Source organism: Dipodomys merriami, unplaced genomic scaffold, assembly GCF_024711535.1.
Source record: "Dipodomys merriami isolate MVZ:Mamm:240054 unplaced genomic scaffold, mDipMer1.0.p SCAF_7, whole genome shotgun sequence".
Classification (NCBI taxonomy): Eukaryota; Metazoa; Chordata; class Mammalia; order Rodentia; family Heteromyidae; genus Dipodomys; species Dipodomys merriami.
In genome coordinates, this window is record NW_027206290.1 from 14,086,679 (window position 1) to 14,226,162 (window position 139,484).

General features: G+C 40.0%; 1 protein-coding gene across 4 annotated transcripts; it reads right to left on the reverse strand.

Annotated features, from left to right (window-relative positions):
* Window positions 1-28,140: 28,140 nt before the first annotated feature.
* Window positions 28,141-86,866, reverse strand: Ssx2ip (SSX family member 2 interacting protein). Of its 4 annotated transcripts, none has more exons than XM_070007468.1 (14): window positions 86,520-86,622; window positions 63,349-63,464; window positions 58,921-59,052; window positions 57,874-58,043; window positions 57,065-57,277; window positions 52,926-53,036; window positions 50,988-51,123; window positions 47,902-48,155; window positions 41,567-41,717; window positions 40,094-40,230; window positions 39,362-39,532; window positions 35,874-35,988; window positions 34,717-34,885; window positions 28,141-31,517 (listed from the first exon to the last, which is right to left on the reverse strand). In XM_070007468.1, the coding sequence occupies exons 3-14, from the start codon at window positions 58,961-58,963 to the stop codon at window positions 31,343-31,345; spliced, it is 1,845 nt and encodes a 614-aa protein (XP_069863569.1). In that variant the 5' UTR covers window positions 58,964-59,052; window positions 63,349-63,464; window positions 86,520-86,622; the 3' UTR covers window positions 28,141-31,342. The 4 variants fall into 4 exon arrangements, with proteins under 4 accessions (XP_069863569.1, XP_069863566.1, XP_069863568.1 ...); XM_070007465.1 differs by having other exon boundaries at window positions 39,362-39,535; window positions 86,520-86,620; XM_070007467.1 differs by lacking the exons at window positions 63,349-63,464; window positions 86,520-86,622 and adding an exon at window positions 86,779-86,866 and having other exon boundaries at window positions 39,362-39,535.
* Between the last annotated feature and the right edge of the window lie 52,618 nt (window positions 86,867-139,484).

Below are 139,484 nucleotides of genomic sequence, written 5' to 3' on the forward strand. Positions count from 1 at the left end.
CACGCGCGAGAACAGGTGTCCGCGGGGGATAAACGATGCAGCTAGTTGACGTGGCCAGAAAGATGTGTATATTCCCTCTCACGGTTACTCTAATACAAGCATCGGATTTTGCTTCTTGCTTGTTTATGCTCCTGAAGAAAAAAAAAACTGAAATTGGAAATGGGGTGACAACAAAATGCCAATAGCTAGAAAGCAAAAATCGAGTAAAGGAGAGCAGTTAGATTGCCACATTCTCTTTTCTTCCATCCTGGCTGAAGTTGGGAGATTCAATTCCCTGGGAAGAGTATTGATGTCTGGTGCAGATGTGATCACTACACCTAAGCCTGGAGAAAGTGACTTGCTGTCTAGTGAATATTGAACCCTTCCCCACAAGGACCAAAATCTGATCCTGTCATTCACGGACTCTCAAGTACCTGCGATTACAGGCGTGAACCACTGGCACCCAAGGAAAAACTTAAAAATAAAAAGGGATGGGCACCCATAGCTGAGGCCCAGAATCCCAGCTACTCGGGAGACTGAGACCTGATCTCTTACCTCCAAAAAGTGCCAGAAAGCCAGAAGTGGAGCCCTGGCTCAAGTGGGGGAAAGGTAGTCTTGAGCAAGAAATGGAGGGAGGGAAAGAGGGAGGGAGGGAAGGAAGGTAAAGGGCTGGGGCAAATAGTATTTGGCAGAAGTAAGGAATATAACGGAGGGGGACTTGTTCAGCGTTTACAGTATGCATCTATGGAGTTACCACAATGAAACACTCTTGTACTTTACATGTATGTTAATAACTAAAAAAGAAATGTGTTTTTTTTTTTTTAAAAAGGAGCAGGGAGACTCTGGAAGATGTGTCAGGAAGCCCAACTCCAAAGCAAAAGTCAGAATATTAATTTAAGCGGCGCTGGTGGCTCACGCCTGTAATCCTAGCTACTCAGGAGGCTGAGATCTGAGGATAGCGGTTCAAAGCCAGCCCGGGCAGGAGAGACCTTGAGACTCCTATCTCCAATAAACCACCAGAAAACCGGAAGTGGCGCTGTAGCTCAAGTGGTAGAGCGCTCTCCTTAAGCTGAAGAGCTGAGGGACAGCGCCCAGGCCCAGAGTTCAAGCCCCACGACCGACCAAAAAACAAAAAAAAAAGAAATAAGGACTTAAGGAGTAGGAAATAATACTAGGAATGCTAACAAAGCAAATCAAAATTTTAAAAAAAACCATAATGTTGCTAGCATGGTAATGGAGTATCAATGCCTTAATTCTATTGCCTTTGTGCTTTAGACATCAAGGCTCCCTGCCTAGGTGAAGATCGGTTACTGCTTAGGACAGAACCCAGCATAGAAAAGGAGACTTGAGGCAGGTTTGCTGCTGGCCAAGGATTGGGGAAAGCTAGGTGGGCTTTTCTCCTTTAATGATCTGCTCATCCCAGGAGCCTATAAAACTCCCAAAACTCCACAAGTGTCTGCAACCACTTGTTCAATATTCCCAAAAATAGCGCAGTACTTAGTATTTACAGTTTGTAAAATTTTTGTTTTTTATTTTTTAAAAAAAGCTTCAAATGTGATTGGGCTTAGCTAAAGTAGGCACTTCAGGGCATTCTTTTCAAGCTTTAAAACAGGATGTCTGAAAACAAAGAGTTGGGACCGTGTTATTTTCATATTACTAAATATTGAGTATGTTTTGCCATTTCCCAGTCAAAATAAATACAAATCTAAATTAAGAAAAATAAGTTTAGTGATCTTAGCATGTAAATTATAACTTCAGGTAGGCCCTTTGTTTACTGTAGGAGCATATTTGGGCTTCAACAGTTTACCAAATTTCACACACATGGTCTGGATTACTCTACTTGGCACCAAGATCCTAGAAGAAAAAGTATTTTTGAAAGCTTTGTATGTCTTTGGGGATCCTCCTGTTTAAACATCAAACAGAGCAAACATCTTTGTGGCTATAAAGGAAATTGAATAGCACTAGCCTCATGAAGTAATAACAATTAAAACACTAATTGCAGCATATGAGATTATATTTATTTTAAACCCCTTCAGCAACAATAAAAAAAAATTAAAAGTGTAAATTCCCTTCCCAGAACCAAAATACTCTCAAAATGAAGATCTCATTACAGTTCTCCCAGGAGAAGATAATACATTAGCTAACTAGAAACAAGAATAAGTTGACATATTTGTATTCTTCATAAATTGGACAAGTTTGATTAGAACTAGTGTTTCTGATAGGACACCAGATTTACTTCCTCATCTTGAAGTACTCTTGATGGCCCTAGTGTTTATTCTCTAAGGCTCCATTGTTTGAGAGGATGTTGTTCTAAAGTTAACTTTCTCCTCTGCATGCATTTCTATGAGGCTCACCCAAACCCTGTCCTTACATCTTAGTAGTGGCTGTGTAAGGCAGGGATGACTCGCAGTTCTGTTTTATAGAAATTGAATCTAAAGCTCATAGGTCTAAAGTCCAAGGAACAAGTTACCAAACATGACAAATCAAGTTGGGTCTCAACTTTGGCCTGTGGTAGTCTGATGGCAAAGCTTGTACCAGATCTTGTCATCACATCCTGCTGCCCCAGGATTGTCCAGCTGAAGCCTCCATCTTGGCCTCTTCCCTCCTACATGCACCCAGACTGACTAGTGATTGGAGGCATTTGTCACTTTCCTACTCTAGAGCAGGGCATTTGTCACTTTCCTAAATCAAGTCCAGATTCCTCTGCCGCACTTGTTTCTTGAAGGTTTGTCCTGTCCCATGCCAGTGAGTCTTTCCTCCTATTTGCCCTTCTGCCAAGTGGCTACCACTTGTCCCACCTTTGTCCTGCACTGATGAGGCTCCCTGTCCATCCAGCTTCCTGGTTTTACCCTAGATTCAGTCATGCTTGTTTTCTTTTTTTCCCCTACTGTACTTCACTAGCATCACACAACCAAAAGGATTTAATTGACCTTTAGCTGTTTCCTGTCTCTGTCATAGCTCCAGAGGAGGAGGCTTATACCCTGTAAGATAGTGGTTCTCTAGCCAGGTGCTGGTGACTCATGCCTGTAATACTAGCTACTCAGGAGACTGATTGCTAAGGACTGTAGTTCAAAGAAAACCTTGGCAGGAAATCCATGAGATAGCTCCAATTAACCACCAAAAGGCCAGAAGTGAAGCTGTGGCTAAAAGTGGTAGAAGGGCTAGCCTTGAGAACAAAAATGCTCAGAGACAGCACTTAGGTCCTGCGTTCAGTTTGTGCCCCAGGATGGGCAAAACAAACAAACAAACAAACATAATAGTTCTCAAAGTGTGAGCCCAGACCTGAAGCATCACCATCCACCTAGGCATTCATGAAGATCTACTGCACCAAGAACTCTCTCAAATTTGAATATGCATCAGAATCAACCAGTATTTGCTAAAGCTTGGATGGCTGAGTCCTGCCCTCGGGACCACACTATGCGGACTGCTAGTGCTGAGCTCAGCATGGAGCTTGCCTCAATGGATACTTTTAGTTATGACTTGAATAGTTAGGTGGCTTTCCAAAAAACAAAAAACTTTACCCTGATTTGGATTTCTTATAATTTGGTGAGATGACACCACAGGTTTTGATCTAGAGGTCATCTCCATGTTGTTGAGATCATTTCAAAGGCTGGTTGGAGTAAACATTCTAGTGCAGATATCAGCCTGGGGCTAAAGAGGTCACCGGCATGTTCTCAAGTGTGTACCAGAGTGCACTCACTTCCATGAATGTCTCCAAGCTGAGGTGTGATTCAAGTGGCAGAGAACCAACCTTGAGCAAAGAAAGCCAGATCCTGAGTTCAAGCCTCAGGCCAGCACACACACACACACACACACACACACACACACACACACACACACACACACACACACACACACACACACACACACACACACACACACACACACACACACACAGAACTGGATATGTGGCTCAAATGGTGGAGCATCTGCTTACCAAGTATGTAACTTCTTTTTGTTCGTCTAACGCACACAGCAACCTATGAACATAGATTCCCTTATTTGCATTTCTAGATGGTAGACAAAAGGCAAAGCTAATTTCATATGGATAGTAAGGTGTGGAGCTGGGATTTGAACTTGGCCAACTTATTTCCATGGTCTTAATGACTATGCCGCTTCATAGCAGGGACCAGTTCACAGTAGCAGATCCCCATCCCTTACCACTTCTGCCCAAATGGAGATATATAGCATCCCAGCTCTGTTTTCATTTACTACAGTAACCCTGTTTGCTACATGGTGATTTGAGTTAGTTAACAAGCCTGTTTTACTGGAATGGAGAAAAGAGAGTCACTATTAGAGTGACACAACCTAAACCTGTCATAGATGGTGTCAGCAGCTGGGTTGAGACAGCTTCTAGAATCTTCCAGGCTATCCTTAAAACATCTTTGTGAAGTAGTTCTTGAAGTCCCACCTCACAACCATCTCTCACCATCCCATAAGAAATGGTTTCCAGCTTTTGCTTGGGTCTTCCAGAATCACAAACGTATCTTCCTACTAATCAACTTGCCCTTTTTTTTGTAAGTTAGATGTTTATTTTTTTAAAAACAAAATGGTAATAAATGCTTGTAAATCCCAGCATTCTGGAGACAAAGGCAGGAGAACTGAAAATTCAAATGCAACCTGCGATGTACAGAGAGTTGAAGGCTAGCTTGACTCTGTAGAAAGATCCTGTCTTAGAAAAGAAATTCTAAAAGGTAGTCTTGAAGATATTATTAATTCTACCTGGTTAGGAATTTGCTTTTTACTATTCTGTATCATTTTTTTTTTAAAGAGAAGGTAAACGAACAGATCTAGACAACTCTGAGCCTTACCATCCATGAAGTAGAACAAGACAAACTCTTCTTATCATATCATACAGAAGAGTGTCATTACATTAAACAAGTTCAGTTAAGCTAGCAGGATTCCTACTCCTGATTAGATCAGGGGTAGGCCTGTGACCCTGTGTGCAAAGGGTTGGCATAGCAGGGAAGGTATAAAGCCCGTGGCTGCATGAACAATGTAAGGCCTAAAATGGCTATCACGAGAGGCCTGTGTTTCACCAGTGCAAGCCAACAGCACATGCCAGGATCCAGGATGAGAGGCTCTGTGAGTGCCTTAGGATGAGACTTCAGGGTATCCACACCATCTAGTAGCCTTCATGGGCATCCTGTATCTCCAAAAGAATGACTGAAGTAGCCTATTCACCAGGATGTTTTGTAATAGTGCCTAAACACTTTTTGTACCTTGTACTCCAGTCAGCCACCTGAATGTATGAGGTCTTCTTACTTTTTCCCCAGTGGGCATCTTGCTATCTTTCCCAGCTGAATCTCACCTTTTTATGGAAACTAATAATTACATATCACTTCTACGTAATGTATACACACTGGTGCTTGAGCTTGAACTCAAGGTCTGGGCACTATCTCTTAGCTTTTAATGCTCATGGCTGACACTCTACCACTCAAGCCACAGATTAATTTCTGGCTTTTTGATGGTTAATTGGAGGTAAGAGTATCATGGAATTTCCTACTCAGGCTGGTTTTCAAACCTCAGTCCTCAGATCTCAGGCTCCTGAATATCTAAGATTACAAGTGTTAGGCATTAATGCCTGGCTTACAAACAGCTTCCTAACCTTGAGCTGGAATTTGTCTACAGTAACCCTTACTGGTCCTGATTATTTCTCTTACAGACTCCTTGGAAAACCAAGATCTCTTTTCAAACAGGTACCATTCACATGTTTGCAGATGGATGCCTGGTATTTCCTCCTTTTCTGCTTCCCAACTCTGATTTTCTAAGCTAAATAAATCCATTTCCATCAACTGTTCCTGAGCTAACATAGTTTTACAGTCCTTTTTATGAACTCTGAGGATAGTGTGAATTCTGAAGCTCATCTGTATCTTTCAGGGAAAGCATGATCCAAGGTATGCAACATAAACAATTACTGTTCCTGTGAGCTGGGGTGCCTTGGTGCTTTCTGGGTAGTGATGGCCCTATGGCCACTTCATTCATGATTAATTAAAATTCCTCGCTATGCCTGTCTGACTGGAAATGTTGCTCACCTAGCTGTCATTCTCCCTTAACCCATATAGTAAATGTGTATAACTTAGAAAATGAATTCACATTCATCCCTTGAAATTGTACCTTATTTGATCTAGTTCATCTCAAATACAAGACTGAGACAAATCTTCATGTATTCCAATGAAAGAGGTTTAAAAAAGGTCTGTAAACCTGATACTTTAAAATGGATTGTGTTCCCATAGACAACTACCAAAAGGGAGACCATTTATCTGCTGCCAAACAGTGGAAACTAAATGAAGCTGGTTTTGTGGCCAGGTCTCCCTGTCAATGTGCCAAGACTAACTGAATTGAGAAGTCGGTGAAAACAATTGCAGAGCCTGTATTATGACTTTTTATCACAGCCCATAATATTGCATTTGCTGTCTATATTCGTTTACCAAAGCTGCCACAACAAAGTGACACACGCAGTGATTTGAGCAACGTATAGTCTTGCAGTTTCAGAAGCCAGATGTTCACAATCAAGACACTGATTGTGTTGTAGAAGAAGAATTGCTCTGGGCCTCTGTCTCTGATTGGCAGGTGGTCATGCTCATGTTTGTGTGGTATTCACCCTGGAGGTGTATGTCTAGATTTTCCCTTTGTTTTTATATGGATATTAGTATCCATGGATACTAGTCATTGCAGAATAGAGCCCTCCTTAATGTTAACTTGATTAAGATCAAAATAAGGTCACATTTTGACAGTGCATAAATTGGTCAATAGGGACACAATCTAACCATAACAGCATCTATATAACCAGCTACCATGTAATGTCAATGTATTGGCTTGGGGCTCCATACAGGGTGGGACTTTCCTGTGTTATGGTTTAAAGGGACAGAAATTTGCCCTGATTGTCACATAGACTGTGATGACAGCTCCAGGTGATATTGCCCAGGGTGGGGATGGGAATCTTGGCAGCAACTTTTAAGTACTGCACTTCAGCACAATGCACAAAATCGTATAAATGGTACCTAAAAGTTCTGTTCCAATATGTGTCAGTGTTTCCACAGCCAGAAACATATGTCAAGGGAGAGATCAAGTAATCAGGCTTAATTTTATAGAAAGCTAAAATGTCCTACTAATAACACTTGTGGTTCTTAGTGTATTGATTCTGCCCATCACTGTGATTTCACTGTCAGCCTTGTTGTACTTTTGATTTTATATAGGATCAATGGACCTGAGTTCCACTCCAAGATTATGTCTTTTTTTTTTTTTTTTTTTTTTTTGGGTCCGGTTGTGGGGCCTGAACTCTGTGCCTGGGCACTGTCTCTCAGCTCTTCAGCTCAAGGCTAGCGCTCTACCACTTGAGCCACAGCACCACTTCCGCTTTCTTCTTTTTGCTTATGTGGTGCTGAGGAATCAAACCCAGGGCCTCATGCATGCAAGGCAAGCGCTCTACCACTGAGCCACCTTCCCAGCCCCCAAGATTATGTCTTTATCAGCTATCTGGCTAGAGAATTCATTTAACCTCATTTGTTGTTAAGAGGTGGAAAGACAGAAATTAGCACTAAGGGTTATACATCCATTTCTGGATTCGGTTGCCTGAGTCAGTCCCTCTGAAACTGATCACCTGAGGTAACTCTGTTAATCCATATTCTGGACTATGATTAAATATTTGAGGCAGGAGTTTACAGAGTTGTAAAGAAAAGAAGATTATTTAGCTCACAATTCTGGACAGGACCTTCTTGGCTATATCATATCACTTGGCAGGAGTGTGTATGAGAGGAAGAGATACATGAAGAGCCATAGGAAACAATAGAAGCCCCATGTGTCCCCCAAAAGGAGGACATGAGAACCTTCTACTAGGCTCTGCCTCTCAAGGGTCCGCTACCTCCCACCACAGTACTAAGAACCAAGTCTCTAATATAAGAACTTCAGATGGAGTCTCATGAACTTTCATGCCCAGACTAACCTTAAACAGAAATCTTCTGATCTCCCCCTCCCAAAAAGTTAGGATTACAAACTCAAGCCTGTAATCTTAGCTATCCAGGAAGCTGAGACCTGGAGGACTGTGGTTTGAAGCCAGTCTGGGCAAAAATGTTTGTGAGATTTCACCTCCAGTCAACTAGCAAAATAGTGGACTGGAAGCATGGCTCAGGTAGTAGATTACCAGCTATGAACAAGAAGGCTAAACAACAGTACCAGGCCCTGAGTTTAAGCTCCAGCACCAATACACAAATACATATCATGCATGCATGTACACACACAAGGCTAACAAAAAAGAAAAATGGTTATGTATTTTAGTAAGCAAACAACTTTAATAACTCATATAATGATAACAGACAGTAAAGAGTATACTACTCCATCATAATATTCAATGCCATAATCAGGGGCTGTTAATATGAGATCATTTTCTCATACTTAACCAGAAATCTAGGCTGCATAATGAAGAAAAACGTTTATGTGGAAAAGTAAGATTCTATTGTTCTTATAATGCCCCTTAAGAAGAAATAATATAAAACTATATACAGAACATAACACATTATCTGGGAAGGTGGCTCAGTGGTAGAGCGCTTGCCTTGCATGCATGAGGTCCTGGGTTTGATTCCTCAGCACCACATAAGCAAAAAGAAAAAAGCCAGAAGTGGTGCTGTGGCTCAAGTGGTAGAGTGCTAGCCTTGAGCTGAAGAGCTGAGGGACAGTGCCCAGGCCCAGAGTTCAGGCCCCACGACTGGACCCCCCCCCAAAAAAAAAAGAACATAACACATATCCTTAACAGAGATGGCCATGGTCAGTGTTGGAGCTCAGCATGGTAGCAGCTGTGGCTGTGGTTCTTTTTTTTTGTCTGTCATAGGACTTGAAGTCAGAGACTGGGTGCTGCTGTCACTGAGCTGTTTTGTTCAAATCTAGCACTCCACCACTTTGAACCATAGCCCCACTTCTGGTAATTAATTGAAGATCAGAGTCTCATGGTCTTTTCTGCAGGGGCTTGCTTTGAACCATGATTCTCACAGTCCTCAGATCTCAGCCCCTAAGTAGCTGGGATTATAGGTGTGAGCCACCAGCACCTGGCTTTGTGACTCCTTTTATGTTGCTACTGCTTTTGCTATTCTCCTTGCTTTTTAAAAAAATCCCAAAACAACCCAAATAATTACAAAAAGATAATAGAAAATAAACTCTTTTCACAGAATTTACAAAAATGTCGCTGTCTGCCAATATTTCTTTGACACAGATTGTGTTATATGTATGAAGGATTTCATTTTTAAAGTGTTAAGAGTGGAATGAAGATACCCTTCACAAAACCAATTGGCTTTCTCTTCTATAAGATGAAACACTTAACTAGAAACATGACTCAGGTGGTAAACTGCCTGCTTTGCAACTGAGTACTGCCAAAAAAAAATAAAATAAAATAAAATCAGACATTTGAAAACTTATGCTTTGTCTTTACCAGGAAATAAACATATTTTTCAATATTCCAATATTATGTCATACCAAAACATATTTTGTTCTGGCTTTTGTTTTAGTTTTGCTGGTACTGGGGCTTGAACTCAGGGCCTGGCTGCTATTCCTTAGCTTTTTCATTCTAGACTAGCTAGCACTCAACCACTTGAACCACATCTCTACTTCTGGCTTTTATGCTGGTTAATTGTAGATAAAAAAGTCTATGGACTTTCCCTCTAGGCTGACTTGAAACCATGATCTTCAGATTTCTGCCTACTAGTTACTCAGCTAGGATTACAGGCATGAGGCACTGGCACCCAGCTAAAGTCTTACTGTTCTTGATAGAAAATCCATCTTAAAGTTCTTAATGTTTTTACACTTTAAGACTCAAAATACAAGTTATCAAATCCTGGATTACTGATGAGTTTTTTGTTTGTTTGTTTTATATCCTTACCATTGTTAGAAAAATACTGTTAGTTGTTTTGGCATGAAAAAAATAGACAGCTAGAGCTCTAGTACTTCAATGCTATCTTTATTGCCTGACTGATCCAAGCCAAAACTTACATTCTTCATCAATGGAAGATGTGTTCCTTACAAAATTAGAATTCACTTGAGGAATAAACCCTGTGTTTGAATTTTAATCAGTAGATCTCAGGAGGAATCCTTGAACTAAGAAAATATTCTATATTGTAATTTGAAGTGGAAAACCTGAACCCAAGATACCAAGTAATATTTTGGTTTTGCATGTTCATACATTTATACAATGTAGTAGAATCACATGTACTCCTCCTGCTGCTCTTTTGTCTTCTCTCCCCTTCCCCACTCCAGCTGGTCTCCTCCTGCTTTCCAAATAGTCTTCCTTCCATGTTCATGTATTTTTGAAATGCTATTTTCTGGACATAAGAGAAAACATGCAGAATTTCTCTTTCCAAGTATGGGGGTATGACAATCTCCAGTTCCGTTCAGTTTTCAGCAAATGGGATAATTTTGTTCTTCTTTATTACTGAATAAAACCCCTTGTGTGTATATATATATATGTGTGTGTATGTGTGTATATATGTACAAACACACACACACACACACACACACACACACACACACACACACACACATATATATATATATATATATATATATATATATATATAATCACATTTTCTTTATCCATTCATCTGTTGATAGGTATTTAGGCTAACTCCATAACCTGGTTATTGTGAGCAGTGCTGTAATAAAAATGGGTGTGCCAGTGTACAAGCAGAGTATTATATACCTACCTATTCCTTGGGTACATACTTCATAGTGGTATAGTAGGATCATATGAAAGTTCCACTTGTTTTTTTTTTTTTTTTTTTTTTTTGCCAGTCATGGGGCCTGAACTCTGGGCCTGAGTGCTGTCCCTCAGCTCTTCAGCTCAAGACTAGTGCTCTACCACTTGAGTCACAGCACCACTTCTGTCTTTTTCTGCTTATGTGGTGCTGAGGAATTGAACCCAGGGCCTCATGCATGCAAGGCAAGCATTCTTACCACTGAGCCAGCTTCCCAGCCCCCCACTTGTTTTTTTTTGATGAAGTTCCATAATAATTTCCATAGCAGCTGGACTAATTTACATTCCCACCAACAATATATAGAAGTTTGTTTTTCTTCACAGACTTGCTAGCATTTGCTGTATGTTCTCTTGATGATAGCCATTCCAACTGTGGTGAGATGGATTTCAGTGTTGTTTTCATTTTCATTTTTATTTTCCTGATGGCTACATATGTTAAAAATGTTTTTCATACATTTATTTGTACTTTTTAATTTTGGGAGCTGTCAATTTATTTGCTTATTTCTTAATTGTATTATTATTCTGGTTTTTTATTTTAGGATATTAATTCTTTTTCAGATGAATAATGGGCAAATACTTTTCTCCTGTTCTGTAAGCCATCTTTGTACTTTGATAATTGTTTCCTTTGCTGTGCAAAAACTGGGTGTAATTTCATTTATCAAGTCATTCTATTATTACCTTAGATGTTGGAGTTCTATTTAGAAACATTTCCTATGCATGTATCTTGAAGAGTTTTATGTTTTCGTATGGTAGTTTCAAAGTTTGGGGTCTTATATTAAGACCTTTGATCCATATGTTTTATTTTTTAATCAGAGGAGAAAGACTATATTTCCACAAATTGCCATTTATTTTTGTACAGGGTGAGAGTTAGGAATCTAGTTTTAGTCTTCTATAGACACATATTCAGTTTTTTCCAACACCATTTGTCAAAGAGACATTCTAGGCCATAAGTTCAAGCACCAAGACTGGCAAAAAAAAAAAAAAGAATGAACTACACACATCAAACAGGTCCTGAATTTTCCACTTCAGATTCCTGATTTTCTTTTCTCAGTGGGAGCTTGTGAGGAAATTTCTCCTTCAAGATCTTGTCTATGTCTCTCTTGAGGTCTGTGGGGTTCACTATTGTCATGAGCCAGGTGAAAATGAGCTCCCTCCTTGGTGTCCCACAGGTATCCTGTGGTCATCCAGAAGGTTGTACTCCAGCATGTCTCTGCCATTGTTCCCCGTTCTGGCTACTGCTGGCTTGGCAGGGCCAGGTTTGTGTCTCAACCATGGGAGAGCGGGGGGAATGGTAGACCAAGGCTGGGGCAGCAGGCTGTGGTAGTCTCTCTTCTCTGTGGCCATGGTATTGGTAAGGTACAGGAACACTACAGAGACGTGATCTTTGCCATTTGTTTAGACACTTTCCAACTTAAGACCATCTCAGAAGAAATAAAGAATGGCAGATGAGTGCCTCTTCTTCTGGATGTCCACCTTCAGATTACAGATCTGCAGGTCCTTCCCATAGGGTAGAACTAAGAAGGCCACACACAAGATAACATCTTCCAAAAATTTCAGGGAGCCATGCTGGATGTGGCTTACCTCCTTTGTTGCTGCCCATGCAAGGTGCGGCTGGGAGAAGCTGAAGCAGGGCTGAGGAAGCACTGGGAGTCATCCTAGGGAGACCAGCGAAAGACGAGGGGAGTCCTTAAAAACTACGTGGCAACTACTTGTGTGCCTCCCCTGTTGGTGGCTGCAGCAGCAGGGACTTCTCGCCCCAGAGGCCCAGACTCCAGATATTATTGAAGAAGAAGAGAATGTTCCATGGCCAACCCAGTTCCTGGGTTTCAGGGACTCATGCAGTAAGTTGTAGATAGTAAGCAGAGGTTGGTGAAGCCCACGGCCTCCTGAAATTCCTCCAACATAGTCACTTTGCTCAAGTGTACTGATGCCTCTGAGTGACCAACTTATCAGTGACCAATTTATCATTCAAAAGTGTCTTGTTCAGTCTTCAAGTGTTTTATAGTTCCTATAGTTTTTCTTACTATTGATGCTTAATTTTATCCTATTATGATCTGATAGCATACAAGAAACTAATCCATTGTTTTGCATTTGTTAAGATTTGCTTTATTGCTTAAAATGGGATACATTTTGAAGAAAGTTCCATTGGCTGCTGTAAAGAATGTATATTCCACAGTTGTTGAATAGAATAGAATATCCTATTGATACCTGTTAAGTCCATTTAATCTATGATGAGTTTAACTCTGAAGTTTGTGGGTTTGTTGATTTTTTTTTGTTTTTGTATGGGTTTTTTTTGTCTGGATGATGACATACAGTATTGAAATCACACACTAGGATTGTATCTAGCTCTATGTTTCTTTATGACTACCAGTATTTATTTTATGAAATTGGCTTTAACAACATTTGGTGCTTATACATATATTTAAAATTGTTATATTTTCTCAATTCATTGTTCTCATTATAAATATGTAGTTGCCTTTCTTTTTTGTTCTTGTTATTTCTGTTTTTGTTTTTGTGCTGATCCTGTCCTAGATCTTGAACTCAGGGCCTGGGAGCTGTCCCTTAACTTTTTCGCTCAAGACTACTGCTTGACCCACAGCTTCACTTTCTGCTTGTTGGTGGTTAATTGGCAATAAGTCTCACAGCCTTTCCTGCCTGGATTGGCTTCAAGCCACAATACTCAGATCTCAGCCTCCAGAGTAGCCAAGATCACAGATGTGAGCCACCAGTGCTCACCAGTTGCCTTTTTTATTATTCTTGACTAATTTTGGCTTGAAATCTACTTTACTGGGTAACAGTGTAGCTACTCTTACTTGCTTTACAAGTCTGTTTGCATGGAATATCATTTCTCATCCTTTCATTTTGAGTCTGTGTTTGTCTTTGACAGTGAGGTAAGTTTCTTCTAGATAACAAATAGTTAGGTCTTGGTTTTTGATCCACTCAGCCAGTCTACATCTTTTTACAGAAGAGTTAAATCTGTTTCATTTAGGGTTATTATTAGGAAGTATGCAATAACTTCTCTTTTGTTATCTTAGAACTTGCTGATTTAATAATGTTTTTGTGTGTGTGTGCACTGGTTCTGGGGCTTGATCTCAGGACCCAGGCACTGTGACTGAGCTCTTGTTTTAATCACTTCCTTCTATGGTCTTACCTCTAATTTTTTGTAATAACAAGCAGTAATGCCAAGCCTTGAAAAATCTCAGGTGACACAGGCAATTATGGCCATGTATCACCAACAACATGCGAAGAGATAGATATTAGAACACTCTGAATTCATCACTGTTTTCTGGAAACTGAAGCACTGGCTGCACGCAGGCCTTTTCAGGGATGGTGATCATTTTACCTGTAACTTTTGTGCTAGTAACAAGTAACAACAAGCCTTGGGGAGCTCAAACACACATGACAACATTGAAAGAGCTAGCTATTAAACAATCTGAATTCACCACTGTCTCCTGAAAATGGAGGCACTGACTGCCCAGGCCTTTCCAGGGATGATGGAGTATATTGGTATAAGGGTGTCCAGTTGTTTAAAAAGTGTATGTATTATGAGCAGTCAGAAGCCCAGGGGTTGTTTGTGGGGGTCCTGTTGGAGGAAGGGTCTTCAAATAAGAGGATCCTAGGTGGTGACTTCCAAGAGAACTTGGAAGCCTGGTATCCGGGCAGCCCCTTCCCAGAGCCAGCCCCACTGGCTCACTTGTAAAGAGATAAGGAAGAAAGCAAGCACCATGTTTTCTTGCTGCTTTCCGATTTTGTTGAATTCAGCCTCCAGGAGATCCTGGGGAGAGTGCCTATGGATATCTGTAGACACTGGCTCAACCCCAGAACCAGACCCCAACCCCAACCAGGACTCCTAATTCCATTCTGGCCATTGCCCTGGAGACACCTGGTTATCCAGGCCAGGGAAAAAACCCATCCAGAAACCACTTTGAGGCCTTCAAGCCAATCCCAGATGCCAACTACTGAGGATACCCAGTGGGCTATGCCCATATCGCTAAAGATAAACCTAACTCAAGAGCCAGAATGGGTTCCAGCTGCTGTGGATGCCAAGATCACTGTGTCTACAACCTCACAGAGAGTTGTATCTCTAGCCGAGCCTACCAAAGAGCCACTACATCCGTGTACCCATAGAGGTCTCCTGCTGGATCTGACCTCATCAGTAGAGAGAGAACCACCTCCCCCAGACACAGCAGCTGAAGAGCCACAACACGGGCCAGCCAATCTGATTCTTGAGGATTCCTTATCCATGAGATCTGAGACAAACTCTCCTGTACCTGTGTTAGAAGCTATAGAGCCACCTCTTGGTTCAGTTCATCTAGATCCGTTCGTGGTATGTGACACAGACTTCATTCCACCAGAGGAAGAAGCTGGAGAGCCATAGCATGGTAAAGTAATTGGGCATCTTGAGGTGTCTCTGACCTCTGCATGTGAAGAAAACCCACTTCCTCCTGTGGTAGATATCTGAAGAGGTACAACATATTACACTGCCCTAGATCTTGAATTTTCCCTGTCACCTAGGACAAATGGACCTCCAATCGGTGACTGTCCTAGAGATCTGGCAGTCTCTACACACTTACTGATAGTCACCCACCTTTTCCTGCAGAGGACAACTTAACTCAAGCAGATGTATCCAAACTAGGTGCCAGTCCAAGACTAGAAGCATAGCTTTGGGTGTGAAGGCTCCTGCTTTGGACTTAGAGAAGTCCTCTCTCTCCTCTTGAAATTATCTGCTGTTCCCTCCCACCCTACTATGTTTTGTCTGTATATACTTTTAAGAATTGATTTTTAATAAAAGTTTATATTCATTTCAGTTGCATAATCCAGTGGCATTAATCTCACATGCTGCTCTAGAACCATGAGCTTCTACCTGCCAACTGAAGCCCCTCACACAGCATGCCGTCCTTAGGGGAGGATGCTCAGAGCAGTGCCGGAGGAAGTGGGAGACAAGGCCCTGGTATTCAGGGAACACATGAGGCCAAGAGAGTTGGCAAGGATCTAGTCATTGTTATGGTCCTTCAGCTGCTGCTTCTGGGGGAGGTGGTTCTGTCTCTGCTGATGTGGGCAGATCTAGCAGACCTCTATGGTTACATGGATATAGTGGCCCTTTGATGGGCTCAGCTAGAGATCCACATCTCTGAGAGCTTGTAGACATAGCCATCTTGACATCCACAACAGCTGGAACCCATGCTGGCTCTTGAGATAGGTTTATCATCAGTGATACGGGCACAGCCCACCAGGTCTCCTCAGTAGTTGACATCTGGGAGGCCTCAAAGTGGTTTCTGGATGGGTGTTTTTCTGACCTGGGCTACCAGGTGCCACTTGCTGGTCTCCCCAGGGTCTAGATGTGTCTGAAGTAAGGCCTTATGGTTAGAGACTTGGGCTTTGTACTTAAGGTTCCCCTTGAGCCTCTGGTCCATATTTTTAGCTACTCAAAAGCAGAGAGCAGAGATCATGTGTCAAGGCCAAACTGGGGGAAAAATTAATGAGACTATGTCAACTAATAGAAAACTGGAAATAGAAAACATGGTGTGCGATTTTCTAAATATAAACAGGATATTTGCAGTCCAGGCTGATTCAAGGGGAAAAATGCAGGAACCTAATTGAAAAATAATAAAAGCAAAAAGTCCTCAAGTGGTAAAATGCCTGCCTAGCAATTGCAATTCCCAGCACCAAAACCATTACTGAAAAATATTTTTTCAAAGAATTACTATACTATGTCTAATTATTATTGTTATGATTATTATTCTTACTATTACTATTATTGTCAGTCATGGTGCAGAGCTTGAACTCTAGGCCTGGGCTCTGACCCTGAGCTCGTCAGCTCAAGGCAAGTGCTCTACTACTTGAGCCACAGTGCCACTTGTGATTTTCTGGTGGTTAATTGGAAATAAGAGTCTCATAGACTTTCCTGTTGGGGCTGGCTTTGAACCACAATCCTCAGCGCTCAGCCTCCTGAGCAGCTAGGATTACAAGCGTGAGCCACCAGGGCCAGGCTATACTACATCTATTAAAATTCTTTTTTAAAACAGGAAGATAATGCAGGGTTTCTGAGAGTTTTGTTAACATATCTTTTCCATTTATACATGGAGAATTAGGAAAATACCACAATAGTTTATTGATTTACTGATCAAACTCTGTGTGGAGTCCAATTTTATTCATACCAGCTCTTTGAGTTCACTGCACTTTTTCTTTGACTGATCTGAATCCTAGAAACTATTTTTTTCTTTAAATGGAGAGTTCAATAAATAATTTCTTCATGACATTTCCTTTCAGTATTTTAGCATTACCTGGCAACATGGGCAGAGGCATATTTGATAATGTTCAAAAATTATTCTACAATTTCTCCTTTTCTATCTCCTAGCTTATGAAAGTTGAGTTTAACATGGTTGACTGAGGTCTAGAAATGGGAGAAATGGAAAATGGACCAAACCTCTGTCTAACTTATCAAGACCTAGAGGTCAGGGCTAGTAGATCATAGAGCTACAGGTCTGGTAGGTCATAGAAAGGTATCGATTCATTTTAGTTTTATTTCAATGAGTCCTGACTCCTAACTGAAACATAATCTCTTTGGCTTCTCCTTCCTTTAACAGCACCCATTTGTGTATAGTAGTCAAGTGTTTTACTTTTAGGCATCTCTTTTGTATATCATTATTTATATAAATGGATACCTTTATTCTTTTCAAGGATATGGTGCTTAACTAATCAATACAGATTTAATATTTAATGCAGCATTATACTTATCCCATACTCTTTATTATTTAGATAGCACTTCTGATCTTGTGTCACATCATGCATTTAGTTATTTATCATGGGGTTTGGGGGGGTATTTTTCTATCTAGGCTTAAACTAAGGCCCTCCAGTCTTGTTCCACCTTTTCATTCAAGGCTGACATTCTAGCACTTGAGCCACAACTCTGCTACTGGCTTTTCGCTGGTTGTCCACCAAAACCATCTTTTTTTTTTGGGTCCAGTCGTGGGGCCTGGACTCTGGGCCTGGGCGCTGTCCCTCAGCTCTTCAGCTCAAGGCTAGTGCTCTACCACCTGAGCCACAGCGCCACTTCTGGCTTTTTTTTCTTTTTTTTTGCTTATGTGGTACTGAGGAATTGAACCCAGGGCCTCATGTATGCAAGGCAAGCACTCTACCGCTGAGCCACCTTCCCAGCCCCTCAAAACCATCTTTCCAAGGCTCTGAATGCTTTCAAAAGTATCTTTGGAGTTCTGTTTTTCCCAGTGTAAGTGTACCATTGTAACCTCAAGTTGCAGTAAATTACACAAAGCCAGTTATTTTCTCAAAAATGCTCCATGAACAACTGAGAATCTCTTTGTGCAATCAGTGTTACTCAAAGAATAATTTGGTATTGGCTAGCTCCTGGAATCCAAGATCTTTCCTTTGACCATCATGTCTGATAAGATTGCACCTGTTTACCTGATACCCTTGGACCATACAAGATTGCCTCTTCCACCAGTGTGATTTATGATGGAGGCCTTAGACTATAAGCTAAAGGACAGACTTCTGGAAGGACTGGAGAGTGAGGTTAGATATGTGGCCAATAAGCCATGCCCACATGAGGAACACCAGTAAAAGCTATGTAATACGAGGCCTGGCAGAACTTCCCTGTTTTGTGTTACTGTATCCAGATTCTTGTATTTCTTTTGTGGGAGAAATAAACTTGCTAGGTAGGTAGTCTACCACTTAAGACATATCCTTAATTTTTTTTCAGCTGGCCACTGGTGGCTCACACCTATTATCTTAGCTACTCAGGAGGCTGAGATCTGAGAATCACAGTTCAAAGCCAGCCAAGGCAGGAAAGTCTCTGAGACTCCAATTAGTTACTTAAAAAGCTAGAAGTGGAATTGTGGTTCAAGTAATAGAGTTCTAGCCTTGAACAAAAGTTCAGGGAGTTCAGGGACAGGGCCCAGGCCCTGAGTTCAAGTCCCAGGACTGGCCACCTATACAAAAAAAACTTTTATCAAATTAACCACAGAGAGGAGAATATGATCAAAGGTATGTGGCAAGAATAGATTTTAAGGGCATAAAACTTCAGAAGAAGAAACATGAGGTAAATACAAGCGCATTTTGGGAGACCAGACTAGTTGAGCATAGAGCATTCATTAGGCATTCACACAGTGTCAGACTAAAGGAGGATACCCTTAGGGCAAAGATGTAACTTCTCTGAACATTTAAAATACAATTTACTGAAACAAACTCCTGGTTATGGAAACAGGGTTGTTTGTTTTTTTTTAAGTGTTGTTTGTGGTAGTGGTGGTATTTATTTTTTGCGTTGGAATTTTTCTTCTAGGAGGGGAGAAGGGGAGAGCATGCAGGGAGGGAGGGAGGAAGGGTGAACAAATGTAATCATGCTATTCACTACATACTATCTGGAAATGACCTATGTAATTTGTGGGCAGGGATGGGAAGGGGAAACTGAAGGGAAGTAAAAGAAGGGATGATAGTGTCCAAAAAGAATTGTACTCATTGCCAGGTTTATGAAATGGTAGCCCCTCTGAACACCACCTTAATAATAACAGTACTAAAATTATTTATTTTATTTTATTATTTTGTAGTTGGTTGTGGGGCTTGAACTCAGGTCCTGGACATTGCTTCTAAAACTTTTCTGCTTAACGCTGGTGCTCTACCACCTTGAATCACAGATTCATTTTTGTTTTTTTGGTGGTTCATTGGAAATAAGAGTCTCACAGACTTTCCTACGAGGGCTGGCTTTGAATGCAATCCTCAGGTCTCAGCCTTCTGAGTAACTAGCATTACAGGTGTGGGCCACTGCTGCCCAACCTTGTCATTTTTTAAAATAACCATCTAATCATGGCTATACATGCCTATACATAACTCAAAAAATTAACAACAAAACTAAGTACTCATAAAAAATGATCAAATAATCTCAAAAGACACTTCTCAAAAAAGAAGTAAAAGTGATCAATCTGAACAAAACAACTTGTTTTTGTATAGCCATCCGCTTCTTGTAATCTTGTGGCCGGTTTATCACTGTCATCCCAGAGAAGGATATAAGTGCACTTTTAGCTCTGGAACAATCTCCTGCTCTTCCTTCCAGCCAGCGTGGCTCTTCACCTACGAGCCTCCTTAGGGGAAAGTCTGATGCAACCCCTCTGCCAGATGTGGTTAGGTTTTGGACTAGTCTTTTTTAGCATAGAGTGGAACATCTACTTCATAGTTTGCATGTAGCATCCTGGTCCATCCTCCCTCAACGTCTTTCTTCCTCTTCTTCCCGTCTTCCTCTTTCCTTCCCTCCTCTGGTCCAGTGCAGACTGGCAGGGGCTGAGGAGGAGAGGAGAGACTATGAGAAGACCCATGTGTGAAGGTAATGATGTGGAGAGTGGAGGGGAAAAGTCCATTCTTCCTGCCATTACATTCCCATGAATTGAAGTGAAATCTCCTGACACCTACCTTGCTTACTAGAGTAAATTTGCCTCTGGAGAAACACAAGGAAGGACTGAGCCCTGCTTCAAGTTTTGCTTGAGTAAAAATCAAGGCTTCAGCAAGTAAAACTTGGCACCTGGTGATCATGCTTAAGCTGGTCACTGCGAGTTTTTGGTTGTTTGTTTTATAGTACATTCTTAAGAGTGAAAGGTCTGGGTTCTTCTTCGACTTATCAGCTGTGGGCTCAAGAGTCAACTCTTTAATCTCACCTCACTCTTTTTTTTTTTAATTTTTTTATTGTAAAGATACTATACAGAGGGTTACAGTTACATGAGTGTCACCTCACTCTTTAATCTCAGCTCAGCACAGTTTTGCTCTCTTCATCTCCAAAGGAGACAAGGGATTCCCTGAAGGTTTGACTTCCATGATTGTTCTGAGATTCAAAATGAACTAAAAGGGCAGGTGAGATCATAAAGCTGCATTCACCTATTTTCTAACCTAGAAAGCACTGCAAAGCTCCTTCCTGCACCAAAGATGAAGTGGGCAGCCTGATGAAGATGTAACTTAGCCTTGAATTCATTTATACCTACCATGTAGCACCAGTGTCTCACACTTGTCAAAAAACATTGTCCCGGAATCAATCTTATTGCAGTTGAAAAACTTGAGACTTAGGAAGGTTGAACAACTTGGCTCAAGGATCACAGCTTGACCTTTGACCAAGGTATAGGCCATAAGGCCTTTAACTAGCCGATCCTCCCCCTATGTTGAAAATGAACTGTACAACTTTGTAGATGGGGAAGAGAGGGAAAAACTGGGAGAGTGAAGGAAAGGGAGAAGTTGCCCAAAAAGAAATGTGTTCATTACCTGACTTATAAAGCAGTAATCATCAATTAAGATGAACTTAATTGAACACAAAGAAAATTACCTTTTTTGGAGCTAATTAGGATTGCAAACTGGGAAAACATAGACTAATGTAATCTTAAAAATATGCTTTTGAGTATTGTAAAATTGAAGTTGTGCTTGTAGGTATGAGCCAGAAAAGGGGACTGGTAATTGAGTCACTTGTTAGGAGTTATGATTGGTGCTGGAAATAATTAGAAAGAAATTGCTTTTCTGGTTGAAGGAAGAGATCAATTTCACATTAAGTTCAGCAGAGGTTAAAAAAATTATGCTCAAAGCAACTGAGGTTTGACCTCAAATGTTTAGCCCAGTTCAAATGTTCACTGTGGTCTTATGTCAGATCTGATTAAGTATGTTCTTTAAGGAGCTGGGGAGGTGGCTCAGTGGTAGAGTGTTGCCTTGCATGCATGAGGCCCTGGGTTCGATTCCCCAGCACCACATAAGCAAAAAGAAAAAAGCCGGAATTGGCCCTGTGGCTCAAGTGGTAGAGTGCTAGCCTTGAGCTAAAAGAGCTGAGGGACAGCGTCCAGGCCCAGAGTTCAGGCCCCACGACCGGAGCCAAAAAAAAAAAAAAAAAGTATGTTCTTTAACTCCTTTAACTTGAAATACTCTGAACCAATGCTACTATTGGGGTGGGCCCCCAATATTGGATCTGTGATCAAAGGAATGAGACTGAAACAAGGCAAAAGTCAGACAAAGCTATATTTCACGCCAAGCATCTAGAAACAGACTGACAAGTCAGGGCCGCCTGGGCAGAGCACGAACCCTGCCCAGCTGCACGGGCTAACTTTTATAGGCTGGCCACACATAGGTGGCCAATAGCATGGCAACACTCGCACAAAATTGCAGTTATGTCGGGCCACACGCAGGTGACCAATGAGGTTACAACTTATCCTTCAGCAGTTATTTAAACTAGACTACCACTTTGGTCAGTTTTGGCGCACTGGTTGGGGAGGGAGAAGGTGGGGTTTGCATTCCTTGGTGGGGGGGAGAAGGTGGGGTTTGCATTCCTTGGTGGGGGGGTGTTACATATGCGCTCCTTACTGATTGCACGTGTCCACTTGGCCTCTTGGCTCTCTTATCAGAGACTTGAAATCCATTTTTCCTAAACTTGTAAACAACAAGACGGATGTTTAACCATGGTGGAGTCACATAGGTTCACTGGGTCCTAACATTAAGATGGGGTCCCAACAGCTACTTTGTTTTTTGTCCTTGACAAACTGAATGGTTATAATTACTAATTTCATGATTTTTTTTCATCTTCCACAATTCAAATGGTGTTTCTACAAAGATGTGTTTAAATTTAAATGCCTTTGGAAAGATGGACAGGTTCAGAAGGAAGAACTTAAATGGAGAAAGTAAGATCAAAGGGAAACTCTCCATACATTTCTAATGCTAAATCCCACAATTAACTACTGAAGGGTATAAATAATTTGTATATTTCACAACTAAAAAGTTTGTAATCATCCTAATATCTATCTATCTATCTAATATATACATTAGGATATCTATCTATCTTCTTTTTTTTTTTTTTTTTTTTTTGCCAGTTGTGGGACTGCACTCTGGGCCTGGGTGCTGTACCTCAGTTCCTTAGCTCAAGGCTAGCACTCTACCACTTGAGCCACAGCACCACTTCTGGCTTCTCTTTATGTGGTGCTGAGGAATTGAACCTAGGGCCTCATGCATGCGAGGCAAGCATTCTACCACTGAGCCATCTTCTCCCAGCCCCAACCTAAAATATTTTACTGCCTCTTATTTATATTATTAAAAGTAATGGTTTAAAAATTTTAAAAAGCCAAACCAAAACAAAAAGGCAGGAAAATGTTTAAGGTAAACAGAGTAGGTTTATTGGAAAAATGAAAGTAGAAAAAGAAGAATTAGCAGACGTCCTGAGTTGGGAGGGGATTTCCTAGTCTCCTCAGGTGGGAAAATCCAAGTCTCCTTTGGTCCCACTAGATATTTGGTCCTGCTAGATACTTGGTTTCTAGTCCTCTCCCTCTTGGGGGAGTGTATCTTTGGTTTGATTTGTTAAGCAATGGTCACTGTCACTCACTGCCAAAGGCCTTTAACACTGGACATAAGTTCCTGTCTGATTGGACCCCTCCCATTCTGAAGCTGGGGAAGGAAAGTGAGAGATCTTGCCTTCTGCTTTTGCATTCATTTCAAGCACTTGTGATGGATTTAGAATCTCTGCCCTCCAGGTAAGAAGGAAGGTGATTTTTATCCTTTGTTTCCTGCCAAGTGAAGCTATGTCCCAGCTACCTTCTATTCCTCACTGCTTAACCAATTCAGATACCTATCGCTCACTGAGATATTACTGCATCCCATGCTACCCCCTCCTTCCCCCCCCCCCCGCCTTGTCATGCAGAGAACACAGAGGCCTAGATGATCTCAGACCATTACTCTTTCTTATTTAACAGTGCTCTGTACATGTCATGACAAGGCTGAAACATGTATTTAGAAACCTTTTGCAAGTTTTATATAGTAGAATTTCAAAGCAGATGAATTTAATAGGCTGCTTCTACATTAAATGAGTCACTTCAAATAAACATCCTTGTATTTTTTTCAGAACAAGGGAGGTGGTTCTGTCTCAGGGCCTGCCTACTCCAAGTACAGACTGGCCAGATCAATGCTAAGCACTTACCTGTCTGCAGTTTATTCACCATTTCAGGGCTGTTTCAGGATGCAGAAAGCATCTATGAGACTGGGATACTAGACTTGACATAGAAAGGATGATCTTTCATTCTAGCCTGTTTAGTACCTGTTAGGTTCATGGTACTCATGTTTCTCTTCTGTATATATACTATATACTGAGGGCTTTAATGGACAAGAGGACAGAGTAACAAATAATACCCCTATAAATAATGCTAGAAAACAGCCTTAACAGAACATTTTTGCCTTAACAGAACATTTTCCTCTGTGTGTGTGTGTGCGCGCGCCTATTCTGTGACTTGAACTCAGGGCCTGGGAGCTGTCCCTGAGCATTTTTGGCTATTGGTTAGTGCTCCAACACTTGAGCCACACCTCTACTTCTGGCTTTTTGGTAGTTATTAGAGATAAAAGCCTCAGAATTTCTGGAAGTGGCGCTGTGGCTCAAGTGGTCTCGCTTGCCTTGAGCTGAAGAGCTGAGGGACAGCGCCCAGGCCCAGAGTTCAAGTCCCACGACCGACAAAAAAAAAAAAAGCCTCAGAATTTCCTGCGCAGGCTGGCTTTGAACTGTGATTCTAAGATCTCAGCCTCCTGAATGGTTAGATTTACAGACATGAGCCAGTGAAGTATGGCTCAGAATATTTTCCCTTTTAAACAGTATTTCTCGGTCCACTCAGCTACCACAGCTATGCGGCTCAATATGTAAGCTAGTTATCACATGGCTGTTAAGCACCTGGCTGGTCAGAACAGGTTGAGGCTGTCACAGTCACTGATGGGCATGCTCCCTGGCAGGTCCCCAGCCTGCCAGAGGAACCGGTTCTCAAGTATAAAGCAACAGTTCAACGCAAGTTCAGCAGCAGCTGTCCACTTACATCTGTCCAAATCATTCTCTCCCTGCCATGCCTTTCATGTGTTAGTGGAGACCACAGCCTGGAACTAAAATCAGCATGCGCCTGATTTTAATAAATTTAACTCTATCATAATTCTGATGACATACACATCAGAGGAGAAGTTTAAGCATGTGTATGTCTATATGTACATATATAGTCTTGTTATTTCTGTAAGTCATAGAGCTAGGTGGGTTTTTCATTTCTATAGATAAGTGAAAATTTTTTTGCTCATTTTAGCTCTAGTTACTTTTCTGCAGGGTTTTTTTTTTTTTTAAGTAACCGAAAACCTAGATTTGGTGATTAAATTTGTATACTGCATCCCGTATAGAAAACCCATCTGCACAAGGGGAGATGACACACATGAAGACACTCGGAGCATTCCGCCTCCTGCTGGGTCACATGTTGGCCAGTGTCATCTCCTTCTCAGGGTCAAAATGTCAAAAGCCAACTGTGGACTTCAGCTGCCAGCAGAAACTTGTCCTCTGCATGACTGCTGCCTTGCACTACTGACTGCATGCCAGTGAGGTTTCCACACAGCTGGGTGCTACTAAGACTCCCCAGGCTTGTCCAGGAGAAGCTTCTGGCCTCCCCCACCCCAAGCTCTTATTGAATACTGCCATCAGCTGCCGAGGGATATCACTCCATAGTAATGCAGACTCCATAGATCTTGACATTTCTCCCTAGACAATTTAGCCATTATCTAGGGTTAATGCTCCTGTCCTTTTATTTTCATTTCTTTATGCTTGCAAGGCAGGGCCTCTACTGCTGAGCCTCCCCCCCCCCTCCAGCCATTGCTGCACTGGTTATTTTTGAGATGGGGTTTCATTTCCTGCCCAGGCATGTGCATGGACTGTGATCCACCTATTTTAGACTTCCTTTCACAGCTGGAGTGACAGTTGAGAAACTTCTCAGAAGAATGGCAAATAGACATATGAAGAAATGCTCAACATCCCTGGCCATAAAGGAAATGCAAATCAAAACAACTTTGAGATAGCATTTCACCTGTCAGATTGGCCAATATCAAGAACTTGAACAACAAATGCTGGAAAGGATGTGGGGAAAAGGGAACCCTATTGCACTATTAGTGGGAATGTAAACTAGTTCAACAACTCTGGAAGGATGTTTGGAAGTCCCTCAAAAAAACTAAACACAGAACTTCCCTATGACCCAGCCATACCACTCCTGGGTATCTACCCAGATCATTCATTGCAAGTCAAGATATGGTAGAGACACATGCACTTCATTGTTTATTGTTGCACTATTCACAATAGCCAAGTTATGGGAACATCCAAGATGCATTAATAAAATGTGATATATGTACACAATGCAATTTTTCTCATCCATTGGGAATAATAAGATCATTTGCAGGGAAATGGACGGGCCTAGAACAAATCATGCAAAGTGAGGTAAGCTAAGCTCAGAGACAAAAGGCATCTAGCTGCACAGGTGGAAGCTAGATCTAATACATAAGTTGTCATGAAAACCTATACGGGATTCAGAGTCAGGGGAGGAACACAAAGGTTGAACTTCTCTGAACATTTAATATACTAATGAAATGAACTCCAGGAAATGGAAACATGGTTACATTTTTTTTGTTGGTGTTAGTTGTTGTTGGTGTTTGTTTTTGTTTTGTATTGTTTTCTTGGAGGGGAGGGTGTGGCGCAGAAAGGGAAGATTGGTAAACAAATACCATCATGCTTTTCAGTATACATTAAGTAGAAAACAAACTATGTTAACTTGTGGGCAGGGGTGGAAGGGTGAAACTAAGGGGAGGGGATAAATGTAGAGGTGACATTGTTCAGAAAAAGAAATGTACACATTACCTGACTTAAGACACATTAATAGTAACAATTTTTTTAAAAAATGGGGTAGATACATGGCTCAAGTGGTTGAGCACCAGCTGTAAGCAAGCCAAGTAAACATGAAGCCCTGAGTTCAAACCTCTGTTTTTCCAGAGAAGACAGTTGCCACACTCAACATTTATTGCTTCCACTGAGTAATGAGGTCTTCCCCTCTCCACTCTCCTACGAGACGGAGTGATATGTTAAGGTGGGGCCAGTTATCTGGGCAACTCCTTTCTGCAAAGAGCTCTGGAAGGTGCAACGTACAGAAGATTCAGGATTGTCCTTAGTTGGTGACCACATATTGCTTTTCATTTTGTTTGATTTTGCTGTCATCTTTGTAACAGCTGACTTCCTTGAAATGCTTCCCTTCCCAAGGATGGCTTGTGACAGCCTTCAAGTCTCTGGCACTGGTGTTTGGGGTTTACATGGAGTGAGGCTCAGTCAAGTAGCTATATGCAGAGCCTGCCCCTGTGACTGAATTCAGCCTGACAGGCCACCGATGGGCATTTACTATATATCACTTTAGTATACACTTACCCAGTCACATAGATTCAGCATGGTCTATTGCCTGAGACACATGCAAACACTCCTAAGCAGAATATGCCAACACTCAAAGGCTATTTCCCAGCCAGGAGGGCCAGTCCTGAAATACCTTTTGTGTACTGTAAAATCATGCCAGGTCTGATAGGTTAACCACTTTGAACATGATCCTCAAAGCTGCTTTTCCTTAAACCTACCATGTGTCACTTCCTGAGCCAGGAACCAAGCTAGGTTGTCCCACTTAATGCCATCATCCAATCAGATTCCACTAAGCAACCTAACCTTTCTCTTAATCACTTACTTGCATTACTGCAGCCTAGTCTCTTTTCCATTTTGCTTTCCTCCCAGCATCTCTCCATCTTAGATCAGGATTATATTGTTACAACAGAACATTAAAGCATTTGTAATCAATGCTCATGGTACTATTGATAGATAGGATCAAAGTCTGGGGACACATTTTGCTTGAATTACTCAATAGCATCATCAAACACTGGGTAAGCATAAAGTCCCTTGTATCCAGGACTCCTTTAGCCTCCCTCTGGTCTCCTGCATCCTACACACTGACGATTTGTAGTTTCTCTAAACTACAACTGGTATTTCAACTCTGACCTTGAGTGTTCTGGACTGTTCAGGTTTTAGCTAAAGCATCCTCCCTGAGGTGCTTCATGCCCAGGCTAAGCACAAAACCCAGATAAATCAAAAACAAAACCCAGAAAAATCAATCTATCGCCTCACTATCTACCAATCTACCTTGTCTCATTTGCAATACTGGGGGCCATGTGCTCGGGGCTGCACAGTTGAGGATGGAGGACTGACTACTCAAGCCACACTGTATTTAACTTACAAAGTTAAACTCTTAAATTAAGCTGCACCACTCAAGTGTACTTGGTAGGACATACACTATTCTAATACTCTGCAAGGAATCAAGCAATTCTAACAAGGTTCCTTCCAGCTTAAGAGCTTTAGAACTAACTCAAATTTTTGAATCCACTCATCTGTGATGAAATGGGCTGTTACCATCAGCATTTTATATTTCACAAGTATGCATGTGGTGTGCTTTCTGTGTTGTTATACTTGGTACAAACATTTCTGGACTTCAAGCCCATGAATACTGAGGTAGATCTTTATGCTCATTGATATTACAAGACTCTCTGAGTCCTGCCAAACCCATCATTTCTAAATAAATCTTTAAGAAAAACTACAAAGAAAGGGTTTTATAACAAATAATTTAATCAGCAGTCCATTTCACTCTAATTTACATCCAGCCTGGGCAAGAAAATAAACAAACAACAAAAAAATGTTCAACACTATAATAGAAGACTACTTCATTTTCCTTATGTGGCCCTTCTTTGCAAATGTTTTTCCTAACAGATCTTTTATGCTTTGTATGCCAGCAAGCAAAACCCTGTAAGGCAATAATCTATTATTACATAGTAAGTTCTGCCAGAAATAATGGCAAGACTCAAGTGAAAAAAAACCTAGCACCATTATCATTATGAATAAGCTATGTGACGGGAACAGAACCATCCAACCACACTTTTATGAGCAAACTGAGTCATCTAGCTTTGTTTGGGTAGTCTTCCCATCAACTCTGCATTCTCAGTGCCAAAGGATATGCTTGTCTTGACTTCATTGATTGGAAAGAAGTGACCAACTCCAATCTATAGCAAATACTCTGTAAATGTTCATCAAAAGATTGAAAAAAAGTAAACACAGACATAGGGAAAGGTATGTTTACTGGAGTTCCATGATCCATACTTCTTTTAAACCAATCTGGAAATATGAACATCATTTACATTAGGATAGACATACAAATTTTGAAGTTTTTTGTTTTTACAAAGGGCGATTACAGAGGGAGGATCCATTAACTCAGACTCCAGGCACACATACTACAAAGCCTGCCCTGCTGTGCCAGGAGCCTTCAAATGGTTCCCCAGTGGAGATCAAGATGACTTCAGAGTGCTCTCCTACTCAGAAATCATGGAATCTATTTTATGATCACAGGCCTGTGATCAATCCTGATCAACTAAAAGTGAAAATACAGAATTCTTTCTAAATAACAATAGTCTTTCCATTATACCACAAGGTGAATTGTTTATCTGGAATATCCAGTGAACTTAATCACTTAAGAAAATACCCAGGTATTAAATGATTTTTTCATCAAGTTTCCAATCATCATAAGTTTGCAAACATTTAAGAGTAATGTCACTGCCTCTTTTATGCTTTGAAAAAAAATTTCCAATTTGCATATGGATAAGCATGGAAGTATGATTACAAAAGGGGGCTTCTAGGTGAAGTACACTCTGGCATCATTATCTAATCATGGCTAGATGTAGCACAGCTGTATGATCTGTGCACTGCAAACACCTACAAAAGGAAGAGAAATCTTGGGCATTTTGTGTTTGGATTCAGCAGGTTTTCAACATGGAAACCATCCAATGCCTGGAAGTTTAGGTGCTGGAGACCACTTTAGAATTAGAATGGTCAACAAAGGTGACTTAGGCAAAAATAGACAATTTCTAGCAGATCTAATGCAAATAAATAAGCAAAGTGCAATCAATCTGGGCTTATATACTCTTTTTCACATCTTAATTTCAAAGTAAATCTCAAGAAATTTTTCTTTCCAATATGAAAAACCAACTCGCTTTAAAATAGAAACACAAGGCTGGAAAAATTAGATGCTGCATTATCCTCCTGGAATATAGGGATTTCTATTTTAAAAAATCAGAATGTTTACTTGTAGAGAGTACATCCTGGAAAATATCCCCCAGGAAGGGGACTGTGACACATACATCAATGACTACTGATTGCCTTTCTTTGACATTATTGCTGAACAGCAAAATAATAAAACCGTATCTAGATTTCTTCCTCTGGAATATGGTAGATTTCTGAAATTTTGTAGTATTTTAAAGAGTAAAGAAGTGAGCATGCACCAGCGGAAGGTAGGAACTAATGTCCAAATGTTAGCTCTAGGAAACTGTAAACGTGGACCATGCTAGACTGGACGTACTTTGTGGTATCTTTTCAACCCTACCTGATCAACTTGAGTCACACAGAAGTGAACATATGACACAAGTATGCTTTCTTTTTCTTGGCAGCATGACGGATTTAAATGAAACAGCCACAAACAGAAGTGTATACAACACCTAGCAAAGACTTGTCTGTGTAAGCTTCTATGAAAGAAACACGCAGCTGTTAGGCACTTAAAGCATTTGGGTGAAAAATCCAGAAGAGCCTAGGCCTACATTTATTAGCACTCCTATCAATAGTAACATACTTTTTATGAAGAAACATGCAGTCAGAAACAATACAGACAAAAGAGTCTCAGATTATTCTGAAAATGAAACAACTATCCAGAGTATATCACATCTGGCTTATAAAACTGAATGCTTGTACATTGTCATACTTCTTTACCATTAGTGATAAATATCTCATTGAAAAATTACTAGAAAAGTATTGGCAATGATATAAAGCCCTAGCTGGTACAGATGTAACTGTACTCATCTGGTAAGGAAAATATTACCATGCACACATCTTAATCTTCTAGCATCCAAACATCTTAAAGCAATGTTCTTACATTGCTATTAAAAGGTACTTTTGTTGTCTTGCCCCCATTACTCCAGAATCACTACTCCTCTTACAAATGATAATATCCAACATATATAAAATAAAAATCTAATGCTGTAAAAATCTCAAAAATGTAATGTTAGTAACAATGACTACCTAAAGAACTTAGCTTCATGGTAGAGCTTTGAATATTTATTGCCAGATGATTAAAAGAATCTTAAAGTAATGTGGGATTAGTCCTGATGATTTCGTAAATAGACTATCACTAAAAGTTTTATTGGCATGAAATACTATACTTCTGGTTGTGTGAATATTTTGTCTTAAAGCCTCTTAACATAATTGTGTATATCTATGTACAAAACATACATAAATTCACTTTATTTAAAACATATGAAAGAGGTAATTCCAAAATCACACTAAACATAATAAATATAGAACTTGCTTTGTTAAAAATCTACAGTATACATTCAAGTAAAGGCTAAATTTCCAATGCCAACTGTATTTGGGACAGAAATTAAACATATACAATAATAATCAGTCTCCTAAAAGTGCTCTTTGAAATCCCTAGAAATCTCACTCTCGTGCTTTTGTTTCCATCCAAAAGTCCATACATTCCTTTATTCACAGAACCAGACACTTCTGTTACTAAAAATACATATCCAAAGCTTTTATATCCTTTTCAATAGATTTAGAATTTCAGCTCTTTGGGGAAAGACAGGGAATTCCAAACAAACAATTCAGACATCTTAAAGTATTAGAGATGACTGGCTTTATGACACACCCTGTTTCAACTTAGATGTGAAATCTGATGCACATCTTAATGGAAACAATTCCAGCACACACGTCTAAGGTAGGTCATCTTTTTCCACATGAGAACTTGTGTAGGTCAAGGAGTAGCCACTGTAACAACCTTCCCGTGACCCAGGTCTTGAGGCCATACTCCATTTCTGATTGGTACATTCTCTCCCGACCTGATTTGGTTTAGTTTCCTCAGGAGTTATATTCAGTACATTGATTGAACTGTTGGGAAAAGAAAGGAAGATCTTAATAACTAACTCACCTTCTTTTATACATTAGACTGCCTGTGCTAAGTAAAAGAGAAGAACATGAAGGAGAAGAGGTGTTTCGAAACTGCCTATTATATGATGATATATTTTTTTTTTGGGGGGGGAATAGAGCTGAGGACCAAACTTAGGGCCTTGTACTTGCCTGAAGAGTGCTCTTCCACTGAGCTACATCCCCAACCCCTAATATATGACTTGTATCTCTACATCTACTTATGTATTTACCCATCTATTTATTTTATTCCTCTAGTCTATTTGGAACCATGCTGTCCAAAAGAATTTTAAGGTAGACAGACAATATGAGGTTTTTGAAGCTCTGCTCTATGTTTCCATCTTTCTGGCACTATAATCTCTTTATGGCTTCTTTCTTATTTGTTTATGCCTTCATTAATTCATCTTTCCACCCTATCTCCAGATATTTAATGAGTGCTCACAAAAATGGTTCAAGAGGCTGAGGGTTTGGGGGTACATATGTAATGCCCACTACTCAAGAGGCAGAGGCTAGAGGATCAAGGTCTGAGGCCTGCTGGGCAGTTATGGAGAGACTATCTAAAAATCAAAATCAAAAGTGCTTGAGGGAAGGGCTTAAGTGGAAGAGCACTTGCTTACCATTTACAAGGTCACATATTTAATCCCCAGAACTGTACCCCTCCCTAAATAAAGGTACCCTTCCCTTTTATCTGAATAAAACTCACATAACGTACGTTCAACCAAATAAATCTGGTTAATAATTACTTTAAAAGTCAATGAAGCTGAGCCAATGACTAGTAGATTTTTATCAAAGTATTATTTTATATATTTTTCAACAAAAACAATTATCTTTCTTATGACTGTTGACTAACTTGACTTCATATCTAACAATCTTTTAAGATGGTTTTAATTCTAAAAATTCAAACAATAAGGGGCTGGGAAGATAGCTCAGTGGTAGAGTGCTTGTCTTGCATGCATGAGGCCCTAGGTTCAATTCCTCAGCACCACAAAAACAAAAAGCGGGAAGTGGTGCTGCGGCTCAAGTGGTAGAGCGCTAGCCTTGAGCTGAAGAGTTGAAGACCCAGAGTTCAGGCCCCATGACCAACAAAATAAATAAATAAATAAATAAATAAAATAAATAATAAATAAATAAATAAATTGAAACAATCCTAAAGAAAACTAATACTTAGAAAATGGTTTGTAATTAATTCAGTCCTGAGTGCCAGCTCAAGTGAGATTGGTGCTAACGCTGGTTACATCAGTGACTGGTATAAGCGATACTGTGCAGAACTGGAAGTAGAGCTTTCAGGTAAAGTTCCTGAGGTGTAGAAATGGCCACAAATAGTACACTCTGTGTACATTCTCAGAAGCAGAAGAGTCCTTTAGACTCCAAAACCATATATCACTCATTTACAGTAGCATTTAGAACACAAGAAATGAACATTTAGCAGTACTTTTGTGTTTACAACTATTTTTGCTGTCAATGAATGTTAAAAGACCAAATACTGTGCAAGTCCTATTTGTTGTTGTTGTTTTAAATATGTATTAAATACATAGCACTGCCTTCAAAGAATACTTAGGTAAAGTACTTTATTACTAAAAAGAAATGCAAAAAAGTAAAAATTTTAAATCAACTGATACAATTATGCCATATGCGTTATGAATGGTGAGAATTTTTATCTTTATATACATAGTCCTAACTAAACAAATTATGCAGTTTCGGGAATATTTCATATAAAGAATATTGACATGATTTTCAGATTATAAAATTAAATAAATTTTTACTCATATTTAAGCAAAAGTTAATCTACGGGCCTAACTTTCAAAGCATCCCACTCTAAGCATTTCTGGCCATCTCTCATTTCAGTTCCAATAATGACTCCTACAACCTCTTTGCCACAGAATACTCATGTCTTTAGCTCTTGCTCACTATATGTGCCTACCACCATGATCCTCTAGGACCATGTTATAAGCCCTGAAGTCTTAAATCCATTTTCAAAATCAGCCATATAAATTATAGAGTCTTGTCCCTCTACCTTAAAAAGCTAGATTTCTACACTCTTGCTTTCTAAGATGCCAAAAGATAGGGCCTTTAGGCCATTGTCTACTACTTTAACTAGGACGACTGGCTGGGCTGTGAGTGTAGCTCTGTAGCAGCAGCATACTTGGCTCGCAAGGCATTCACAAAGCACCGAAAAAAGAAAAAAAGGGAGAGAAAGACGAAGAGGAGAGGAGAATGGGGGAAGGGGAAGAGAAAAAGAAGGAAGGGAGGAGAACACTTGCCAACTTTATTTATTCCCTTTGATTTGTTTTGTTTTGCTATCTCAACTAGGAACACTCTTGATTGCTCTGTGATAGTATCTGAAGTAGTGTTCTTAATCTTAGAAAATGATTCAATGAGAAAAAGTCAAATGGCATCAATTTGAGACCATTGTTTCTACCACAGTGCCCTGGGGCATGGATCACCAGGCTTCACTATACCAGTGGAACACACAAACCAGAAGAAACCTTGAAATAGGTCCTCTATACAGAAACTGTCAAAATAGTTTTCTTCTATTAAATACAGTACTTAGAATTTGGTGTTGAAAATAAAACAATCTTAAATTATATGGCTAAAATTATATATTTTAAAATATATATGTACGTATGTGTGTATGTATTAGCAGCGTAAGTACTAAAGGGCTCTAAAGGGCCTTACCATTTGAACCACATCCTCAGTCCTGATTACTTTTACTTTTGCCTCAGGTAGAGGGATGATCCTCCCATCTCTGTCTCCCAGAACTTTACATTGTATTTTTAAAATATGAAATACCAAGGTCGATAGCTCCAAGAACAAGCAAAAGGTCTACCACGCTCACTACCATATTCCCAGCACCTAGCATATACTGGACATCCTACATATACTATGTATATGTATACTATGTATATATGCGTGTGTGTGTGTGTGTGTGTGTGTGTGTGTATATATATATATATATGTGTGTATGTATGTATACTATATATACTATGTAGGACATATACCTACATATACAGGACATCCAGAAAGTTACAGAATATATTAATGTATTAAATTCTTCTCTAGAGCCTTTATTGTTGCTAATACTGCAGATATACCAACTTCTCCATGGGAATGCAATACTAACAATTTTTAGAAATATGTAAAAGCATCACCAATCAATAAATACCTATGTTCAGATGTACAGGAACGTGCAGTCTGACAGAAGTCTGAAGTACAAGGTGAAGCAGGAAGAGACTGAGTCAGCTTAGATGTGCAAACTGGAGACCCATTCGACATACTGTGAGGTTTCTTTTGCCGTGGCCTTGAGGGCACTGTAAGATTGTCTGGATCAGAACCTTTGCCAAAAAAAAAAAAAAGGAAAAAAGGTAACACAAATGGTGGAGTAATAAGTACAATGAGACAGCTAACTTAGATGACTCATTTGAAATTCTGAATGAGATATGAGAACAAAATATTTTGCCATCTCTTATACATATCTTGTAACAGTTTTTCTTTCTTTCTTTCTTTTTTCTTTTGGTGGTACTCAAGACGTGGTTTGAACTCAAGGCTTATGCTTGCCAGTCTGGTACTTGGCTGCTGAGCTACTTTTTAAAAGCTGGGAGTGGTGGCTCAATCCTCCCTAGTCCAGAGGTAGAGATCAGAATAACAGAAGTTTAAGACAAGTATGGTCAAAAGTTCACAACTAGCTACTCAGAAGGCTGAAGCCCTTGGAGGATTGCAGTTTGAAGCCAGCCTGAACAAACAAGTCTGTCAGATTCCATCTTTGATTAATTAGCAAAAAGCTAGGCTGGAGGCAGCTCAAGTGGCAGACATGAACACTGTCAAAGAAAAAGAAGACCCTATTTCAATATCTTGGGTACAGTGGCACATCCTTGTCATCCCAACCACAGCAGGAAACAACATAGTAGGATTGCAGTGTTCCAAGGTCGTGCTCAGGCAAAAAGGGAGACCCTGTCTCAAAAAAAGATGAAAGTTGGCTAAGCAGTAGAGTATCTGCTTCTAACAAGCATTTGGCCTTGATTATTCAAAAGTCTCTGTGCTGTCAAGACACCAAAGTAAAAGGTTACTTTTATACTTATGGTTCTATTGTTGACCAGTTTTGACTCCAGTAAAAAAAAAAAAGTAGTAAAGCTGATTTCAGGGTTGGGGGTATAGCTCATCAGACCTTGGGCAAGGTCATGGGTTTGATCCCAGCACCCCACAAAATTAGATAATATAATTTTTAAATTTAATTTTAGTTCCAATTAAAGAGCTACTTGAAGTTTTACATTAACTTTTATTTAAATACATACATTTACATTACAGAGTTTATAAAGTACTCACTTCCTGAGAAGGCACTGAAAAGTTTTACACTTTCTGAGTTCTGCTGGTCAAAGGTAGTCATATTTAAGAACTGCTGCTTTAGCCAACTGGCCCTTTCTTCTTCAAATGCCTTTCTCTACCATAAAAAAACAACAACAGAGAAATGTGATCAGTATTTCAACCTCCAAAAAACTGCTTATAACTGCAACTTCTCAAGCTGTCTGCAGTATCCACACTCATTTCTTATGTTAAATAAACTGACGTGGAAAAAACTAAGAAACATTTTACTTAAGAGTATGTTTAAAAGTAAAAGTTCAACCATCTCAATATACCAGTAATCACAATTTTCACATTAATTCTGAATGAAAATAAATGAAGAACTCAAATAGTGTATTAGCAGAACTTTGAGTGGATAGTACACACATTGTGAGCATACTATTGTAAACAATAGTAAAATACTCAACATCATATACAGATCACTTAAAAAGAAAAGTTCTGGCTTCATGAAGCATTTCTCTGGTACTGGCCTCCACTAGACCACAAGAGGGCATTGGCAGATCATGTCAAACCTGCCCCTTATGCACACAGCTGATGAATCCTAAACCAAACACCCTCTCGCCCCAGGTCTCTCATCCTTCCATCCTCTGCCCCACTGTTCCCAATCAAGGAGCACAGGCAGATGGACTCAGGCAGGACACGGTGCCAGACAATTGGGGAAGTGTGGAATATGGACTCAGGAACAGGAGAACATAGCCGCACAGGTTGTTTAAGAAAACTAGTGGCAAAAAAGAAAAGAGATTCATTCAGAGATGGAAGACACTTTTCCAAATTGTCAGTGAAGTAACATAAAAAAATGTTATACAATAGAAAATACAAACATTTCCATTAGAAAACTTAAAAGATAAGACCTGAAATAAAACCTTAGTGGCTGAAATGATAGACGTGACAAAGTATCTAGAATTCAGAACATGACGTCAATCTATAGATAATTCTAGACAGACTACAGGCTGTCAACAGAAGTTCCAGAACATAGAGCAGCCAAAGAAGGGAAAAATAAAGAAAATTTCCCTAAACCCAGGAACACAGCATCTTCCAGATGAATCATCAAGATATATCCTGATAAATCTGAACTTTTAAAGTAATTACACAGGCTGGGGGGGGGGGTGTAGGGGGCTGGTGAGGAACGCACACAAAACACAAGGTTGTCCACGAGGTTACATTATAATTTAACCTCTCTTCAGTAACACTAGAAGAAACAGAATAACTCATTACAAATTTTGAGAGAAGGCTGGAAATCTCAATTCTACACTTAGCCAAATCAAACAAAAATATGTTGATATTCTAAAATTCAGAATGCTTATTCCATATGTATTAGTTATGAAAAAATTACTTATGTAGGTATCAACATAACAAATTCAAGAGGAATCCCAGAAAGAATAGCTGGAGCTTAAAGAACCACAGTGGCTGTCTAACTTAGGAATTCAGCCAGAAGCTAGAGGCTGTCCAAGAACGCACCAGAGTGATAGAACTCCTTTGTGCAGAATATTTACCTATACATGTCAAAATGTATCATTTGTTTTTAGAATGAACAATATTTGCATAATCATGTTATCAGTTTTCAAGTTTTTAAGTCTCATCTTTAGACAAGGCAATTTACATCTAGATTACAAAATAGGAGGGAATATATATGTTACAACACTTGACAATGAAAAACCACAAACAAAATGGCGAAATAAAGTAGCAAAGAGTGGGAAAGGTGCACAAGCATGAACTGGAAGCATACCCACAAGTGACTGTAAATAAGTTAGCAATGTTATGAAAAAATAAGATTTGGATATACAAATAGTACAGGTGGGAGGGCTTATTTATACTAAATGTATCTTTCAGAGCAAAGAAATTGTATTGAGAAAAATGCTAAAAAATTATACATTAATGTTCAAACAGAACTCCCCAGGGGAGGAGGGACCAAAAACTCTACCATTAGAAACTTTGCTATTGGTAATAATAGCTTTCTCTGTATGGCCCAGTTTCTTTCTTTCCTTTCTTTCTTTCTTTCTTTCTTTCTTTCTTTTTCTTTTTGTCAGTAGGGCTTGAACTCTGGGCCTGGGCGCTGTCCCTCAGCTCTTCAGCTCAAGGCAAGCACTCTACCACTCGAGGCACAGTGCCACTTCTAATTTTCTGGTGATTTACTGGACATAAGACTTTCACGGACTTACATGCCCGGGCTGGCTTTGAACCATGATCCTCAGACCTCAGTCTCCTGAGTAGCTAGGATTATAGAGTGAGCCACGGGCACCCAGCATCTTTAAACATTACAAGGTTTCATTTAGCAAAGGATAACAATGAGAAAAACACATTGCCAAAAAATGCAAACAGGTTGGGCACTGGGCCTGTAATGCTAGATACTCAGGAGGCTGAAATAGGAAGACTATAGTTTGAAGCCAGCCTGGACAGGAAAGCCCATGAGATTCTTATCTCCAATCAATCACCAAATAGACCCACAGTGGAGCTGTGGTTCAACTGGTACAACACTAACCTTGAGAAAAAACTAAAACAAAACAAAACAAAACAAAACAAAAAACCCAGGGACAGCCCAGGCCCTGAGTTCAAGCTCCAAGACTGGCACAAAAGGAAAAAAGCAAAACATTAGAAGTATGTATGTGTAACAAACTGCATTGTTAATGTGTATGTTACTAGATGAGTGAATAGAAATCCAGGTAGGGATTTAGATTTGACTGTACTTTAGAAACAACAAGCTGGGAGCAGGTGGCTCACACTTGTAATCCTAGCTACTCAGAAGCCTGAGATCTGAGGATCATGGTTCAAAGCTAGCCTGAGCAACAAAGTTTGTCAGACTCTTACCTCCAATAAACCACCAGAAAATCGGAAGTGGCGCTGTGGCTCAAGTGGTAGAGCACTCACCTTGAGCTGAAGAATTGAGGGACAGTGCCCAGGCCCAGAGTTTAAGCCCCACGACCAAAACAACAACAACAAAATGTGCTCTTAAGTATACTGTACTGTACTAAAACCATATCTATTGACAGTGAATATGACGGATTCTGGAACTGAACACTTAGGAAATCAACCTGGAATGGGATAAATGATTTTTTTTTTTTAAACTTGCAAGTACAATAGCACTCTTGCTTGGCCTCTCTGTAGTTTCAGGTTACTTAAGTCATCAATAGTACAATCAATGGTTTAGAGAACTGGACAGCAAAGAAACAGATACATCCAGGTGAGCTCTGCCTCTACCTCGGGTTTTTGGGGGTTTTTTTTGGGTCCGGTCGTGGGGCCTGAACTCTGGGCCTGGGTGGTGTTCCTCAGCTCTTCAGCTCAAGGCTAGCGCTCTACCACTTGAGCCACAGCGCCACTTCTGGCTTTTTTCTTTTTGCTTATGTGGTGCTGAGGAATCAAACCCAGGGCCTCATGCATGCAAGGCAAGCGCTCTACCACTGAGCCACCTTCCCAGCCCATCTACCTTGGGTTTTAAAAGCAGTTGTTTCTAGTACCTCCAATCCCAGGCGAATAGCAGCTTCTGTAAAGCTCCGTCTTTCTCTCTCAAAATTCTTTTTTTGCTCTTTAAAAAGTGACCATTCTTCTTTGAGGCGCTCTTTTTCTTCCAATAGGTAACAGTCTTGCAGCAGAGAAGTGGTGTCATCATCACATGCAGTAGTGAGCTGCTGCTATTAAATTGGAAAACATAGTAAGTGCCTGGAGACCCCCAAAGACGGAATCAACAAGCTGAAATGAAGCCAGGATGACAGGTCAAAAAAAGAGTCAGAAAGTCAAACTTTTGAATTTCTCTCTTCCCAAATGTTACCAATCCCAACTAGACAAACAAGAACCTCATAAGGAAAGATATGACCTGGTTAGTAGATAACTTAGCTTAGATTGGAAAAGCTCTATAGAACTTAAGAGCTAAAAGAACAGATAATCCAGTAAATCCAGTAAGATACAGCAAAGTATTTCAGAAGACAGAAAAGCTTCAAAAGGTAATCCAAGCCAGGTGTCAGAGGCTCATGCCTACAATCTTAGCTACTCAGGAGGCTGAGACTTGGAGATCATAGTAAGAAGCCAGCATTGGCAGGAAAGTCCTTGAGACTCTGATTTCCAATTAATGGCCAAAAAATTGGAAGGGGAGCTGTGGTAGCCTTAGGCCAAAAAGCTCAGGGACACCATCCAGAGTTCAAACATCTGAGTTTAAGCCCTTAAAACCAGCACACATGTAAAATAACATTTACCTGTAAAAGCTGTTGCTGTGTTTTAATCATTTCTTTACATTGCTGAATTTCTAACTCCAGTTTCTCAGTTTCTTGTTCATGGTCTTGTCGTGAGATCACATCTTCATTATTAAAACCTTCCACATGTACCTTTGAAACTAACACAAAACCTAGTCAGCTGCTGACAAGCTTACAGCCACCATTAGTAGTTTATGGGTGCTTTGAAAATATACTTAAAAATCAAGACTCTCACAACTTTTTCTATAATTTCAAGATTATTTCCTTTGGCCTCTTACATTTTCATAATAAGAGAATTAGATTTACATTATTTTAAAACTGAAAATTATAAGGAGCAAAGTAATTTAAGTTCATGACAACTATAAATTCATAAGCTTCAGGACAATATTGGTCTTGGAGTTCTTTTTATTTCAAGTGTCAGAATTTAATTTGTAATTCATATTTATTCATGACTGTGTCCTGATTAAATATAGACAACTTGATTGCCCATAGAAGAATCTTGATAAATATAAAAAATCATAATCTATGTTTTTTGTTGATATTGCTTCAAACCTCAACAGTGCTACTACAGACCTTGTTCTCACAGTTAAATTCAACAACTTGCTTACTAATAGTCATGACTGAGATGAGTAAAGTTTCATATAAAGTCATACCAGAACTGCAATAATTTTGCTGACTGCTCTTTTTTTATTTAAGGCAATAACATTTAAGTTCATCATTTTGATCATTTAACTTGTTTTCTTAAAATAGATTTTATTTAGAAAGCATAAATCTTAATTTTCCAGATTTTAAAGCATGAAAACTTTATTGAACAAAAATAATACATCTTTATACTAATGGGCATTTCTTGATTTTCAAAATTTACTAAAAAAGTCAGAAGCAGGTGGCTCATGCTAGTAATTCCAGCTACTCAGAGGGCAGAGATTGGGAGAACAGCAATTTGGGGTGACCTCAGGCCAAAAAAAAAAGTGATTCCCCATTCTCAACAAATAAGCCAAGCATGGTGGTTCATGCTTGCATTCCCAGCTATGTGGAAAGAATAAGTAGGAGATTGATCCTTGGTAAAAATAAAAGACCCTATCCAAAAATTATCAAAAGCAAAACAAAGCAAAAGTGGTAGAACACTGGACAAGCAAACATAGGTCTTGAGTTTAAACCCCATTATTATAATTTTTTTTTTACTGAAACAGATTCAGCTCTCTTTATTTCAACACGTAGGAGCAGTTGATAGCACATAACCTAGTATTAGTGACACATTACCCAGCTTTCCCAGACTGACCCAGCATTTGGGAGCAAAGTGAGTTTTCTCACTGAAATTCAAGTTTTACAGCAACAAGAAGGCAGAGTCTTATATTCAAGTCCATCAAAGTGAACTATAAATGTCAGGCCTGGGTTCATAAAATGGTTTTTCTGAGTGACTGGAGGTCAATAGCTCACTACAAGCACCTCGCTTCACATACAGGGAAGCCCCATTACCTTGGTTATCAAGTTTTTCTACATGACTTTTCAAAATTCTCCACTGTTTTCTGATGCTGTTTGTGAGCTGTTCTCTCACGGTTTCACAGGAAAGGTCCCATACACTCTCTCGGCTGAGTTCCCCAGCATCTTCTTCAATATCAGAGATAACCTACAAAAGGAAAACTTGAGTATTAAAATGGCTCATCAGATTGATTATTAGAGACAGCGTACTTAAAAAATGGTTTCTGTTCTGAGCTATAGGGGAGAGAGTGGAGAGAAGGGAGAGGGTGTGTGCATAATAGTATTAAGCTTGATTGAACTCAGAGCCTGAGTGCACTAAGTCACTCAGGCTGGCATTCTACCTCTAGAGACAGTGCTTCACTTCCATGGTTTTGATGGCTACCTGGAGATAAAAGTTCTATGGACTTGGGGCTGGGAAGGTGGCTCAGTGGTAGAGCGCTTGCTTTGCATGCCTGAGGCCCTGGGTTCGATTCCTCAGCACCACATAAGCAAAAAGCCGGAAGTGGTGCTGTGGCTCAAGTGGTAGAGTGCTAGCCTTGAGCTGAAGAGCTGAGGGACAGTGCCCAGGCCCAGAGTTCAGGCCCCACGACTGGACCAAAAAAAAAAAAAAAGTTCTATGGACTTTTCTTCCCAGGCTGGCTTTTAACCATGGTCCTTAGATTTCAACATCCTGAGCAGCTGAGATTACAGCTGTGGACACCAGGCATTGGTGCTGCATCTTTACATATATGACTGTGCTTACCATAAACATCCTGAGAAGATGCAATTAACAGGTGATGGAAACTCCTCAATTTAGATCTTTTCAAATTCAATTCTAATCTAGTTAGTGACAGACAAGTCGTGAAGCCATAATGAGCAAGAGACCTTCATTACCTACTTAATGCTGTGCTACATGCTTCACAATGTGTTACAATGTGGGAAAATGGCTTAAGGTAGATAAAGTGTTATACAGCTAAGAGACAGAACTGAGACTTGTAGTCAGAAGAAAAATCTCTAATCCTAGGCTTTCCTCACATTTGTACACAAGAAGAAATAATTTTTCCTTATATGGTATTAACCTATGGAATCATAACAAGTAGTAACTTTTATTGATAAATGATATTACAGAGGATCAACATAAGATAAAAGAACAAAAGAAAACAATATTGAAAAGCAAATATCACAATGCCATAGAGTTAGACAAAGAGTTAGGAAACCTGATGAGAAACCACGGCTTGAATGTTAGTAACAAAATCACTTCCTGCAATGTTGATGTTAATGGAATAATGTGATACAGAGCAGTCTTGCTGATCCACAGTCCCTGGAGCCCATAAAAAAATAACAGCCTCAGCCTGACCATCCAAGGCCAAAAACTTCCACCACCCAACACATGGGAGCAGCTGATAACACATAACCTAGTACGAATATTAGTGACACATTACCCAGCTTTTCCAGACTGACCCCACTCTCCAAATAGACAGATCCCCATAAATTCTGAAGTTCTGGGACCTCTAGTACAGTGCTCCTTTTGAGTCTGCCCACTGTCCCACTGGAGTGTATACTTTTGATCTGGTTTCATTCTACTCTGCATTAATATATCAGAGATAACTCCTACTTAGGTCTCCTCTATATGACTTTAAAATTCTTTCTCTGGCTAAACTAGAACTTTCTGGCCCTCAGATATGATGACCTCAATCTGTGACATTTGGGTGAGTCAAGCCAGAAGACCTGAGAAGGTGACTGCTTTTCCTCTGAGCAGTGATTCCTTATTGGTATGGGAGGACCACCCTTTTTACTTTTTTTTTGGGGGGGGGGGAGGGTCCAGTCATGGGGCCTGAACTCTGGGCCTAGGCACTATCCCTCAGCTCTTCAGCTCAAGGCTAGCGCTCTACCACTTGAGCCACAGCACCACTTCCAGCTTTTTTCTTTTTGATTACGTGGTGCTGAGGAATCAAACCCAGGGCCTCATGCATGCAAGGCAAGTGCTCTACCTTCCCAGCCCCCAACTTTTATTCTTTCATACTGGGTTAAAATAAAACTTACAACATAGTACAAGTTTATTCCTCTTCCTCTATGTATAAAGACCAGATTAATTACCTATCAACTTGCCTTTTGTATCCTAAACTTCAACTACAGGGTTAAACTGTAAAGACTTGGGGCTCTTCACTTAAGTTCTCCCTCTTCTACATCTTATTTGTATTGAGACAGTCTTCCTGTTCAAAGTCTTTTGGAAATTGTGTTACCTCTCAGGAAGCCCTAGTTAGAATGTAACATTCTTAGACCCAAGCAAAACCAAAGGTTCCCTTTTTAAAAAAAATCCAAAGCCAACAAAGTCTGCTTCATATTTGGAGATATGTGTGACTAGATGACAAGGAAGCAAATAGATAAGACTTTTAAAAAGGTATTTACAAAAGCATATTTGGATATAAAGAATTTTGTACATAAATAGGTTTTGTCCTGAAAACAAAAGAATGCCCCAAATGGAAATAAGGCAGGTAAAAGCAAACCCAGAAGGCTGAATATGTCTCAAAAAAGGACTGCAGTATTGCTTTATGTCCATACAACTGGTGGGATGTGGAAGGGCACAAGGAAACATTAGAAAGTAATGAGAAATTCTCTGAATAAACAACAACAACAACAACAAAAACCTCACATACTTCTATATATCCCAGTTTCAATGGGATTTAAAGGGAAGGTTTTCATTTTTGCTTTTTTGATGTTGTTGTTGTTTGGCCAGTCCTGTGGCTTAAACTCAGGGCCTAGGCACAGTCTCTGAGCTCTTTTGCTCAAGGCTAGCACTCTACCACTTTGAGCCACAGTTCCACTTCAGGTTTTCTGGTGGTTAATTGAAAGTAAGACTCTCATAGAGTTTCTTACTCAAGCTGGTTTTGAGCTATGACCCTCAGATCTCAGTCTCCCAAATAGCTAGGATTACAGGCATCAGCCACCAGTGTCTGGGAAGGGGAAGTTTTGCCTTTTATGAATTTCTTTAGACAGTACTGGTGGTGGTGATTTATAAAATCAATTAGATTACATTACAAAACCTACCACAGTCCTCTCTGGATGTTTTATTTTTTACCCTTGTAGTTTTGTCCTTCTGTTTCTACTTCTGAACAACCCCAAGTGAAATTCCACTAGTAGCAATTTGCATTTACATAAAATAGTCCCAATTTGTTATTAACATACAGGGATGAGGGGTGACTGCATCTGAAAGACTGTATCACAGTCTGAGGCAGGCCAACAGTAGGCTAATGTAGGTCAAGACCCTAGCCAAGCAGGTTGGAAAGGGTCAGGCTGTGGCTTACTGTGGCTCTGGGTCCTGGAGCTACCTATAGTAACCCCTCTAAGGAGTCACATCTTCCCTTCCATACACATGAAAGCCACTCTAAATACAAACTGAACATTTGCTATCTAATATGCTTAACATCAGAACTGGTTGGGATTTCAGATTATTTTTTGATTTTGCAATTATTTGAATATACAAATATATACAAATGGTCTGAAGGTAATTTTACACACTTTTGCTGCACCTTTTCTTGACTGTGACGTCATATGAGATCGGGTGTACCATTATGCTGGCCCTCAAAGCTTCAGATTTCAGAGCATTTTAGAAATCAAACTAGATATGCACAACCTGGATTACAAATCTGTTCAAACTGTTGCACAGTCCCCAGACTGAATAAAAGTCTACAACCACAACATGAAAACGTAAAAGTCCATTTAACTGTTTTTTCTTCCTACAGCTAAGTAAACAAGCCCCATAAATAAGTGAAATCTGGATAGTATCTATTCATTCCAAAGATACACCTATTCCTCTGTCTATAATGCAACAAAATCTGTCTTTAAAAGAAATAGTGAATTACTTTAAGAGTAGAGAGCCATAAAAATGGATCTTTCAGCAACAGGAAATATGCTTGAAATTATTTCCCCTAAATTAAACATTAGAATGATAAAGAATTACACAGAATATTATTAACTGGTTGAGAAACTGAGGGAGGCCTCAGGGATGAACTGAGGTCTCATTGATTTTAACACTCATCTGCCAACTGAGACTAGTATTAAAAGGTCCATAAAGGATCTTACAAGTAATGCAGATTGCTAATTGTAAAGAGGAATTAGTGAGGGTCAGCAGCTGATTAGAACTGACTAGAGAGGCCAAGCTGGCCTCATGCCAGAGACTAGAGGAATATAGTATCCCTGGGCTCCAAAAGTTCTGGGCAGTTCACTTAGCTAGTCTGAGGAGGGCCCATAGTCACAGGAATGTTTACTATAACCGTTACAACTATTTAATTTTTATTGTTATTAACCTATTATCAAATTTAACCTATAAATGTAGCGTTCCTATGTGTATAATACATATTAAAAAACATGTAAGGTTTAAAAAGAAAAATAAGTTTCAGGCATGCATGGGGGGATCTTGGTCACCTTGGATAAGGGGGGTTATTATATTTCAGTAATAATATAAAGCTATCAGGCTGGGAAGGTGGCTCAGTGGTAGAGCGCTTGCCTTGCATGCATGAGGCCCTGGGTTCGATTCCTTAGCACCACATAAGCAAAAAGAAAAATGCCGGAAGTGGCACTGTGGCTCAAGTGGTAGAGTGCCAGCCTTGAGCTAAAGAGCTGAGGGACAGCGCCCAGGCACAGAGTTCAGGCCCCACGACCGGAACCCCCCCCCCAAAAAATATAATATAAAGCTGTCTTTAAAGAAGAAAAAAGTGTAAGAAGTACATGGTCTTTATATGATTTCATAGGTTTATACAGGTTGTTTCTTCACCAACAGCATTTTTTTTTCCGATTTTAGTCACTAATATAAACTTACTGGAACCTAGAATTTAAACTCATATGTAAGCAATTAAGTAAAAAAAAATTTCCACAAATGACATTTTCCAAATCCCTCAATATGGGCTGGGAAGGTGGCTCAGCGGTAAAGCGCTTGCCTTTCATGCTCGAGGCCCTAGGTTCGATTCCTCAGCACCACATAAGCAAAAAGCAAAAAGCCAGAAGTGGCGCTGTGGCTCAAGTGGTAGAGCGCTAGCCTTGAGCTGAAGAGCTGAGGGACAGCACCCAGGCCCAGAGTTCAGGCCCCATGACCGGACCCAAAAAAAAAAAAAAAAAAAAAGAGTTATCTCCAAATCCCTCAATATGTTACGCTCCTGCTTCAAATGCTTTTCCTTCCATTTAGTTTTTAAATTTTTGCTGGTACTGGGTCTTGAACTCTGCCTGAGTGCTGTCTCTCAGCTTTTCACTCAAGGTTTCTACTCTACTATTTAAGCCACAGCTCTACTTCTGGCTTTTGTGGTTAAGAGATAAACAAGTCTCACAGACTGTTCTTGGGCTGACTTCGAACCAAGATCCTTAGATCTTAGCTTTCTGAATAGCTAGGATTATAGGCTTTCCTTTATTTTTGATCTTGAAAACATCTAGCTTGTATAAGGAACCAGTTCAAATGTTACCTTCTCTGTGATGTCTTCCTTGATTGCCCTGATACTTCCTGTTTCATATATGAACAATCCTATCACAGATCTTAATACAGAATAATCATCATTCTACAAGTCTGCTCTTCCAACAAGAGCTTCCTGAGGTAAAACATTTTAAGATCTTTTCAGTATTTTCCTTCCAGGAATTGAAACACAATGATCCACAATCAATCTGTGGACTGAACCTGGCTTCCAAGGTTAAACATTTCATCTTTGAAAAGTATTTCTACTGTTTAAAACAACCAAAAGGCTATTTGGCCCAGTGGCAGACCTGTGCTTTGGAGACAGAGTGCGATTCAGATCTTTTTTTTTTTTTTTTTTTTTTGGCGGGGGGGTCTGGTTGTGGGCCTGAACTCTGGGCCAGTGCCATCCCTCAGCTCTTCAGCTCAAGGCTAGCGCTCTACTACTTGAGCCACAGCGCCACTTCCAGCGTTTTTCTTTTTTTGCTTATGTGGTGCTGAGGAATCGAACCCAGGGCCTCATGCATGCAAGGCAAGCACTCTACCACTGAGCCACCTTCCCAGCTCCGGGATTCAAATCTTATTTCTGGCATGCTGTATTGGGCTACCTGCTATTGTACCTCAGATTCCTCAGTATCTAATCCCTAAATTGTGTTAACATTTGGTGCATTGCAATCCTTGGGATATTCCTCACATACTGTGAGAACTACTATGAAATAAGAAAATGCTCATAGTGCTCATCACAGCACTTTGTGTGGACTAATTCCCTGGAAGATTATCTCCATTGCTTCCCAAGGCATGTCTGGAAACATACAGGGACATTTTGTGGTGTCACAGTGACTGGGAGGATCTATCCATGTGTGACCTGTTCTAATTAATAATCTGAAGACTATATTAGAGAGAAAAGGCCACTTACATTTCCTGTGCTATCCTCTGCTCTTTCTCTAGGTTTCTTCTTTTGAGGAGAAAGAAGTGAAATCATTTCCTTTTTCATTTGCTGAAGAACCTTTTTAAGGTCAGCATTTTCCATTAGGATTTGCTTCTGACGATACTCATAATCATTCAGGAGGATTTTATACATTTCATCTTCATTCCTGGCTTCTGTTTTACCAGTCCTCCAGGAGCCTCTTTTTCCATCAGCTCTTCCCACATAATTTAAAACGTCCATGGCTACACATGTGAAAACAAAACCAACTCTTACTATAAACGTATTTAAAACTCTACAGTTGAAGTGCATACTTTAAGGGTATAAATCAACCTGGTGCACAGATTAGAATTTGGGCCCAAATAACCTAATGTCAAGTTCAACCACTCGGAAGCACTGTGATCCTGGCAAGTTATTTAACTGCTGAGCCTGTTTCTTCCTTGACATGAGTGGGAAGAACAGCAGTATATGGAAAAAAAAGAAGACTAAAAAAACACAGTTAAACCACATAACACCACAGAGATGAATGTATCTGGCAGTGAAGTGAGTACTTTAATGTCACCTTACCATTACTAGTATCACTATGAGGAATACACAAGTATAGCCTAAAGGCTACTTGCCTAATTTTTGTAAATAATATTTTATTAGAACATAACCACATCCATATGTTTACATATTATCAATGAGTAATTTTTTCTTGCAATGGCTGAGGTCATAGATCCAATAGCAACATGTACATACTCCACAAAATAAAAAACATTTGTCTGCCAAACTCCACTGATAGCATCTTCTTCAAAGGAGTTAGCGCCCTTGTGGTCCACAGGTGGAAATGGGCACATTGGCATAAGAAAGAAATAAGGAGGGGGGAGTGTAGTTGTGGAGGTGGGAGGGCAGGGATGGTAGGGGAAAAACAAAGGAAGAGGCAACAATGCTTGATAAGAAATGTATTCATTGCCTTCCTCATGTAACTGTAACCCCTGTACAGTATTTTCACAATGAAGAACATAAAAAATAAGACATTTTAAGATAAAAAATGAAGGAAATAAGAGTAATTGTGAAATTGTAGCAGATAAAATTATTATTGAAAATGTTACTTCCAAATGAGTTTGGAATAGAAAACTGACCTCTGAAAATAAGGGTTCTCTGTTCCAGAGTGAAATCTCTAATAAAACTTCTCTAACTAGATGTTACATTTTATGTGATCAGTATTTTATCTTCCTTAATTTTGTTCCTTCATGAATGGACCTTAAAAATTAATGATTCTCCACCCTGAATAAAATTTTGAGCCTGGATGTTGGTGGTTCATGCCTTTAATCCTACTCAGTAGGCTGAGCTTTGAGGATCAAGGTTCAAAGTGAGCCCCAGCAGGAAAGTCTGTAAGATTCTTATTGGCAATTAACCAGCAAAAAGCCAGAAGTGGTACTGTAGCTCAAGTGGTAAACCATCAGCCTTAAGCAAAGGAAGTAAAGGACAGCATCTAGGCTCTGAGTGCAATCCCCACTAAGCACCAAAAAAAATTTTTTTACTAACTTAAAATAGCTAAAGTCTTCTATTAACTATTATTACACTTTCATTTTCTTTCACCTTATGTATATTTATATACACATATTTTGTTGAATTTTGTTTTTTGGTAGTACTTGAGTTGAACTCAGGGCTTCATGCTTGCTAGGCAGGCTCTCTACTACTTAAGCCATACTCACAGCCCTTTTTATTTTTCAGGTAAAGTCTATCATTTTGACTGGAGCTGGCTTTGGACTATAATTCTTCTATCTCTGCAGCCTTCTCTATAACTGGTATTACCAATATGGCCACCACGTTCAGCTTGTTGTTTGAGATGAATTCTCACTAACTTTTGGTCCAGACTGGCCTTGAGCCACCCTAATCTTCTACCTACTAATCTCTGCTTCCAGAGTAGCTAAGATTACAGGCATCCAACATGTTCAAATCTACTTTTCACTATTTTTTTTAAATGTTCAGATAACTTCAATAGTCTCTTGCACAAAATGTCAATGATGCAGTCAGTACTAAACTGCTTACAAAAAGCAGACAAGCCAACCATGTGACAACCTAGTAATTCATACACATCCAATTTCAGTTTAGGAATGATGGGTTAGGAGTATCACTGTAAAGAGGAGGTTAGAAAGCTGCCTATAATCCATGTGCAAAGTACTCTCTGGTAAATGAACCACATAGACTTCTTATTCCCTAAATTATACTAGGGCAGCAAAACTACATTGTACAGCTTTGCTACTGTTTAAGTAGCTATACTTGAAAAGTATATAAAAAGTTTTGAAAAGAACATTGCAGCTGGGCATGGTGACACTTACCTATAATCTCAGCTGCTTAATATAGGCAAAAAGTTAATGAGACTGATCTCAAAAACAAGCCAGGTATAGCTGAGTATACCTGTGGTTGCAGCTATTCGAAAGGTGGATGTCACAGGTCTGAGGTCAGCTCTGGCAAAGCAGGAGCCAAACAACAAACTAAAAGTTCAAATAAAGTAAGCATAAGGCCCTAAGAGTCCAATCCCCAGTACTGGGTTGGAGGAGCCTAGAAAAAGTATAATTTTTATGATGCATCTTTCTGTACAGTTGCTTTGAAATGGCAGATCAATTTACTTTAAGCTATTCAAAGCTGAGTGTGGTGGTATATGCCTGTATCCCCAGCAGTTGAAAGGCTAAATAAAGAATAAGGTTTTTAAGTCTGAAGGCCAGCCTGGACTACATAGCAAGACCCATACAACACCCAAATGCAAGTGATATGAATGACTTAGTCTGGGGAACAGTTTTATGAAGTTAACTCTACAATAGTTCTTTTGGTATTTAAAACACATGTTGATGCATATTTTCAGTCCTTTGCTATGAAAAATCAGAGCTTTCTCTGGCTTAAATTTTCCTCAATCCTAACCTATCATATTAAGCAAACACAAGCAACAAAGGAAGCAAACCAAAATGAGTTACTGTTCATTAATCAGTTGTCTAATGTCCCAGTTATATGGACGTATGCCACCTAAAATCACTGCATAAAGCCAAACCTTCCACACTTCCTGCTGACCTGTATCTTAGCCAGTTGCTTACCTATTTTTTTATCTTTCTTGTTCATAACAAGCTGATGCAGGCGTTCCTTTAGTTTATTATATTCACGTTCTTTTCTCTTCATGTCATGATTATATTGAGTAGCTCGACTTGCGATGATATTTTGTAATTTTTGTACCTGAAAAAAAAATTTTCTATCACAAATTCACAAGATAAAACTCACTCTTCTTCCCATTTAGTAGTTTTTAAATTCTGGGCTAATTCTTTTTTCTTATAACCATTGAAACCATTTTTTATTTTTATTTATTTTATTTTTTTTATTGTGAAAATACTGTACAAAGGGGTTACAATTACATAGGCAAGATAATGAGTACATTTATCAAGCATTGTAGCCTCCTCCTTTCCCTTCCCATCCTCCCCCCGCCCCTGAAACCATTTTTTAAACATCACTAAATAAATCAACAAAAATGCTTTTTAATTCTGAAATTCCCAGAAGTACTAACTTTGTAAGCTATCTTCTACATATGTGCAACCTACCTTTCACTATGGTAATTCAGATACCAAAAAACCTGCTGGAAGTATTAAAATGATTAGAACATCATCATCTGAAGCAAACAGTATTCACCTGGTCATTTATTATACATACTACTAAGTAATCAAGTATGATAAAAGGAGCTAACCAAATAATTCCAAGGATCTTGAAATTATCTAAGTCTTCATAGCTAATATATACATTATTATTATGTATAATACATATAATATATAATATATATTATAGCATAGCTAATATACATTATATATATTCACAACATTATAATATTTATAAAATACAGAAAATAAATGTGTTTTTATACCTATTGCATAAACAGGGATTATAGGGAGAGCTACAAAACTATAGTTTCTTCTAGCTGTATTACAGAGTAATACTTTCAAATATATTAATTTGGTACAAGTAACCACTAAAGAAGAAATCAGAATTGTGTCAAAACGAGTCATGATTCTTAGCCACCACTAAATTAGAATTTTTTCAAGTAACAACTAAGCACTAAAACTGAAATTAATCTCATCTTGGTAACAAGGCTTTTGTTTTTGTTCTATATGAATTGCACTTGTTGTCTATTTAACCAAGTAAGTGGCTAACTAGATGAGCAATTCAATATTGAACATAGTGAAAGAAGAGACATGTCAGATACTAAATACAGTAAAACAGAGATAAAAGATCTGTATTTTTTATATAAAAACGTTAGAAACAATAGCAAGAAAGAATAAAACCACTTGTGTCCTTATCTTGGGGTTCATTTTGCTTAACATGATCTTATCTGACCTTTTCTGCTTGTCCCAGACATATACTAGTTATTGCAAATAAGGGAAACTATGATACTATGGTATTTATGTTTCTTTGGGCCTGGCTTAGTTCACTTTAATATAATTTTCTCCAAGTCTTTCCATTTCTTAACAAATGGGGCAATGTCATTCTTTCTGAGGGAGGCATAGAATTCCATTGTATATGTATGTATGTGTGTGTGTGTGTGTATGTGTATACACACACACACATATGTACCACATTTTCTTGATCTATTCATCTACTGAGGGGCATCTTGGTTGGTTCCATATCTTAGCTATGGTAAATAAGAAAAAATCTGTATTTAAAGTATCACTCTGCCTGATAAAAGGTGAATGAAAAGAGGTCAGGGTAGATGGCACAGGACACTGCTTATTATCAGGTATGGCTTAATAAGCCACCTGGATCTCAGGGAGACAAGGAGAGACTACTGTAGAGAGAACTTTTGACTGCTAGGTTAAATTGATACAATGTTATATACACTGGGATGTTGTAGACCATACCAATTTAATATAGGAAGAATGATATTCTCTTTTTCTTTTTAGGTCCCTTCATTTTTTTAAGTAAGTGAATATTATGGTTCTAAGAACAAAATCCAAAATTCACTTAAGCTTTATGTGCAGAAACTGACGACTCACCTCATCTTTCTCATTTTTCAGAAGCTGATGCAAATTCTTGTTCTTGCACTGTAACTGTCTGTCTCTCTCCTGAAGGCCAATCATTTCCCTTCTGGAAGTTTCCAATTGTTCCTAAAACACCCAGATTCCAATTTCATTATATCTGACTCAGAAGACTTGAATTCTTAAAAGATCAGTAACAGAAGTTACACACCCTAGTTTGTTAGTTAAAAATGGAGTTTAGTGGCACATTCAATTTTTTCAGAGCAAATATTTTATAATGTTGTTCAAACTGAAATTATAAACTTTATTTAAATTAACCTACCAAAATTAATTGCTTTTATATACAAAAGTCTGTATACAGAAAACAGCTTTAAAATGATTCCCTTGAAAGACCCATCATATTCCATGATGTTGCTACTGGACATTAACATTTTTTCACTTTAGAACTCTTACTTCTGACACACACTTTCGAAGATCTCAGCTACAGCAATGCCATCATCCTCTGACTTTGGGAAAGAACCAAGCATGGAGCTATGCATGGCAGCAGGGCAGAAACACTACCCTCTTAGTTCAAGCCCCAAAGCGTCTGTGAAACTCTGAAAACACTGTCCTGGTCAGCAGGCTTTCTGAGTTTCTTTCTCTCCATCTCATGCAGGAATCTACATTCTCCCAACAATTTCTCCACCCTAAAATTAAAATATTTACATATATCTTCTTCATTGCCTACTCTTTTCTGTACCACATCTTTTAGACTGCCTGGATCCCAGAGTCCAGCCTCATCTCTTACTCTTCATTCTTTACACATTCCAGGCCTTCCTTTCAAAGCTACTTGCAGTTCACTGAATGTATGATTACCATTCATTCAAACCTTCATGATATTATACAAGTTACATGCTCTGTATGGAATATTGGTATCAGATGCTAGTAAATCCCCACTCATTTAAATCTCAGCTCAAGATTGATCTATGAAACTAGTTCTCATCTCCTATACCAAGAATAATTAATGAAGCAAATTATTATGGCCCCACATGCCTCACTGTACTAAAGACTACAAATTCCTCATGAGTAGGGATTGGGGTTTTGTCTTTGAAACTCAATACTTAGCACATAGATAATTCAATAAAAAATTGCATACCAGGTAGATATATCAAATGTTAGATTTTGAAATATCCAGCATAGAGCTACATGTGGTAATGTTTCCTTATAATCCCAGCTACTCTGGGAGAGTGGGGGGGCGGGAGAAAGAGAAAGGAGGATCAAGAGCTTGAAAACAGCCTGGGCAAAGGTAGGTTTCAGACATTGTCTCAAAAACAATAAATACAGAAGTGCTGGGAGTTTAGATCAGGTGGTACAGCAGCTGCCTTGCATACATGAAGTTCAATCCTCAATATGGGAAGAAGGAAAAAAGGAGGGAGAGGGAGAGAGAGAAAGAGAGAGAAATAAGAGATAAAGACAGAGAAACAGAGACGGGGAGGGAGGGAGAAAGAGGAGGGAAAAGGGGAGGGAAAGAGAGAGAAAGAAATAGAAAATAAGGGGGCTGGGATGTAGCTCAGTGGCAAAAGCGCTTGTGTAGCAAGTGCAACGTCCTGGGTTCGATCCCCAGTACCAAAAAAGAAAAGACAAAAAATACAGTTAAAAAAAAAAAGAAATAGAAAATAAGTTTTGAGGATAAATCAACAACTTTCTCCATTTTACAGACTACAGCTTAACTAACATAAGATTCTGGCCCAGAATTTTATCAAAGAAATCCCAAATTAGAAGGAATCTGGGGGCTGGGAGCCGATGGCTCATGCCTGTAATCCTAACTACTCAGGAGGCTGAGATCTGAGGATCAAAGTTTGAAACCAGCCCACAAGGAAAGTTTGTGAGACTCTTATCTCCAATAAGCTACTCAGAAAAAGCTGGAGGTGGTGCTGTGGGCTCAAGTTGTAGACCACTAGCTAGCCTTGACCAAAAGAAGCTCAGGTATGGTGCCCAGACCCAGAGTTCAAACCATAGGACCGCCACCCACCCCCCACCAAAAAAAGTGTACAAGTGTACCCTGGATAACATTCTGGGTAGTCCTAATACATGACCAGTTCTTAAAGGAAAGCTTTAACAACTCAAGATTACAAACATCACTATATGACTGTTTAATAGTAACCTATAAGGCACATGGCCATATTATCTTCTGGGGCTTACATATATGGAACATATTTAATGCTAATCCATAATAAGATCTGCCACCAGTGACTCTATCTAGATTAGTATGTATTTACAACTCACAGGCATTTATATAAGCTTACTGGATACTGACTACTCTGATCAGCCTACCACAGGTTATCGCATCATCCAAGACACATAGTTGGATGAGCTATCCCACAAACAGGACATACAAAATTCTAAAATATTAAAGAGACATATATCGTTAGCATCATGTGTGAGCTAAGAAAATAGCATAACACAGCACCAGGCAGTGACAGGCTAAATCAGTATTCGCATAAATAGCAATTGTGCAACGTGACATTTTATAGAATATTCTAATTTTCAAACAGTAGCTCTGTGGAAGGTTTCCTCTTTTCAAAGAAAAGTTAACTAAATAATTCTTCTATGGTCTTTTCTACATCCCTCAAAACTTCTCCTGGTCCTCTGATTTGTTTTCATTATTGACCTTTGGCTCCTTTTGCACATGCACTCCAAAATATTTTGATTAAGAACATATGGAGATTAGATGCAGAGTGAAAATCCTTATTTTATCTCTCAGAACATAAATATTTCCTAAATCTAACACTCTGTAGATTCAGCAAGTCACTAAACAATTAGGAAATAGAAAAACTTGTAAAAAATTGTATTAAGCGAAGTAAGCCAGACCCAAAGAAACATAGGTCCCATGGTTTCCCTTATCTGCAATAACTAGTATATGTCTAGGACAAGCAGAAGAGGTCAAAAGCTATGTACATATGACCAGATAGGATGATGTTAAGTGAAATAAACCCCAAGGCAGGGACACAAGAGATTTTATCTTTCTTGCTGTTCTTGTTAATGTACTTATAATGTACTAAGTGATTTTTTTTTGTTTCTTTGTTCTGTTCTTCCCCCATGTAACCCCTGTTGTCATTATTTGATTCCGGTGTCCTACATATTATATATACATTTTTCTAATTTGGGGAGGGGAAGAGAAATAACAAAATGCTGAGATAATGATACAGGATGACAAATTATAACAACAAGATGTACAAGACACTATGTGGAAAGCAAATTTTACAACTTTGGGCGGTGGCGAGGGGGGTGGGAAGGAGTCAGGAAGGTGGGGAGGAAAGGGATGGTAGGAAAAACAAAAGAAGGGGTTACAATGCTCGATAGGAAATGGACTCATTGGGCTGGGAAGGTGGCTCAGTGGTAGAGCGCTTGCCTTGCATGCCTGAGGCCCTGGGTTCGATTCCTCAGCACCACATAAGCAAAAAGAAAAAAAGTCGAAGTGGTGCTGTGACAAGTGGTAGAGCTCTAGCCTTGAGCTGAAGAACTGAGGGACAGCGCCCAGGCCCAGAGTTCAGGCCCCACAACCGGACCCCCCCCCCCCCAAAAAAAAAGGAAATGGACTCATTACCTTGCTCATGTAACTGTAACCTCTCTGTATAATATCTTTACAATAAAAAAAATACATATTAAAAAAGTTAATAAAATCAGTGCTTTCAATAAAGATATTAGGAAGCACTGATTTGCACAAATTATTTTAAGCTCATTTTAATGTTTAAAGTAAGTCTGAAAACTTAAAAAAAAACCCTAATTCCTGTCTGATAGTCAATAAAATCTCTAGCTCTGAATGCTATAATAATGACATTAAAATACAGATTATAGCCAGGTGTCAGCGGCTCATGGCTGTAACTCTAGATACTCAGGAGGCTGAGATCTGAGATGGTGCTTTGAAGCCAGTGGGTGACAGGAAAGTCCGTGAGACTCTTTTTTTTTGGGTGGTGGGGGCCTTAAACTCTGGGCCTGGACGCTGCCCCTGAGTTTTTCAGTTTAAGGTGAATGCTCTCCAGTTAACCACCAGAAAACAGGAAGTGGAGCTATGGCTCAAAGTGGTAGAGCGCTAGACTTGAGCTCAGGGACAGTGACCAGGCCCAGCCCCAGGACAAATAACCAAAACAAAACAAAAGATTATATGCAATTTCTACCTTAAGTTTTGCATAGCAGTTCTGTAGATGGTCCATATCACTTCCCAGTTTCAGATTCTGTGTTTCCACATTTTCCTGAGCTAAAAGATTCTTCCGCTGAAGTACAAGTAGCTCATTCATACAATTTAAAACAGCAACTATATTTAATTCCCTCTTTTTCTCTTTACTTTTGGGTTCTTCATATAATGAAGGAAAGCCAAAAGTAGTCAGTTCCTAGAAGGAGAAAATGTTTTCTTAGGTAGACGCTGGCAAATGCTATAAAATTTCAGTTAAATAGGAAGAACAAGATCTATTACATAACCTAGTAATGTACTTCAGCAACAAAGCAATTGTACTTTGTATGATATTGTACAATTAATAGCAATGTACTTTATTATTGGAAATCACCAAGACCAGATATGAAGGGTTCTTGCTAAGTTTGAAACATGCCTATTAATTATCTCAATAAAGCCATTTTACAATGTATATTTCAAAACATTGTAAAATGTTTATTTGTCCACGAAAGCCAAGTTTTTAAAGGCCAGTTACAAGACAACTTACTGAATCTTTTCTGAAATAGAAAACTATTCCCAGATCATTAAGAAATACTAAATATTATAAAAAACAAAAAATTTTAAAAACTATGATTATTCTGAACTCTGCTCTCCAGTTATCGATGAACAGAACTGGCATCAGGGCTTGAGATAATAAGGGGGCCCAGCTGCTTACAACAGAATAATTAGCTTGTATTAGACTGTACTTGACATTTTTTTCTTATACCTTTAATAGTTTTTATTAATATAACATGTTTCTTTTCAAAAACATGTTACCTGATCAAGATATGAAATACTTTGCTCAATATTTTCTTCTGTGCAGAAGGCACTGAAAAAACTGTGCACATTTTTTGATAAAGGTATTGAAGAACAGAGCACTTGTTGCGAGTATAAACTTGATGGAGACATCTTTTTTTCTGAGGTATATTGAGAGACAGTTTTGCTTTCTGAAAAAATAAAAAGAATTCATATAAGTGACTTATTAAAATCCACATAAAGCTCATAATCTTCACTACCCAAATTTTTTAGTTACAACTATATATGTACATATACAGTTGTATTTTAAAGTATTTCCAAATTAAGACAAAGCCATTTTTATATGAAACCTACATACTTTTTTTCCCAAAAAGAAATTTAAAGTGGTGTACCTAGTAGGCATGGTTCTAATCAGTATGTTCTTTTTTTTTTTTTTTTTTTTTTTTTTTGGTCAGTTGTAGGGCTTGAACTCTGGGCCTGGGCGCTGTCCCTCAGCTCTTCATCTCAATGCTAGCACGCTACCACTTGAGCCACAGCAACACTTCTTATTTTCTGAGTGGTTTATTGGAGATAAGAGTCTCACAGACTTAACTGTCCCAGCTGGCTTTGATCCTCAGATCTCAGCCTCCTTAGTAGCTAGGATTACAGGGATTAGCCACCTGGCTATCAATATGTTCTTGATGACAATATACCTTAACTTCCGTCAGTTTAGGGTTATAAAAATAATGGAAATAGCATATTTTCTATGCCACTCAAACATTTTGCAACTCAAAAAGTTAAAGAAACATATTAGAAATAAACTTTGCCTTACTGAGGAAAAAGAAACACACTGCAGTCGCCAGGGAACATATTTCAAGAACATAAAAATTTTCCTAAAAAGATAAGCACTGAACTGCCATGAATATGGCATATTCCTAGCTTTCTATGATAACTCTGTGGATGAACATAGGAATTTTATAGGCATCTATCTTTCTCACTGGGAATATCTTCAATATCTGCAGTAACTATTTCATTTTATTTAAAGAAGGTCACCTTTACAGATTTCCACTTATTCTAGACTCAGTTTACCTGCAGGCAGACCTGGATCTGTAACAGTCATCCAATCTCCCATAGCAATTTCCAGAACCAGGATACCTGAGGAAGTAGTTCAGCACTGAAACATGTAGAACAGCTGCTGTCACTCTTCTATGTAGGCATCTCCTTAAAAGGAAATTAAAGAATAATTACAGATCACCAAAAATATAAACACCAATATAAAACCAATGTATTATGTGTTTAAAACAGAAGGATTTTGCAATATTTATTTTTAAGTCGACAGAGCACAGCAAAGCTTAATAATTATAGAAAATATGTATTACATAATATGTATAAGAATCATGATTAAGTTAAACATCCAAAAGGTCTCAATAAAATACTTTCAAAATGAATTCAGTAACATTAAAAAAGAACAAAAACCACTCACTGATCAAGATGGTTTCATCCTTGGTATGAAAGGATGTGTAAACATAAACAGATCAATAAGTATCTTAAATAGAAATATATAAGCAGAATAAAGTAGAAAAATATGGTCATCTCAGATACAGAAAAACTCAATAGCTATGTACATATGACCATATAAGATGATGCTAAGTGAAACGAACTCCAAGACACGGACACAAGAGATTTTCTTTGTTGTTGCTTTTAAGGTACCATGTGGTTTTTTTGTTTCTTTTGTATGTTCTTCCCCTTATAGTATATCCCGTTGTCAGTTTATTTGATTTTGGTACCCTGTACTATATATGTTTATTTGAATTACTGAAAGGAAGGGGAACAATATAATGGTGAGACCAAGGACAATGGGAGAGCCAATGCAACAGCGATATACACAAGACAATATGTTGGAAATGATCTGTGTAACTGGGGAGTGGGGGAAGGAAAGTAGGAGAAAAATGAGGGAAGGGGTAACAAGTTTGACAAGAAATGGACTTATTACCTTACTTATGTAACTGTACCCCTCTGTACATTACACCTTCACAATAAAACGAAGTCTTTGACAAAATTCAATGGTCTTTCAAAATGGAAGAAACCAGCTATACCAGGAACTTTCTTCAACTTACATATGACCTCTATAGCCAACATTGTACTGAATGGGAAAAATCTGAAATCATTTCTTCTAAACTCAAGAATGAGACAGGATGTCTACTGCTACTCAATATAGTGCTTTAATCCCTGGGTAAAACAATAGGGCAAGAGAAATATAAAGCTACAAATAATAAATGTCATATTATTCCTATTTGTGGATATGATTCTAAGACTCAGCCAAAAAAACCTTTTAGCTCTAATACCGTTATCAAAGCATTAGGATACAAAACTAACATACAAAATTCATTACATTTTCTTTTTTTTTTTTTTTTTTTGGTCGGTCGTGGGGCTTGAACTCTGGGCCTGGGCGCTGTCCCTCAGCTCTTCAGCTCAAGGCGAGCGCTCTACCACTTGAGCTACAGTGCCACTTCCCATTACATTTTCTATAAACCAATACTGATGACACTGAAAAATAAAATAACCAATCTCATTTGCAAAAGCCACACAAAAAAGAGAAAACTTGGGCCAAAGGTATAGCTCATCAGTACATCCTCCTAAAAAGCACAAGGCTGAATACAAATCCCAATACTGCCAGAAAATAAATAAATTAGACCAAGAAGGCAAAAGACTTCTGTAATGAAAATAAAAACTATATAAACTGGAAGAAAAGAACTGCAATAGACACTAAAAGATAAAGACCTCATATATGTTCATATTTGCAGAATACTACGAAAATGGTTATTCTACCAATCCACAGATTCAATGCAATACCACCAAGATCTTAATGGCATTCTTCTCAGAAACAAGAAACTCAATTAAAAAAATTCATATGGAAGGACAAAAGACCTCAAATAATCAAAACAACTGTGAGCAGAAAGAGCAATGCTGGTGGTATCTTAATATCTGATTTCAAATTGACCTATAAAACTATCATAACAAAATCAGTCATGTAAACCCATGGAAGAGATCCAGAAACAGACACAGCTATAGCCATATGATTCTTGACGAAAGAATCAAAAACAGTATGTTGGCAAAAAAGAAAGCGTTTTCAACAAATAGCGTTGGAAAAACACTATGAAAGAACAGAGGAATTAGATTAATCTCACTCTATAAATCAGTTGATATCCTGCCCATGTAACTGTAACCCCTCTGTACAGTATGTTCACAAATAAAATAAAATAAAATAAAATTTTAAAAATAAAAAATAAAAAAATACAGTAAAAAAAATCAGTTGAAAATGGACCAAAAGATTGTAATTTAAGACTTGTAACTAACTAGAGTAAAGGAAAAAAAGGAAAACACTTGAAGATATAGGAATTCTGAATAGCATTCCAATTGTTCAGAAAATACGAACAACTGACAAGTGGGACTGCATCAAATTAGTATCAATTATCCAAAAAAAAAAAAAAAAAAACCAGTTACCCAAATAAAGAGACAAACCTACAGAATAGAGAAAAAATAGCTTAGCTACTTATTCATCAGATAAATAGATATCCAGAAAATGAGCTCTAAAAGCTAAACACCCAAAAGAACAATCCCATTAATACATGAGCAAATGAACAGTTCTCAAGAGAAGTATAAATGACCAAAGATGTATTTTAAAATGTTCAACATCCTTAGCCATAAAGAAAATACAAATCAAATCGACATTGAAATTCCATCTCATCCCAATCAGAACTATCATCAAGAAAACCAAAGGGGAAATGTAAATTAGTGGAAGCACTAGAGAGAGAAATCAGTATTAAGATTCCTCCAAAAATTAAAAATAGAACTATCGTATATGACCCTGACATACCACTCTTAGAAATATTTCTGAAGGAATCTAAGTATGCACCACACAAGAGATACCTGCATACCCAGGTTTATTCATAATAACCAAGCCATGGAACCTGCCTAGATGCCTGGTAAGTGAATTTAAAAATGTAGTATAAAATACCACAATACTGTAATAATATATAACACCATAATACATACATATTTTATCAATAAATAATAAAGTTGTTTGTAGGAAAATGGATAGAATTAGAAGTATCATTTAAAGCAAGATAAGCCAGGCTTTTAAAAACAAATATTACTCTTCACTCATGTGTGTGATCTAGGCCTTAAAAAAGAGAGACATGACTGTAAGAGAGAGATTATTTGGGGGAGGAAGGGGCATGTGGGAGGAAGGAGATGGAGAAGATGATGAAGGAAGTGAATACGAGTAAAGTACGGTTACGTATGTTAAAAAAAAAAAAACCAAAAACCATAAGGAAACCCATCAGGCGAGGACCTCAATCAACCAGGCAAGAGACACATGAGGAACAAATCTGACAAAGATTAGTGCAAAGTGCTTATCGAGCCTTTGAGAAGAACCAGTATTCTGGTTTCAGCAAGACAGAAGAACTTTTGGGCTGACTCAGATTCCTAAGCCTCGACCCCAGGTCTGGTTTCAGAACTGTAGAGCTAGGATATCAAAGAGAAACCAGAAGAATCCTGTTAAGAACAGGGCCTGGGTGCAGGTCTCCACTGCAGACCCAGAACTGCCTGGAGTATTTGTGCCCAACTACTTTAGCCATTTGGGCCGTCCAGGAATCCAAAGAAAGAAAGGCTGCTTCTCCCCGAGAATCAGAACATGTTTCAGATCAAGCTACCCTCTGGAGCCACTCTAGTGTCATGGGCCTTAATATAGTCAGTCCTGACCTCGAGACTCTGGCCAGCATGCCAAGACAGCCTTCTGGAGACTTCTACTGGAAAAAAAGTCCAGCTGAGTTTCCACCTGATCTCCAAAGGCCTTCTCCACAGTTGGAAGCCGAGGGTGCTGGTACTCAAGTTGGTCTGGAGACATCTAGGCTGCTTCGACATGGGGACCCAGCCTTGCAGGGATTCAGGACAACATCCTTGCTCTGAGGAGCTGCAATTACTATGGGACTGGCAGCCACCTCTGCCAGCTGTGGAGCCAGAGGTGGCACTTGGGCATCCAGGGGCCTCAGAGCAGCAAGAACCATCCCCTTACCAGCTGCCCTGGCCAAAGTCAGCATCTCTCTCTCTGCAATGGCTCAGCCACTACTGGTGCTAACAGAGCCTGCTGAGTGTCAGGAGCAATGTGGCTCTCCTCCTCCTCCCAAATGGGATGTCCCAGAGCACTCTGTGAGCCCCTTGGAGTTCTGCATTTCAGGCTACAACCACTGTAAAAATGATATAAGCATTTACCTGCAATGGGGGGGGGGGGCGTGGATAATCTCAGTGTGGGAATGCAGATGATGTAGAGCAAGCAGAAGACCTTAAAATACTTAAAAAAAAAAAACTTTTAAAAAATAATTTTAAAAAAAGGGGGGGGCTGGGAATGCATGAAGCCCTGGGTTCCTCAGTACTACATAAACAGAAAAAGCCCCAGGACTGGCAAAAAAAAATCCATCTCAGCTGGGAGCTGGTGGCTTACATATATAATCCTACCTGCTCAAAGAGGCTGAGATGTGAGGATGAAGATCATGGTTTGAAGCCAGCCAGGGAAGACAAGTCAGTGAGACTCCATCTCCAATTCACCAGCAAAAAGTACAGGGTTAGAGGCCCTGGTGTTGGCACAAAACAAACAAAAAAATAACCAACTTTAGACTGTGTTGTTCCAGATAACTGTATCTTGATTTCTATTTTACCCATTTCTACCTTAAAAAATTATGCTTTCTATTTTAGTTTTTGAAGATGACTTTCTTTTGTTGTATATTTTTATTTATATAATAATTTTAGCTGTTAGTATACAGTTCTAATTTACATTAGGATCTAGTACTTCCCAATTTAACTATTGGGAATGATTCTTTGTCTAAAAAGGGATGTACCTGACTTATGTAACTGTAATCCCTGTGTATATCACTTTTATAATAACACCTAAAAATAATAAAAAGAAATGATTCTTTTAAATTTACAAAAAAACAGTTAAGGGGGAAGAATGGATTCCTATAGTAATAGAATGGTGAATGATAAAAGTACATTATGTATATAAACATCATGGTAAAACCATACACAACTAAATTACATTTGTAATGTATAAACCTTGTAAAACTAAATTGCACTAATGGGGAAAAGAAAGATCAAAGGTTTCCCATGTTATCCTGGGATAATTTCACATCACTTCACATATATGCTATTGGAACCTGACAGCTAACAATGTAATTTTAAGATGCATGCAGCATTGTACCACATATTATGTCTATAGTATATCCTTTAAAATAAAAGTATAATTTTTATTTATGTAGATGGCAAGATGAAAAATTTGTTGGCCAACATTCCTATTTTTTGTTTGAATTATCATGTGCAATGCTGGCACAGTTGTAGGAAAAACTCCCAATGCATTGCTGTTGAAAGAACAGCAACTTGTTTTAATACCATCAGCAATTTGCCAATGTGTAACAAAAGTCTTAAAAATGGAAATATTTCCCCATCATAATAAAAACAAGTCAAATGAAATTATTAATGACAACTGGCAATTGATTGGGAGAGGAGGAAGAGGAGGGGTGAAAACTGCAGGCAAACCAGTGACACATGCTAACACTGGGCAGATGCTAGAGAAATAAACTTAGGAAAAACACAGAAGACCAATGTGTTTGAAGCATAATAAGGCAAGAAAGTAGGAGTTGGATTTCTCTGAAGTGCAATGCAAATTTTTTGAAGGGTTTTAGACAAAAAAGATCACTCAGACTACACCATGGATAGATTGTAGGCAGGCAACAGTAAAGGCCACCAAGGTTACATTTCAGTTTCAACAGCAGAGGCAGGAACAGGTGAATGCAGGGATAGGCTATGGAAAAAGAATTGCCACCAGGACTTGAACTGAAATGGAGCGAAAGAGAAATCTAGGATGTCTTCCCATCACAGAGCAGCATACAGTATACACTAACACAAAAGATGCCTTTTCTCATTTTGTATGTACACAAACACACATGGATTATCTAGTCTGGCACTGTTCTCCTTACAGTTTTCTATTCCTGCACCTTAGTAAGGAAGACTCCTTGGACTATGTTCCATTTTCCCACTGCTCAGCAGCAGCATGAGCAGGATAAAGGCTGAGTCTCTGCTTGCAAGAAACATAGCTAAAAGTAAAATGGACAACTAAGCCATCTATTCTATAGCAGCTCTGACTTGCATAAATTACTTAACCTCTTTAAAACCCTGTTTCAACTTAAGCAGTTCAATTTGAGATAAACTGACTTAATCCTGATACTTTAATAAGTTTCTTAATCATTAAAAGAGATAAAGTATTGAGTACACTCCTCTGCACAAGGGTCACATGTAATTAGCATATCATCTTCACTATGTTGGTTAACTTTCTTGTGGCCTGGAGCAAATTCCTAAGAGAAACAAGTAAAGATTCTGCTCACACTTTCAGAGGTTTCAGCCCTTCACAGTTGGGAGAACATGGCAGAGCAGACTGGTTCACACCACAGTGGCCAGGAAGAGAGTATGCTCGCTTTCTCATCTTTTGTTTGTTTTTGGTTTTGTTGTTGTTTGCCTTTATTCTATCAGGTCTCCATAGCCTAAGAGCTGATTCTGCTCATATTCAGGGTGTGTCTTCCTCCTTTAGGTAAAACTTTCTGGAAACACTAATTTCATAGGAGCTTCTCAGTCCAATCAAGCTGACTGTAAAGAATAATCACCATATTCATCATCATCTAGAGCTAGAGAGGGAGAACCTTTTGCTGCCAAGAACTATTTGGATACTTATAACATCATTCATACACCGTAAAAAATAATCAATGCAAGGAAACCACCAGAGACAGCTAATAAGAAACATTCGAGAAGTACACATCTGATCCATCATGTGCCAAGTGATTCTGCAGGCTCCATCTTCCCTACCCCTAAAGGACTACTTGATATAAAGATTCTAAAACCTGTAACAGCTGGGCACCAATGTCTCATGTCTGCAAACCTAACTATACAGGAGGCTGAAATCTGAGGTCTGAGGTTTGAAGCCAGCCCTGGAAGACAAATCTGAAAGACTCTTACCTCCATTAATAAGCATAAAGCCAGAAGTGGAGCTGTGGCTCAAGTGGTAGAGCACCAGTCTTGAGTACAAAAGCTAAGACCCTGAGTTCAAGCCCTAGTATAAGAAAATATGTACACACACACACACACACACACACACACACACACATACACACACACACACACACACACACACACACACACACACACACTATGCAATCTATAACAACATGCTCAGCTGGCTCCTAGGAAATGTTGAACTCAGATCCTTAGAAGATCTAGTCATTGCTGGACATCAGTTACTCTTATCTGTAATCCTGGCTACTCAGAAGGCTGAGATTTGAGGATCATGGCTTGAAGCCAGTTTGGACAGCAAAGTCTGTAAGTCCATGAGACTCTAATAACCAATCACCCCCCCCCCCCCAAAAAAAGAAGTGGAGCTGTAGTACAACACTAACTTTGAGCAAAAATGCCAAGGACAGTGCCCAGGCCCTGAGTTCAAGCTCTAAGTCCAGGGGAAAAAAAAGATCCAGAAATCCATTTCCTTATAAAAAAACAATAGGTTTGCCAGGTACTGGTGGCTCACACCTATAATCCTAGCTACTTAGGAGGCTGAGATCTGAGAATCATGGTTCAAAGCCACCCTGAAGGAAAGTCTGTGAGATTCTAATTAACCACCAGGAGACCAGAAGTGGCAATGTGGTTTAAGTGGCAGAGCGTTTGCCTTGTGCTAAAGAACTCAGGGACAGAGCCCAAGCCCCACAGGTGACCAAAAAAAAAAAAAAAAAAAAAGAACAAAAACAAAACAAAAAAACACAATAGGTTTGTGGAGGGAAATGATCAGAGGAAAACAAATTATTGGCATCTTTTCAAGATGTTTCTGTTCTTCTGTTAAGTGTATGAAAGACAGAATATATCCCTGTCCTTTCTCCCTATACAGAATAAACACCAAAATGTATGTTACATAAACTATTCTTCAAATTTTATTCTGATAATCTTTCTCTGTGAATTTAAGCTTATCTCTCAAGTGTAGACCTTGAATTTTTCCTTTTCCAGGTCTAGTTAAACATTTACAATGAAGCCGGGCGCTGGTGGCTCACGCCTGTAATCCTAGCTACTCAGGAGGCTGAGATCTGAGGATCGCGGTTCAAAGCCAGCCCGGGCAAGAAAGACCGTGAGACTCCTATCTCCAATAAACCACCAGAAAACCGGAAGTGGCGCTGTAGCTCAAGTGGTAGAGCGCTCGCCTTGAGCTGAAGAGCCGAGGGACAATGCCCAGGCCCAGAGTTCAAGCCCCACGACCGACAAAAAAAAAAAAAAAAAAAAAAAACATTTACAATGAAAACTATAACTCCATTTTTGAAGTCCTATGAAACAAAGAACCTATTTATAAAATAGAATTTCACATAATCTAAAAGTGTCTATAAATCTACTTCTGTTCAATGATGCACCAAAGTTTATACCATGAAACTTGTGTTAAAAAATCACCCAGCCAGTTGCTTTTTCCCCAAGAAAACTTGAGACACTAAAGACTCTTAATATACACCTGAAAACCAAGAGGAATTCAAGCAAGGTGTTATAGTATACCTCAATTATAGCTGAAATTTGATTGCTGAAACTATTTTATATATAAAGATTTGTAAATACATTCAGACTAACTTCAAATAGAAAAAAGGTAAACAGAAGCAGCTCTGCTTGGCACAAAACTAATACCATCCATCACCAACCCACTGCAAGTTGAAGGCCTTATGAGCAACAGACTCCACTACAAACCTGCCACTAGAACACAAATTTCTATTACAATAGTCTAGTCAGAGAAAACTATTATACAATGCATTATCTATGACAAATCATATAAAGAGTTATATTAGTGTAATACTGGTGTTGTTACTGCTATTTCATTAGGAAAAACAATACAGTTAATCATGTTTTAGGGTCAAATGATGTAGAAACAAAAGTTCTATAAATGCTTTATATGTACAACGAGTAGATTCTGTGACAGGTGAATTTTATAATCAAAACACTTAGAATAAAGAAATTAAAGCTGATCACTGATGGCTCACTACTGTTATCCTTGCTACTCAGAGGCTAAGATAACAGGGTCACAGTTCAAAACCACCCTAAGAACACAAATCTGACCTTTCTCTCCAATTAACCAGCAAAAAGTCAAAAGCAGAAGTAGCTCAAGTGGCAGAGTATCTGCCTCAAGTAAAAAAGCTTAAGGGAAAGCTTAAAGCCCAGAGTTCAAGCTCCCATACTGACAAAAAAAGAAATTACACACACACACACACACACACACACACACACACACACACACACACACACACACACACACACACACACACACACACACACACACACACACACAAAAAATATCATTAACCTAAGATTTGGAGGGGATATCTCTGAAATACACTAAAGAAATAAACCTATAATGTAATCTATAAATTAATTTAAACAAATACTCATGGGCTGGGAATACAGTTCAGCTATAGAATCCTTGTCTGCTAGGAGTTCAATCCCCAGCACTGTTTAAAAGTGTTCCTCCTCCCTTTTCCCCTTCCTCTCCCTCTCCCTCCTTTTTAATTTGTTGGCTGCTGCTGGGGCTTGAACTCAGGGCCTGCCTGGGCATTGTCTTGGAGCTGTTTTGTTCAAGTCTAGTGCTCCACCACTAGGAGCCACAGCACCACTTCCAGTTTTCTGGTAGTTAATTGAGATACGTGTCTCACAGTCTTCCCTTGTGATCCGCAGATCTCAGTCTCAATAGTAGCTTAGATAAACAGTTGCAGAGCATTTTACTTTTCCAAATAACAAAGACACCATTTTATTCACTATTAGTAGACAGTGTATATACAGTGATCTAACACTTCTTTCTCTCTAATCAATAGTGTTCAAATGGAAAACCTTACCAACTGCACTAAGTTATAATAACCAATAAAAAAGTTAGCTTACCACTTTTTTGGGGGGGTCCCATTGTGGGGCCTGAACTCTGGGCCTGGGCGCTGTCCCTCAGCTCTTCAGCTCAAGGCTAGCAGTCTACCACTTGAGCCACAACGCCACTTTCGGCTTTTTTTTTTTTTTCGGCTTATGTGGTGCTGAGGAATCAAACCCAGGGCATCATGCATGCAAGGCAAGCGTTCTACCACTGAGCCACCTTCCCAGCCCCCAAGCTTACCACTTTTGAGGTAGTGCTTTTGAACTACTTTATCTTCCCTGTATGTTGCTAGGGATTGCAAAGTACCAATACTATATATTTCAGATATAAAAGAAGGCTAGTCTGGTCTTTTTGGGGAAAATGATTATGCAAACTTAAGGATTATCCAGTAGCATTTTCTAGTTAGAATCTGGATAGAACACTGATAAAGCTGTCTACTTAAGAATTCACTACTCTTCTGAAAGAAAATGAAATCTTCTAAGTTTCATAATCCTATCATTCTTTATTTCAAGTATCTTATTTCATGTAAATTCTTCTGTATCAAAGCCAGAAAACTTGAACTCAGAGGGATTACACAGAATTGCCCAAGGTCACATTTCTCATTATGAAGGCAAGACACATCTCAGTTTTCCAAATTCTATGTTCCTTTCCTTCTACCACCATGCAATCTGCCGACTTTATGCACACATCTAACTACAGCAACTAAAAAATAGTGTTCAAGGATTTCCCATCAAGTTTCCTTAAGAGATTTGATTCTTGTAACCCATTTTAAATAAATTCATTCAGAACAATGTAATTCTTACAAGAACTTATCTCTTAAATTGAGATACACTTGAAAATTTGTCACTCCTTTACAAGAAACAACAGCTTCTTTGTTTAGAAACTTTATCCTAGAGTAAATATTAACACCAATGTTGAAACTAAGCTTACAGATTTACAGAAATTACACTGACGAATTCTAGTTAATGATACCCATTTTTTTTCTATCAGGAAAGTTCGTTAATTCATGTTTTTCTGTCTACTCTAAAAACGTGGGTTCTTTTTTCTTGTTTGTTTTTGGAGGGGTACACTACTGGGTCTGAACTAAGGGACTCACTCTTGCTAGGCAGACATTCTACCATTTCATCTATGTATCCCAAGAATTCTTTTTTTTTTTCCCCAGGTAGGGCCAGACCTTTTTGTTCTGGTCTAGCCTCAGATGACAACCATTTTACCTATGGCCTTCTGCATAACTAGGATCATAGACACATATTATCATGTCTGAGATAGAGTTTTACCAAGTTTTTTGCCTAGGCTGGCCTTGAACCATGATCCTAGGATTGCATGTACAAGATACCACACACAGCACAAGACCCAAATTCTTAACACATCAATAACTTGGTAGCGCATTGGGGTTCAAGTAGTGGCCTCAAAGATGACACCCCTACCCCTACCCTGTTCCTATTAATCTTGCTCCTGGTACTGTACAGCATTTATCTTTGTAGCCAAGCTCCTGACACACAGCAGGGATCACACTCAAGTGAGTTCACACATGGCACCTCCCTCCAGCTGTGCTTTCACCTTTCCCCACAATGTCTATTCAGAGCAGTTCATCCCCTCTCAACCCCTCCATCTAGCTTTCCTCCACCTGCTCCTGCCCATGAATTCTAGCTTTCCACATTCATACTAGCTTGCTTCATCTTTTCTGGCTACATACGTATGACCATACATTTTACTTTGCTGTACTCCCTCTCACAACCTTTGACAGACAGAATAAGCATTAGAAATGCCTATGCTACTTAAACTCACTCATCACAAATTAAAATGTCCACATTGGCAAGCAAGCATGTATAAAAGAAAACAGCAAGGGGCTGGGAAGGTGGCTCAGTGGTAGAGCGCTTGCCTTGCATGTGTGAGTCCCTGGGTTCAATTCCTCAGCACCACATAAGCAAAAGAAAAAAGCCGGAAGTGGTGCTGTGGCTCAGGTGGTAGAGTGCTAGCCTTGAGCTGAAGAGCTGAGGGACAGTGCCCAGGCCCAGAGTCAGGCCCCACGACCGGACCCACAAAAAAAAAAAAAAAAAAAAAAAAAAAAAACAGCAATGGGAAAAGGGAGCCAATCTTTAAGGTAAAAAGATTATTCTCACTGGGCACCAGTGGCTCACGTCTGTAATCCTAGCTACTCAGGAGGCTGAAGGTCGAGGTGTGAAACCAACCTGGGCAGAAAAATCCCCGTAAGACTCTATCTTCAAATACCCACTCAAAAACCAGAAGTGGTGCTGTGGCTCAAGTGGTAGAACACTAGTTATGAGCACAAAAAGGCTCAGGGAGTACCCAGGCCCCGAGTTCAAGCCCCATAACCTACACACACACACACACACACACACACACACACACACACACACACACACACACACACACACACACACACACACACACACACACACACACACACACACACACACACACACACACACACACACACACACACACCTTACTCTTATTCCCATGTCTCCTTTCATTGACATCTCTCAATTTCTCCAAGTATCTGCAAATCAAAAGGGAGCCCAACACAAACAGTATCTGTATTACCAGAGTCCTGCCCACAGTACACTATTTTAATTGTTCTTTTCAAGTTCACTTGGAATTCAAACTTGAAAATGAACAATGCTTATCTGATTGAAATTGTAGAACAAAATTCAATCAGGTGGCAGAAAATAATACCTTTTCATTACATAGGAGCATCGTAACATTATGCCATTTGGGCATCTGCACGTGATTTTTTTACAAGCAGCTAAAAACTAAAACAATCTAAAAGTTTAACTAAAGCTAAAAGTTTTTAACTAAAGTTTTTAACACAAATCACAAATTTAAGCTACCAGATAGTTGGGGTAAATAAAACAAAGTTCTAAGTACAATCCCCAGTATTACCAAAAAGGAAATCATCATACTATAAATGGTACTCTTAAAAACTAAATATAATACTACCTTCTAAAAATTTTGTCCAAAGGAAATTACCTTTTCATTCCATTAGAAATGCCTGTGCTACTTAAAACTTAGGAGGGTTTGTGTTTTCCACATAGGAACACTAACTTCAAGCTCTATTTTTACAAATTTAATATCTAAATTATTTCACTAATATAGCATAATAGTATAGCTATTTTTCAGAGTTAAGTTCTTCCTAAATTTTTATACCAAAATGGCCCAAACTCAAAAACTGGTATTAGCCTATTAATTTGTATGCTTGTTGATTTTCTGGCAATTAGAAAGACAGTTAAGCGGGCGCCAGTGACTCACGCCTGTAATCCTAGCTACTCAGGAGGCTGAGATCTGAGGATCGAGGTTCAAAGCCAGCCAGGGCAGGAACATCCCTGAGACTCTTATCTCCAATAAACCATTAGAAAACCGGAAGTGACGCTGTAGCTCAAATGGTAGAGCGCTTGCCTTGAGCTGAAGAGCTGACGGACAGCTCTGAGGCCCAGAATTCAAACCCCACAACAGACAAAAAAAAAAAAAAAACACAGTTAAGGAACACAATACAAACAACACATGCCTCTGCGTCCTGGAGATGGCATGTGATTAGCCCACTTCTCAAGACCATGGCTTTAAGAGGGCTTCCTTACCTATAGAAAAAGGATGAAAATGCCTACTTCTTTTTTATTTTTATTTATTTTTTATTGTGAAAATACTGTACAGAGGGGTTACAATTACATGGGCAAGATAATGAGTACATTTCTTTTTTTTTTTTTTTTTTGGGTCCGGTTGTGGGGCCTGAACTCTGGGCCTGGGCGCTGTCCCTCAGCTCTTCAGCTCAAGGCTAGCGCTCTACCACTTGAGCCACAGCGCCACTTCCGGCTTTTTTTTTCTTTTTGCTTATATGGTGCTGAGGAATCGAACCCAGGGCCTCAAGCTTGCAAGGCAAGCGCTCTACCACTGAGCCACCTTCCCAGCCCAATGAGTACATTTCTTATCAAGCATTGTAGCCTCCTCCTTTGTTCCTTTGTTTCCCCTTCCCAGCCTCCCCCAATCTCCCCACCCAATCCTCCCCCTCCCCCCCCCACCAAAGTTGTAAAGTTCGTTTTCGACATGACAACTTGTACTTCTCATTGTTGCAACGGGTCCACCTGTATTCTTATTTCAACGACTTGTTTTTCCCCTTCCCCTCCACAAATTATACCGACATCAAATACAGAGAAAGCAGGGGTTATACTGTGGGGGAGGGACATACAAAGCAACAAAGAAATAATCTTATAAATGCATTAGAAACAAATGCATGAAAGAAAAAAACATTTGAATACATATCTTAGGGTTCATTTCCATAACATCACCTTATCTGACCTTTTCTGCTTGACTCAGACATATACTAGATATTCCAAATAAGGGAAACCATGGGACCTATGTTTCTTTGGGCTTGGCTTACTTCACTTAATATACTTTTTTCCAAGCCTTTCCATTTCCTAACAAATGGGGCAATGTCATTCTTTCTGATGGAGGCATAGAATTCCATTGTGTATATATACCACATTTTCTTGATCCATTCATCTACTGAGGGGCATCTGGGTTGGTTAAAATGCCTACTTCTTAAGGCTGATTTAACTATTTCATATGATCATGAAAACTAAAGCATAGTGCACCTAAGACTCATTTAGTAGAAAAGTGCCAGACATTGTTATTTAGCAGTGCCTGTTTACTAAATATTTATGTCATCAACCCTCCTATCAACTATGTTATCATGTTACTAATTCTTTCACAGATTAAAAACAAAACAAAACAAAAAAACAAAAACCTGAGGCTGAGAGGTTAGGTCATATGCCCAAGGTCACAAGGAGCAGAGCCAGGAGTCTAGCCCCACCAGAGACTGGAGTCCACTCAACCATCTCTCCTGTAGTGAGAGGCTAAGGAAGCAATCTTCCACTATCCCCCTTCTTTAAGACAGACTTCAATCACACCCAACTGGGCATAAATGGTGTTAACGACAAAATGTGAAATATTTCATGTGTATGTAATACCACTGGGTTAAAGGAAATAATCTCGGTGAAGCTTCTAGCCAAAATTTGTCATGAGAAAATTATCCTCTTCTTTATTGAGGGAGCAAGAAGCTACATGTTAGGCACCAGTAGCTCATACCTATAAACCTAGTTACTCAAGACGCTGAGATCTAAAGATCTTGGTTCAAAGCCAACAGATCACAGTTCAAAGCCAGCAAAAGTTCCTAAGAGACTATATCTCCAATTAATGGAAAAAAAGCTGGAAGTGGAGATGTGGCCAAAATGGTAGAGCGCATAGATTTTTTTTAAGGATTAATGAGAATAATGTGATCACCATTTGGGGGGATAGATGAGTATAAGGAGGAGTAGAAGGCCAAGACCTTCACTTTATATAAGCCTGAATGTTTTTGAATGTTTTAGGATCAGGTACCATTCTATAACCACTTTAGAGGTAGAGGACTCACACAGACCTAAGTGAAGTCTGTATGAAAGGCTTACCTCAATCACAGAGTAGCCCTCCTGCTCTTCAGTAGAAATCCCTAATAAACAAATGGCAGACTTTCCACCAATCAAGTTCACTTCCTACACTTATCCTCCACATTTATGAATGCGTAATACATGAATGATTATTTGTGAGCAAGAATACTGCAGTGTAAATGAACGCCCTGTTGTGTCAAAATTTACAAATGAGAATATCTGTGAACACCTAGCCCATCATGACAACAGGAAAGAGAAATATAGAAGCCAGACTTTCCTCAACTTGTTGTGAAGACTAAAGTCACAGAGTTCTGGCAGACACAGTGAAGGTGGTCTCTTCCTAGGACAATTAATAACCCATCCATGGTAGGGTTTTTATAACAATGAGCACAAAAAAAGAAAAAAATATCAAACCTGTGAAACTGGCAACTAAGGTTAATTATGTCAGATAGGCACAATAATCTATGTATACTTTCATTATACAGTGACTTTATATTGGAACTGTGTTCACTGGTTTCAGTCTGGTCTCTCTAATTAAATTAAGCTGCTAGGTTTTTTTCAGAGCAGTCACTTGTGGGAAGCTAACATACTGGAGAGTACCAGATTTAGTGTTAGGTGCTATGGTCTCAGCAATATTTCCATCACTTACCAAGTAACTTTACTGTTCATTGTCTCCTTGGGAGTTAGTTTCCATGTCTGTAAAATTAGAAGGCTCAACTAGATGTTCTTTTAAGAATTTTCATTCTACTAGCTATAAGTGTGTGTGTGTGTGAGTGTGTGTGTCTGTGCCAGTCCTAGGGCTTGAACTCAGGTCCTGGGCACTGTTCCTGAGCTTCTTTTGCTCAAGGGTAGCACTCTATCACTTGAGCCACAACTCCCCTTTCAGCTTTGTGATGGATAATTGGAGATAAAAATCTCAGATTTCAGCGGGGGCTGGGAAGGTGGCTCAGTGGTAGAGCGCTTGCCTTGCATGTGTGAGGCCCTGGGTTCAATTCCTCAGCACCACATAAGCAAAAGAAAAAAGCCGGAAGTGGCGCTGTGGCTCAAGTGGTAGAGCGCTAGCCTTGAGCTGAAGAGCTGAGGGACAGTACACGGGCCCAGAGTTCAGGCTCCCCGACCGGACCCACCCCCCCCCTCAGATTTCAGCCTTCCAAGTAAATACAATTACAGATGTGAGCCACCCATGTCCTGCTTATCTATAATTTTTCAGTTCTCATCGAAACTAATACAGAAGTAAGCATGGCTATTCATTTCAAACTTTTTAAAAAATTAATTTCAGTGCCTGTATTGAGACTTGGTCTCAGGGCCTCAGTGCTATCCCATAGTTTTTTCATTCAAAGCCACTGTTATAACTACTTGAGCCACAGCTTATTTCCAGCTCTTTGTTCATTCATTGGAAAAAAGTGTCTCACAGACTTTCCTGCCCCAGTTAGCTTCAAACCAAGATCCTCAGACCCCAGTAGCTAGTACAGGTAGGTGTAAACCACCAGTGCTCAACTAACAATTCGCAATTTTATAACAGTAAATACAGTGTCTTCATAATCCAATGTTTAGTAAATAATTTCAATAATAAAAATGATTATGTATTACTTGAAATAATTCTATTCATTTTTCATGCACTTATTCTCACAGTAATCCAAAGAAATATTTTCCTCCATTACAGACAAGGAAATTTGAGGCTCAAAAATTGCTTGTCCAAAGTCATAAACTAGAATAGGTTTAAAGCCTCAAATCCATGATAGCTAATCACCCTTAACCATGACACCCTCCTACGTTTACTCACGGCTGCTCTATGAAGCTGTGGTTCCGGGAAACACACACAGGAGACCACTCTCATCCATCTCACTTTGAAATCAAATTCCAATCAGGTAGAAACTTTTCCAATTAGTTAAGTAGAAATTGCATACAAGCAGGCAAAACACTACATGTAGTAATTTTAAAAATTTCTTTTAACTCATGAGTTAACCAAATTACTGAGCTTTTTTCAGAATTGCCATTCCCCTTCTCCTTTGGACTCTATCATAGCGCAATATAACTTTTTGTTTTTATTTTATTTTTTGGTAGGCTGTGGGGCTTGAACTCTGGGCCTGGGTGCTCTCCTGAGCTCTTCAGATCAAGGCAAAGAACTCTACCACTTGAGCCACAGTGCCACTTCCAGTTTTCTGATAATTTATTGGAGGTAAAAGTCTCACAGACTTTCCTGCCTGGGTGGCTTTGAACCACAATCCTCAAATCTCAGTCTCCTGAGTCACCGGCACCCAGCTGCAGATACAACTTAAAGGGAATGTTTCTCACTAGCTGAGCTCCTGTCCAGCAGGTCTGTCACCATACCCTTGTACCCTACTTCGTGTGACGTCTCATCACTGACCCACGAGAGAAGCCTAACCATCCCTGCTGAGTGAAGGTCCAACTTCAAGGATGTATTAGTGCAAGATACACAGCTATGATATTCTAATAGACTAGTCTTACTGTTTTAGCCATGCTGCAACTTAGAAATTTCAATCTAATACTGACTAGAGAAGCAGCAAGGTGATTCCAGGACAGAATCAAAAGTAGGCCAATTTAGAGATAACACAACAATTCTAGTTCTTCCAGTGCATTCACGTGGCAGCGATTTTAATTTTACAAGACAATTATTAAGGAAAATAACAATACTTTAAAGTATATCTTGCCTTAAAGGTTAAATAAAAAATGTATTTAACTGAGGCCGAGATCTGAGGACCATAGCTTAAAAACAGCTTAGGCAAGAAAGTTCATGAGACACTCCAATTATCACCAGAGGGGGAAAAGCTGGAAGTGGAGCTGTGGCTCAAGTGGTATAGTGCTAGCCTTGACCAAAAAAGTTCAGGGAAAGCACATACATTGAGTTCAAGCTCCAAAACTGGCACACACACAAGTTAAAATAAAAATTTTAAATTACAATTTATTGGTATTTCATTACTAACGTAATTTCTGCTGAAGTAATTAGAAGTTTAAAAAAATACTGAAGAGAATAAAAATATTTTTTAGAAAGAAGATGAACAAATGTAGCAGTGGTATTCACTAAATATTATGCTGAAAATGAACTATTCAATTTGTGGGTGGGGACCACAGGGAAAAATTGGGAGAAAGCGAGGGAAGGGGTGACATTGTCTAAAAATAAGAGTACTCATTATCAGACTTTATGTATCCATAACACCTCTATAACATTACCTTTATAATAACAATAAAAATTTTAAACTTAAAAATATTAGAGAGAAAAAGAGACTAACCACAATTCTTGAATCTGTTAATTTTCAACAACTTAGTCCAAATTTCATCATCAGTGATAGTTCTCAATATGTGGCCCCCAGACCAGCAGCACCAACATCACCTGGAGATTTGTTAAAAATGCACATTCTCCAATTCTATGTCAGTTGTATAGATTCCAAGACACAGGTAAGGATCCAAATTGCTTTAACAGAACCTCAATTTCTTGCTAATACATAAAATTTTAGAATCACTACTGCTTTTGGAGATTATAGTTTACCATAAAATAGAATTCTGTTTATGCACTTTAGATGACAGAATATCAACAAGGAGCTCTTACCAGTCTTACAAAATAGATTCCAAGAATAATGTCAAAATGTTCCAAAGTGCTACAGACTCAGGCTGTAGGTGTGACTCAAGTGTCAAGTGTCCGCCCAGCAAGTGAGAAGTCCTGAATTTAAACCCCAGCAGCACCAAAATTTAAAAAAAAAAAAAAGTCTTAGGAAATGTTTGGCTAACAATAGTCTATCAGTCATACATCCAGTTACATAGCCTACAACCAAACAAGTACAATCCTAGTCCAACACAGGAGGAAATTGCTTTCCTATTCCAGGAGTGTGTACCAACACAGCAGCACTCACAAAGGTGAAGGAGCAAAAGGTCACAACTGCCAAACAAGCCCAACACCTGCCCATGGCTTAACAAATAAACTGTGGCCCATTCATAAATTGGACTCCTACGCAGCTATCAGAAAACATCAACATAAATAAACTTCATCCCTATAAAGTGACAAAAGTAGTTTCAGGAAGACTGGTCATTTAATTATGTGTATTTAATTATATGTGTCTGGAAAACTTACAATCCAATGAAACTATTTAAAAGTCATCAAAGGAATAATGAAGGCAGAAATCATTGGCTTAGATAAAAGAAGTAGAAAAAAAAAAGAAGTCCATGATGGTTACACAGATGTTGTCAAGGTTGCACTTTTATTGTAGGTGGTACTCATTATATTAGGAAAATTAAGATACATTGATTGACCAATTCTAAGACTATGTCATGAGCCAAAGAGTATACTAGCCCAATTCTCTGTGCCAATCTTTTAGTTGTTTTCTTAAATATATACAGTTCCTCAAATATTTCAACAATTTTAAATTCTTCTCATCATTTGGTGATGACAAACCAAAATCCTAGGCCTTACCAACAACTCAGGTTAATCTAGGATCACAGAAGCCAAAGACAAGGAAGCCTTTCCCCTAAAAGTACAAAAATAAACAAACAAAAGCCAGTGTGTGGCACAAGCCTGTAATCCTTGCTTTGTAGGAGGTGAAATGGGAGGATAGTAGTTACAGACCACTAGCCCAGGCAAAAAAGTTAGAGACCCTATCTCAAAAACAAGCAGGCAAAGAATGAAAGGAAACCTGGCAAACTCCTGAAAGAGGTGACATTGACAAAGCATTGTATTCATGACCTGACTTAGGGAACTGTAACCCATTTGTACAACTACTTAATAATGATGACAGAAAAAAATACAAAAAATAAAAAGTATTTCCAAAGGGGGAAAAAAACAAAGTCCTGAAGTTTCCACCTGGTTTTGGGTGGGCCTTGCCTGCCCTTTTACCCAACCAAAACCTTTGTCTAAGGATTAGAAGTCACTAGGCTGATATAGCCACATTCATTTGTCACATCAAAAGTTATGAAAACTATAAATTGCAACAATGATACTCACAAGACACTATGTTGGAAATGAACTTTACAACTTCTGGGAGGGGAGGAGTGGAAGAGGTGGGTGGGAAGGGATAGTAAGAGAAAAACAAAGGAGGGGGTAAACGATGTTGGACAAGCAATGTACTATAACTGTAACCCCTCTGTACAACATCTTTACAATAAAATACAGTTTTTCAAAAAAAGAACCACAATTTTGATTCTTTAACATCCTTTTCCTGCAAGGGAGCAAAATATGTTTATCTTTTCCTATTCCTATTCCAATCTACTTTGACCTTGCCATACTAAAATAAATCCTCACTACAACTTGAAAAAACATAAGCAAACAGGACAGAGTATAGTGTAACCAGTTTTGTAGGGGGCACAGTTAAGAAGATCCTGGTCCAAGATTGGCCACAGGCAAAAAGCCTATGTAAAAAACAAACAAACAAAAAAGGGCAAACAGGCTAAAAGAATGGCTCTAGTGATACCATACCTGACTAGCAAATGAGAGGCCCTGAGCCAAACCTCCAGTATCTCTCTCTCCTCTCTCTCTCTCTCTCTCTCTCTCACACACACACACACACACACACACACACACACACACACACACACACACACACAAAAACAGGCAATTTAGGTTAGTATTTTAGAGGACCTAGAACGCTTTCCATAGATTCGCAAAGGATTCATGTGCACACCATGCCTTATTCACAAACATTATACACAATTTTGACTATGATAAAAATGTAATCAGAAAAATTTCAAGACAAAAATTATAAATTCCCACATGTGCATTCCACAGCTCAGCTGATTCTCCTCAGCCCCACATTATTGTGTTTTTAAATCATTATTGTTTTCATGTCCTTCATTTTGTGAAAATCTAACTCCCAAAACAAGGTTAATGTGCTTACTTTATGTGATAAAGTGAACATTTTACATTTGTTGAAAGACAGCGTTTTTTGAGAAGTTGGATCGTGTTATGGGAAAAATAAACCAAACATCCTATCCTAAGTATGCAAGAGCAGTTTGCAGTGAACAGAGATGTCCAATAGCAATTTTTTTTTATTTTTTTATTGTGAAAATACTGTACAGAGGGGTTACAATTACATGGGCAGGATAATGAGTACATTTCTTATCAAGCCTTGTAGCCTCCTCCTCTGTGTCCCCTTCCCATCCCATCAATAGCAATTTTGTGATACTCTGAACTTACTCAAATTTACCTACACCATACGTAGGGTAGGTTTGTGCATCCATAACTCCAAACCTCATGGAGTAACTGCATTAGTTCACAAATTTGCTTTAGGAGAGTGTCTGCTGAAAGTGTTTTGAACATAGACAATCCAGGTAATATCTGAACGCAAATGTACATGTACAACAATTAGACTTGAATATATATGTATCTAAAATATATAGTGCTAGTTCTGAGGCTTGAACCCAGGGCCTGGGCACTGTCCTTGAGTTTCTTTTTGCTCAAGGCTAGCACTGTCCCTTGAGCCACAGCACCACTTCTGGCTTTTTCTGAGTAGTTTATTGGAGATGAGTCTCAGGGACTTGGTTTTAAACTGCAACCCTCAGATTTCAACTTTCTGAGTAGCTATGATTACAGGCGTGAACCACCAACACCCAGCAGACTTGAAAAATATTTATTGAAGCCTTCAGAAACATTAGAAAAGGCCAAATAACCAGACTAGGGGATTGGGTATTGAGTTCCATACAGTTCCATTCAGTTACAATGCAGTGAAGAATCTCAGTGTTATGAAAAGGCAGAAAAATGTCAAGCACTAGCAGTGTAGGGTTTGGGGGTGGGATGGAAGGGGGTGTGTGCATGTGTATACCAATATTCGGGCTCTAGCACTCGAACCACACTTCCACTTTGTTGCTTTTGGTCACTTAGTTGGAAATGGGATTCTTGTGGACTTTACTGCCCAGGCTGGCTTGGAACTTTGATCCTTACATCTAAGTCTCCTGAGTAGCTAGGATTTTAGGCATGAACTACCTTCACCGGGCTAAAATAGGTTTTTATATCTTCCTTTTATAACTCATTGCCATGAAAAATTGAAAAATGTATCTGTCCTTCACTATCCTCATTGTCACTGGTTAAGTCTGCTTGTCTCTGCCCATTATTTTCCTCCTTTTCCTCTCTCCACTCCCCTCCCCTATCCATTTCTCTTCCCCTTCCCTGTGGTAGGGACTGAATTCAGGACCCCAGCCTCCCTATATCAAAGGGTGGTTTGGTTTTTTTTGTGTGTGTATTACAAAAGTAATTACACTTTTTGTAAAAAATCATGGAATGAAAAAACAAACTTTCTGTTTTTGCTTGTTTTGTGTGTTTAAGTACTGGGGTTTGAATTCACGGCTTCTTTCTAGGCTTTTCCACTCAAGGCTAGCACTCACCTGTCACACTCCCACTTCTACCCCCACTTCTGGCTTTGTGCTGGGTAACTGGAGGTTAGAGCCTCTCAGATTTGTCTTCCCTGGCTAGCTTTGAACCACAATCCTCAGATTTTGGTATTCAATGAAACTAAGTGCCAGTCATGAACCATCAATGCCTGGCACAATAGAGTCATTTAAAAAGTTACTCTACAGTTCCTAGCATACAGTGAGCACTAGAAAAATTTTTTTGTCATGCTTGCTGAAATTGGAGTTTATTTTGGAAACATTAAGTTTGTATGTGATTGGCAGAATAGTGTTCTAAAGAATAATAAGATTCAAGTGATAAGAGTGTCTGCCCAACAAGCATGAGACCTTGAGTTCAAACCCAACAGCCTCAAACAAAATTATAGGACTGAATATTTTTTGTTTATTTTTATTAGACTAGTTAGAATTACAGAGGGAGATTCCATTGTTGTATTTCCACAGGTTTGTAGTATATTCGGATCAATCTCACCACTTCCATTATTATTCCTTCCTCCTTTCCTCTTCCCCAAACAATTCTTGTAAGAAAGTTTTATTACAAAGGTGATGTACAGTGGGGTTACAATTATGTAAGTCAGGGTAACTCCTTCCCTTGCTGTCTCCATTTTATCATCCCCACTTATACGTTGTATAGTTCATTTTCAACATAGCGCTGCATTTGTGGATCCTTGTCCCTCCATTTCTGTGCCAGACCCTTACCCTTTCAAAGACAGATAAATGAACAAAGATAGAAAAGAAAACAAAAACAGCAACAAATAAAGAAACTCCTTTCCATTTCTGGAGTTCTTTTTGATGCAAAGGCATTGCGCCTTTACCCAAAACAACTCAACAAGTTTTCTTGTTCAGTTGTCATACTGCAACAGTTTATTTTGACCATATTCATCCTCTTTCAAAATAAATTTTAAAATTACTTATTTTTTCCTTCTTACTCTCCTCCTAGTCATTAGATAGATTTATGTTTTGTTTCTCCATATATATAGTAATATGTTTTCATTCCATGATTTTTACAAAAAGTGTACTTACTTTTATAATACAAAAAAAAAAAAAAAAAAAACATTTGATATAGGGAGGCTGAGGCCCTGAATTCAATCCCTAAAAGGGAAAGGGGAAGGGGAAGGGGAAAAGAGAGGGGAAGGAAGAGAAATGGATAGGGGAGGAGAGAGGAAAAGGAGGAAAATAATGGGTAGAGACCAGCAGACTTAACCAGTGAGTGACAATGAGGAAGGACAGTGACAATAGTGAAGGACAGATACATTTTTCAATTTGGATTGGTAGAACATGGCAATGAGTTATAAAAGGAAGATATAAAAACCTATTTTAGCCTATAGTTCATGCCTAAAATCCTAGTTACTCAGGAGATTTAGATGTGAGGATCAAACAAGCCAGCCTGGGCAGTAAAGTCCACAAGAATCCCATTTCCAACTAAGTGACCAAAAGCCACAAAGTGGAAGTGTGGTTCGAGTGCTAGAGCACCAACCAGAATGAACAAGTGAGGCAAGAGCAAGAGTTCAAGCCCAAATATTGGCATACACATGCTCACACCCCCTTCCACCCCACCCCCAAACCCTACATTGCTAGTGCTTGATATTTTTCTGCCTTTTCATAACACTGAGATTCTTCACTGCATTGTAACTGAATGGAACTGTATGGAACTCAATACCCAATCCCCTAGTCTGGTTATTTGGCCTTTTCTAATGTTTCTGAAGGCTTCAATAAATATTTTTCAAGTCTGCTGGGTGTTGGTGGTTCACGCCTGTAATCATAGCTACTCAGAAAGTTGAAATCTGAGGGTTGCAGTTTAAAACCAAGTCCCTGAGACTCATCTCCAATAAACTACTCAGAAAAAGCCAGAAGTGGTGCTGTGGCTCAAGGGACAGTGCTAGCCTTGAGCAAAAAGAAACTCAAGGACAGTGCCCAGGCCCTGGGTTCAAGCCTCAGAACTAGCACTATGTATATTAGATACATATATGTGTGTGTGTACACACACACATATATTCAAGTCTAATTGTTGTACATGTACATTTGCGTTCAGATATTACCTGGATTGTCTCTGTTCAAAACACTTTTGGCAGACACTCTCGAGACTAAAGCAAAACATAAATAGAATTCCTCTAAATAAAACCTCATAGGTGTTCCTTACTGTTAGGTCCACCCAAAAGAAATGGTCCCTTCCCTGGGTCTCTGTCTGGCAACCTAGAAGTCCCTGCCCAGCACCTCTAACCTATGCAAGTTCCATGGCTGGGGGCAGTGGTAGGTCCCTCAGTCTCTGAGATCATTTCCCTATCCTCTGAGGTCACCCCTGCTTCTGCTATGGCCACACTCCCTCCCCACACCCCCCCCTACATAATCTCTCTCCTCCCTCCATAATCTCTCGTTCTACGTGACTCTATCTAGTGTGGCTGGAGATTGCTCTTTTCCTCTCTCAATAAACCCTCTTCCCTTGAACTGTGTGGGAGTTTCCATTCACCAACCCTTACACTTATCACCTGCCAAAGTTCACAACATTGCCCTTGAGCCTTATTAATACAACTCGCACCAAGCTCAACTCACTACACCACACCACACCACCACCTTCAATTCCCTAAACACAGGCTGCTGCATAAGGCATCAGCTGCGCAGTGAAATCCTTTCAAGAAGCAGCTGAAATTTGTTATTGAACAATACATCTCCTAAATATAAATTCAAGGCAACACTCATCTTTTTATCTGTAGGTTTAGCAGAGAACAGCTTAGTCTTTAATAAAGGAAAAAATACTAAAAATAATTCAGCAAATCTGCTTATATACTGTACAAACTATTGGCCTAATGCCAAAAGGTATGATTGCAGATGGTTTTCTATTACTAATGAGTGGTATATTTATTGTTCCATCCATCCCATAAACTCATGAATTCAAGGTAATTTGTACTTCCATTACCAAAGAAACCAAATAGACCCATGCTCAAAATCTCTTTTGTGTCATGAGCAAGTGACCAAAACAATAAAGCATGTTCACAGCTATCATAAAACGGAAAATATCATTTAAAAACTTTGGACTTCTCCAGTTTGGGGACAGGGAGCCCAGGCTGCTCTTCGAAGCACAAAATATCCTGCTTTAGCTTCCCGAGTAGCTGGAAATACAGACATAAACTAGCATACCCAGTTCATCACAACAATTTAAGTATGTGAAATAAAGTCTAATCACACAAAATTTGAGTATCTTTTCCCACTTTATTTCTAGATACATACTTCACAGAGGGTTGCTTGGGGACTCAAATGTGTACTTTTTCTTTTTCTGTCCCAGTATTGGAGTTGAACTTAGGGTCTGGGCACTGTTATTTAGCTTTTTTGCTCAAGGATGGCACTCACCACTTCAGCCACACAGTTCTACTTGGAACTGTGCAGACTTTCCTGCACTGACAGGCTTCAATCTGGGATCCTCAGATCTCAGCCTTTTGAGTAGCTAGGATTACAGGTATGAACTACAGTCAATGTCTACTTTCTGTGAGACCTGTGTCACAGCCATTTTAGCCAAAAAAAGCATATGCCAGGTTCTAGGAGAGATCTAGCTATACAATCTGACTTTGTGCTGGATTTAAGCCTTGGATAAAAAAAAATCTGAACAGTTAACATTTCAGTTCTACACATATTGGCCTCAGACTGTTTAGAACATAATAGCTTAACAAGCCTTGTCACACGGTACAATGTGTTAGGAGAGATCTTCACATTTCATCCTAGAATAGCCCAGTCTTTGCAGTTATCTTCAAGCTGCTTTACCCATGTCACTTAATCCTAGGGCTTTATTATCTTCGCTGTACAGATGGGGAATGAGAGGGGAAGGAAGGGTATAAAATGACTTGGCAGAAGAGGCCCAGCTAGTTACCAAAAAAGCCCTCGTTTTAACTGCATCAGTTCCTAATCCTTGTCTCAACGAACAATTTTGTATGAACAACTCCCCTGGACAGTAATCACAACAAAGCATCAAATGAGATCTTAGCTTTCCTTGTCTAGTTTTAAACCTCACAGATTGCTCACTCAAGAATAAGAGATGTGATGGCTTAAGTTTTGTGACCTGGATGAGAGTTCATAAATCTACCTCTAAGTTCGACATTTCATGTCTTTTCTCTCTTTTCAGATATTACTTAGGTATTGTAAATGTGGCAAGTCATACCGACTTTTCTATTTCAGGGTCAAATTACTCTTCTTCCATTTCCAGTCTCTCCTGAACCCCCAGGGGTTCCAGGGCACTCACCATTTTCAGCCAATTCTAAACCCCGACTCTAAATTAATTTCCATGTCCGAGAAGCTCACATCCTTATGCTTCTGCCACTACCCTGTTTAGGAGTGTCTTCTAACCACCCCACTCATCATGGGGGTCGGGAGAGAGGAAAAAAAAAATCTCTTCGGTTCTCTGCCACCAACTGAATCAGCATGGCTGGTGGGAGTCCTAGTACTCACAGCTATGGAACCTAAACGGGGTGTTTAGTATGACGATTGCTGTATCCGTGCCGAGAACACGTTACTTAGGCGGTTCTGAAGATGACATGCATAGCCGGGCGCACAGCACGGGTTGGGCGGGGGGTGCCGGGCGCCCACAGTTCCAGGCCACAAGCATTCCTCCGACAAGCCTGTCTGTCACGATGCTGTAGGTGCGGCCCCGGACCTTCCCCCGGACACGACCCGTGTGTGCTCCGTAACTCGCGTCTGCGGCGGGCACTGACACACCGCCCACCCTTCCAGCCCGGCCGCCTCTCCGGGAGCCTCTGCGGCCCCCAATCGGCCTTCCCCTCCCTCCCGCACGGCTCCGCGTCGCTCCTCCGCCCCGGCCCGGCGCCGCCTCGCCTCCGTCCCCGCAGAGGGTCCGACACTCCCGGGCTGGAACGCCACCGAGGGAGGAGCGCAGCGGCGGCGCCCCGCAAGCAGGCGCGGCTCCCCGGGCCGACACCTACCTTCCAGGCGCGACGGGAGCCAACGCTCGCCGGCGCCTCTCCAACGGCCCCAACGGCCGCCACGCCGCGCCACCGGCCGACAACCGGGGGCCCCCAGCCAGGTGCCGCTGCGCACCTCCACGCCGGCCGGCCTGCCAGCCCGCCCCCCACCCCCGCGGCTCCCCACCCCGGCCCGCCCGCCGTCTACCCCGGCCCCGCCGGTTCGGAGCTCCGCGGGGGCCCGGCGCGTCACAATCCCTGCGGCGGGCGACCTACTCACCCTCACGGTCCCGGGGAGCGGCGGGGACACACCGGCGTCCTAGCCCCGCGGGCCCCCGCACCGGCGCGGCGGGACGCAGCGGCTCGCGCCCGGCCGCCCCTCCTCCGCGGCGGGCTCCCGCCCTCCCCGCCCCCGGCCGGGCTGCGCTCCGCCCCTCGCCGTCGTCCTCCTTCCCCGCCCCCGGCCCCCGCCGGCTCCGAGGTTCCCACCCCGCCCCCGCGCGCCGGCGCCGCGGGCTCGGATGCCTCCAATTGGCTGCGCCCGTTGCTAAGCGACGAACAACCACAGCCAGTATTGGTCAGGTGGGGGGGGCGGGAGCCTCCTCACCTCCAAAAAACCCCGAGAAAAAGAAAACCTTACCCCCGAGCCCCGGCGGCGCAGCTGCGCGCCCGGCACCTGTTACGCCCCGGGGTTCACCCGCCCGGGCCCTTCCGCCCCTCCTCGCGCCCTGCGCGTTCCAGGTCCCGCGCCCTGGGGGGAGGGGTCCCCCTGGCTGATTTAGAACACGTTTTCAGACTCTCCACTGAACCCCAACACCCTTCCTACTAGCAGAAGTGAAGCTTCCAGAAGACAGCCACGTGCGCTTCCCAAAGTGGAGAAATAAGCCAAACAACAGCCGGCACCCAGAATTAGGTCAGGCCCTAGGGAAAGGCGGTTAAAGCCTTGGGAATCGTGCGGGCAAAACAAGCCAACTGGTGGCAAAGTTAACGACTAAAACGAGGGCACAGAAACGGACTTCGGGAGATGACAGGACTCAGAAATGGCACTGGTGAACTAGAAGTGGAGGCAAAGGCACCCTGCACCCCATGCAGCAAAATGGGCGAAGAGAATGTATGACTTGCTGCACGCGGCCCGGTCACCCTAATATTCCCCAAGGAAGGAAAGTGCTGGAGAAAACACAAGCATATGAGTTTGTCATAAACACAAAGATGTAGGGAGGCGGGTATCTCAGGGGTTTATTAAGGAGAAAATAGGCTTGGCTTCCAAAAGAGGCTTCTGAGGGCATACTGCCAACACTATGAAAGAACCAGAAATACCCCCCAAAACGAGAAAATCACCCCCATTCCCTCCCCATGTAAGCGTTCATATACCCAATTCTGGATGAAAGATCAAGGAGAGCAGGCCATGTTGATAACTTCAGCCCAAAGAAATCCTCTTTGCTTTGATAGGCAGCAACCGAAATAGGGTCTTTACCTTCCTTGTAAGGACGCTTTTGCACAGAGCTTAAGCTAGAAAACAAAACAAAACAAAAATGACTGCCAATGATTCCCTTGTGCCCTAAATAAGATTGCTGATGGGGGGAGGGGGCTAATGTTGTCCCCTATTCCCAAGAGGAGGTCTTGAAATTTTAATGTCTACCATCCCAAATAGCACACCTCTTCCCATATCAAAAAAACTTGACAGATTGTTTTTGAACTAGTGCTTAAGACTGTATTTTGACTGTTTCACCTCCTCACTGCCAAAAGGGAGAACTCCATGATTAGTTAGAAGATGAACCAGTTAATTAGCAAAGTCTGACACATCCTTTTGAGATCTTGCCTCAGACAATCATATTTTAAGGTCTAGATCAGGCTTGGGTGAGCTCTGGAAAGTTTGGCCTGGTCCCCAGCAGTTTGGGGATGAATCTGACTTATCTGACCCCTTTCCACACATAAACAATCACTCAGGACCCTAAAGAACATTTCTTTGGATAGGTTATAACTTTTGATATTTACTAAACTACAAATTAAAAACTTTGAATACTGGCTTTTAAAATTAATAATCAAAAAATAACAATGATGGAAGGTGTGACACTGGTCAAGATGCATCATGTTCATAAGCTCATATGTTAAACTGAAAAACCTTTACTCAAAGATAAAACAAAAATTAGTGATTAAAATGTACAATTTAATGAAAAAATTACCAAAACATTAATGAAAAGAATGGTTTTTAAAAGAAGAAAAAAGAATGGTACTACTTAAATTTTTTTTTTTTGTATTCTTCGTTAAGGGTCTGGCTTAAAATAAAATCCATTCAACTTTCCATACTCCTATATTCAGTCTGTGGTGACAGTTCTGGAAAACCCCATTGTTCACACATAAGAAAATGAGAGTGAGCAAGTTAAATAATATCCTTGAATTATAATAAAAATAGTTTTGTGGGGGGGGGGGTTGGGTTGGGGGGGGTTGGGTTGGGTCGTGGGGCCTGAACTCTGGGCCTGGGTGCTGTCCCTCAGCTCTTCAGCTCAAAGCTAGGGCTCTACCACTTGCACCACAGCGCCACTTCTGGCTTTTTTCTTTTTGCTTATGTGGTGCTGAGGAATCGAACCCAGGGCCTCAGGCATGCAAGGCAAGCGCTCCACCACTGAGTCACCTTTCCAGCCCCATATAATAAAAATAGTTTTGACCTTCTAGATTTCCTTTGATTTGATCTTGCAGACTCCTTCCCAGGGTTCCATAAACCATACTTTGAAAACCACTTATTTAAACCTACTTTGGGTATCCTGCCCGTCTCTGCCAGAGAGTAGTTGAGGGGCTGGACTGAATATGTAACCTAATTCTGGTCAGTACATAATGGGAAGTGATAAGAGGAGAGGTTGAAGGGAAGGTTTGCATCCTGTCTTCCCATAAGGAAGACTTTTCCTTACTTCTGACCTTGGCACTCCTCCAGTTAACCATTTGGAGTCATTGTGGTACATTTCCCTAAGCCAAGAGAGAAAAGTAGGGAAAATCAAAACAGAAAAGGCATCCCAGAACCCAAATGTCTCTGTGTGGCTAAATTAACCTTCACTGGATCTGCCGATCTCCAGATGGTTCATCACATGAACCGCTAAATGGCCTATTGCTTAAGCCTTTTGGAGGTCAGGTATTCAGTTACTGTGGCTAAGAAGATCCCAATTGATACACAAGACCAGATAAATATTTTGGCAGCTCCTAAAAGCTTTAGGGACTCTTTTAGCCCAGTACTGAAAGAAATTGGGCTTGAGAGAGTAATTTGCTATGATAAGTAAGAAAAAAGAAGAAAGAAAGGTAGGACCTGGTGTTTGGGGTTTTTGTTTGTTTGTTTTTAGCGTGGGTTGCTTTTTCTTCAGTAAAATTAAGGAGATATGACTAGAAAATGCTGTGGTAGTTTTTCAGGATATCAAAACTAGTTCCTCTATAGTGTAAGGGAACAATGAAATTTCTTACAAAAACCTAAGTCCATTTATGTCACTTCTTTGCAGTAGCTCTTTCTCAGGATTAAAGCCAAAATTCTTACCAGTTATAAGATTCTTATGACCTGCTCTCCACCTACTTTTCTCTCTGACTTTGTGTCCTACAGCTATATCAACTACTCAACTAAGTACTAGATGCTTAATTTTCCTTAGTGTTAGGCACATTCCTTCCCAGGACCTATAAACTAGCTGTTCCTTCTGTTTAAATGTTCTTCCCCTTATCATTTGTATTACTTACCTTGCCCCTTTCAAGTCTGCTCATGTCACCATCTTTGTGATGTCCAACTGGACATTATTTAATATTAAAACCACCTACCAGGAAACACAGAAATGGTGGGACAAAGGATGACCTAATTCAGTAATAATACTCACTAGACACTATGTTGGAAATGAACTATACACCTTTTCGAAAAGGGGGAGTTGAGAGGGAAAAAGTGGGAGAAAATGAGGCAAGAGATGACACTGTTCAAAAAGAAATGTCCATATTACCTTATATATGTAACTGTAACTGGTGTGTACCGCACCTTTACAATAAAATTTTTAAAGTTAAAACCCTACTGGTTCTCCTAACATTATTTACTTTGTTCTACATAGCCAACCATACTTTATAATTTACTTATTTTGATTTCTTGTTTGTCCTATCCATTGGAATACGAGCTTTTGCAGGAAAAGATTGTCTACTTTGTTCATTAAGACATCCCCAGTACTTGAAACAGTATCTTTAATTTTATAATCACTGTTCAATAATCATTTGGTGGAACTGAAGTTGTAGCTCAAGTGGTAGAGCACCAGAGGTGAGTGTAAACATTAAGTGACAGTACGGCCCTGATGTTCAAGCCCCATGACCAGCAACAATAATTACTTGATGAATAAATAAATTTAGAACTGCAAATGAATGTTTCTTATTTTAAGGTAAGCATGTTAGCAGGCTATGTGCTGCTTAAATGTCATATCTGTAGGCACTTCACTGGAGAAACTAATGCTTTCTTTAAGAGTAAGTCTGACATTTGAAGCAATCCAAAGTCATTCAGAGCCAAGTTTCATAACTACATCCTGGAGCCAAATGTTAAAATACCAAACCTATGTTTTCCCTACTAAGCTATTGCATTTGGGAGGATAGGGAAAGGTCAAAAAACCAAAATGTGTTTTATTGTCTAAGAAAGACAGTAAACTGACATAATTTCTAAGAGGAGTTCTAAAAATGCACAGTAGTAATTGTGGAATACTACTCTGAGTGTGTGTGTGTGTGTGTGTGTGTGTGTACTGTATGTCATATTTTGTTTGGAAATATATATTTTTTCCCAAACTCTACATTTATAGTTCCCAAACTCTATAAAGGATTCCACTTTTGTCTTGCTACATCAGTCATGTTTAGGAAATGAAATCCAGACTGTAACCCCTCTGTATGTCACCTTTATTATAACAATTAATTTATTTAAGAAATAAAATGCAGCCAGACAACAGTGGCTTATGCATGTAATCTTAGCTACTAAGGAGGCTGAGTTCAAGGATCATGGTTGGAAGCCAGCTCAGGCAGGAAAGTCCATGAGATTCTTCAACTAACAACCAAATATCTGGAAGTAGAGCTGTGGCTTATGTGGTAGAGTGCCAGCCTTGAGTAAAAAAGTTTACAGACAGACTCCAGGTCCTGAATTCAAGCATACAAGCTCAAGCACAAGGAAAAGAGAAGAGAGAAGAGGGGAGGGGAAGGAAAGGGTGGGGAGGAACCTAGTTCCCTTTCACTCCAACTAAGAATTTTCCTTGAGCTGAAGGCATAGCTCAAGTGGTAGAGTACATGGCTAGTAAATAGGAAGTTCATTCTTCAGTACCTCAAAATGTGGGAGGGTAGTTAAAGGAAAAAAGAAACACTTTAAGAACCTTCATTGACCTTTCATTTTATTTAGGATGAAATTGTACTTCTTACCCGCTCCTGTTTGGCATGATCTCAACCTCCTCTCTCCAGTCTCCATCTGCTGGGGGATCTATTATTCAACACAGAAAGCACCAACCATAGAGGCCTACTCTACTTTTCTGTCCCCTTGTTTTTTGCCCTTTTAGTCTTTGCCTTGGCTTTAACTATAATTCCAGAAGTTTCAGTCCATGGTTGTTTGGCCTATTACTTTTGAACCTATTACTTTTGCAGAATGTCATTGCTGAAAGTCAAGGCAGGGCAAAGTTCCTCATGGTAGCTTGAAAGCAAAGAGAGCCAGAAAAGGGCTAGTTTCTCATATCTCCTTTAAAGAAACACCCACAATGACCTGACTGCCTCACACTAAGTCCTATCTCCTAAAAGTTCCATCCCAACCCAATAGTACCATGAACTGAAGACCAACCCTATAATCCCAGATCCAAACAATATAGTATTCCTGGAAAGCCCTCCCCACAGTTTCAAGATCTATTCCTTTCCATCTCTCAGGTCATACTTGCATCATTTTCAGCCTTGGTTTTATTTGTTTCCTTGTTGATCTCTATCCTCTCAGAAACCATTGGTTGTGTTCAGTTCTATGGCCCCAACTCTTTAAACCTGCACTGGCGGATGCAAACCAAACTGCTTTTTGTGAAATTAGAGAGGTAGTTTGGAGGGAAGGAACTTTTGCTTTGTACCTTACTAACTTCTGCTATATATAAATTTTTATAGGTTGATATGATTGTGAGCTAAAAATTTTGTTGTATTAGCTTCTGACCTACATGAAATTCTATTCATATATCTTTCTCAGAATCAAGTGTTTCATATACCCTGAAAAGCACTCAGTTGAGCCACTCATTTTCTATTAGCATGCCTGGATAATCATGGGCCAACTTACCAAGTACTTCTGCCATAATACTTATCATCTGTGTTATTTCAATAGCAACAAGGATTTCTGGATCTACTGAAGACTTTCTTGTTAGGACCTGTGTACTATAACAGATGAGAATATGGACTGAGTCACCTCTTAATGGTCCTGCTTTCATTAATTCTGTATTTTACCTAGGGATAGTAGGGTAGATTAACTGAATTTTCTTTCTTTTTCCCTTCTTTCCTTCCATTTATTATTTCTTTCTGTTGGTGGTACTGCGATTTAACTCAGGTCTTCCTGCTTGCTGGGCACTTTAATATTTGAGCCATGTTACCAATCCTAAACAAAAATTTGGCAGATACTGAGATGGGAACTTTTAAAACCATGGCCTCATTCTTTTTGCAAAGTCAATTTAACCTTTTATATATTCACTATAGAACAATATAGGACAGAGTTTAAGGCCCAAAACACTTTAATATCTCCCCAAAGATAAAGGAGTTCTCCATAGAAAGAAAATCTGAAGTAGAGCCTTGGGACAATCTAATCTTTACTCTCAAACCAGGCAGTAGTCTTAAGAATTTTTTTTTAAAGCCATATCAGATCCTACCCACCTCTAGACCGGAGCACCAACTCTGCTATACACTAAATAGGACCTACTCCCCTGACGAGCCAGATTTTCAAGCTAAATTCCTTTGGATTTAGGCCAGTAGTAATAATGGTTAAAATCATGGGTGGTGCTTACAAAGTCCTGGCTAAATTTGCAATAAAAACAGATAATTATGCTTCCTTCTAACCTACCCAAGTGAAAAGGTCCAGAAAAGCAAAAGCAAACTGCCTTTTTTCCCTCTCACTAACCCACTTTGCCACACATACAAGCATTCCAGCAGAAAATGCCCGCATGTTCCTTTCTTCTAGTTTTTCCATTATTAATGCTTTCTAATTTGGTCTTTGAAGTCGTTATATGAAGAGATAACAGTTCCATAAGTCAGTTATGAGAACAACGCATTTTGGCCAATGTCATCCTTTTCATCATTCAACTCCAAAGGCCTTGAAACCTTTCTCATACATAGAAATTTAGCTCAGTCTATTTTCTTTAAACTTGGAAATTTAAAATGAGAGTTTTGTTCAGCCAAAAAAGTACCTTCCAGGAAGTGGAAGATTATGAATAAATGAAAGTGTTTTTCAGTTACTCTGAAAGCTGTTTTAAAACTACAAAGTATAATCCAACATTAACTTGGATAATTCAAACTTTTAATTCTTCAACTAAGCAGCCTCTTATTTTATATTTTCCTAGTCTCCATCCTCCTATTTAAAATTGACCTCAATGGTTTAGTGATTACTTATCAAATGATTATTGTATGTAAAGCATTGAGGAATATAAGCTAAGAAAGGTCTCTGTCTACAACAGAACTTGAGTCTCTTAGGAAGACAGAATAAGGACCATATAAGTACTACAGAGAAAGAAAGCATTCCACAGGCACTTAAGTCACACTGCCTGGGCTAAAATCTTGGGTCAACCACCTGGTCCTATATTGATATTAGTCAGCTCTCAGGCCAGCCTAGGACTACCTGAGACTACCATCCCTTGGGCATTTGACTTTGAAAAACGAATGAAAGTTTTGTAGGCAACTATTAGTTAGATTGCTGTTATTTACAAACAAAAGCACCTTGGCTGCAGTTCACTAAATAAAAAACTCTAATAAGGTGACCTGAGGTGATATTTCATTTTATTGATGTAAATTTGATCAAATGTCACAAGTGAAAACCATGATGCAAACACAAAAGTCAATGAGATATGCAATAGAGGAAATATGGAATGGAATACGGAGGGAAAACATAGACCTTGTGTTTTCTGTTGCTCTGATAAAAATATCCAAGACAATTTAAGAGGGTGGTTTATGTTGCTCATGATCTCAGAGATTTCAAGCTGTGGTGAGTTAGCCCCATTGTTGGGGGCTTGTGACACATCAGCACATCAGAGTGGGGGAGTGAGTGATGGAACAAAACTGCTCAGGAGCCAGGAAGCAGAAGGGGGGAGGAGCCAGAGCCCAATAATCCCTCTAAGGATACACTTCCAATGACTTAACTTCCTCTAACTAGGCCCTACCTTTCTCAAAGATTCCACTGCTTTACTTAGCACTACCACCTGGAGGCCAAGCTTTCAACACACAAGCCACTGGAGGACAGTTAATTTCACACCAGAACAGGATTTTTTCAGTCCAAAGGCGATACTCTTAGGAGAGGAACACAAAGGTGCAATGTCTATGTGCATCTGGTGCCATAAAATAGTATATGAAAAATCCAGAAAATGGAAACAAAATGTTCTTTCTTTGTTGCTTTTTTTGTTTCGTTTTCTTTTCTTTTTGTCTTGTTCATTGGTTTATCTGTCTTTGGGAGGGTAAAGGGGGACACAGAAATAGAAGGACAAAGTGAACCAATGCAGAAGTGCTACTCACTAGACACTTGTGAGTGGGGACGGAAGGAAAAACTGGAAGACGGGGAGGGAAGGGATGACATTGTCCAAAAAGAAATATACTCATTACCTGGCTTTTGTAACTGTTACCTCTCTGTACATCACCATTATAATAATAAAAAATTAAAAGAAATATATTTTTATCTGATTTATGTAATTGTAACCCATTTGTACATCACCTTTGTAATAACAATATACATTTTAATATAAAAAGGACTCTTCATAATTTGTATTAGAAATGAGCATATATATTCATATATGTATATAAAGTAAAAAATTCTGAATAATATTTTCTTTTTCTACAGTTAGGACAGAAAATTAAAGCATATTAATAAATAAAACTCACAAAATGATTTATTGCTTTGCTGAGAATGTCTGAGCTCATGATTATGTTTCCTTGTTTTATATAGTAGGTATTTTCCAGGAAAAATAATGTTTAGATAATTTATTTATAAATAAAATAATATTTTAAAAAGTACTAGTGAAAAATGTTTGAAAAAAACTATGCTAAGACTTTTTGTATGATGAATGGAATCTTTATAAAATAAATTGTCCATTTTATCAGGTTCTATTTTAATATACTGGATCTCCTTCAAAGAGTTTTATCTTTCATCAATTAAAACTCATATTTTATGAGATTATTTTAATAAAGAATTTTAGTAGTATGAATCACACACCAGAAGGCTAAGCTGTTATGATCAGCCAGTTTGTGTTTTTATTCTGCAATTGGCAATTCAATTTCATCTTATTTATAAATCTCATTTTTGGTTTTATACCTTTATCTATATTGTCAGTGAAGAAGAAAACTGAGCATCTCCCTCCTGATATATTTTATTTCCTTATTTGTAAACCTTTATCAATGATGGCATTAAATGATTGCTCAAATCCAATATATAATGTGTAAATGATCCACATAATATATCAGGTTTGGAAAACTTTGACATCAAATGGATACCTGGAAACAGAAACATGTTGGGAGAGCATGGAGGATGGGGAACACAAATAAAGAGAGAAAGAGTGAGCAAAAGATGTCATTATATTCGTATATTCTGTGAAAATTGAACTATATAACTTAAGAGTAAGGATGGGAAGAGGGGATATGGGGGAGAATGATGGAAGGGGTGATTTTGAGCAAGATACATTGTAGTCATAACTCAACTTATGGAATTGAAACTTTTTCGTACAACTACAACATCATCATCATCATCATCATCATCATCATCATCACCCTCAACATTGAATAAAAACCTTAACATTATTTGCTACATATTATTGATTTAAAGTAGCTGCTTTAAACCTATTATCATGTGTGAGTCTGCCTGTCCCTTTAAGAAGAAAAGCAATCCTGTTCTGGTTGCTGGGCTCTTTGGATTTATTTTATCTTAGCAGCTGTTCCTGAAGTCGGCATTATTCGGATGAGGATTTTCAAGCTCTTTATTTTGCTTTTCAACTTGTACATGCTATCAAATACAAAAGCTCAAATTTAGAATGGGGTGTGGAGATAGGGACAATTAGAAATACTGGAACAATAAAATAATATCAAGGGGAAAAACCCTCTAATTTTCATTTAACAAAGGTAACACTATTGCACATGATCTGTCTGCAATGCCAGTAACAGTAGCAAGGCCAACCCCTCAATCTCTAAGTGCTAAAAGTTGGATGATATATTTAGTAATAAGTGTGTGTGGGTGGACATTAGAGGAAGCATCATAAATGGAAATCATGGAAATTTCTGTGGCTATAAAAAAGTGGGGAAGAACACATAAATACTTTTCACCACCCTGCATATAAGCATATATAAATTTTGCCTAATGAGCTACCCTTTGACAAAGGAAAATAGTCTTAGAACTCACCATTTATTTTGGCTTTATTTGCAGTATTATAACTGGTCCTTAAAAGTAACAGCTATACTTACACATAGAAATATGTGTTTTTTGTATGTTTACTTAGGAAACAAAGGTATATATCAACTTCAACTTTTTTGGATGCCACTTTAATGTTTACATCATATTAAATAATTTCCTAAGTGAACACTATATATCAATTTATTTAATATATCAATTTATTTAATCCTTATAATAATCTTGTGAGGTAAGTGTCACTTGTTCCTGTATTTCCAAATAACAATTTAAACCTGAAGAGTTTAATAATTTATCTAAATAGTAAGTTGCTGAGCTTTCCTCTTAACTATCCTATCATTACCAATCTGCCTTAATCTACATTCTTCTCTAGTCATTTTTATTCTAAAGACTGTTGATTAATGAATGGAAATCGTGCCGATCCTTAGATGTGCAGTTGACTTTCTTTTCTGCCCACGTTCCTACAGCTGATCTGAGAACTGTGAATGTGCTTGTGGTCTCTTCTTCACCCCCTCTCTCACAATTTCCATTTTCTTACTTGAAAGCCATTCTTACAGATCCAGAAGTTTGAAAGACGAAGACTTGTGATGACTAGGGAGCAAAATTGTCACCTGGTTAGAGCATGAATAATCATTTTTATTTTTTAAATTCTGTACTAGCAGAAATTACTTCTGCAAAGATATTTCATTGGGATATTTACATGCATACATAGAAAGGGTCCAAAGTCACCCTGTCCACATTACATTTATCTATCTATCTATCTATCTATCTATCTATCTATCTATCTATCTATCTATCTATCTATCTATCTATCTATCTATCTGTCTGTCTGTCTGTCTGTCTGTCTGTCTGTCTGTCTGTCTGTCTGTCTGTCTGTCTGTCTGTCTGTCTACCTACCTATCTGGTGCTGTGCCTGGGGACTCACGCTCTTACTTAGCTTTTCTTTTTTTTCTTTTTTTGGTCTTTCATGGGGCCTGAACTCTGGGCTTGGGCACTGTCCCTCAGCTCTTCAGCTCAAGGCTAGCTCTCTACCACTTGAGTCACACTTCTACTTCCAGCTTTTTCTGCTTAGGTGGTGCTAAGGAATTGAACCCAGGGCCTCATGCATGCAAGGCAAGCGCTCTACCACTGAGCCACCTTCCCATCCCTTTCTTAGCTTTTTAACTTGAGGCTGGTGCTCTGAGGCTTGAGCCACACCTCTAATTTCTGGCCTTTTGCTGGTTATTTGTACATAAGAGTCTCACAGTCTTTTCTGACCAGGCTACATTGAACCGTAATCATCAGATCTCAGTCTCCTGAGTAGTTAGGGTTATAGGTGTGAGCCATCAGCATCCAGCTACATAAAACTCTTAATACTCCTTCCTCATCCCTCCTCTCTCCTCTTGGTAAAATGTTTTTAGTGGGATTCATTATGGTATTTATATTTTATAATTATGTCATATTATTACTACCATCATTATCATTCATTATCTTAGGTCTAGATCCTAAAACTCACATAATCATAGATTATAACATCACCTAGAAACCACTAACACTGAGAACCTTAGGGTCACAGGTAAATAAAATCACATGAATATATGTTTTGATCAATAGCTTTTTTTAACCTTTTTGTGATCAACCTAGAAAGTATAAAAATATGCAACACAACAACATTCCATGTGAGACATAAAGTGAAAATATGATTTTCAGAGGAAAAGGGAACAATATGACATTTCTGATTATTTTTAAAAAGCTGCCTCATGTATATTTCAAATGGATAATGTTGAATAACAAATCACTGTGGGACTTAGATTCATTTTTTATTGTGAAAATACTGTACATAGGGGTTACAATTACATGGGCAAGATAAGGGACTTAGATTCTTAAGGAGAAATTTTAAAGAATGAACTGTTTTTGCAGTGTGCTAGAAATCACACCCTTTGCGAGCAGTGATGAAAAAAATTCCAAGTGGCAATATAAAAAGTATGGAAAGGATACAAGGCTTTCCAAGTTTTTCAGGCAGATCAGTTGGCAAAAAAAAAAAAAATGTTTGAAGATTACAGAAGATGTCTCTAGGCTGGTTAAAGTCTGGTCCAGGTTACATTTTACATAGAAAAGCATGGCTTCTATATAAAGCAAAAATGCCATTAGTTGCTGCTCTGAATATCCTGGACATTAGCAAACCTCACAAATCAGAACTAAGCTTGTGTTTACTCAAACACATTTGTCTTTAGGTTATTCTAGTCATGTTTTAGTTAGGTATACTAAGCAACTAAGATTGCTTTTCTTGTTAATGTGTTAATTGGAATGGAATTATTAAATATAAGTTGAATAGAAACAACTTAGCATGATTTGAATCCTTACTTTGGCTGTGGTTTAACTTATTGTATAAAATTGTTTGTTTGCTTTAAAAAAAAACCTGTTTGTGTGACTATCTTGTCAATATAAATTTTTTAAACATTTAAAAAATAAATTTTATTGTGTACTTAAGATAAACCGGCTGGGAAGGTGGCTCAGTGGTAGAGCGCTTGCCTTGCATGCCTGAGGCCCTGGGTTCAATTCCCCAGCACCACATAAGCAAAAAGAAAAAAAGCCAGAATTGGCGCTGTGGCTCAAGTGGTAGAGTGCTAGCCTTGAGCTGAAGAGCTGAGGGACAGTGCCCAGGCCCAGAGTTCAGGCCCCACAACCAGACCCCCCCCAAAAAAAGAAATGTCCGAATACTTTCTTAATAAGCATAAGCCCCTTAACTCAAACCTCATTACTACCGAAAAATATGTGTATATATATATATATATAAAACAAATGATCACCAAAGTGAAATAAATGAACATATCCATCATCTCACACACTCATTTTCCCATCTCTCTCTTTTTCTTCTCTCTCTCCTGCAAAAGCAGCAGCAATCTACTCACTTAGCAAAAATCCTGAATACAATGCAGTATTATCAACCATAGATCTCATATTGGACGTTCAATCTTATCTTCAAATACTGGAAAATCACTCAACAGATTTAGAGCAGCGATCAACAGATTTAGAGATGTCTGATTATCATTTTACAAAGAATTCTCCTGCAGAAATGTGGAGGATGGATGTGACAGAGGGGAGATTAGTAAGAGAGACCATTTGGGAGGCAATTGAAATTATCCAAGGAAGAACTGATGAGGAACTAAATCAAGACAGAATCAGCATGGACTGAAGGCAGGCAACTCAAGTCATTAGGAAGAAGGATGGACAGCATTACTGAGTCAATTGGATTCCGATGTATTTAATCCCTGTTTTCTCTTTACCTGGAATTGCCTGACTTAAATTCCAGAATGAATTATCTCCCACTGCCCTCCCCCACATCCCACATTAAGCAACTGCTAGATCACTCTGTCTTGTCTTAATTATTTATCTCAGAGACTTCAAGATGGCCAAGTATCCCAGGGCACATTTCACAGTTCACATTCTTACCTCTCTCTGTCATCAGGAAAATTCCCTACAGCCACATTCCCTTATAATGGGTCCTTCAGTTTCTATCACTAAGAGAAAACTTATTTTTTTGCAGAGACCACTGACATAGTGACCTTCATAAGTAACAGCCAGTTTTCTCTCATGTTTACATTCACTGGGTACCAGGTGATGTTAATGGCATTCTTGCATCTCACTGACCCTTCCAAATCATTGTCCTTTGCTTATTTCCATCCATCATTTGCTTTGGGACTCATGTAATCATATTGTACCTCTATATTAGTCATCTTTCTGTTACTGTCACAAATATCTGAAGCTATCAACTTACAGAAAGCAAACATTTATTTGAGCTTAAAACTTTGGAATTGCATTCCATGACCTGTTGGCTCTGTTGCTTTCGGCTTGTTTCAAGAGCAGGTGGTGAAGCAAAGTCATTTACATTATGGCTGGAAAGTGAAAGAGAAGGGGATTGAGGTCCTACCCTCTTCCTTGAGGACTTGCCTCCAATGACTTAAAGCCCTCCTCCTAGGTTCCACTCCTTAAAGGTTCCATAACCTCTCAATGCATATTCTGGAAAGAGTAAGCCTTTATTACATAAATATTGGAAAGAAACTTAGGAATCCAACCAGAGCAACTTCCTTCCAGACATCCTTGCTGTGGTAGTCTTTTGCTCCTCATCACTTCCACACCTTCTTGGTCATATTTTCTCTATTCTCCTGTCATTAACCTTGGTGATTTTAATATCAGGAATAATAGTATTTAATGAAGATAGCTCATCCAACCCTATGGTCTCTGCGTTCATCACTGTCTCTATTTCTGCAACCGTCCTCTGTGGCTGTTCTCAGACATTGTCATTTTCATTGATACTAACTACATTCTTGATTATCATAGTTTCAAGGCTCTAATCCCTATCAATTTCAGTTTATATTCCTTCATTCTCCAGGTCAAAAAATTCACATGTTCAACATTTTCTCCCAACTATTGAATCAATCTCATTACCAGACAACCACCATTAAAAAAATACTTTCCTCAATTCTATTATTTTCTCCAAGTACCACCTCATATTCTTGTTTCTCTTTACAAAAAATCTCCTTAAAATAATGATTTAAACTCATTCTATGCTAAGATATTGAGGTTTACATTCCACTAAGAAAATTCCTTTGATTAAGGTCACATTTCCAAATCCAACAGTCAATCAGATGCATCTTTTCATCTTATTCACCTTTTGGACAGCATATACCACAGTTGACATAAATTCTCTACTTGATTCCTAATACTCCAGCAATCCTGTGTCCTTTTTCCTTATTGGCCATTCTACTCAGATTCCCTTGCTCAGCATTCTTGTTTTGAGCTGTAAACTTATATATGGTAGACATAAAATCTAGGATAATCCCCAATGAATCACAGCTGATAATATACTTCCTCTGAATGTAGGTGGAATCTGTGTCTTGCTTTTAGATAATAAAAATAGACAATGGTGAAAACACTTTACATGAGTCAGGTAGTCATCTGAAAGTACCTGGGCCTTTCCTCTATTTTTAAAATTTTTGTACTGGTCCTGGAGCTTGAACTTAGAGCCTAGGTGCTATTCCTGGGCTTTTTTTTTCTCCAGGCTAGTGCTCTACCACTTGAACAAGAGCTTCACTTCCAGCATTTTACTGGTTAATTGGAGAGAAGAGTCTCATAGATTTTCCTGCCCTGACTGGCTTTGAATGGTGATTCTCAAATCTCAGCTTCCTAAATTGCTAGAATTACCGGTGTGAGCCATTGGAGTCCAGCCCCATGTTTTTTCCTCTTAAAGGGACTTTTCAAATATTTGTTTTGCAAAGCTATTGGATCCTTCTAATTAGTGTCTTTCTGATATCAAAAACACATAGAAATGTGTTTTGCTAGGTGACTCTTAAGCCATTCTAGACTAGAAATATATATATTCCTTGTGAAAATAGAATGACTCTTAGCTTCTCCTCTGGTCAATTGTCCTATCTCCCTGATGGTGAGGCAGGGATGGATGTGATCAACCTAATAAGACATTACATTTGTAAAAATGAGGTCATCATGGCCTAAAGAATACCAGGAAAGATGTAGGAGGAAAGTGCATTCTTTGATATTTAAGCTATGACATTGCAAATAATAAATTTAACACAGGCAAAAATCAAATGATCATCTTTTCTTTATATTTTGGATTAGACTTGCTTTTGTGGTCATCATCAGTGAAGCACAGTATCACCTCAAAGCCTCTTAGAAACCAGAATTCATTAGTTCCATCATGTGTTTCTGCTTCATGAGTAAGGATGCAAGAAACATGAAGTGTGTGAACTTAGAAAATTCGCAGGGGCCAAAACGTCTGCATTATTTTGAAGCAGATAAGATGCTAAAGAACCATGGCAGAGGATGTGATAAGAGTGTTAGTTTCCTATTGCTGCTGTAATGAATGATTATCAATGACAAACTTAATGGCTTAACATAACACATTATCTTCAAATAGTTGTACAGGGGTTTCAATTTAACATATCTATTTATGTGTAAATGCACCTTGGTCAGTGTCACTACTTCCAGCATTCACCTTCCCTGTTTACCCTGGCTCCACCCATCTCCTCATTCCATAACTCCATTTTCATATATGTACATTGAGTATTATGACCATGACCATATTCACCCACCATGCCTCTCTTCATTTGTCTTCCCCTTTCCCCTTAACCCTACCCCCTTCCCACATGACATGTTTCAGCTTCCTAATATTCATTTTGTTAAACTGTCTGTGAATTGTTCTAAGGGTTTACAATAGAGTCCCATCCCTGCATATACTATACTTTTATTAGTTTGTTTGTGTATATATTTTGGCCTTAAATGTATTTTCATATTTTTAACACAACACATACTTAACTTACAATTCTATAGGTCAGAAGTCCAAAATAGGTTTCACTGGGGCTGAACTCAAGGTATCAGCTAGGCCATACTCCCTTCAGAAGCTGTGGGAAGAATCTGTTCCCTTTTCCCATCTACTTTCTAGAGACTCCCTGCTTAGGCCCCATTCTTCATCTTCAAATCTGTGTGATCTTCCTTGTTGTTCTTATAAGGACTTTGTGACAAATTGGTTCTACCCAGATAATTTGGGACAATATTCCCACCTTAAATTCCTAGACTTAATCAGGCCTATAACTAGTCTCTTTTGCCATAGTATGTAACCATTTCACATGTTCCAGATAATAGAGCACAGATGCTTTTAGCAGGGTTGATAATTGATGTCTGACTATCAGAGTGTGAAGGAGATAAGTTGGGGGTGGTATTAGGGGTACAGGGGGAGTAGGAAGAGCCCAAGCTTTAGTCAGCTAAGTAGCTAAGTAGGATGGGAAGCTATCAGAGCAGGAACTTGATGTGATATGAATTTTTAACAAGGTTACTTTGAATGCTGTATGGATAATGGAGATTGAGATGCCAAAGTGGGAGCAAGGAGATCCATTAGGTCATGGCTATGGTTCAGGATGGTGGTAGGGTAGACTTGGGAAGTGCTGCTCATCTTCTCTGTGGTTTAGAGTCTTACCATAAAATAAGGTAAGTATTACAGGGTTACACTGAGCTAGCAAAAATGTACGCAAAGGAGTCAGTGTAAAGGCACTTTATTCCAAACAGTGCTCATGCAAGTGTAGCTATATGCTGGAGGTGTGGCACAAGTGAGAGAGTACCATCTAAGCAAGCAAACCACACAAGTAGTGTTAAGCCCTGAGTTCATACCCCAGTAAAAAGGAGAAATGAAAAGGAGGAGGAGTAAAATAACCTTAAGAAAATGACTGTGAATGATGGAGGATGAATAACAGTGAAAAACTTTAAGTCTATGTATGAAAAGAGAAAGAAAACGAAGACCAGTAAAGAGAACCAACTTGCCCAAAGATACCAGCCATTATCAAGAACATTTAAGAGTTGTAAGGAGAAATAACCACCTTCTGCCCTTAAATACTCAGAAGATGCAGCTCAGAGCTCAGTGGAAGGGCTCAGGGAGGATGACTCTGTGCAGCATGAGCAGTCCTTGAGGTTGGGTGTGAGGTGAGGACAACAAGCAGATGGAATCTTAAGACCTAGCTTCAAATCCTATTACAGTACTTACGAGCTATACAATTTGGGGCAAGTCCTATAATGTCCTGTTATATTCATTTATTTCATGGCAAGGTTGTCATGAGGTTAACATGAGAAATATCGAGAGCATTTTGTAGACTGCCAAGGTCACAAAGTTACCTATGATTGTGCCCACATCATAAGTTGCCTGTTTTTCCTTCCTTTCAAATCTTATCTTTTTATTTATTTATGTTTTGTCGACCATGGGGCTTGAACTCAGGGCCTAACTCTGTCGCTAAGCTCACTTTGCTCAGCATTAGCACTCTACCACTATGAGCCACAGCACCAACAAGATAGGACTGGAGATTGGACTTTCCTGCTCTTGCTGACTTTGAATCTCAGTCCTGAGATCTCAGCCTCCTGAGTAGCTAGGATTACAAGCATGAGCCACCAGCACCCAACTTCCTCTCAAATCTTTAAGGCCTGAGGATAGACTTATGTTCAACTGTACAGCAAATGTCATGTTTTCTTTCCAAAGGGTTTCTATCTGAACAAGAGCCTTCTGATGACCTGTCTAAGTAGTGTACCTAGCAACGTTGATTAGAAACTTCTACTTCTAAGCCCACCAATATTTCCCTTCTAACATCGATATTCAAACACAAAATATGTTTCCTTTGGTGATATGATTTACAGTTTTCATTTCTCCAAGTGTTTGTCTGTTTGAAAATTCATTCATTATAAACTGGAACTCATGCAACAAAAATAATTGTATCGCTTAGAAAGAGACTAGATTTGAAGCAATATGTAATCTGTAACTGAGAAATATTTTAACAAAGTCAGTTGAAGGATGTATTTAGCTAAATTCCATATATATATATATATATACCTATATCTAGATTTATATTTATATCTAGCTCCATCTCCATCTATATCTATGTCCATATCCATCTCTATATCTGTATCTCTCTATATATACATGTATATATACATACATATGTGTATGTGTATCTTAATACAGATTGGAGAGCTTATAAAGAGAATTGGAAATGACAAGTTGCCAGGCACCAGTGTCTCATGCCTGTAATCCTAGCTACTCAGGAGGTTGAGATCTAAGGATTGCTATTCAAAGCCAGACTGAGCAGGAAAAATCCTTGAGACTATAATCTCCAACTAAGCATCAGAAAGACCAGAAATGGAGCTGTAGCTCAAGTGGTAGAGCACTAGCCTTGAGCAAAAAAGTGAAGGGACAGTGCCAGGCTCTGAGTTCAAACCCTAGGACTGGTACAAAGAAAGAAAAAAAGAAAAAGTATTGACAATGTTAAGCTGGATACTAGTAGTTCATGTCTGTAATTCTAGCTACTTAGAAAGCTAAGATCTGAGGATCATAATTCAAAAGCATTCCAAGCAGAAAATTCTCTGAGTCTCTTGTCTCTAATTAACCTCCAAAAGTTGGAAGTGGAGCTGTGGCTCAAGTGGTAAAGTACCAGCCTTGAGCGAGAAAAGAAAAAAAAAAAAACCAAGGGCATAAGGCTGTGGAGTTCTAACTTCAGTGAAAGAAAGAAAGAGAGAGAGAGAGAGGGAGAGAGGGAGGGAGGGAGGGAGAGAAGGAGGGAGGGAGGAAGAAACAAAGAAAGGAAAATTTAAAAAGAAAGAAAGAAAATGAAAAAGAAAGAAAATAAATGATGAAGTTTTAACAATGGAATCTCCCTCTGTGTAACTAAGATAAGCTAACAAAAATTAATAATAACAATAAAGAAATAATAAGATTTTGAGCTTAAGTAAGTAAACATAGGCCAATGTTACTACTATCTCAAAGGGAAAAGATAAAATAGCAATAGTACCATTCGGTGTTCACACATGCTTAATCCTATTTCTGGGTTTAGAAATGACTTATCTGATTACTACAATGCAAGTACTGGGCTGAAGACAATGTGACACCCTCCTTCCACAGCTCTGTTTTCAAAAAAAAAGTTCTCAGCTTGAGTGTATCAAATGCTGTCTAGTGTTAGGTCAGCCTCCTCCCAGGGGAGGGCCCACTGGTCTGTCTTCTCTACTCAGGCCTGAATGGAAGTGAACCAGCCATACAATATGTCTGATCAGATGAAAGTATTCTCAGAGGAATACCCTGAATCCCACAGTAAATGGGAACAGATTAGCATATGATGAATCCCAGGGCACCACACATTGTCTGGTAACACAGAAAGAAATTAGAAACGGAGGAGCTGGACATAAAAGCCAAGACAATTGTATGGATGGCTGCAAGTAAAGCTTAGTCAGTCCTGATGGAATATGCTTATCAACCCAGCACTCAAGCGACTGGGGCTGAAGATTGAGAATTCAAGCCAGCCTGAGTTATGTAGCAAAATCCTGTCTCAAAACCAAAAAAATTAAAAGAGGCTAAATATGAACAGTAACTACAGGAATCGATATGAGCTTGAGGAGCATGTTATGTAATGTGGTGAAGATCAGCAATGACAGGAATGTACAAAATCTACGGGACAGATGATGTGAATTTTTTAATAAATAAAATGCAAGGAAAAAAAAGAGGAAAGTCTTCAGAATAAAATGGTCTTATACTCTCTCACTTAGCTTTCTCGTTCAAAGCAAGGGTTCTATTACCACTTTCCATTGTTGGGCTGATTAATTGGAGATAAATCTCTTGGTTTACTTGCTGGACCGGTTTCAAATTCTGATCCTCAGATGTCAGCCTCCTGAGTAGGTAGGATTATAAGCATGAGCCGTCAATACTGGATAAACACTGTGTTGGTGTGTGTGTGTGTGTGTGTGTGTGTGTGTGTGTGTGTGTGTGTGTGTGTGTGTGTGTGTGTGTGTGTGTGTGCATGTGCATGCTCTTGTGTACACACACTCATCCATACTGGGGCTTGGACTTATTGGACTTATAGTCTCACTTGTCTTTTTCTTTCAGACTGTTGCTCTACCACTTGAGCTATGTCTCCAGTTCATGAAATTCTTTAAAAAGTTAGTTTTGTGAGGTTGCTGGATATGCTTGATTGATCATTTCATAATATATATGTATACCAACCATTCACATTGTACAACTTTAATATATACAATTCTATTTGTCACTTATAACTCAGTAAAGCTGGGAGAAAATCAATGAGACAATCAGGGAAATTTAAGCCCTAGATATTTGCTAAAATTGAGGCATTTTTTAGATATATACTGAATATTTACAAATAAGGTAATACAGTATCTAAGATTTGGCTCACAATATAAAACATGATTGTCTATGATTGATAATTATCAATATTGAAAGATAGGTCTATAGGAATTCTTTATATAATTTGGTAAATGTTATACATAATTAAAGTTTTTTTTATTACTTACCAGATTGTGAATGATTAAACAACAACTCTGTTAGAAGTATGTGACTGCAGCTTAAAGTATTTTTAAAGGATACTGCAAAAGTCAAATCAAAGCTCACAAGCAAGAAACTCCTTCCTAAATGAGTTAATGCACATAAGGTCAATAAAGAAATGTTGGGTACATTGATTGATGTGCACCCAAGAAATGTTAACTGGGAGTTGGGAGGCATGGCTCAACTAGGACAACCCTTTCAAGTCAAGCAAGCAACCCTGAAGTAAGAAGCAAAGCTTTATTTTTATTTTTCTACCTATATTTCTCTATTCATTATTTTGTTTTGGGCTATACTGGGGCTTGAACTCAGGACCCTATGCTTGTTAGACAAGTGCTAGGGTATGTGAGCCGCTACACACCCAGCTCTGCAAAGCTTTATTTTTCTAAAAGTAAAAAGTATTCTTTTTTCAATCTCATTCTTTCCTAGATAAAACCTGTCGGTTCTGGGATCTGACAAAACTTTAGTAACTATCTAAATTACAGAAACTTCTGTTAGCCTAGGCAGCTAGGTAAGGGTGAGTAGGAATGAGAAAATGTTCTAAGTTACCAGATTCCATTATAAAACCTAACAGTGTTACACTCCGGGCCAATGATTAAGATAACAAGACACTGTTGAACATTGAACTTTACAATTTAGGCAGGGCCGTGGAGGATGGGAAGGGATGGTAGGGGAAAAACAAAGGAGGAGGCAACAATGCTTGATAAATATACTCATTACCTTGCTCATGTAACTGTAACCCCTCTGTACAGTATTTTCACAATAAAAAACTTATTTAAAAAAAAGATAACAGCCCCAAACCTCTAAGTCCCATTACCCATATCAAAGTTCCACAACCAGGAAGTGCAAATAGGATTAAATGAGAAGGACAAAAAGGATCAAACAAACGCATAAACTCCCACACCCAGGGAAGCCTCTGGGTGTGTGTGTGGGGGTCTTACAATTTAGCAAGAGCCACTGAGGAAGGGTGGTAATTTCTTATAACCCTAAGCCCCAACAACTTCCACACCTATGAAAGAACCAAGAAACATTGGAAACACTACATACACCACTAATATTTCAACTCGTGTTGGAATTAGAGGTATGGGAGGGTATTAGAGGCTTTCTGTTGCACATTCCATCTGCAGAGACATCTATCATACTACATGACATTCCCTTTTTCTGTCTTTGGATTGGATGAGACTCTAATCCAATTTCAGGCTTTTAGGAGTCAACCCCTTTACCCACCACAGTGGCAAATCTGTGATTATCTCCATGGTCTTTGCTTCTCTGAGACTTTTTCCACTCTTGGAGGCTCTACTTAGAAGACAAGACACTGGTCTTGGCTTCCATTGAATCTGGAAATTTGGGTGAAGCTTAGCATCCCCATCACCTCCATTGCTCCCCAGTGCAAGCTAAGGTCAAAGAGCTGTAGAAGGGCCTCCTTCAAAACCCACAAGAAGCTAGGCACCCATGGCTCACACCTGTAATCCTAGCTACTCAGGAGGCTGAGATCTGAGAATTGCAGTTCAAAGCCAGCCTGGGCAAGAAAGTCTGTGAGATTCTTATCTCCACTAAACTACCAAAAAGTCAGAAGTAAGGGTGTGGCTCAAGTGGTAGAATGCTAGCCTTGAGCAAAAGAAGCTCTGTGACAGCCTCCAGGCCAATTTTAAGCCCCAAGTGTAAGCTATTCCCTCCTTTGGTCCTCAGTTCCACCCAGACCTGAGCTCCTCCCTGCCCTGGAGTTCCTGTGGTACAGTTGGCCCCTCCCTCTCTCTACCCAGACCCACCTGAACTTCCATCTACTTCACTTCCTACCCCCCAGACCCTGCTGCTACCTATAGCAGAGGCTACCATATGCTCTCTCTCCAGGGGAAATATGGCTCCTCTGATAAACCTAGTAATAATCTTTCTCCTGTGCCTGCCTGCCTCCGCATGGTCCTCTGGCATGGATGTGCCAGATCCTTTCATTGATCTTTTTGCCAGGATCTGCACCAACCCCCTCTTCGCCCCCCCCCCCCAAAACCCCCACAGGAACTGTCTCTATATTTCCCTCATTTCTCCTCAACACTGACTTCTCTTAAACTCAAGAAGCTCTTCGTCTTACTCATCTATTTACCCTCACCTATTTTATGCCTTTTTTTTTTTGAAATTCAAACACCAAGGTAGACTTTTCTTTGCTTTCTCCCATTCATAGCTCCATTTTATTTGAAGCAATGCTTAGAGAAAGTGAGCTGACTAAATGAGGAGAATATGTCTGTAAACATTTTTATTACTTTTCATCCTAACAGTGCTTAAATGAAAAAAAAAAAAAAAAGCACCCAGCAGAGCTACTTAAATTTTCTCAATTTCCCATTGTTATTTAAGGCAGCTGCCTGTGTTTCAGCTGCCTATGTTCTTGCAGTAAGGGTCCTATGAGTCAGGTCCTGGCTCAGCCCCTGAAAGAATAAAGGGGCTTTTCAATGTGTTACCAGTTTTCACTCCCAAACTAAATAATTTTACCTGCTAGCAGTCATGGAGTCAATAAGATCAAGCATGCATGTATGAAAATAGCACAATGAAATTGGTTGAAATTATGTTAAGAAATTGGGAAAGGTGTAAAATAGGAGGGGTGAGATTGATTGAATTGCATTGTAAACATTCTGGGAACCTCTCACTTACAACTAACATGCTTAAAAACTAGCAACAACAAAATAACACCAAACACCAATTAAGTAATGAAGAAAACTTTGCAGATTTTATTCTAGGCCCAGAATTGGAAAAGTAGAAGATTAAACTCGAAAATCAACTGGTCAATGGTGGCTCATGACCAGGATCCTAGCTACTCTACTCGGGAGGTCAAAATCTGAGGATCAAGGTTTGAAGCCAGCCAGAGCAGGAAAGTCCCCGAGACTCTTATCTCCAACTAACTATCAAAAAGCTGTGTGGGGCGAGAGTGGGTTCCAAGGCCCAACTCGCCCACTGTGGGTCTGCTCCTTTTGCTGTGGGGCGTGGGTGTCCCATTACAGGAGTCAGTGGACCAATTCGGGAGATCTCCACTTCTTTTTTTTTGTAACTGTCAGGCCTGCATGTGTCTTGTTTGTACTGTTTATTGTTTTTTGGACTGAATGACTGACGGGACTGGAAACCATGGGCACCACTCCATCTAGCCTCCTAGACTTACAAAAAGAAACTGAGAAAGAGGAAAAGAAAAGGTACCCCCTGGTTTTTCAGGGAGATAACTTGGAAGAAGAAATGTTTCCTCCCCCATACTCCCCTTCCCAGGTTCTTTTTGCAGAACCTGAGAATGATCAAGAGGAGGAGGAAGCTATAGAACCCTTGGCACCTGCCCTTAAAGTTTCTGAGGGGCCAGTCACTCCACGACGCCTTGGGATCAACCCCCCATCTAATGCAGCTCTTTTTCCCTTATGCGCCGTAGGTCCTGTGGATGCGGATGGTCAACAGCAATTCCAATTTTGGCCATTTTCTGCCAGTGATCTATACAATTGGTGCACCCAAAATGCCCCCTTTTCTGAGAAACCCTAGGATTTAATTCGTTTGCTTGAAACTATTCTCTTTACTCATCAGCTCACTTGGGATGATTGCAGTCAGCTTTTACAGGTCCTTTTTACCACCGAAGAGAGAGACCATATCTGAGAGGAGGCCTGGAAATATATCCCTGGCCCCACAGGAGCGCCCATCACGGATCCTGCCCTGATCGCTGCCTATTTTCCTGAGATCCGACGACTTGGGACTACAATACAGTTGAAGGTAGGGAGCTACTCCTCATCTACCGCCAGGCTCTGTTGGCAGGTCTCGAGTCGGCAGCTTGCCGACCTACTAATATGGCCAAAGTTTATGATGTTAGACAGGGAGGAAGTGAAAGTCCAGCAGCATATCTTGAGCAGCTCATGGAAGCTTTTAGTCAATATACCCTGTATGATCTTGAGACCCAGGAGTCGGCTCAGATGATTATGTTTGCCTATATAAATCAAGCTGCACCAGACATAAAGAGAAAGTTGCAGCCTCTAAACAGATTTGGTGAAAAGTCTATTAGGGATCTAGTAGCCGCAGGGGAAAAGGTTTACAGTAAGACAGAGACAGAGGAGCAAAGACAGGAAAGGAAGGACAGAGAACATGAAATTGAGCGTGAAAAGAGAGACCGGGCCAAGGAAAAGAGGCCAGACTTGTTGACTCGCCACTATCGCATGCCGAGCATTCCTGGTTCACATACGGCAGCAGTTTCATTGGAGATGGAAAAAGGCACGTGGGTGCAGCAGTCACCACGGACACTGAGATAGTGTGGGCAGAAGCACTCCCCCAGGGAACGTCTGCACAAAGAGCAGAACTAGTGGCACTAACAAAAGCCCTACAAATGGGAAAAGGGAAGAGACTAAATATTTACACGGACAGTCTGTATGCTTTTGCCACTGTCCATGGAGCCATTTACCAAGAGAGGGGGCTGCTGACAACTGAGGGAAAGACTACTAAAAACAAACAAGAAATTTTAAGCCTCATCCGGGCCTTATGGGAACCAGCAAATATTGCCATTATGCACTGCCCTGGCCATCAAAAGGGAACTGATTCTATAACCAAAGGAAATAACTTGGCCGATCAGGCAGCTAAGGAGGCGGCCCTCCAGCCCAGAGTGGAAGTACTGACTCTAAGTAGACCCAGGGCCCTGAGCTTTGCCTCCTGAGCCTCAGTACTCCCAAGAAGACTTGGAGTGGATAAAGAAAATTCCCATGGCCTATAAACCCCCAGACAGAGAAGGAAACAAAGACTGGTGGAAAACTGGTGAGGGAACCCGAAGAATGCAGGACTTGCTCGGACACTCAGAAGTAAAAATTAGGCAAGGAAATCAACTTGAGGACATTGTTAAAAATTGTAAAGCCTATCAGCTCAACAATTTCCCCAATGAACCCGTTACAAAAGGAGCTCGCCTCCTTGGAGATAGGCCAGGTGTGTATTGGGAAGTAGACTTCACAGAAATTAAAACTGGAAAATTTGGATATAAATATTTGCTAGTTTTTGTAGACACTTTTTCAGGATGGGTTGAAGCCTACCCAACAAAGCATGAGACTGCGAATGTCGTGGCTAAGAAGATCTTGGAAGAAATCCTACCCAGGCATGGCTTCCCATCCACCATCAGGTCAGACAATGGACCGGCCTTCATTTCAAAAGTAAGTCAGGAAATAGCCGCAGCACTGGGGATGGATTGGAAATTGCACTGTGCTTATAGACCCCAGAGTTCAGGGCAGGGAGAAAGAATGAATCGGACTCTAAAAGAGACCTTAACTAAATTGGCCTTGGAGACTGGTGCAGACTGGGTATTGCTCCTTCCTTTTGCCTTGTTTAGAATAAGAAATTCACCCTATTGGCTTGGCTTTACTCCTTTTGAAATAATGTATGGACACCCTCCACCCATTATCCCTAGCCTTCAGACTGAATTGCTTGCTGATTTGGATGATACTGAATTTCTGTGTATGCTTGACTATTTACAGCTGGTGCATAAGAGTATGTGTCCCAGCTTAGAGCATTATATGCTTCTGCTTTTATTCCTACCCCCCCCCCATTTGTTTAAACCAGGGGACTGGGTATTTGTTTGAAGACACAACTTGAGATCTCTGGAACAACGGTGGAAGGGACCTTACATGGTGCTACTGGCTACACCCACTGCCCTTAAGGTAGATGGCATTGCTGCTTGGATCCACTGCTCCCATGCCAGACCAGCTGGACGACCGTGGGGAAACATGGGAAGTCTCCAAGCATCCTACCCAACCACTCCGCATACGCCTCAAGAAAAGAAAAATGGACTGATTGTTATTGGTATACCTGTTCAAGATCAAGAACTGTTGGAGTTTAGTTTTGGGCCAGAGCCACAAGATTGTGGCTCAGGACCATAAGTCAAAGGGGGGAATGAAAGGTTAAAGTTTGAGGCAGTGACCACCATGTGTTGCTTGTTTCTGTCTAGCAAAACAACACATGATGGTAATCAAAACACCTGGTTGATTGTGTGCCTATATAAGACCTGCAAATCCTTAGCTCGGGGCTCTCCTCCTGGGCTCCGCTGTGTCGGAGTGTAGGACGAGGCCCAAGCTGCAGCCCGTTTAAATAAAACAGCTGTAGAGTCTGGCTCTCGGTGGTCTTCTTGTGGGGGGTCCTGCGACCTAGGCATTACAGCTGGAAGTGGAGCTGTAGCTCCAGTGGTAGAGCACTAGCCTTGAGCAGAAAGTTCAGGGACAGCACCTCCACCCTGGGTTCAAACAATACAAAGAAAAAAGAAAAGAAAGAAAGACAGAAAGAAAGAAAGAAAGAAAGAAAGAAAGAAAGAAAGAAAGAAAGAAAGAAAGAAAGAAAGAAAGAAAGAAAGAAAGAAAGAAAGAAAGAAAGAAAGAAAAACAAAATCAGCTTGAAAGTCCTTTCTAACTCTTGCATGTGGGGAAGTAATAACAATAGAATAAAGGTGATGGAGATGGAAGAATGAGGTGGAAAGGCTAACTAGAAGAGGAATTTGGGAGGAATTCAGGTACTTCCTGTTTTCAATTTTCTATCTATTTTTAAAAGACAAACTAGAAGCCAGTGAATTTTTGCCCTTTTAGTTCTGTACCTTTACAAATCATGCTGAAAGAGAAAAAGGGATAAAATAGGTAGGCATAAGATAGGTAGGGATAAAAGTGGTAGACAAAAGTGGTTGGTAACGTGTCCCATAATGCACTTTCTTGTTCCCATAGGGCCTTGGGTTCCTGTTCAAATGATTTTTCTTCCCACAATGCCCTGGGCCTGCCAGCTCAAGCAATCAGCACAAAGCCCAAGAAGGAGATATGAGAAAGCTTCATACTATAAAAATTGTCCTTCAAGAACAATTCATTAGATTCTTTAGGTACCTCCTTTGATGACAAGTTCTTTCAGAGTTTTCTATTTGCTTTCAAATAAACTATTCTGTTTACCTTACACTTCCCTGCCTTTTTGTTCTGCCCCTAGCCAGTATCAATCCACTTACACATGCAGTGATGACTTAATAATTATGTGCTTGGTGCTTATGCTGAGAACCAACATAACCAGCCGTGGTCTCTATGATTCTTCTCTTTTGTTTTTTTTGGGCCAGTACTGGCCTGAGCACTGTCCCCTGAGTAGCTAGAATTACAGGTGTGAGCTACCAGCCCTAGCTGATTCTTCTTCAGTATGCATTGGGCTTCATTTCCCACTCAAGCTTCATTGGTCTATCAGTATGAGTTTGCAAAATGCTCTGGCAGGAACATGAGTAAAATGTGTAGTTGGGAGATGTGTGATAAAAGAAAACTATGAATAGTGGCTTTTGGTTGAATAAGCAGAGAACAGAATGAAAAGGCCTTTTATTAGTGGGTGGCTGTGTGCACAGAATATGGTAACCAGTACGGAGAAAGCATTGTGTATGTGCATGCATATCAGGTTAAATGCCTCAGTGTTATTACTGGTCTAATGAATTTTAAAAGTATCATTCTAACACAAATCCGGTGGACAACAAAGACAAATTCTGCTGCTACTGCTGAAAATGTGGCTACCACCAGCACACACTCAGACAGTCTTGCACTTTGGACCCAAAACAAACATCTCTTTGAACTTGTAGTTCTTAAGCCACATTAAAGACCAAGAGAAAATTTATTAATTGTAAGCTAACAGCCCAAGAACCAAAAGACCATATGTACACCTTATTTGAATCTCACACATTTCCAGAATTTTCTAGATCACTGAAAGCAAAAAATTTGTAATGATACATTTTCCTCTTATACATCATATTTTTCCCACCAACGTATAAAGTTGAAACTCTGTTACATTTATCTTAATTAGTGATAATTATGGAGCTGATAGCCAGTTGAATCAGGTCATTGAGTAAAAAGAAAGGTTTCCTTATAGAAGTTGGTGGCATGTTCTCACTCCTCCCCCACCCCTCCATGGCAAAATTTAATTATCTACAGAGTAGTTAAGGAGGTCAAAGCTATTTCCATATGAAATCTAAACAAAGGAAATATTCAGATGATTTTTCTTCTGGAAACTGAGGACATGAAAAAAGAAGAAAAAATACACTTTTTAAGCAGTTTAATTGCTATTACAGTGAGTAGTCAAGGAGGTGAAGCCCCCAGATTCTTGACATCTCCAACAAAGAAAGGTCAGATAAGTTGATGTTAGGTGAAATGAACCGCAAGATAAGTATTCAAATGTTTTTTCTTTCTTGAGATTATTTCTAATTTATGTATAAGATGATTTCTTTGTTGCTTTGTATGTCCCTCCTCCACAGTATAATCCCTGCTTTCATTGTATTTGATGTTAGTATAATTTGTGGAAGGGAAGGGCAAAAACAAATCATTTAAATAGGGATACAGGTGGACCCATTGCAACAATGAGATGTACAAGACACTATGACGAACGTTAGCTATCCATAGCTAAGATATGGAACCAACCCAGATGCCCCTCAGTAGATGAATGGATCAAGAAAATGTGGTATATATACACAATGGAATTCTATGCCTCCATCAGAAAGAATGACATTGCCCCATTTGTTAGGAAATGGAAAAACTTGGAAAAAATTATATTAAGTGAAGTAAGCCAGGCCCAAAGAAACATAGGTCCCATGGTTTCCCTTATTTGTAATATCTAGTATATGTATGAGTCAAGCGGAAAAGGTCAGATAATGTGATATCAGGAAAATGAACCCTTAGATGTGTATTTTAAGGTTTTTTTCTTTCATGCATGTGTTTCTAACGCATTTATAAGATTATCTCTTTGTTGCTTTGTATGTCCCTCCCCCACAGTATAACCCCTGCTTTCACTATATTTGATGTCAGTATAACTTGTGGAGGAGATGGGGAAAATCCAGTTGTTTAAGGATACAGGTGGACCTGTTGCAACAATGAGAAGTACAAGTTGTCATGTCCAAAACGAGCTTTACAACGTCGGTGTGGGGAGGGGGGGGAAGGGGGGGTAGGGAGAAGGATTGGGATTGGGGGGGAGGGGGGAGGCTTGGAAGGGATGTGAAGGGTAAACACAGGAGGAGGCTGCAATGCTTGGTAAGAAATGTACGCATTATCCTGCCCATGTAATTGTAACTCCTCTGTACAGTATGTTCACAAATAAAATAAAATTAAATTTAAAAAAAAAGAAAAGAAAAACGAACTTTACAACTTTGGCTGGGGAGGGGGAGGGTGTGGGGGAGGAGATGGAAAGGGATGGAAAGGAGAAACAAAGGAGGAGGCAACAATGCTTGATAAGAAATGTACTCATTACCTTGACCATGTAATTGTAACCCCTCTGTATGGTATTTTCACAATAAAAAAAAAAAAAGAATTGAATGAAAACACAAAAATAGTGTGGAGCCAGGCACTGGTGGTGCCTGTAATCCTAGCTACTCAAGAGGCTGAGATCTGGGGATTGCGATTCTATGCCAGCCCAGGCAGGAAAGTCCATGAGAATGTATCTCCAATTCATCACCAGACAACTGGAAGTGGAACTGTGGCTCAAAGTAAGTAAGTAAATAAAGTGTCCAAGCAAAGAGTTTAATAGTGAAAAACAATAAAATATTAAAAGAAAGAGTAGGCTGAGCAAGGTGACTCACAAGCCAAAATGTGGTCAACATTTTCAGTTTTAGTATGGGAGGAGTATAGGAGTTCATAGTAGTAGTAGTAGTGGCTTGATCTTAAGGAAATGAGGAATCATAACTTGACAGATTTCAGATGAGATCTATGCAAGTACACAGTGGTGTGGTTTTCAGTATAAGTCTGAGACACAAGGCATTTGCATGAAGCTGAAGTGGGAGTTTGTTTGCAGGAGTGAGATAAGGATGCATACCTTTCCACTGAGCAAGTGCCTCAGTTGGTTAGGACTGGCCTGGAGTTTTTCTGCCCTTAGGGAGAAGTCCTATCCTGACTAAAAAACACCACTAATTGCTCCCAGGGAGAAGTGGCTGTGGGAAATAGCAGAAAGGAGATAGGACTCATGGGTGTCTCCTTAGGCCTGCGTAAGGAAAGGAGTTGCTTTCAGCTTTCTTTCCCTGTGGCTAACCTGCCTTAATAGTGTATAGGTTACTCTGAGCTAATAATAGACTGCATCTACTTCTCAAAATGTATGTCTATACAACCCTACATTAGAAAGAATATGAATGCAGAAAGAAACACCTTCTTCAACTAGGAGCCATAAAAAGGTCTTTTTTTTTTTTAAGAAAAAATAAAGAGGGCTGGGAAGGTGGCTCAGTGGTAGAGCGCTTGCCTTGCATGGATGAGGCCCTGGGTTCGATTCCTCAGCACCACATAAGCAAAAAGAAAAAAGCCAGAAGTGGCGCTGTGGCTCAAGTGGTAGAGCACTAGCCTTGAGCTGAAGAGCTAAGGGACAGCGCCCAGGCCCAGAGTTCAGGCCCCACGACCAGACCCCCCCCCCCAAAAAAAAAGAAAAAATAAAGATTGCCTCTTTGTAACCTTACTTTCTTATATTTTTAACATTTGGTTTTTGCTTGTTTTATGACCATCTTTTAGTTATACGGGGCAGAGGGATTCATTGTGACATGTTCACTTGTATACAATGTATTTCTATCAATCTTAAATCCTCTATCCTTCTTCTACCTTCCTAAAACAATCTCAGCAGGTTGTATTGTTCTATTTTCATACATGCAAACAACCTACTTCAACCATATTCATTCTCATTCACCCTCTTTCTTAGCTCAATCTTTCTGGCCTAGTATCCACTACCTCAACAGAGTTTGTTTCTCTTTCTGGTCAACCCCCCTCCTCCCCCCGCCCCCCGCACCCCGGCCCTTGATCAGCAATTGAGGTTCTTTTTGCTGTTTTCATATATAGTTGCAAGGTATTTCGAAATTATTCTTCATCCTTTTCGTTTTCTCCTTCTAAGTAGTCTTTATCTTGCTATATAGGCAGATAAGTAGGCATTAGCAAGAACCAGGAAATATTCCTGGATGTGAGTCTCCTTTCTAAAACCTTCAGATGTCCACACCCAGATAGATGATAGACATAAAAGCCTACACCTTACGCCAATGATAATCCTATATCTTTTTGGATCTCATTCCCCTTATCAAGAGTTAATTTTGAAGGGCAAAGAAGATTAAATGCATTGGCATCAACTTTACCACACCAGAGAAGCCTCGAGGGGCTGTGGCCAAGCATTTGGGGAGGGCCATAGAGCCAGGGTCCTACTACTTAGTAACCCTACCCTATTTGCTAAAGCCTCAAGCCCCAACAGTTTCTGGGAAGACAATCTTTACCTGAACTGCCTGTCTCACCCTAGAGGTATAATTCCACATTCTTTACCATATTGCCATTCTTTACCATATTACTATTCTTCATGGTTCTTTTGCTGCATCAGGACTAGGGTTTGAATCTTTGATGATTCAGGAAACAAGGAACATCAGTGACACCCCAAACACTAGTAACAATCTCCATATAGTATTGTAAGTAATTGAGAAATGTGACTCAGCCGCACTTATGCAAACACTGTCACCAAATACCAGAGATTAATTTTCAAGATGAAATATATACTTTTTAGGTAATGGTACTGAGTGATAGTACTAAAAGGTGATGCAAACTGGGTACTGGTGTCTCACTCCTGTAAATCCCAGCTACTCAGGAGGCTGAGATCTGAGGATCATAGTTTAAAGCCATATCCCACCACCACATGTCCAAGATACCAGACTTGAAACTACAGGTTTAACGTTTGCCCTACTGTGTTTTTGCCTTGCTTTGGATCCATCTTCTCTTTTTTCCTTCCTCCCTGCCTTTCTCTCTCCCTCTCTCTCTGTTTCTCTCTCTCCTCCTTTCCTTCCTTCCCTCCCATCTTTCTCCTCCTTCCCTCCCTTCCTTCCTTCCCTCCTTCCTCCCTCTTTCTTTCTTTCTTTCTTTCTTTCTTTCTTTCTTTCTTTCTTTCTTTCTTTCTTTCTTTCTTTCTTTCTTTCTTTCCTTCTCTCTCTCTCCTTCCTTCCTTCCTTCCTTCCTTCCTTCCTTCTTTCTCTTTCTTTCATGCTGTTCCCAGTGCTTAAACTCAAGGCCTGGGCATTGTCCCTGAACTTTCATTATCATTCTCAAGGGTAGCCCTCTACCACTTGAGCCACAGCTCCACTTCGAGCTTTTCTTTTTCTTTTTCTTTTTTTTTTGGGGGGGGGGGCGTCTGGTTGTGGGGCCTGAACTCTGGGCCTGGGCACTGTCGCTCAGCTCTTCAGCTCAAGGCTAGTGCTCTACCACTTGAGCCACAAGCCACTTCCGGCTTTTTTTTCTTTTTGCTTATGTGGTGCTGAGGAATCAAACCCAGGGCCTCATCTATGCAAGGCAAGTACTCTACCACTGAGCCATCTTCCCAGCCCCCCCCCCCCCCCTTAGAGCTTTTCATTTGTTTGTTTTTACTTCTGGCTTTTCATTGGTTAATTGGAGATATAGGTCTCCTGGGCTTATCTGCCTGGGCTAGCTTCCAAGGACAGTCCTCAGCTCTCAGCCAGTTAAGATTATAGGCATGAGCCATTGGCACCTGGTTCCAGGCTCTTTTCTATTTTTCCATTCCTCCTTTGGGAAGGGAGTGTTTACTTGCACTCTTATATCTTGAAAGTATGTAATATGTGGATTTGTGTGTATGTGTGTGTGTTTGCTCACAGATAAGAGCTTACTTGAATCTTGAAGGAGACTTTAGATTTTGACTTAAAAGAAATGCTTGTACTGTTAAGACTTTGAGGATGCTTGGAGATGGACACTGCACTTTTCATTATGAAATGAGGCTTTGGAGGAAAAGGTGAAGCATTAGGGTTTGTATATAAAATGGCCTTCCCTGCTGACCTCTGTGAATTCAGCTGCTGGTGCTATTTTGGTGAAATTTGTGGTGGAGCCTCGCTGGAGAAAGTGTATTGCTAGGAGCTTGCTTTGGAGGACGTATCTTACCCTGGCCCCTTCCTGTATCTGCTTCCTGGCTGCCATGACGTGAGACGCTTTCCTTCATCACATGACAAGTGGTGAGCCACCTGGGCCTGGCTCTGGAAAGTTCTTTAAAGGGAGTAGTGAAGGTGGTTTTTGTTTTATCTTATTCTTCCTCTGACACACTCTGCCTCTGAAAGCTGGGAGGGAGGCTCAGCTGCCTTCACTCACCAGGGAAGGTGATGAACATGGGCATGAAAGCCAGGGTGTTGCTGAGCACAAGACTTTTTCTAGGTGTCCTTTTAAATGCTTCGCACTGGCCTCAGATACTCTACCTGCAGACTTTGTTTCTGTGAGGGAAAATTTTTAAAATTTATTTTACACATGGTTTTCATTTACTTTTAGAGAGATTTTTTTTCCTTTTTTTTTTTGGTTGATCGTGGGCTTGAACTCTGGGCCTGGGTGCTGTCCCTCAGCTCTTCAGCTCAAGGCTAGTGCTCTACCACTTGAGCCACAGTGCCACTTCCAGTTTTCTGAGTGGTTTAGTGGAGATAAGAGTCTCATGACTTTCCTGCCTGGGCTGGCTTTGAACCTGATCCTCAGATCTCAGCCTCCTGAGTAGCTAGGATTACAGGTGTGAGCCACTAGTGCCTGGCAATAAGTATATACTATTATTATTATTTATTTATTTTTGTCAGTCATGGGGCTTGAACTCTGGGCCTGAGCACCATCCCTGAGCTCTTTAGTTCAAGAAGAGCCACAGTGCCATTTCCTTTTATGCTTTCTGTTGATTGTTGGGCTTGCACTCAGGAGCTAGTGCTCTATCACTTTGAGCCATAGCACCACCTCTGGTTTTCCAGTGGTTAATTGGAAGTAAAAGTCTCACAGACTTTCCTGCCCTGGCTGGCAGTGAACTGTGATCCTCAGGTTCTCAACCTTGATACTCAGCTTCCTGAGCAGTTGGGATTACAAGCATGAGCCATGTGTATCCAGCTAGAGATCTCTACTCTCCACCAACCCCAGCTTACATGCCACTCTCAGTGTTTCCTTGAGATTGTTCTCAAGCCTGAAGCGTCTTCTCTCCTCTGGGACTTAAAAGTATTTTGGAGAAATTAATTGTTTTTCTCTCTATCAAAATGGAAAATGGATCTATAATACTTCACACAACAGGAAATCCCAATGGCAATCACCCTATGAAAAGGGTTTGGATCATTAAGGAAGTAAAGAATTAAAATCACAGTGAAAACCTCACATACATCAGACTGGAAAACATTGAAGTGTGTCAATTCAGAATGTTGGTTGAAAGTGCAGACACTCTCAGATTTTGTGATAGTGTAACAGTTGGGGAAATCACTTTAGAAACCATCTGACAATATGTGTACCTTCCAAAGCTTAATAGCTATATATATAACTTGCTGTGAGTGAGCTGGCAACCCCCATTTCAAACTTACCACAGGCATTTGACTATAAGTCAAGGGACACAGACAAAATCTCTCAGAACACTATTTCTAATAGTCCCAAATTTTAAACAACCTAAATGTATCATCCTGCAACACTAAGCAGGAACAAAAATGGATCATCTACTGGTTCACACGATGACACACATGAACTCTACAGTCATGCCTGCTTGCCATAGGGCTGCTCACCAGACAGTGTCTAAGGAGTAGCATGATATCTCCGTGGATAGACTTGTTCTATAAACTCATAGTTGGGTACTAGAACATTCTAGAGAATGTAGCTGTTGCATTATGGAGAGGCTGGGGCCTCCATCAATGTAGGTCTGGCTTTAGAGCCAGAGGCTAGGCCAGAAACAAGGCCACAGATCTCCTTGCTACAGTGTTTATCTTGAGCAGATAAGGCAGGGCAGATGGGGACAGAAAGTTCTCCCGCTGTTGGAACTTTTGAGGGCCTAGGCAGAGAGAGACTATGAGAATCTAAGACTCTAGGACAATAGGTCTGGCAGGGGCTGATAATTACCTCCCAAAGGCTCCCTCCCTAATACCATCACATTGGGATTAGGTTTTAACAGAGGAATTTAGAGCAGTAAAAACATACAGTCTATTGAAAATGAAGTTGCTCAAATGGTAGAGCACTAGCTTTGAGCAAAAGAAGCTTAGGGACAGCACCTAGGTCCTGAGTTCAAGCCCCAGGACAGAGAGAGACAAACACAAGGAAGAAAGAAAGAAAGAAAGAAAGAAAGAAAGAAAGAAAGAAAGAAAGAAAGAAAGAAAGAAAGAAAGAAAGAAAGAAAGAAAGAAAGAAAGAAGAAAGAAAGAAAGGAAGGAAGGAAGGAAGGAAGGAAGGAAGGGAGGGAGAGAGAGAAAGAAAAAAGAAAGAAAAAGAAAGAAAGAGAAAGGAAGGAAGGAAGGAAGGAAGGAAGGAAGGAAGGAAGGAAGGAAGGAAGGAAGGAGAAGAATTTCTAGCAAATATTGATATGCCCAAACTAAACCAAGATGATTTAAACCAACTTAACAGACCCATATCAAGCCTCAAAATAGAAACAAAAATAAGAGACCTCCCATCAAGAAAAGTCCAGGACCAGGTGGATTCACAGCTGAATTCTACAAGGCCTTCAAAGCAGAACTCACACCAATACTCCTCCAACTCATCAATGAATTTGAAAGTAAAAGTTCACTACCAAACTCTTTCTATGAAGCCAGCATAACCCTCATCCTAAAACCAGACAGGGATTCATCAAAGAGAGAGAACTAGAGACCCATTTCTTTGATGAACATGGAGGCAAAACTTCTCAACAAAATTCTGGCCAATCGACTTCAACAACTCATAAAAAAAAAATCATACACCACGATCAAACGGGATTCATTTCAGGGATACAAAGCTGGTTCAATATATACAAATCAATTAATATAATTCATCACATCAACAAGAACAAGGATAAGAGCCACATGATTATCTCAATAGACACAGAAAAAGTATTTGACAAGATCCAACACCCCTTTGTGAGAAAGCTCTGGAAAAACCAGGGGACATTCCTCAATATAATAAAGGCTATGTATGACAAACCTACAGCCAGCATTATACTTAATGGCGAAAAGCTAAAGCCATTTCCTCTAAACTCAGGAAAGAGACAAGCATGTCTGATCTTTCCACTCCTCTTCAATTTAGTATTAGAATGCCTAGCTAGAACACTAAGACAAAATGCAAACATAAAGGGGATCCAAATAGGGAAAGATGAAGTAAAACTTTCCCTCTTTGCAGATGACATAATCTTGTATTTAAAAAACCCCATGGACTCCACTCCCAAGTTACTTGAGCTGATTCAAAACTTTGGAAAAGTAGCAGGGTATAAAATTAACCCTCAAAAATCAACAGCTTTTCTGTATGCCAATAATGAGAAGAGCATGGCTGAAATCAGAAAAGCAACTCCTTTTGTAATAGCGCCACAAAAAATAAAATACCTGGGAGTTAACTAAAGAAAAGAAAGACCTCTATGATTAAAAAAAACTTTAAAAACTTGATAAAGGAAATTAAAGCAGAACTAAGCAAGTGGAAAAACCTCCCATGCTCCTGGATTAGGAGGATTAACATCGTGAAAATGGCAATACTGCCAAAGGCTGTCTACAAATTCAATGCAATACCCATCAATATCCCAACCTCATTCTTCAATGAAATAGAAGAAGCAATCCAAAAATTCATATGGAATAATAAAAGACCCTGAACAGCAAAAACAATCCTTAATAGAAAGAACAGTGCTGGAGGAATATCAGTAACAAATTTCAAACTCTACTACAAAACCATAGTAAGCAAAACAGCTTGGTACTAGCACAAAAACAGACCTGAGGACCAATGGAATAGAACTGAAGACCTGGAAATAAACCCACAGACCTATAACCACCTCATCTTTGATAAAGGAGATAAAAAAAAAATAGAGTGTAAGAAAGACAGCCTCTTCAGTAAATGGTGCTGGCAAAATTGGTTAAACACCTGTAGAAAACTAAAATTAGATCCTTATATATCACCCTGCATAACAATCAATTCCAAATGGATCAACAACCTCAAAGTAAAAGCAGACACCCCAAAAATATTACAGGAAGGAATAGGAGAAACTCTAAAGCTCCTTGACACAGGCTGAAAATTTCTAAACAAGATCTAGAAACACAACAAATCAAAGAAAGGTTGGACAAATGGACTGCATGAAACTGCAGAGTTTCTGCATGGCAAAGGACATAGCTAGCAAGATCAATAGAAAGCCTACAGACTGGGAGAAGATCTTTACTAGCCATACAACAGACAAGGGCCTCATATCTAAAATATACTTAGAACTAGAAGTACAAGTTGTCATGTCGAAAACGAACTTTACAACTTTGGTTTGTGGGGGGGGGGGAGAGATTGGGTAGGGGGGTGAGGGGAGGCTGGGAAAGAATGTGAAGGGTAAACAAAGGAGGAGGCTGCAATGCTTGATAAGAAATGTACTCATTATCTTGCCCATGTAATTGTAACCGCTCTGTACAGTATGTTCACAAAAAATAAAAATTAAAAAAATTAAATCCTCCAAAAACAAATCCTCAAAGAAACAACCGCCCCATTAATAAGTGGGCTAAAAACTTAAAGAGAAACTTCTCTGAAGAGGAAATAGACACATGAAGAAATGCTCAACTTCTCTGGCCATAAAAGAAATGCAAATCAAAACAACATTGAGATTCCACCTCACCCCAGTTAGAATGGCTATAATCAAGAAATCTAGTACCAACAGATAGATGCTGGAGGGGATGTGGCCAAAAGGGAACCCTACTGCACTGTTGGTAGTAGTATAAACTTGTTCAACCACTCTGGAAAGCAACATGGAGGTTCTTCAAAAGACTCCACATAGAGCTCCCCTATGACCCAGCAATCCCATTTCTAGCATTTACCCAAACAATCACATAATAGAAAAAGCTGGAAGTGGCACTGTGGCTCAAGTGGTGGAGCGCTAGCCTTGAGCTGAAGAACTGACAGTGCCCAGGCCCAGAGTTCAGGCCCCATGACCACCAACAACAACAACAAAAAAAAAAGGAAGGAAGAAAGGAAACAAGGAAGAAAACATATAATCTATAGCAGAATGAGACATTTATTTTATAAAGTTGACACACTTAGCCATTCTTTGCCACTCAGCATGAATTAGTTAGGTGTATTCTCATAGAAGTAAAGTTCTTAGCTTAGCACTGATGGCTCATGTGTGCAATGCTAACTACTCAAATGGCTACAATCTGAGGATCGAGATTCAAAGCCACTCCAGAAAGATAAATCTAAGAGATCCCTATCTCCAATTGACCAGCAAAAAGCCAGAAGTAGAGTTGTGGCTCAAGTGACAGAGCACCAGCCTTGAGCAAAAAAAACCAAGAGTACAAAGCTGTGAGTCAAGCCCTAGAACTGGCATGAAAGGAAGAAAGGAAGAAAGAAAGAGAGAGAGAGAGAGAGAGAGAGAGAGAGAGAGAGAGAGAGAGAGAGAGAGAGAGAGAGAGAGAGAGAGAAAGGAAGGAAGGAAGGAAGGAAGAAGAGAGGGAAGGAGGGAGGGAAGGAAGGAAGAAAGAAGAGAGGGAAGGAGGGAGGGAGACAAAAGGGGAGGAAGGGAGGGGGGAGGAAGGAAGGAAAGAAGGAAGGAAGGAAGGAAGGAAGGAAGGAAGGAAGGAAGGAAAGAAGGAAGGAAGGAAGGAAAGAACTGTCCATAGGAAACAGAACTCTCCTTAACACTTCCAAAAGGAGGTGCAAAACTTTTTCAAGTGCCTGCAAAAAACTCTTACTGGTAGGCTCAAAGAGAAGCTTCATATTGCGCATTATACTGTATATTAAATAAAATATGAAATATAAAACAATTTCAAGACTGAGAATTAACATGCAGTTGTCTCCTCTGCTTCTTTGAGGGTTGCAGATTGCTACCTTTTGTGGCTCTTGTGGCTAAGTGATTCACTAGTGAGAGAGAAGTGCTTCTAACTGGGGAACAGAGTGAAGATTCATCATTTACTGTCACTCCTGTTGCTTCACAGTTTGAAAGCTTGTTCTGCACACATGTTAGTACTCATTTAGGGCCTTATAACACTTCTTCCATAGCACCAATGTTCTGTTTACTATCCCCTGAGGAGGGGCTGCAACACCAGTTCTCACAGGTCAGTGGGAAACACAGTCCACCCTGCAATATACCAGAAGGTAAGGAGATGACAACCTCCTTTCTGAGTTAGAGAAAACATTTGTGTGGGAACACTGAATACATTTACACTTGTATTTTAAATGACAGCTTGTTATATGCTTTCTATTAACTATGTCAACTAATACCTTTCAAGGACTTGTATGCAGATACCATGCCAATTGAGGTGCCATGATACTCAATAAAATGCAGTCTCCAGGCTCTAAGTTCTAATTATTTAGGGGGATTCATATATACCTACCATGGAGCAATGTAAACAATTTTTTTCTTGGGCTGGGAAGGTGGCTTAGTGGTAGAGTGCTTGCCTAATATGCTTGAAGTCCTGGGTTCGATTCCTTAGTTCCACATAAACAGAAAAAAATCAGAAGTGGCGCTGTGGCAAAAGAAGCTTAGGGGCAGTGCCGAGGCACTGAGTTCAGTCCCCAGGACTGGCAAAGAACAAAATTATTTTTGTGCCAATACTGGAACTTGAACTTAAGGCCTGAGTTCTGTCCCTCTGCTTTTTGTTTTGTTTTGTTTTAGGTGCCAGTCCTTGAATTCAGAGCCTAGGCTTTGTTCCTGAACTTTTTTTTGCTCAAGGCTAACACTCTACTACTTGAGCTGCTGCTCCACCTCCGGCTTTTTTTGTTGTTGATCAATTAGAGGTAGGAGTCTCATAGACATTTCTTCCCTAGACTGCTTCAAACCATAATCCTCAGATCTCCACCTCTTGAGTAGCTAGGATTACACGTGTGAGCCACGGACCTGGGCTGACATGTTATCTTTTGGCTATCATGGAGGGAACTTGAGGTTACAATGATTATTGCTTTTTAAGAAGGATTGATCTTATTCAGTAAAAACCCATCTTTTCAGCTACACCCTTTTCTGGAATTTCCGAATTTGGAAGCAAGGCATAGAGAAAGTTAAAATATCTTTTATAACGAAGTGAGAGGAATTAGAGGTTCTCATGATCAACCCACTGAAGAGGAGGCAAAGAGAAAGGTGGAGAGGAAAGGAGACATTGGACCTAAAGAGGGATGAGGAGGGGCAGGAGGTGGCTAGGATGCCCCATAGGATGAAGTGGCCATGCAACACCCTCCATGGTGGAGTACTGTAAGGATGATCATTAGGAGTCCATTCCAACTACCTCCCATGTCTGCAATGAAGCATCACCGTCTCCCATCCTTCAGTAAAGCCTGCTACCCATGCACATCATGGATGGATGGACAGTGGAATGTATGTATGGGGAATAATGGTCCCCAACAATGTTTTAAGCCCTGAAACATGATTATGTTGAATGACTTTACAGTCATGAGTGAGTTAAGGGCTTGTGTGTATGTGTGTGTATATGTGTATTTGAGAGAGCTAGAGAGAGCAAGAGAGAGAGAGGGGAGAGAGATTGAGAGAGAGAAAGAGAGGGGAGAGAGAGAGAGAGAGAGAGAGAGAGTGTGTGTGTGTGTGTGTAATGGGGATTGATCTTAGGGACAGGTTCTATTCCCTTAGCATTTTTGTATGTGTCAGTCCTGGGGCTTAAACTCATGGCCTGGACACTGTCCCTAAGTTTGTTTGTTTTGCTCAAGCTAGTGCTCTACCATTTGAGCCACATGTCTACTTCCGGCTTTCTGACAGTTAGCTGGAGATGAGTCTGGCATATTTTCCTGCCCAGATTGTCTTCAAACCAAGATCCTTGATCACAGCCTCCTGAGTAGCTAGGATTGGATGCTTGATCTACCAGCACCTGGCTCCCTTAGCATATTTGCTTAAGACAATCACTTGAGACACATTTCTACTTTAAACCTTTTGCTAGTTAATTGGCGTTAAGAGTCTCTCTTGGATTTGTCTTCCTAGGCTGGTTTCAAACCATAGTCCTCAGACTCCTGAGTAGCTAAGATTACAGGCACCATGAGTGTCTGGCTAAGGATTTTGAGGTGAGGTGATTTCCCTCAACTATCTGGTTAGGGACAATGTAATCACATGGATCTGTATGACCAAAGAAGAAGATAGAAAAGAAGAGTCAAAGGGAGGGAGGTCTGACCATAGAAGGAGGCGCAGGCAACAGTACTGGCTTTGAAGATGGAAGCAAGGGTGGAACAGTACTAAGAAGGTAAGGAAATGGTCTCAACCATGATGCCTGTAGAGGGGAAAGCAGGCGGTTCAACATCGACATTTTAGCCCCATGAGACCCACATGGGACTTTGTTACAGCAGCAGCAACAGAAAACTAATAGTGAGTTATAAATCAGGGAGAAGAGCTGAGTGCAAAGACAGGAAAATCTCCAACATTAGGCCAGTGTGTTGCTGTGGCCATAGGATAGAATTGCAGGTCAGGAAGGTCAGTTTGAATCAGACTGTGGGGAGCCTTAACTGAGAGATCCACGGATTTAGACCCTACCTGTGGACCACGGAAAACCACTGAAAGCAATGCGATAAACAGAAGTAGAAACCACGAGAGTTCAGCGGTGCAGCTCACAGTGCTCTCTCTGTGGATGCCCAGAGCTGTCTCAGGATCTGAGCTAAGCCAGGGCAAGTGAGAGTACCCTGGGATATACTTCCTACATCTCAGAATACCTTGCCTTGCCACCTGCTCTGTATTCTCTTTCTAGTTCAGAGTTTCCTTGAACAAAGGATCTAACATAAAATGAGAATTATAGATGAACCTAACTTGGAATGAAGCAGAGGGGATTAATTGCCTAGGAATCCCGATGGCCAGACCTGGACTCTTGTGGTACAGGGCCAAAGGGACTGGGAAAGGCATCAGCTGTGAGGTGATCTACCTACTAAGTCATGCACTATGGAAGCTTTGAATATGAAAGGAGTGGACAAGGTTCGAAGGACTGATTGTACTAACCAACATCTCTGAGGGAAACACTGGTACCCAAACGCATCATGGCCTCATTGCAAGGTTAGATGGTGCAGGTTAGAAACCCAATCCTGACTCTCCTCTCAGTTCAGTAAGCCTCAGATGGAAGGGTCAGGACACTTTGGGCTCCCACATGAGGAAGATTCCATTAGCAGAGTCCAAGGAGGGCACACCCAATGCAGGAATGAGCCAGCTGCTGGTGGCTCATGCTTGTCATCCTAGCTACTCAGGAGGCTTGAGATCTGAGGACTCAGGTTTGAAGCTAGCCCAAGCAGGAAAGTCTGCCAGACTCTTATCTCCAGTTAACTACCCAAAAAGCCAGAAGTGGCAGTGTGGCTCAAGAGGTAGAGTTCTAGCCTTGAGGAAAAGAGCCAAACAAGAGCATGAGGCCCTGAGTTCAAGCTCCAGTACCAGCAAAGAAAATGGAAGGAAGGAAGGAAGGAAGGAAGGAAGGAAGGAAGGAAGGAAGGAAGGAAGGAAGGAAGGAAGGAAGGAAGGAAATAAGGGAGGAAGGAAGGGAGGGAGGGAGGGAGGGAGGGAGGGAGGGAGGAAGGAAGGCAAAGAAAGAAAAGAAAGAAAGAAAGGAAAAAGAAACAGGACCCTCTTCTCAATTTCAGATGGGAATGACTGGACACTTTAGGACTCTAGCATGAGGCAAATCCCATAAGTAGATCCCAAAGACAGCACCTTAGAGCAGATAAGCTTTCCCCAGAAAGGCTTAGGCTTAGGTTAACAAGCCAGGAAATATATGCCGTGACAGAGCAGGAGCAGACACCTGGACTGGAGCTTCTGCCAACAGTCTTAGAGGGAAAACAGCCAGACTGTCAACCTCTTTATGACCCCGCTTCTCTTCCAGGAAACTGGTAAACTCATAACCCAGCAAGCGTGGAGACTGCTAGGAGTACTCTTTAGGCCCTTGTGGTTTTCAACACGCCTTTCAAGTGTCAGGGTATTATTATGGAAATAGGAACATTGTAATTACTTGTGCATGATTACAATACACAAAATGATTTAAGCAGGGGAAAAAGTTTGATGAATTAATAGTGCTCTGGATTCCTACAACTATTCAACTCAGGTTCAAAGACATCTTTTGAAAGTTTTCAGATTCCTGGAAAAGCTATTATAGCCTTGCCCAGATGTTTTATTGTACTTTTTTTCATTGACTTGGAGTCTGCTCAATGGGCACTTTACACGCACAGCAGACACTCATCTGGAACTCGAGCTGATGGCTTATGATTGTAATCCTGGCTGATACTCAGGAGTCTGAGGTCTGAGGATCAAGGTTCAAAGCCAGCTATGGCAGGTGAATCTGAGAGACTCTTATCTCCATTTAACCAGCAAAAAGCCAGAAATGGAGGCTCAGGTGGTAGGGTACCAGCTTTGAGGACAATGCCCAGTGCTTGAGTTCAAGTCCTAGTATTGGCACAAAAACAAACAAAACACTTGTTTAGAATTTAATTTTAGCCCTTTTCCTTCCCAGTTTGTTGTTCTTATATCTGCATCTAGATGAATGGCCTTGCCCCATTCATTGTGCAAGCCCCCAAATTTGAGGTCATTTTTCTCTTCTTGGTGCTATCTCCTGCCACCTCCCTTCACGTTCACACAGCACCCACCACCACAGGACAATAATTAATAATGGTGACTATTTTTGGAATGACCACTGTAGTCTAGGCATTGGCTATTATTGTTATTACATAATATACATTGTAGCAAACCCTGCAAATTCCTATATTACTATACTTATTTAACAGTCAAAGAGCCTGAGGATTGGAGACATCATTCAAAGTTTACCTGGCAGTAGTTGGCAATCAGAACCAGAAATAGAACTCACATCTACAGGATTTGACTCCAGATTTGTCTGGTTCTAAAACATATGCACTTCATACCTGCTAACAGATCACTGGTAGTTTTGCTAAGCTATTCTGTCAAGTGTCACTGAAATTTGCCTATCCCAATCGATAGGGGCATTTGCTGCCTTACATGGTGCTTTTATTCATTCTCATCTGGATTGATTGCATGGTGTCCTCATTATCTCCCTGCCTTTAGTCTTGCTATGTTGTTATTTTATTTTGTGCTGGTACTGAGACTTGAACTCAGGGCCAGGGCACTATACCTTAGCATTTTTGCTCAAGGCTGGTACTCTTCCACTTGAGCCATACCTCCACTTCCAGGATATTTTTTGCTGGTTTATTGGAAATAAGAGTCTCACAGACTTTTCTGTTCTAGTTTGCTTCAAACTGTGATCCTCAGATCTCAGACTCTTGAGTATCTAAGATTATAGGTATGAGCCATTAGTGCCTGGCACCTTGCTGCTCTGCACTGGTGACCTAAATGATAATAATCAAGTTTATATGGACTCGGCCTAGACTACTAAATTGATATTTCAAATCCTCGGTGTCAATCTTAGCAGTATAGTCAAGGACTTTTTTTTTTTTTTGCTGGTCGTTGGGGCATGAAATAAAGGCTTGGGCACTGTCCTACTCAAGCCAAGTGCTCTACCACTTCGAGCCAAGGCATCACTTCCAGCTTTCTGGTGGTTAATTGGAGATAAGAGTCTCACAGACTTTCCTGCCTGGGCTTGCTTCAAACTGGAGTCCTTAGATCTCAGCTTCCTGAATAGCTAGGATTACAGGCACAAGCCACTGGTGCCCAGCTACATAAGGATCTTTGTTATCAGTTATCCTCATACAAGCTGGCACATAGCAGTAGCAGAAAGAAAGTAGTAGAAACCGAAGCAGTGTGAGACACAGGATAACAGGTTGCCTGAGATATCTGTTTCAGAAGCTGTGAGTACAGGACTTTGTGTGGCAGAAGAGACTTCGCAGGTGTGAACATTGAGAAGGAGGATTAGCCTTGGAAAGATAATTTTGCTGGGCCCAATCTAACCATATGGATCATCCAAAGCAGACACACTTCCCTGTGGTGGTCAGAGAGAGACATCACAAGGCCAGAAGGGTCAGGCATGCAACATAAGGATTTGACCTATCCTGATTGAGTTTTTTTTCTTGCTTTGTTTGCAGTGCTGGGAATCAAACTCAGAAGCACATGCAGGGTAAGCAAGTGCCCTACCTCTGAGCTCTGTGTCTCCATCCTCTCCAAGGCTATGTATATATGATGAAGGGATTGTGAGCCAAAAAAAAGGGATGCCTTTTAAAAGTTAAAAGAAACAAAGGAAAGATTCTCAGAGCCTCCAGAAAGAAATGCAGCCCTTAATTTTAGCTCATGAGAAACTTCCAGCCTCTAGAACTATAAGATAAATTTGTATTCTCTGAGAGCACTAAGTTCATTTTCAATAGCATCAATTTTAAAACAGGAATGTACCTAACCTTCCAACCTATCGATCCATACTTCTTTCATATACCATTTTCTCTTCCTGGAGTGCTTCCAAAGGGCACGTGGAGGACTCCTATTCACCCTTCAAAACACAGATAAAAAGTTTTGATTCTGATAGTAATGTTCCTTCAATTTGAATAGCACCGAATCTTTATTCATGACAGGTGCTATTATCATTTTGTCTTGCATATATTTTAAATAATCATCTATATTCCCCTTTCTCCTTAGGACCAAGATCTTGTCTGGCTCCTTTGGTACTAACATCCTAAGATAATGCCTGCTATATAGTTAGTGATCAGAAAATAATGATTGAGACAGTGAAAGAAGTGTGCTATGTTACAGAAGCACTCACTTATTTAGAAGGCTGTCAATGGCAGTCTTTGAACTCTTGGATATTAGACTATCAGGGCTTTAACTATCATGATGCTAAAGGCCAGTCTCTTTGAGACTGACAGTTTTATGCTGACCACTTGCACTTAATTACTTTCTTTGGGAATAAATTTATTTTTCTCATCCTTACATGAAGGAAATCTATTTCTACACTTGACTCCACATGAAGAAGACAAAAGAAGAAATTGATTAGTAAATTCCATACCCGACTGCTGTCATTAAAGCTGAGTTTAGGGGTTGGACGTATGGCTCATTTATAGTAGAGTAAAAGCAGCAGGTACCGAGGTTGAGACTGGGTCTGGGTCTTGAACCTAAAAAAAAACTCTGAGTGTAGACATCCGGGAAAGTTGCTTCTCAAGGCTCCCTTGTTCCCTCTGTTTCCTCCATAGCAGAGAAGGCCCCTCCCAGACTCAAAGCAGAAAGAAGATATTTCCAAAGGGATCCTATGGTTTTGTCATGCAGCTTTTAGATCCTTCCCACTGAGAGGAGCCCTGATGGGGTTCCCCACCTGCCTGCCCTGGGCTCGGAGAGCAACTGGGACAAGGACTGCAGGTGTTGTCTAGCCTTATTCCCTGGAGAGCTGTCATGGTTTGCTTTAAGGAATTGCCTGGTACTCAAAGCTGGCTGCAAATTAGAATCATGTGGAAAGCGATTCAATTGTGCTGTGACTCTAAGACCTCCTATGAGTGGTTCTGTGGTAGGCAACTTTTCTTTTAAAGTTCTCCAAATGATGTGCAAGTGAGGTTATGGTTTGCACCGGGCAATGGTTTTGAATTTTCTATCTGGACAAGAATCACACAGGGTGCCAATTAAGCAGGTGGCCTGCTGGTGCTCACCTGCCTAAACTAGACCTACTCCCTCCCCCCCAGATTCTGAGTAGAATGTTCCAGCTTCCTACCAGATGGGAACCTGGATATTCACTCATTTAACCTGAAGTACTAATGGGTCTTATGCAAATGAGTGTGAGCCCTGGTCCTCAACCCAACCAGAGCTCCCACAGCATGCTAATCTGGCCAGGAACTGCCATCTACATAGGCCTATGCCAACCCCATGGCAGAACACTATCCTAAGAAGTAGATATACTGGGAAGGGACCCTTGGCTTAGACAAAGCCTATAGTTCTTCATAAGAACATTTTTTTTTTTATTTGTTTGTTTTTGTGCCAGAACTGGGGCACAGGTTCTGGGCACTATCACTGAATGTGCTCAAGGTTAGTGCGCTACCACTTGAGCCACAGCTCCACTTCCAGGTTTTTTGGTAATTTGGAGATAAGAGTCTCACAGACTTTCCTGCCCATGCTGGCTTCAAATCGCAATCCTCAGATCTCAGCTCCTGAATACCTAGGGTTACAGACTTGAGCCATCAGCATCTGGCCCATTTTAAAAGATGAGATAGACTATAAATCTGCACCTGACTCATCTTACAAATATCTGGTTGTTTTTGAGCCATCAAACTCTTATTCAGCTAAAACGCTGTAACTAACTTGTTTTGATGTTAAGAATAATTGAAGCCAAGTGCCTATGGATCAGACCTATAATCTTAAACTATCCAAGAGGCTGAGATCTGAGGCTCCAGATTCAAAGCCAACCCAGTCAGACAATGAAGCCACTCTGATCTCCAATTAACAAGCAAAGACTTGGAAGTGGAACTGTAGCTTAAGTGGTAGAGCACCAGCCTTAAGCAGAAAAAGCCAAGCATATATGTAAGCACTGAATCCAAACCCCACTACTGGGAAAAAAACAAGAAGATGAAGAGTGGAATTTTTAAGTTGATCCCAGTTATAACCAAGGCTACTTGTCAGGCAGGTCAGTTCTGGCAATCCTACTCATTAAAGGAGAAGTGAACATTTCTTTATGTGAGACAGGAAGTGCAACCTTCTTCACTCCTCACACTCCCTTTTCCAGTTTGTTGGTGGATGTGAGACTCAACCAAGTGAGTCAAGTGGCCTCACATGGTGAGACCAGCTGGCTTAGGATCACCCACAGATAGACAGGCATCTGCACCGGTTGAGATGGAGACTTGAGGCAGCAATTCAAGAGTGGGTCATCTCAACTCCTAGGACCTCTGAGGAGGTGACAGCAACAGGACAGGGATCTTCTAAAACCAAGCTTAGGGCAGTTAGAGTTTGCTAAGAACCAGTCGGGGCTGTGTGTGTGTGGTTTGCCAATACTGGGGCTTGAACCCTAGGACTCAAGCTCTTGCTTTTTCTTTTGCTCAAGGCTGGTGCTCTACCACGTAAGTTAAACCTCCACTTCAGGTTTCATGCTGGTGAGTTGGAGATAAGCATTTCAGATTTGTGTGCCTGGCCTGGTTTTGAACCTCGATCCTCAGATCTCAACCTCCTGAGTAGCTAGGATTCCAGGCATGAGCCAGCACAAGGCTGTATCCAATGATCTGAACCAAAACTGTTCTTTGAAACTCCTACAGTGAATCCCCAGCACCTACCATGTTTGAGCTCAATGGAGCCTTGGAAATACGAATTGAACAAAAGTACCCAGGCCTGACAAGCTGTACAGGATGTGGGTTTTAGTCAGATTTGATGGTGTTCTCATGTTTTCACAGCCTGCCTTTAAAGGGGAGAATTTGAGGCATACCCTAAATTCTGCCAACAATGCATAGTCTTCTATAAGACATCAGTGAGGTAGAACACAGTTTATTGAATCTGACTAAAATCTGTTAGGCAGATGTTTACAAACAATTCTAACAAAATTATCTGGAGCTTCTTTAAAAGGTTCTAGTTTCATAAGGTTGATTTTCTGACACGAATATTGTATGGTGTGTTGACTTGTCTTTTCCTACCATGTAAAGCACATAAATCAGTGTTGCCATAAAGCTTTTTTGTTTTTTGTTTTGGTTGTCCACAGGAGGACGTGGACATACATATATTAGAGAATTTGGAATCTTTTCATGCCATTCCAAAAAAGACATCTGCTTGCAAAAAAAAGTTTACATTTAGAACAAATCTTTATTCTACCAAATTATGGCATAAATTTACATATTCTAGGGTTTGAGAGCAGATAGATCTAGGTTTTAAACTGGAAACTCTACTCAATTCTCTAAACGTTTTTTGAGCTGCCGTGGAAGTGGGGCTAATATTCTGGTAAGAAAGTTTGTCCCCTAGAGTCTGTCAGGAAGGACTGCCAAATAGGGCTGCCTCTATTCCCTCATTATGCTTCACTTCTACAAATCTTTCCCTCCCTATGCAATATACTTTAAATACTTTCCATTCTATTCTACTTTTTTTTTTTTTTTTTTTTTAATGCTAGTCACATCCACTGAGTTGATTATCTGGTCCACTAATGGATTGTGATCCGTAGTTGAAAACATACTGCAGCAGAAAAATAAAGAGTGGAGCCAAGTGCTGGTGGCTCATGATTGTAATCCTAGCGACTCAGGAGGCTGAGACCTAAGGATCCCAGTTTGAAGCCAGCTCAGGCAGGAAAGTCCATGAGACTCTTATCTCCAATTAACCACCAAAAAAAAAAAAAAAAAAGGCTAGAAGTGGAGCTGTGGCTTAAGTGATAGAGCCTAGTGTTAAGCAAAAAAGCTCTGAGACAGTGCCCACACTCTGAGTTCAAGCCCCAGGATCAGCATGAAAAGAAAAGAAAAATGAAGTGTGACCCTCACTCCAAACTAAAGGCTCTAACAGGAAGCTACAGAGACTTCCTGGGAGGTTTGGGAATGTTATAACCATTTTTATACCCAGCACATATTGGCCAATGGAAGCCTGGGGCTCTGGGCCTATGAAACAGGGCTGTGTGGATATGTAGGGTGGTGAAACTCTCACAAGGCAGGGAAGAGGGATGGAGAGAGCTGTACATTCTTTCTCCTTTGGTAATAGTGTGTGCAGTAGAATGCCACCACTATTGGCTGTGAATGGAGGCTCATGGAGTTCTTTCATTCCTGGAGGGAACGTCCCACTTTGAGATAAAACACAGCATCCCCTACATAAACTTTTGCTTGACCCTTACAATTGGAAGCCTTCTTTCAACTCCTTTAGCGCTTCATCCACATCTCACTTGATGTACGTAACACTTTGGGTATCAAAGATCAGTTATGCCCCGAGCTTAGATTCTTCACTGACTCTAAGCTGTGTGAAGACTGTCATGGGTCTTACTCATTTTTTAAAATATAACTTTATTGTTAGCATTAAGGCATTGTACAGAGGGGTTACTATTTCATAAGTCCGGTGATGAGCACATTTACTTTTTTGCTTTTCTCTAGTTTCCTCATTCTGTCCCTGCACACAAGTTACATAATTCATTTTCCACACAGTATGTAGTGAATAGCTTGATTGCATTTGTGCACCCTCCTCTCTCACTTAGTCTTACTCATTTTTGCATTCCGGTGTCTTTATAGTACCTTGCCTATAGTAGGTACTTCAATATATAACATATAGCCAAGAAAGCCAGAGAAATCCTTTATCTTATCCCTGACAGTTGAACATGATTTATTTTTGAATGTCACTAACAGTCTGTAGAACACCCACTTATCCCTCTGCTTGCTCATGCATCCATCCATCTATCCTCCATCCACCTATCTATCATCCATCCATCCATTCAGCAATCATCCATCCAACCATCATCTATCTCTCCATCCAATCCTCCCTCCCACCTATTTTTCATCCTTCTCTTCAGTACTTAATGGAGTGTATTTTATTTCCAGTTTATTCTTTGTGGTTACTAAGATGGGTAAGACTGTCTCTGTCCCTGTCACTTAGCCACAAGTAGGGACAGAAAATAAGTTGCCATAGCATGAGAAGTGTTGTGAGGCGGTGCAGCCACCTGGCTTCCCCTTACATCATTGTCTACCCCCCTTCACTACATGTTTTGTCTGTTTCTCTTAAACTTACTGCATTCTGCCCCACCAGCAAAGATATTAAGCTTAATATATCCTATGCTTGTATTTTGAGGATAGCCATATGAAAATATCCAATTGTCATAATATTGTATCCAACTGTCATACTATTGAATGTGCTTTTCAAAGTGTTTGCAGATAGCGAAAACAATACATTTCTACCATAGGCTAAGAACTGCAATATGGTATAAAGAATAAAGTATTTAAGTTGCCTATTCCCACTCTACTGTTTAATCTCTCCACATGCTTCCTGTGCCCAAGAATAAATTCTACGCTGACATCTGACCACAATCTAAAGTTTTCTGCACAACAACTTCCCTACCTGCTCGCCCCCAATCGGGCCTTTCTCACTGTGCTGTAGCTGGGAAATCCCATTCTGTCTCTGATACACAATTCCTCCATTCCTTGAGAGGGTGGATGGGGACCACTCTTTAGCCTTCAGGCCTCAGCTGAATTCCTCATCACAAAGGTTTTCCTGAGCTTCTTCTTCTTTTTTTTTTTTTTTAAATTGTGAAAATACTGTAATAGGGGTTACCATTGTTAATATTATGCCCACCTTGGGTCCTCAGCTCCACCCACACCTGGGCCCCCTCCCATTCCTGGAGTTCCCGCCATACAGCTGGCCTCTCCCTCTCTCTACCCAGACCCACCTGAACTCCATCTACCTCACTTCCTATTCTCCAGACCCTCCTGCTACCTGGATGGTGATGGAGGCCATGTGCTCTCTCTCTTGGGGGAAATATGGCGCGTCTAATAAACCTTATAATAATCTTTCTCCTGTGCCTGCCCGCCTCTGCGTGGTCTCCTGGGATGGATGTGCCTGATCCTCTTTCAACAGTCACATGGGTCCACCTGTATCCCTATTTAAACACTTTGTTTTTTCCCCTTCCCCTCCCCAAATTATACCAACAACAAATACAGTGAAAACAGGGGTTATACCGTGGGGAAGGGACATACAAAGCAACAACAACAACAAAATCACGTGGTACCTTATAAATACATTAGAAACAATAGCAAGAAAGAAAAAAGCCACTTGTGTTCCTGAACTTTTTGTAAAAAGGCGGTGACTCACCATTCTCTACCGTGAGTCTGACCTTTCCCTTCCTATACCCAATCACAACGTGTAATTATTTCATTTGTTTACTTGTCTCTCC

Coding starts and splice junctions, on each gene's coding strand:
- Ssx2ip (XM_070007467.1), bottom strand. CDS start 58,963: ATGGGAGATTGGATGACTGTTACAGATCCAGGTCTGCCTGCAG. Junction 58,044..58,920: donor AGATCCAGGTCTGCCTGCAG/GTAAACTGAGTC, acceptor TTATTTTTTCAG/AAAGCAAAACTGTCTCTCAA. Junction 39,536..40,093: donor CACAGCAACAGCTTTTACAG/GTAAATGTTATT, acceptor CCAATTTAATAG/CAGCAGCTCACTACTGCATG.